Consider the following 144,179-nt stretch of genomic DNA (forward strand, 5'->3'; position numbering starts at 1 on the left):
GCATTCTACTGCCTCTACAAAAACTACACATCCATTCCTGAACTACTCACACCAGTCAAGGGATTGTGATGCTCAGAAGGTGTATCAATTGCTTTTCTCATTGCTGGGACAAAATACCCAACCAGTCACAAATTAGGGAAGGAAAGAGCTTAGTTCATACACTTCTAGAGGGCAGACTTCCATTACGTCAGGGAAAGCCTGGCAGGAGCAGGAGTCCACTGTCATATCAGCAGGGAGGAAGTAAAGAGAGAACAAGTAGAGCCAACACCTCAAGGCCCACCCCCAGTGACGCACTTCCTCCAACAAGGTTCCACCTCCTACAGGATCTATAATCACCCCAAACAGCTGGGGACCAAGTGTTCAAACACAGTCTATAGAGGACATTTTACATTCAAACCACCACATATGGCCAGAATGAGGCCACCAAGATTTCTAAAAACATGGTGCAAGGACCAGAATGCTGTAAAAATGAGAATTGCTATATGCTGGTTCAGGAAAAGTAAGAGATGCCTGCCATGGGAACAGTGGGCAGGTCCATTGGATGCTGGAACATGATCCAAAACAGGGTCCCTAGGTCAAAGTTTAGAAGGGGCATTGAGAATTTTAAAGAAAAAAAAGAAATCACTTTTCTATGTTTTCCAGACTTGGAAGCAAAGGAATAAGCTAAACAATCACCCTCTGCAACATGTGTTCACTCCAGCCTCTGCTTTCCCACCACTGGTCATCTGTTACAGAGTCAGATTTAAGTCAAGCTGGGTATACTTACTCTCAGCCAAATGGACATCACTTCATCTGGAATTCACAAGTAGAAATGATCCATACACTCACAAAATGGACTATTAAAGTCTGTGGGTCCTTTGTATCTTCTCCTCTGTAGTATCTTTCCAACATATTCCTGGGATTCAGCTTTTTTTTTGCCACCATGCTTTGCCATCAATTGTGGTTTGCATTATATATTCCAGTGCATTGGAAAGAGTGTGCTGATACTTATTCACATTAGGAATCATGCACAACCTGTTATTTAATGGGCTTCTAGTGAGCTTTCACACTGGTTTACACAGGAAAATGTTGTCTTAACTTTTGTTTGTGTAACAATACACTTTTATAAATCATAAAAGCTAAGTAAAACAGCTGGAAAGATTTTCTCTTAATAAATCTAGAGCCACTGAGTTCCCATGGTACAGCTCCTTTCTGGCAGCAAAAGTGATTTTCCTCCCTTTATTTCATGGTGTAGTAGCAAAAACAACATGTTTCTTGAATTAGTTGACTTGTAATACTGAGTCCAGAACATGTGGTCTTCCTCTGGTTTGTGGAAACTATGGCTTGAGGCCCTGGGCAACATGAACTCAGAGGCCCAGAGAGAGGACAGAAGGGCAAGTAGTGAGGGATTGCACTCAGAAGAAGCTAAAGGAGAAGCAACAAGGGAAATTCAGGATTTGAAGTTCCATGACGTAAAAGAGGGGCCATATCTGTTCTAGACCTCCTCAGAAAACCTAGGCTAAGGGAAAGAAGATGCTAGAAGATGTTTCGGCTCACTAGATTGTCCAGAAGGAAGCTGGATGGCCTTAGTTGAAGATGTTAGAAGGTATTAGGGATTCCTCGGCCATGGCTATGTTCAAGAGGAATCTGGGGTCAGTGACCCTGAAACGGTCCTGTTACTAGCATGCACCTACTGTGCAAAGCTAAGCCTTCATCTGTGTGTGGGACTCCATCCTGCTAAAGAAAGTTGACCAGCCAATCAACTTCAGCAGCTGCTTCTCTGCCAGCTCCCCATCATGATTTACTTTTTCCCCCTCTTTAAAAACATGACTAGACAAAACCCCTCCTGATCTTCACATCTTCTTCACTTATCTGCCCAGTCCCTTATACTTTCAACCACACTTTTTAAAATATTTTTTGTTCATTTATTTATTTATTTATTTATTTGAGAGTGACACACACACGCGCACACACAGACACAGAGAGAGAGGCAGATAGAGAGTCAGAGAGAGAATGGGCATGCCAGGGCTTCCAGCCACTGCAAATGAACTACAGAAGAGTGAGCCCCCTTGTGTATCAGGCTAACGTGGGTCCTGGGGAATGGAACCTCAAACCGGGGTCGTCAGCCTTCACGGGCAAGCTCTTAACCGCTAAGCCATCTCTCCAGCCCTCAACCACATTATTTAATGAGCCATCTAGAAATAGCTTCTATTACATCACCTTGAATGTTTTCTACCTAGTCTGTGTTCATATGATTCCTCTTATTTTGACCTTGCCAAGGTCATCCATGACATTCATTTCAGAAAATCCATGAGATATAAGACAGTCCTCAAGTCGGATGACCTTCTTCCATTTAGTGACTGGAATCATTCATGATGTCATAACTTCTGTGACTGTGACCCTGGCATTTTTACCATCCCCTGGCTATCCCCTCTCAGAATAATTGGTCACCTCTTCCTCTTCTAACGCTTGCAGCAGCAGTGTTAAAATGAATCTGAAATTTTTGTTGTTGTTGTTTTTTGAGGTAGGGTCTCATTTTGGACCAGGCTGACCTGGAGTTAACTATGTAGTCTCAGGGTGACCTTGAACTCACAGCAATCCTCCTACCTCTGCCTCCCGAGTTTTGGGGTTAAAGGCATGTGACACCACACCCGGCGAATGTGAATTTTTAAACTTTTTAAAATTTATTTGCAAGCAGAGAGAGGGAGAGAGTGAATGGGCATGCCAGGACCTCTAGCCATTGCAAACAAACTCCAGATGTATGTAGCACTTTGTGCATGTGGCTTTACATGGGTACTGGGGAACTGAACCCGCCTCTTTAGACTTTGCAGGCAAGCCCCTGAATCACTGAGCCGTCTCTCCAGCCCCAGATCTGAATTTTAACAAGAACTCCTCAGGTCTTGATATCAGAGGTTCATGAGTGGACCTAGAGAATGCTCCACACTTGGCCATCTCCTCGGCTTCCTTGCTGGCTCACTCCTCCCTCCAACCTTCCTTCTGGTTTCAGTTCCCAAAGAAGGCAAGGACACTCCAGGACTCCTGAGCTATAAACCTCGCTGTTTCCTGACATCTCCAGATCTCCGATAGATATGCTGTTTCTTTCTCTCCCACCTTCCTCTGTCTTCTAGATTCTCTCTGCCAGGCCAGTTTGTAGGACACAGGGCAGGACTGAGCATGGTTAAAGGGTCCTCATGGGAGAGAAGCAGATAGTGACCAGCAGAGGGCGCAGTGGCGCTAGCATTACCCATAGAATCTCAGCCTAGATCAAGTTTCAGAGACTTTTCAAGGGTAGAACAGAGAAACAATCACATTTATGTCATTGACTGATCTGGCTGTGGCAAATTCATTTCTGTCTTGTATCCCCAGAAACCCTGGATGTGCACAGCCCTCCCAGGGTTCCTAAAGCCCTGAGTTGCAACTGTTTGAATTGCTCCTACTAACGGTCTCTAGAGAAACAGGTAACTAAAAATCACATCTAAATAGTTAAGCTTCGGCTCCAGGATTCAAAAGAAAGCATTGAAAGACCTTGTTAGGTATAACTTTTATTCCTCCATCCATCATTCTAGGTTTCTCTGTCACTTTATCCCTATCAGGATCCCTTTGAACCTCAAAAAGGGTCATTAACAATTGGAAAGGCCTTGGAAGTAAATCTGACGCACAGATACCTGGAGTCGTATGACATTTTCTTGGCTGGGAACCTTCATGTTCCCATCGGAAGGACAGCCAGCGCCCAACCTGTGCACCTGCCTTACAGAACACTTATGCGGAGCCCTGCGTGGGAGCTGCCAGGCAGGCCAGACTGCAGGAGTGGTCTCCAGAGCTTCCTGTTCTAGAAGCCAAGAGCCCCGGCTGCTGCACACTCACACGGAGGACGGAAGGTGCCGCAGGCATGTTGCCTAGGCTTCCATGTGATATTGAAGCTTTGCTCCTGGGAGTGATTAAATATTTGTAAAGATGCAGGACACCCCTAGACCCATGTACTCCAACTTTAGGTCCTTGTTTAAGTTATCAAAGAATTGAAAATGTGAACTCGGAGAAGGTTAAATTATGAATTATGAGATTTGATTTAGGGAGAGTTAGGAATTAAACCCTGGAAAAGTTGAGGAATAAATAGGAAGCTGATACCAGAGCTGCAGCGTGTAGCCATCTTGGATGAGATTGGATCAGATGCAGGTTCTGGTTTTGCCAGAGCAGGCAAGGTGGCAATCCATGTTTCTGTGGGCCAGTCCCTAACTAACTTTCTACCAGAAAAAAATAATGCTACCTTGCTCTTAATCTGTATCACATGTCCAAGAGAAATCTGTTGCTCTCTGGTCAGCTTCCCAGAGAAAAACCATCAATCATCATTGAAATGGATATGGGAAATGCTTTCAGACCCTGCTTTTAAAGCAGACTGAGTACTGTCTGGCTGAATTGCCTGGTGGTCTGGATGGGCCCAAGTGCATCTGAGTGGCTTGAGAAAAGGCTCCACCTCCAACCTCAGCCTTGGTTCTTCATCTAGAAGATGAGCGTTTACTGGGGTTCACTGATCATTCCTAAACCCCTGCACCTACAGGGCTTACTCTGAACATACCTAAATCTGGGTCTAAACGGACCTCTCTGAAGTTCTGGTTACAAATTCTGTTTCCAGTTTCATAATTCCCTGCAAACAAGCACTGAAGGAGGGTAGAGTAAGTCCTCAAATAGCCAGCCACAGTACCCCCCAACACCAAGAGCTGTGCTCTGGGGTATGCTGGAAGGAAGAATCTTGAGATGATAGGAGGGATCCCATCTTTAGGCATTTCTCTACCTCTTGACTATTCTCATCAATTGGTAATAAACTGAGGCTAGAGACCTGGTATTCTGACGTGCTACTTTGAGGCTGAATGATCTTCCAATCTCTCGGTAGTCAACTTTATGAACCAAGTTGTTCCAGGCTTGTGAAAGGGACGTAATACTTTGGACTACAAAAGGTGAGTGGCCAGGGGATTTATTTCCCTCGTGTGATTCAGAAGACACTCACACCCTCCTTATGGAAACAAAGCCTGTGGCATTAGCTACATATCCAGTCATAGGAAGGATGAGTTTACACTGAGCTCTAGCGTCCTAAGCAGGAGACTTGTTCTCCATGTATTTGATCATTCCTTGGAAGCAGTTTGTTCCTGTGTCCTCTGCTCCTCCCAAAGTCTAGTAAAGCCATAGTTCATTGCACAAAAGTTCTGGGTGTTTGGATGCTGATCAAAGATCCCTGCCATATTTTATAACTAAATTTACTAAAATGAGGCCTGGACTTTTGTAGCCACAAGAATATTTCCGACTTCCTAAGTCTTGAATCAAAACAGTCCATGTGGCCACCAGGCCATGGGCACTCAGAATGCTGGATATCCATATCCTGGTAGCCTGCCAAGCCACAGGAAAGAAGACCTTTTATATATTTCATTTCCAAGTCAATGGAGACCAATACTCCCACAAAATATAATAAAAATGAATTACTAAAAAAAATTAAGAAGTATACAAAAACAAACCCAGAGTTTTTTAAAATTAGATTTAAAAGGCATAAAATCATGCTTTACAGAATATAATCAAAATAAGCATAGCATAGAAAAACTATTAGAAATGCACAAATACTTGATTAAAAAGTAGCATTTTTGCTATTTTGCAGTCTTAACTGAATGGAGAACTTTGAATGCAATAGGGCCCACCCACAAGCATGCTCTAAAAGCATGCTGTGGACATCACAACTCAGTGTCCCTAAGGGAGTGTTGAGTGTTTGTATAGGTGTGCGTCAATATACATGCATGTGAGAGTGTGTGTTGATGCATGTGCTGTAATGTGAGTGTGTGCCTGCATACAGGAATATGTGTATATTCAGGCATGAGAGTGTGAACGTGTGTGAGTGTGCAAGGGTGTGAGTGTTCAGGAATATGAAGCTGAGGAGGGACACATCAGTCTGGTGTTGCCTCTGCACTGTGTTCCAGTGCAATGGTTCCTGCAAAGGCCTCTTTCTACACATTTATTTTTTATATGCATATGTGTTTTTCAAGTGTGGCAGACCAAAGGCCTCTTGTTTCTCTATCACAGAGTAGCTGAGAGCCCCAGTCTCCCTCCCCTCCTCATGGCAGCCCCTGAATACTTTCAGAAAGCTCTCAGCTGAGTAGTTTGAATGCCCGAAGGAAAGTATGGAAAGGGAGTCTGCCTGCCTGAGACCCAATTCTCTACTATTTCTGCCATCTTTGTCGATGTCAAGAACTGGAGTCCAAATGAGCAATAGCTAGGGACAAAAGAGCTGTTGCTATTGGGTGGAGGGGCTTCATTCTGAAAGAGGGCAAAGAAGCTTCACTCTAGACTTGTTTGAGGGCAGTGGACTGGGCTTCTCAAGAGCTATAGTGACCTCATTCTGGCTTATAGCCTGGCCACTCCCTGGGCAAATAAATACCAAGAACTTCAAGTGTTTGATGATGAAAGGAAGTGGGAATGCAGGAAGGAAGGAGAGCTAGGAAAACTGGAACTTCCCTGGGCTTTGATATCTCTCTTTGCTGGTCATATTGAGGGATAGACATCTACTTGGGAGGTGGCCTGGTCACCCCAGCATATAAGAATAAGAGGAATTTGGTATTCTCCAGAATATCCAGTTTGACTACTTTAAAATGCCAAAAATAGGCCACCTTAAATATCTTTTAGTAATAGTAGCCTTTTAAAAGACATATTTTTAGGGCTAGAGGGATGGCTTAGTGGTTAAGGCATCTGCCTGCAAAGCCACAGGACCCATGTTCAATTTCCCAGGACCCACGTTAGCCAGATGCACAAGGAGGCACATGCATCTGGAGTTTGTTTGCAGTGGCCAGAGGCCCTGGTGCACCCATTCTCTCTCTCTCTCTCCCTCTTTCTCTCTCAAATAAATAAATAAATAAAGTAAAATATTTAAAGGAAATATTTATTTATTTATTTATTTATTTGAGAGAGAAAGAGGCAGACACACACACACACACACACACACACAGAGAGAGAGAGAGAGAGAGAGAGAGAGAGAGAGAGAGAGAGAGAGGAAAAATGGGCACACCAGGATCTCCAGCCACTGCAAATGAACTCCAGACAATGTGCCACCTTGTGCATCTGGCTTTACATGGATACTGGGCAACAAAACCTAGATCTTTTGGCTTTGCAGGCAAGTGCCTTAACCATTAAGCTATCACTCCATCCCAGATTATTTGACCCATTTTGTGGAAGCTCTCCTATTTCCCAGGGCAAAAACAAATAATATTATCAAAGTTTTGTTAGAGAGTATTATACCTAGGTTTGGAATCATTGAGACTATAGATTCAGACAATAGATTCACTTTACCACTCGCATTATTAAGAAGAACATGTGAAATCTGTGAATCAAATGGGAATATCACATCTCATTACATGTCCTTTCATCTGGAAAGGTTGAACAGTTGAAGTAGACTCTCAAAACCCATATAACCAAATGAATTTTAGAAACTAAGCTGCCCTGTCAAAATTGCCTCCCTTTAGTTTTTTTGTTTGTTTGTTTGTTTGTTTGTTTGTTTGTTTTTTAAGGATTAGAACCACTTCTTGGTGGAACATTGGTCTCTTCACATATGAAGTGTTAGATGGTCTGCCCTTCTTAGTCCCACTCTTGATATGCCAATCATTGAGACTGTTGCAGTCTGGTTCGCATTGCTGATAGAAATCACCCAACCAAGAGTAGCTTCTGGGAAAAAGAGGTTTATTTTGGCTTACAGGCTCGAGGGGAAGCTTCACAATGGCAGGGGAAAACGATGGCATGAGCAGAGGGTGGACATCACCCCCTGGCCAACATAAGATGGACCACAGCAACAGGAGGGTGTGCCAAACACTGGCATGGGGAAACTGGCTATAAAGCCCATAAGCCCGCCCCCAACAATACACTCCCTCCAGGAGGCATTAATTCCCAAATCTCCATCAGCTGGGAACCTAGCATTCAGAACACCTAAGTTTATGGGGGACACCTGAATCAAACCACCACAGAGACCAAAGACCATTTTCTCAGGAATTATATACTTGGGTTTTTCTTCTAATTTACTGTCCCTCAGGAAAAAGACTCTTCTAATCCAGACCACAACCCTTGAATTCCTTGCCCACTCCACCAGCTTGAAGATCGCATGCTGATCAAATCCTAGAAAAAAGATAAACTTGAACCTACCTGGAAAGGCCCCTTCCTAGTCCTTCTGACCACCAAGACTGCAGTCAGAACAACAAAACAAGGTTGGACTCTTCATACCCAAGTAAAAAAGGTCTCCCCACCAGACTCAGAAAGAAAATGGGTAGCAAACCCAAGTATCATTTGAGAAAATTTTGAAAATAAAAAAGAAGAAATTCTTACCTTTAACATAACACAGGCCACAGATAACAACCAGTTGGATATATTCCTTATATTCTTTCATGTGTGTGTTTTATGCCAAAATACATGACCACAGAATTTGCATAACATCTTAAGCATTACTCACTGACCTTGATACCATGGTTGCTGGTGCATTTCACATCTATATATCTGCCTCTCTGGTTCCTAAAGCAGGGCCATGAGAGGAATTGGGATTTGAATTGGGCTGTAGGGTAGTAGAGGACATTTAACAAGGAAACCAGACATAGATGACATTCTAAAATACAGTTTCTATTGTACAAGACTTTATCAGGATATTTTGAATTTCTAATTCATGAAATATATAAGGTATGAAAAAAACAGCCTGACATGGCCACACATGTCTAAGCCTAGTTTCAAGGGGGAATGAAGACAGGAGGGTTGCTGGAGCCAGGTGGTCAGCCATCATAACCTAAACACAGTGAGTTCTGGTTGCAGTGAGAGATGGTTCAGAAAAACGAAGTGGAAAAGTAATAGAGAATACTTGAAGTCCTCCTCTGGGTTCTTCACACATGCACATGGAGTATGCACATCTATGCACACACACACACACACACATACACACACACCACATACTATGTGCACACAAACACGCAAAGAAATGTTTAGCTACATCATGGTCTGGATGATTTTTGCCTGTATTTCCTACTGGGATCAGAATGCTATGATCTCTGCAGTATGTGAGGGAGGAAGTGTAGCTCTCTTCTTTTCACTGGGCCCTTTTCCTAGAGCTGTTGAAATAGTGATTTCTGGTCATCTTGTGCTTCTACCCAACGTCAGCACAATTCCTGCTATAAAATCCTCTAGATGCCAGCTTAGCTGGTGACAGCACTTGCTGCTCAAGCATGAAGGGCTAGCATGGACTTCATTGGATCCCTGGCACAGCCCAGCAGCTGGGCAGGACTATGCATGTTTGAAGAGCAACCATGTGGTGAGCAGAGACAGGAGAATCACCGGGTCAGCCAGTCTCACCAAAATGGGCAGCTCTGGGTTCAGTGAGAGACTCTGTTTTGAGAAAACACAGGAAGAATGAAATATGGGAACACCTGATGTCCTCCACACGTGTGCACACAGGATGCATGCATCTGCACACACACATTCAAATGCCACACACAACCACATACACACTACACATATGAATGCGCGCACACACACACACAATCGTGGCAGCTAGACATTATTTGATGCATCTTAAAAGTAGTACTTCTGTTCACCCTAATTAATAGTGACCATTTTACAAAATCTGGCAACTTATACTGGGCCTTGAAAAAATATTTTTATAGTTTAGGTTCATTTAGTCAAATACTTCTATTCTAAAAATAGCATTGCACTGATTTGGTCATTTCAATGGGAAAAAGTAAATAATAAGGAAAGAAGTCCAACTTAATGACTGGAAAATGAATAGATTGAGTGCATCTGGGGAAAATACTCCTTATCCAATAAAGCGGAAATTCCAAGCCATGTTAATATCTATAAGCGGTCCAGAGTTCAGAAGCAGAACCTCACCCTCTTTCAGATGCTCTTACATTTCCTGAAATAAAGCACAAAGGTGAAAGCTGTACAGAACATGAATGCACGTCTTCCTGAGGCCACCCTACTGTGACATCAGCACGCATGCCTGTTTTCCAAACTGCAGGGCCGTCACGCAGCCCGAGCTCCTGCTCTGTGCCCGCTGGAGCTGCTGCTGAATGCCAGCACTGTGACTGGCACTGAGCTCCAGGGGTAGCAGATGGCTCTCGGAGTCTAGCTTCCTTGAATGGTGTGGAAGGGAAGGCATGTGGACACCCTCTTAGATGGCCTTCTGTGTCCCTGCAGCCACAGCAATGCTGTTGGCATAGGTTCACAGCTGCCACTGCGCTGAGGTCATGCGGCCGCCCTAGGAGCCTACGTGCTGCCCTTAGGGTCCCATCCTCTAATCAGCCCAGGTGGAGTTAAAGGTCTGAACTACTGTGAAAGCAGTGCAGTTCGGAGCTATATATAGGGTCAGCAAGGCCTCTGTGGACACATGGAGACAGAGTAAACCCAGTTAAGATTCCGCCTAGGAGACCTGCCTCCTTCCCCTCCATGATGCACACATTTAAATTGTAGCATACCAGCTCTGCCCTGAGATCTGCAGGAAAAACACTACTCACAAGGGTGTAGTTAATATCGTATTATTTTGGATGATACATTGTTGAATTCTAAGGTATCAGATTGGTACTTTATTGTGGCTTGTTTCTGCTGAGAATTTCTGGATTTCAATCAGTTCAAAGGTGTGTATATTTGTCCGACAGAGAATGTTCACACCCTTCTCTTGCTTTTTATAATCCACTTAAGATGACTCAAGACTGGTCTCTGCTGTGTATCGATTCCTCCAAGAGTCAATTATCTTTCTTTGTCCCAAGTATACTGTGTAAGGTTGGAGGTGCCCTCTGCATTTGGCCCTTTATGTTTTGAGATACAGGTTCTTAAAGTCCTCTGGACACTGATATTTTGTTTCATCAGGAAAGCAACCTACTTAAACTCAAATACAAACTTCCATCTAGCCTTACAAATATGGCAGTCGATTCAGTTGCCGAAGCTCAAGCTTGGTAGGGTAGGTATGCACATGGAAAGCCTTTATGTATAGTATTTTCCTTATTTTTCTATTCTAAATATTTTTAATGCATCTTTTGATTTGTTCTGACACCTCATTTATTTAAAAGTATATTTATTTGACATGTTATTATATATGCTCCAATAAATATACAAAAGGAGAGACATATCCATACCCCATCGCTGGTATCAGTGTCTATCAACTTGGGACTGAGACTGTCTATCTGTATACATTCTACCAATGATTTTTAAGTAAATTCCAGTAACCAAACAAGTGCACCCAAGATGATTTCAGAATGAATCATTAGAAGAAAAAAATATTTTTATATCTCTCCCTCCTTAACCTTAACACTATGATCAGCAGGGATTCTGGAGCTTGTCTCACTCCTGCCTGGGGCCATGAGTAGCAGTGGAGGAGCAGGGTCCAGGCAGGCTTCTTCTCTCACCCCACATGGGTGCTGGGCTTCCAGCCTCACAGGACTAGTCTGGAGCTGACCTCATTCCCTCTGCGGGCAGTGAGCAGCACTGGGTAATCAGGGCCCAACCTCCGGTGCAACCACCAGTAGAGAACCCAAAGCTGATCTTACTCCAAAGCCCCAGCCAGGGCATGGAGTGCTTCTGTTTATTGCCCGGCACTTACAACCCCTCATTCCCTGGCCTGTCCTATATGCCTCTATCTGAGGAGGGTCTTCCTAGTGATCACACCCTGCAGCTTGGGCACTGAGTACACTAGGCTTCTCAGGCTGTAACCCAGACCCACCTGCAGGTGGTATGCACAATTAATGAGGCCATGACAAAATGTCTGAATGGAAGAGAGTCAACACAAAAAAACTTAAAAAGGAACTGAAAGGATAGCTGAATAAAATGGAAGAAAAACAACCAAAATAATGCAATAGATGGCTGGATGAAATAGAAGAGAATAAAAAACTCAACATACAGCTGAATGAAATGGATGAGAAATAAACTTAATGAGGACATGATTAAATGTAGGAATGAATTCCAAATGTCAATATAAAAGTTAAACTTAGACTTAAAAATGAAATTCAAAAAATAGATGGATATACTGAGGAAAAACATAATAGAAACAAAAACAAAGTATCTCATTTAAAAGGTGTCCAAGAAAGCCTCACCACCCCTAGAGACTGGTGTATTCCTGACCCCACAGGAAATACAGACAACCCTACTAAGAAGGGCCCTCAGAGGAATGGCTGAGGGTGAGGGAACCTAAGAGAATAGCTGGATAGGAATATAATGAATATGCAGTTTGTCCATAAAGTTCACAATTAATGAAAAAATGTATAAAATAATAAAATAAAACTTTGGTTCTGAGATCGGCAGGAGGTAGGGCCACTCCCTTTCCAAGCCCAGGATACCTGGACGTTCAGGTAAGATTTAGGCTTTGCCCATAACCCTGTGACCTTGGCCAGTTGCCTAGGAGATTCCTTAACCTTCAGCCCATCCCCCTGCAATCCTCTCCCTACCAGTATGTGGATCACCTGACTCTCTCCCTATGTGCTGGAATGAACGTCCCAGGCATCGGCCAGCAACCTTTGAACCCACCAATCCCCTTAGGACCCTCTTTCCACTCTCAACTGCTTATGAACTCACTTCCCTACTGAATAAACGGAACTACTCTCTGAAGTTGTCTCCTGGGTGTTCATCCCTTCGTGCTCATGGCTACTCAAGACCCTGCTCTCCACGGTTGCCTGGACACCTTTGGGGAACCATAGCCCTGAGGATCCAGGAACACACAATTTTCCACATATTGGGCCTTTTCAATTGAGTTGTTCTGCAAAATGTGGAAACAGAGGCAGAATCTCTCCTATTATTTTTTAACACCATCCAATTTTTTTATTTCACACTTGAAGTTGTGTTATTTGGAGCAGAGTATCTTTATAAAATAACTATATCATATACATAACTCTTCTGAACAGCGTATTTTGTTTGGAGTTTTTATTTTTATTTTTTATTTATTTTTTTGAGAGTGACAGACACAGAGAGAAAGACAGATAGAGGGAGAGAAAGAGAATGGGTGCGCCAGGGCTTCCAGCCTCTGCAAATGAACTCCAGACGCGTGCGCCCCCTTGTGCATCTGGCTAACGTGGGACCTGGGGAACCGAGCCTCAAACCGGGGTCCTTAGGCTTCACAGGCAAGCGCTTAACCACTAAGCCATCTCTCCAGCCCTTGTTTGGAGTTTTTAATCTTTGTCTTTAACATAACTATCAGTTTATATAGGAGAAAGTTTACCAAGTTATTAACTGCTTTTGATTTGTCTCACCTATTAAACATCCTTCTTTTTCTCTAGTCATCACACTCAGGTGTGTAAACAGAGACCTGATTGGTTCAGACTCAAGGGGCTGACCCAGGAGAAGCAAAGCTGAAAAAGAAGCAGGAAGTTCTTGCTTCATTGGAAGCCATCTTGTAGGGACAGGATCAAACACAAGTTTCAGTTTTGCCAAGATGGAAAGAATGGCATCTCCTTATTCCCTCTTTGGGCTTCTGTCCCTAAGTAACTACCTGAAAAAAGCTGACTTTCTCTTTTCTCCTTCAGTATGACACTGCCCTTCCTTAAAAACAATTTGTATTTTAAAAAAAATTTTATTTATTTGCAAGCAAAGAGAGACACACACATAGAGAGAGAGAGAATGGGCATGCCAGGGCTTCTAGACTCCAGATGCATGGACCACTTTGTGCATCTGGCTTTATGCAGGTATTGATGAATAAAATGTGGGTCATTAGGTCTTGAAGGCAAGCACCTTAACTGCTGAGCCATCTCTCCACCCCACAATTTGTATTTTATAAGGATCTGGGCCAACCACCCTAGTGAACCTAGTCACCTTAATTCACTGAGACCAAAAGTGTCTGAATTGGACTTCTGCAAGAGCTTGTCTGTTTCTGAGTCACCTTTAAAATTTTTGTTTGGTGTTTGTTTATGGAAACAGGGTCTCCTGTAGCACATGCTGGCCTTGGACTAACTATGGAAGATGAGGATGACCTTGAACTCTTAATCTTCCTGCCTCTCCCTCCTGATTGCTGAGATTATGGGTGTGTACCACATCTGCCCACCTACACAGTGCTGGGAATTGAACCCAGGACTTTGTATAAGCTAGGCAAGCACTCTATCAACTGAGCCATATCCTCAGCCCTCTGAGTTACCTTTTGTGTTAAGAAAACCTCTGGCTTGACAGGTCCCAGTTTTCTTGCCAACCCTGATCCCAATTTCTACCCTTCTGGAATGAACTTGAGTCATCCCACCCAGCCGCTGCTTTTCCAGGAGTCCAGCACTTGCCCTACAGAAGCAGCACATTTCTTCTCCAGGGGCCTGGTGGTCTTTGAGGCCTCCACATAAGTCTTTCCATCTGGGCCAGCTTTTTCCCATCACAAGGCTTTGACTAATTTTCCTAATCTGCCACAAAAAAAGTAGAATCCCCTAGAAATAACTTTTTTTTTTGGTGTGTATAGTATGTGTAGTGTTATTTATATGGTATATGCATGTATACATGTGCTAGAAAGAACAGGAGATGTTCCCTTTTATCCTTAATCTATTTATGTTTTCTTGCTTAAGACAGAGATGGGCTAACTCCACAATACATGACCCATATACCTCAACAAGGAGGGGCCAAGGGGAGGGGGTAGGTCACAGATGAGCCTAATAATAGTACCAAACTGGCTGTATTGGCTGAGTAAAAAACTAATAAAAAAATTAAAAAATATATTTTACTGATTGTAGTTTGTGGATGTTTTTCATATATATTCATTAGTTGTGATATTGATATTTACTTTTCTTTTTGATAAAGTCTTGTTTATTGTTAAAAAAAAAAAAAGACAGTGATGCTTTTCTGAACCTGAAGCAAATGTGATTCTCCAGTCTTCACTCTACACAGGCCTGAGGTGACAACCATGCATGGCCAAACCAGCTGTTTCTGTGAGTGCTGTGGATCAAACTCAGACAGTCCTAGGTCCTCTCAGGTCTCATGCGTGTATGAAAAGTGTTCTTACCCACTGAGCCATCTCTCTAGTCCAAGAAATAAGGTTTAAATTTAATACAGGAAACATCTAAATGAATTATAAGCTGAGTGTTTTAAAATATTTATTTATTTATTTATTTATTTATTTATTTATTTATTTATTTATGAATGAGACAGAGAGAAAGAGGCAGATAAAGAGAGACAGAATGGGCACACCAGGGCCTCCAGCCACTGCAAACAAACTCCAGACGCATGTTCCACCTTGTGTATCTGACTTATATGGGTGCTGGAGAATTGAACCTTGGTTCTCAGGCTTTGCAAACAAGCGCCTTAACTGTGTTAAGCCATCTTTCCAGGCCCTGACCATTTTAGATTTAAGATTCTGTGTTAACTCTACTGACAAAGTGAAAAATAAAATGGACTGTGAAGTTCACAGAAAAGATGGTAGCATTCATTTACCACTTCATTTCCAACAGTAGGGCATCATTTTTTTAAAACTGGTTATATGACTACCTAAAATATAACTTCATTTTTCATGTCTCCATTAGGAGTAATTATGGCTAGGTAAGGCCTATAGAGTTTTGGGCTTGTTCAATTTTGTTTGCATTTTCTACTACTTTTCTATGTATAGTTTCCACCCCTCTGTCAAGTGCCCTTTTCACATCATTTTCTGGTTTTCTTGATGCTTCTTGGAATTCATCCTGGCATTTCTTTATGTCTTCATTCTGCTTAGCCAGCTAGTTATTGCGGTCCTCATTTTTTTTCTCTCCTTCACATCATTTAACTGTCTTTGGACCCCTTCCAGGGTCCTATCTATCAGGTATAGTCTAGCCCTGACAGCATTCATACAATTATTGGTCCTTTGCTGCCTTTGTGCAAATTCTGCCATTTGCTTGGTCAGCGTTACATAGCTTATAACTTCATTTTGGGGCCCTGCTCCTAATGCCTCTTCTCTGTTTTTATTAGAGACATCCTCTGTAGGACTTGCATTTTATTTTTCATGTTACTCCTTGTTGCAGTCCGGTTCACATTGCTGGTAGAAATCACCCAACCAAGAGTAGCTTCTGGGAAAAAGAAGTTTATTTTGGCTTACAGGCTCGAGGGAAAGCTTCATGATGGCAGGGGAAAACGATGGCATGAGCAGAGGGTGGACATCACCCCCTGGCCAACATAAGATAGACCACAGCAACAGAAGGGTGTGCCAAACACTGGCAAGGGGAAACTGGCTATAAAGCCCATAAGCCCTCCCCCAACAATACACTCCTTCCAGGAGGCATTAATTCCCAAATCCCCATTAGCTGGGAACCTGGCATTCAGAACACCTAAGTTTATGGGGGACACCTGAATCAAACCACCACATTTCGCCCCTGGCCCCCATAAACTGATATCCATACATGATGTAAAATACAATGCATTCAGTCTGACTTTAAAAGTCCCCATAGGTTTTATCAATCCCAATGATGTTCATACATCCCCATAGTCCAAGATCTTTTAACTGAGCCATAATACCAAAAAATAACCTCAAAAAACCCGTAATGGCACAGAATAAATATTCACACTGCAAAAGATGACATTGGGCATAGCAAAGAAACATTCAGCCAATACAAGATTTAAAACAACCAGGGCAAACATCAAACTCTGTAGCTTCAAGACCAGCAACTCTAGCCAGTGACAAATCTTCAAGTCCGATAATTCTAACCAGCAACAAGTCTCTGGCATTCCAATTCCGCCCCTCCAGCTAGGCTACTCACAGTAACTGGGAAACTTCATTGGGGCCGGTAGCTCCTCGGCAGCCATCTCATGGTCCCGGCATCTCCACTGGGTCTCCACTGCAAGCCACGGTTCATCCTCATGGCCCCATGGGGTCTCTATGCAGGCAACCAGCAAACCTGCTTCACACTGCCCATGGCCATTTCCAAAACACAAGACCATGTTGCAAACTCAATGACCCTCTTTCGAGCATTTCTTATACTCCACGATACCAGGTAGGGTGCCAATTTGTTAATCCAGGGGGGAATAAAGCAGACTTTGAAGAACAGGACACTCCTTGAGCACTCAGGCCCCTTCAAAAGAGTTGACATTCTTTCCATTGCCCCAGCACAGGTCAGCTAGCCCAGTCTCAAAGGTTGTAATCTCTCAGTTGCAGCTGAACAGGCAACAGTTCACCCTAAGATTTTTCTTTCTGTGCCATATCCCTCTGCTCACACCAGTTCATTTCTATGCAAAGCAACCCTGCACAACTTCTCAGGACATGGGCATAAGAGCAAGCTTCTCACACAAACTGCTAGCCCAGTCCAAGCAAAGCTCTTTCTCACCCTTATAAGCCAAACCTCACAGTCCATAGTTCTTACTGCCTTCAGGTCTTTCAGCTCTGACCAAACTAGTCCATCAAGCTGTACTTACAGCACTGCAAAGCATCTCTTAGGCCAAGGTTTCAAATCCTCCCACATTCCTCCTGAAAATCAGCTCCAAAAGGCCGAAGCCACACAGTCAGGTGTCTAGCAGCAACCCCACTCCTCGGTACCACTTTACTGTTGCAGTCCGGTTCGCATTGCTGGTAGAAATCACCCAACCAAGAGCAGCTTCTGGGAAAAAGAGTTTTATTTTGGCTTACAGGCTCGAGGGGAAGCTCCACTATGGCATGGGAAAACGATGGCATGAGCAGAGGGTGGACATCACACCCTGTCCAACAGAAGGTGGACCACAGCAACAGGAGGGTGTGCCAAACACTGACATGGGGAAACTGGCTATAAAGCCCATAAGCCCGCCCCCAACAATACACTCTCTCCAGGAGGCATTAATTCCCAAATATCCATCAGCTGGGGAGCTAGGATTCACAACACCTAAGTTTATGGGGGACACCTGAATCAAACCACCACACTCCTTTTCCATTGTGGTCTGCCCATCACAGTGTATGATCCTTATTTAACTTAGGAGGAAGCTGTAGTCTACCCTTGAAGTGTGTCCAGTGGTTATTCCTTTTTATGTTTGCTTCCGCTATTTTTCTTTTTATTTATTTATTTTAAATTTTTATTAGCATTTTCCATGATTATAAAAAAATATCCCATGGAAATTCCCTCCCCCCCACTTTCCCCTTTGAAAGTCCATTCTCCATCATATTACCTCCCCATGTCAATCACTGTACTTACACATATACATTATCAACCTGTTGCTTCCACTATTTTTCTGGTTGCAATTGGGCCTGCCTGCTCAGAGGGAAGGAGCCCGTGAGGCTCTGATGGGGGCCCCAGGACCTGATGTAGAGACTTGCTCTGTGACTTGAGGTGTGGGAGTGCATGGTCAGGTGACCCGCAGTGGGCGGGGGAATGGCGGTTGTGGCCAGTGGGGTGGCCTTCAGGAGCCTGGAGCTGCGGTGGGGCTAATCTGGCTCTCCTGGGTTCACAGGGCGATGGGGGGGGCACTGGCAAGTGGGATGGCTTTCTGGGGAAGGAGTTCACGTGGGGCAGGGGAATGGGGCCACAGTCCGGGGGGCAGGCAGGAGTGAGACGGTGGTCAGGGAAGGGGGAGTGGGATGATGGCCATGGGGGGTGGCGGGAATGGGGCAGAAGTCACAGGGTGGGGGGTGGGGAGTGGAAAAGCAGTTGTGGGGGGGGAGTGGGACAGGGGGAGTGGGGTGTCAGTCCCGAGGGGGGGCAGGAGGAGTGAGGCGGGGGTCAAGGAGGGGGGCAGGGGAGCGGACAGCATTCTCAGGGTGGGGGCAGTGTGGCAGAGGTCACGTGGGGCGGGGGAGTGGGACAGCACCCTCTTGCTGCAGAGGAGCGACACTGGCCCCGGTCCCCTGGCCGCACTTAGTATAGGAGCCGACCGCTGGGACCCGGACTGGGACGGCTGCTTGAGGGGATGAGCACTGGTGGGCTGCCCGAGAGAGTGGGAATCAGCCGACTCCCTGTTTGCCCCTCTGTGCAGTCCTGCCGGAGGTCTATTCCAGACTACTCCCCCTAGAAGACCCAGTGAGCCCTCAATGTCTTGCTTTTCCCTCCCAGGGAGATGCAGCAGTTAGCCAGACACCATCTTGACAGGAAGTCTCTATTATTGACAATTTTTATCTTACTTAAACTTGTATTTTTTCCATTACTATTGACTGAAATACCCACCCCTCCAAGAGTTTATCTAGTGAAATATACATGGGAGGAAGATATAGGGGGATCACCATGAGTTCAAGTCCACCGAAGGACTGCATAGTGAGTTCTAGATTAGCCTGGGCTAGAGTGAGACCATACCTCGAAAAACAAATGCATATACATACATACACACACACACACACACACACACACACACACACACATATATACATACACACATATACATATATCTTTTTTTCAGTTACTCTGATTCCACAGCACTTAGTAAATGCTGGATGAGTGAAATAAATCACATAAAAGAACCTAACACATTCCGTCCTGAGCCTGACTTCATCTGAGGGCTGATGGCTAGCTGTTCAAGGCACTTTCCACTGTGCTTTTACATGTCAATAGCCAGTCAGAAACTTGAAAGCTAGGATAAAGGATTTCCAGAGCTTGGTTTGGATAAAAATCTCTGGAAACCAGAAAAATGGGGAAGTCACAGTCCAGGTTTAGCAGGCATGTAGAGCTGAACTAGAAATTCTGATGAGGGAAAATGTGATTGTGAGAGCATTGCTTTCTATCTGGCTGGCAGTTCTTATCATACAAAAAGTGTTTGTTGTACAATCTTGCTTTTTTCAAAGAAGAGAGATAACACCTAAGCTTTAACACCCACCCCCAAACAGGCTAGAGGGAACGAGCTCCCCAAGCAAGATGCTTGCTGCAGACCATCCCCATGGGGTAGTTTTTTTAAAAAAAAGTTGGGGGGCTGGAGAGATGGCTTAGCAGTTAAGCGCTTGCCTGTGAAGCCTAAGGACCCCGGTTCGAGGCTTGGTTCCCCAGGTCCCACATTAGCCAGATGCACAAGGGGGCGCATGCGTCTGGAGTTCGTTTGCAGAGGCTGGAAGCCCTGGCGCGCCCATTCTCTCTCTCCCTCTATCTGTCTTTCTCTCTGTGTCTGTCACTCTCAAATAAATTTTAAAAAAAAAACTTTTTTATTGACAACTTCTGTAATTATAGACAACAAACCATGATAATTCCATCCCCTCCCTAATTTTTCCCTTCACAAATTTACTCTCCATCATATTCCCTCCCTCTCTCAATTAGCCTCTCTTTTATTTTGATGTCATCCTCTTTTCTTCCTATTATTAGGGTCTTGTGCAGGTAATACCAGGCACTGCAAGGTCATGGGTAGCCAGACCAATTTGTGTCTGGAAGATTGCATTGTAAGCAGTTCTCCTACCCTTCCTTTGTCTCTTACAGTCTTTCTACCACCTCTATTATATGGGTATGAGCATTAAGAAGAGTGCTTACAGGGCAGTTTAGTGAGCATAATAGATGCATTTAGCCAGACAACAGCAAGTATTACACCCCTAGGGCTCATGACCACCCCACCATAGGCTTTTGACTAGGTTTTCAGTTCCAGGCATGTGCTCCCTCCCATGGAGTGGGCCTCTAGTCCAATTATAGAGCAGTTGGTTTCCCCTATCACAGACATGCCACAGTTGCACCCTTTGGGTCATTTGGCCTGGCTGGCCAAGGTTAAGGCTTGCAGTGTTCACTGTTGTTTATCACTGCTGATGACATGTCTTTCACACAGAGCTGAATGCAGCGTAGCATTTTTCCAGCTTTCTTGAGCTGGTCTACAGGGAGGAGACTTTCAATTCAGTTCTAGTAATATTTCTTAGTGACCTTACAGCTCAAGCATGTGGAGTCTTCAGCAATAGGGTTTTACCATCTATTCCTGGGGGAAAGCAAGAGCCTTAGCAATAGCCTATAAAGTTATGGGAGCATCAGGGACCTCACTGGCCAATAATTCACAGAAAGGTATCCCATCCCTGGCACTGAAATTTTTCTAGTAACAATCTATGGATTCTTGATGTGCCATTATCCAGGAAGGTAGATTTCCATATGGCTTATTCATAATATCTTAAATTTTGATTAGCCCTCCCCCACCCTTCCTTTACTCGGTCTCTTCCCCTGACCTCACTTAGACCTTCTATCCCCAGTAATCTGTTCACCCACTTATATATATACAATCTCCTTAAATTGTCCCCTCTCCTCCCTCCCTTATTACCCCTTTCTGGCTTGCTGGCCTTTGCTAACAATTTTTACTCCAACTCACATACAAGTTTAAACATTTGTAGCTAGGATCAAGATGCTTTTAAAAATTCCTTTTTACTTTTGTTTTTCGTGTGTGTGTGTGTGTGTGTGTGTGTGTGTGTGTTTGAGGCACAGTCCCACTCTAGCCCAGACTAACATGGAGCTCATTCTGTAGTCCATGCTGGCCTCAAACTCATGGTGATCCTTCTACCTCAGTCTTCCAGGTGCTAGGATTAGAGACGTGAGCCACATGCCTGGCTTTAACATTCTTTCACACCCAGTAGGATGCAGTGTTTGCTGTGATTTTTAAAGAAGAGAGGCTGACTATGTCAAAGGGACTTCATTGGAAACTATCACTTCAGTATGAGGACATTGTCACCTCAGCTGACAAGCATTTATCTGCCTCCTTGGTGACTGTACCCCCAATCCATGGATGGGTGTGGAAAGAGTGTGAAAGAAATTACGGTAGAAGGGGTGTGGGTGCAAAGCAGAGACAACTATTGTTTACTTAGAATTTTTCACAGGAGCAGACAATATAAAAATGTTCACTTAAAAGAACACTGCCTTAGACTCACTGCTCATCAATCAACCTAACAAGACCTACATTTGAACAGAATTTAACTGAATATGTTCCTCCCAAGTCAAAATGAGTTTCCCAGATTCTCTCACAGTCTGGCCCCAGAAAAGTGCTTTCTCAAGAACAAGGGCAGAAGTGATGTGCATCACATATGCCCTGACTCTTCCTATAGACCCATTCTGGAAGGAGAGGAACTGTTGTAATACTCCCGAAAAGCATGTTTAGGGGTACTACTAAGAATATAGAGATAGGAGATAACTGTTCCTAAGGCTGCAGCAGCATCTAAGATGCAGTGGAACTTTTGTGGAATATTTCAGAGATAGCACTGAGCAATGAAGGAGAAATATATTCAAGAAGGCCTCAGCTTCCAGCTTAAATCAATTGAGATACCAAATGATGGAGAGGTGAAGCATTCAGCAGGGAAAAGACTCAGATCATGGAAAGGCTGAGAATTCAGCAAGAAGATCTCCATGACCAAAGGAAGAGACAATTCAGTGATCTTCTCACACTTAGCTCCACCTGGACTTGGCATGCACCCCTCTCTCAGACCCTTGTTAGGGGTGGCGACCTGGATGCACTCCACCACAGAATGTTAGTGAAGAGGAGGCACGGGGGCAGACAGCCCAGAACAAAGGATCTACTCAGCTCTGGCTCACCTCTGTCTGAATTTGATCAGCCAGAAGTCATTGTCTTCCAACTTTCCTAACATGAATCTGTCAGCAGCTCTGTTCTTATTTTAAACCATATGATTCCAATACAAACAGACTTCAGGTTTTCTTCTACTTTTCCATTTAATTATAATTCTACTTTTATTCAAGTGAAATGTATTGGGTTTTAGAGTTTATCTGTTCCAAAGGCAGTTTATTGCCTGAATATTTCATGGTGTCTCCCCTTCACATGAAGTCTTTCTCACCTGTCATTGTGAGGGTGGGCTCCTACTCAGGGCCTCTGAACTTTCAGTGCTACTTTTTTTAAAATTGTTTTGTGTTGTTCATTTTTATTTATTTATTTGAGAGTGACAGAGACAGAAAGAGGCAGAGAGAGAAAGAGAGAGAGAGAGAGAGAGAAAATGGGCATTCCAGGGCCTCCAGCCACTGCAAACAAACTCCAGACACGTGCGCCCCCTTGTGCATCTGGCTAATGTGGGTCCTGGGGAATCGAGCCTCGAACCGGGATCCTTAGGCTTCACAGGCAAGCGCTTAACCACTAAGCCATCTCTCCAGCCCTCAGTGCTACTTTTGAGCATTATACATTAGGGGTTGTTTCTTTTCTAAATATTTTATTTATTTGCAATGAGGGGGAGAGAAAGAATGGGTGTGCCCGAGCCTCTTGCTACTGCAAGCAAATTCCAGGCATAGATGCCACATTGTACATCTGGCTTTATGTGGGTTCTAGGTAACAGAATCCAGGCCATCAGGCTTTGCAAGCAAGTGCATTGACCGGTGAGCAAACTTCCCAGCTCAGGAATTGTTTCTTTGAAACAAATGAAGAATGAAATGTTTTTGATAACCAGAACAAGATATTAGAACCATGAGTTTCATTGAACTGATGTCAACAATCTCTCTTTTTCTTGTTCAGCCCTGGGATTTACCTTTACCACATCACCAAAAAACTGTGCTAGCACTAATAAACACAGAGGTCTAAACTCCCCTTATGATTATACTGTCATATCTTCTTGGTCTTTTTGTTTGTTTGTTTGTTTGTTTGTTTTGTTTTTTTGAGATAGGGCTTCATTCTAGCCCAGGCTGACCTGGAATTCACTGTGGAGTCTTAGGGTGGCCTTGAACTCATGGCCATCCTCCTGCCTCTGCCTCCTGAGTGCTGGGATTAAAGGCGTGCGCCACCACACCCAGCTCTTCTTGGTATCTTTGATGTTCTTTTTGTTTTACTTTCTTGTAAGATGCAACTGTTATGCCCAGTTCTCGGCACCCCCAGTGACCCAAGGAGAACCACACACGTGTGCAAGGGCAAGGAGCTTTATTTCGGGCTTAAGCCCAGTCTCTTGACTTCACCAACTCAGTGGATCCATACAAGAGCCCCAAGTAATGGGAAGGTAGGGTTTTTAGAGGGATTTGAACATAGAAGAAGGAGATGGGTACATGATTGGTTGATTTAAACAGTGTACTCTTTTGGTTGGTTTAGGATTTTGGCGGGCAAAGTTGGCGGGCTGGGGCTAGGGGAATGGAACTTATCCATGACTACAGGAATGTATGGTATAATCAGTTTCCAGTAAGTGTTAAACCCACCCTTACCGGAAGATAAAAAAACAGATCTTGCCAAGAAACAGAAACTTAGGCCTACTGAGGACTCTGAAGCCTGTCATGGCGTCCATCTGGTTCCTGAGTCCTTCATAACCAATGGTTGGGCTGGAGAAATGGCTTAGTGGTTAAATGATTGCCTGTGAAGCCTAAGGACCCCGGTTCAAGGCTCGATTTCCTAGGACCCACATTAGCCAGATGCACAAGGGGGCACATGAGTCTGGAGTTTGGTTGCAGTGGCTGAGGGCCCTGGTGCGCCCATTCTCTCTCTATCTGCCTCTTTCCCTCTCTGCCTGTTGCTCTCAAATAAATAATTAAAAAATATATTTAAAAAAAGATATAACCAATGGTTATGTATCACTTACGCCTCACTTGTGTGTTTGCTGTGTATGATACCTCCTTGACTCGAGTCTCAAGGGATGGGCGGTGGGGAGGGATATTGGAAGCATACTGTGGATAGTGAAAATGAAGCTGAGGCAGTCAATCCCAAGGTGGTGATGATATGCAAAACAGCCAACCCCAAGGTGGTTATCAGCAGCATATTAGTCAATGAGGCCATGACCACATAGGAACCAAAAGTGCCAGATGCTAACGGCCAATCAACACAATAAGCACCTTGAGGTCGCCGTGCTGATCTCCACCATAGGAATCCTGAGCAGCCCAGGAGAAATGATCACCACTCATCATGGAAACTCTGCTAGCAGACCAAGTGTGGTGAGCTGCCTCAGGGTTAGGACAGGAATAGGGGAGAGTAGGTAAAGAATGATTGGTTATACAAATGTTAAGTGTCAAGAGTGTGAATGAATCATTTTAATATTATGAAGGACTAGCTCCTGATTGCTCATTACACCCAGTCATTTGGAGACGTGGGTGTATCTTTTTGGTCAGAAGATGTGAGTCTCCCATCGTAGGGAGATGTAGGGAGATGCTGTGAGGACCCTCGGGGGTCTACAGAGTTTAAGTAGTGAAACGAGGACCCCTGGGGTCTATGAAAGTGAAATAATGAAATGAGGGGTCTATGAAATGAATCAAAGTTCCAGCCATGCTCTAGGAAATAACTGATTGAATAATGCCTCATCTGAAACTGCTGGGGTGACAGTGGCCAGATTTGGGCCTTTATATTGGAGATTAAGAGGAAAGATGAAATTAGGGGAGAAGTGAGTTATGATGGAGTGAAGCGAGGTTTGTTTTTCCAGGCAGAGTATCTGCAAGAGAGCAAAACTGACACTGAAGAAGGAAATCAGAGGCAAGAGAATGACCGAGTATAGGACATTAGCTTTTCCAGTTTTGAAGTTATCAAAATCTTTTAAAATTTGGAATTAGAATGTGCCATTTTCAGACCAACAGGAATTATTGTCCAATTTATGTTGTGGCCAGACTATATTGCAATAAAAAATGAGGCATTTAGACTTTATGTCTCCTTTTGGACTGGGGATCTGGGGCAGATTTGGGGCAAGGACTTTCCCAGACCTCTGCCCAGTGGGGCGGGTATAAGGGGCATGTCTGGGGAGGAATGTGGTAGGCTCTAAGCTCTGGAAATAAATCAGGAAGAGAACAATGGGGTCCTAAACCCTGCTGGGAGTGATCTGGTCCCAGTCAACTGATTTATCAGAGTATGAAGCTGGCATTGCCTATAAGAAAAGCCCCAGCAAAGGGGTCACATGGTATCACCTCTATTAAACTCCACTAGTCTCGGTAGCCACAGGCACCTCAGACTAAAGGGGGCACTCCTTAGCTCTTTCCAAAGGGCACATAAGCCACATAGCCTAGTTGGCACTGAGGTCTCTGGAAAATTATCACATATCAGTAGCCTTACATAATATGATAAGATAAAGGAAACCAGAAATAGTAACTCATGATGGCCAATCCCATCTGAGGCTCAAGTACAATTTAAGGTAATAGTCAGCTATTTATTTCTCAGGAATGATCATTTGAGCAGAGATTTAGGCCAAACAATACAATTTAACACAATAAGACACAGGCAGGTCAATTTCAACAGGACACAAAGGAAGGATGAGGAGAAGTGTGAAGGGAAGACATGGCTCCTACAGCGAGGGCCGTGGTATACTCCAAAGGGAAGAAAATTTGGAAGTCATAATGACCTACCTCAGAATTGTACCTATCATTGACTGAAATAAATCAATATTTCTTTGTATTCTTGGACTAAAAATCTTTAAACATTTAGCAGCTAAAATTTCTTCTGTCTGCAAAATAAAATCATAAATCCTGTCCTATGGGTCAGTACTCCCACAGGAAATTTGGAAGTATGTTCTTTTGGCTGTCTCTTGCTCAGTGGAAAGTTCTGGAAAAATATTGCTTTTCAGGGTTGTTCTACTCCTTACCAACTTCTCAAGAAGATAAACAGTGACCAGAGCCTCTTGCTGTATTGCTCAAGCCAGAAAGAAGTAACTTGTTCAACGTGCCCAGGGGTGAGGGGCCCACCCAGCCCTAGCTTTCTACCCACACCCTGCCCTGTTATCTGTGTGGTTGGAAGGGAAGGAAAGAACTTTCTAGCCTCCCAGAATCCAGGAGGCTGCTGAGTGCAGCGACTGGAAGGCTGGTGTCCCAGTGGAGGCTATTAGGTGAACTGGCTGATTAGCAAGGCTGATTCACTAACACATGAGGTTTTAGGGCAAAGTAGAATTTTAAAGCTTTCCATGCCAGCAAACTTGATCTCTCCTGTCCTTGAGTACTTTCCTCCATTTGATTCATGTATCAATTACATGACCCTTAGGGTGGCTGATCTAAAACCCAAGGGAGAAGACCATGGGCGGGGCTGGTCCCACTACCAAAGAGCACCAGCAGAAGCTAAGTCAAGTCGGGTGCCATGTGGACTGTGAGGAATCATTTGGGAACACGTGGAAAGGTTGTATTTCTCCAGGGGTCACAGGTCAAGATAGGTCCAGCACAGAGCAGCACATTCCAGAAATATTCCTGGGTAGCAAGAAGGCTGTGAACACAGAGTAACGAGATGTTCTGAGTTCTGTGCTCTTTCTTGCCCTTTCGTCACATTAGCCTGGGACAATGGCACTGGTGTTATCGCCCAGCCCTGCAGACTTCTTCCTGCTGAAGGTTTCTGACGGCTTCAAGTGACCAAGGGTCTAGAGAACTGGAATTGGGACTGGTGTGTCTGCTGTTTTCACTGCAATATGGTGAAGCAAGTGTGGGCAAGAAAAACCCTGGGACAGACAGAGGACTGCAGAAACTCAATTATTCTCCTACCACCAAGACAGAAGCTCCCAGCCAGAAAAAAAAACGTCAAAGCTGCCTCAGATGTTCAAGTCACAACCACTGCCTGAGGAAAAGCATGGCTCAGTGCAGAACCTCTCTGCTCTAGACAAACAACTCAGGCTCAGCCTCAGCCTTGGTTTCCTTTAGCAGATGGAGCTGTGTTATGCAGACCCCTCCTTCGCATCCCACCCCCGCAAGCTACACCCAAGATGTGACAATGGAGATTGCAAGCAGCGGCCACCTTGGTGACTACCGATCATAGCTCTGAGATGTCTGCCTGGTGGATGTCAATTTCACGGTGACTGTTGCTTCCTGGCACTGGCCTGAGGTGCCACTTGCTGAGACAATCAAGGGCCTTTGCACCTGCCACACACACTGAGCCTGGGCTGAGTTCAGGATTAAAAGCAAATAGAAAAAAAAACTGGAAATTTTTTACAATGATCCTTCTGCTAGAGTGAATTTATGTGGGGCTTTGTTCCCTCAGCATCACTGCTGGCCGAGGAAAGAATGTCGGCCCCTTGAAATAACATTGTCCGAAAGTTTTCTTTCTTTACTGCTCCTGTGGCAATTGACAGGTGGACAACACATGTGGATGGGGTATGGTACGATACGATCTTTTTTTTGAGGCAAGCCCACCAGACCGGCCTTTTTGTTTATGCGAGAGAGAACTGGTGTGCCAGGCCTCTAGCCACTGTAATCTAACTGCAGAAGTGTGTGCCACCTTGTGTGCATTGTGGCCTTGCATGCGCTCATCACCTTGTGCGTCTAGCTTACATGGGACCTGGAGAGTCAAACATGGGTTCTCAGGCTTTACAGGCAAGTGCCTTAACCATTAAGCCATCCCTCCAGCCCTATGTGATCTTTTGATTTAAGTGTTCAGTGCAGAATGATTAAGTCAAGATAATCAGCATCTCTATCACCTTGGGGACTTGTCCTTTTTTCAGTGAGTACAATTGAAATTAAGACAACCACTCTCATAGATTTTAGAAGAGACATTTTTATTAATTCTTGTCTTGCTGTGTCATATGTCTCTAGGACATGTCCACCTGAAACCTCGCACCCTCTGACCACTGCCCCCACCAGCTTCCGCAAGCTCCGTTAAACATGCTGCTCTATGAAACAGACTTAGATTGCACAGGAGTAAGATCATGCCTGGCTTTCCGTGTCTGTCTTGTTGCACTCGGCATAAGCTCCTCTGGGTCCGTCCATGACAAATGACGGGCTTCTTACTTGGCAACACTGAGTAGTGTTCCAATGTGTGCGAACACCACTTTATTGATCTACTCTTCTGCCAAAAGACACTTAGACTTCACATCTTATTTATTGTGAGAAGTACTGCAGTGAACATGGTATACTGGGATCTCGGATAAGCTGACTTCAGTTTCTTTTGACGGATGCGCAGTAGCGGCCATTCCGGGTCACATGACACCCCTGTTCTTAGGTTGTGATTACTCTGTTTTCCATACTGGCTGAACTAACTTAACATTCTCACAACAATAAGGCTCCCTCTGCTCACATCTTTTCCAGCACTAACTTTTCATCCTCTTGCAAAACCATCCTAACAGAGGAGGTGGCTCCTTACTGCGCAGGGCAGTATGTGATGAACATGTGGGTCATTTGTATGCCTTCTTTTGACACATGTCTGACTCGGTCCTTTGCTTATTTCTAAAGCATGTTGCTTCCTTTATTTTCTTTTTAAAAATATTTTTATTTATTCATCTGCAACAAGGAAGGGGGAAAGCACATATGCATCAGGGCCTCTTGCCTGAATGCATGCACCACTTTGTAAATCTGACTTAATGTGGGTCCTGGGGTATTACACCAGCCAGCGTACTTTTCAAACAACTGTCTTTAGCCACTGAGTCATCTGTGTTCCTTGTATATTTTGGATATTAATCCTTTATCAAATTATGGTTTGCATTTTCTACTACTCACTCTGTGGTTAAAGATAAAATGATTTAGACTAAAATCTCTACAAATTTGTTTGCATCAGCAATAAGGATATTTTGTCTAAAATATTTGGGTCAGATTAGTTATGTTTTTCCTCAGTTTCTTAGTGGGCCCTGACCTGTAACCCCCACTTCCAGCTTGGGGCTACCATCCACAATGAGCTTTTGATCAGAGAAACCTACAAGGTTTCCCAAAACAATGACAGACTTCTGTCAGAGTGCTTGATGACCCACCAAAGGCCAGTGGTAAGACCCTATTGCTGAAGACTCCATACGCAGCTGACACGTAAAATGGAATGGCATGGCTGGAAGCCAGGAGAGAGTCAGTCCCCAGACAGTCAGCGTGTCTAGTGCCAGAAGGTACTACATGGGCGACTGGGGGAAATGACCAATATCTGTCCAAGCAACTCATTGTCTAACCTAATTAGCAACAAATAACCGGATGTGATGCCCACACAAGTGCAATAGTGGTACGCAGCCATGATGGGGAACCAACTGCTCTTGATTTGGCTAACTGATCCCCTCAGTGGTATGAGACCCATAACTGGAGCTGGGAAACAAGTCAGAACCATACCCAAACACAAGCCCACTCTCCAATATCAAGCTACCATCAATCATGGGGTACAAGAGGGTCTACACCTATCAAACTGTCTATCAAAAAAGTAAGTGTTATCTCAATTTTCCAGGTGCTAACCAACTCTCCATTGAAGAATCTGCTTCTCTTTTTCAGATAGATGCAGATCCTAAGGAGAGAGCTGCCCCAACATACCTCAAAAGGGGCCCAACTGAAACTAAGGACAATTGGCGAAACAAGCAAGGGTGATGTTTTCCTGTGAACCGGATACCAGCACAAAGGGGAAGGAGACCAACACAGAGAAAAATCAAATCCTACCAAATCAGAGAGCCAGAGCCTCAGAGGCCCCCAACACCTCAGCACTGAAGCAGACCAAAAATGAACCCAACATGGCTCAGGGAAATTCTGCGGAAGAGGGGGCAGAAAGAATGTCAGAGTCACATGTTGGGTCATGATTTGCAGAGACATTTATCATACCAATAACTGTAGGCTAACTCCACAATGCACGACCCATTTACATCAACAAGGAGGGCCCAATGGGAGGGGGTAGATCATAGATGAGCCTAAACAATGGTACCAAACTGCCTGTATTTGCTGAAAACAAAACTAATAAATTAAATTTAAAATAAAATAAAATGAAATATGTGGGTCATCATTTCAATTTCACATTAGTTTTAAACACTGATTTGTAACCAAGGAAAAGGAGGCATTTATTTTGACTTTCAAATAGGACTTGAACAATTCTGATGCTGTTAGTGGTATGCTGCAGCTCTGCGGATGACCATATCCCCAGTCATCCCTGAGCAGACCATCTCCCTCAAGTCACTGACTCCTGCACCTTGGTGGACACTTGCTGTCAGGAGCAGCAAATGACATAAGGGGCTGGATGAAAAGAGCGCCTTGGACAAAATCATTATAGGCATATTGGACATCATGGCTCTGAGGTTCCTCACAGGACCCATCAGCACACAGTTCCTGCTGTCTCTTCTGCAAGTTCCAGCTTAGAACTTTTCATTACCCACCAAGTCACCTAGCCACAGTGTGTTCATAGTCCTTGCCGTGTGAGGGAGACCCCACAAGCAGCATGACCTAATGACCTGAGGAAGGTACTGAAGAAAGGAAGGATTCGTGGCCTCACTTGTGATGGCTGAGCTATGTCATCTAAGCTGCCACTTGCTTTAAGTAGCATTGTGAATTGATTGATTCTTGGTTTTGTAGCATTTATTGTACCTTGAACAATGGTGTCTCTCTGAAGGACACCAGAAACCTGATCTTAGCCTGTCTACTGAGAACCCAAAATATATGGTGACCCTCTTCTTTCTTGTATCCTGAACTGGCAATTCAGCTCTGGCCTGAGCATGGTCTCAGATTCATCCAATACAGCTGTTCATCATTGCCACTCTTGACTTGCTGCAAAGCCAAGGTTATCAGAGGACTTGCACTGGAGGGACCAGACACACACTTTTCTGAGAGCAGAAGTCTGCCTCCCTTACCCTGGCTCCCTTTGGGCCCTTCAGCAAGTGCTCTGTCCAGGCCTGGAAGCATTGAGATGTTGAGTCGTACCCATGGGCTCCAAGCTCTATGGAAACTATGTTTATCTTGGGGGAATTTAAGAAGTTATTGGTAAACTTGGAACAAATGGCCACATTTTCAGATCAACCAGTCTTACCTAGCTCTGCAGCAACCAACCAGACTCAATGCCCTGGACAGGCCAACTAAATCATCTTTCTTTTCCCTGACTACATGTACATGAACAATGGCACAGAAAAACCAACAGGATTGAATTGTGGTAACTGATTTCATTTTGTAGCTTCTTTTTGTATTTTTCCCCCTTTATACCTCGTTGAAACACCTTTTATGAGCTGAAGTCAATTCCACTGCATGAAGAAAATTGCAGCAGGGTATGACTGTGTGGGGAGGGGGCAGGTCAAGCCAGCCAAGGACCCTCAATTACTGCAAAGAGGGATCCTCAGAAAAACACGTGAGTAGCCATTCGTTCTCCTCTGCAGTTACAGTGAGCCCAAGCTCAGTTGTTACATCCAGTCAAAAGGCATTTGTGTTGATGTGATATTATTTTACCACCTGTCCATCTAATTGTGTGTTGAGCTCATGAGTGCAAACCAAGAAGATATGAGTGCCCTTATGAGGCATATGTGGATGCTGGTCTCCTCAGCAGATGACACACTCCCTAGGGAACAACCTGAGGCTCTGGTTTTCACTGCAAAGCAAAGCATCTAACACATATGGTGCCAAACAAGCATGCTGTTGCTTGAGTAACCTATTGCGCATTCAGAATTTTGGGATGACCATCTGGGGAATAGGCCAGGGAGCACAGAGGATATTCTTAGTTAGTTCTCCAGCCAGTGAGTCCAGCTATCCTGAGGCACCACGGGGACAAGGAAATGCCACAGGCGTTCAGTGAGTTCACAACCTCCCAGAGACCTGCAGACCTGAAAAGATACTTGGACTTTGCAAAACGGCACATATCCAAGGGCAGACACATGAACAGTGCCATTCTAAGTTACAGTGTTTTCAAATGTAAAATACAGCTATGCGGCCAGGCGTGGCAGTGCATGCCTGTAACCCCAGTATTTGGGAGGTAAAAACAGGATGATCAGAAGTTCATGGTCAGCCTCTGCTACATAGTGAGTTTACGGCAGACCTGGGGTTTATAAGACCCTGTGTGCAGACAGACAGACAGACAGACTCGCACACACACACATACACACACACACACACACTCACTGAACTAACCGAGAATTTCTTTTAAAGGACAGCTGTATAGAAAGGAGAGTGTGAAATGGCTGGTAGATAAGATGAAGGAGCCCTTGAGCACTGGAGTGTTCTAGATTTTCACCTGGGGTGTGCCTTACCTGCTGTGCGCATTGGAAAAGTCCAGCCATTAAGAACTGTGCAATTTACTTTGCAGAACTTACACCTAAATTTCAAAATTTGAAGAGGAGAGCTATCCTTTTTAAGGTAGACAGACTGAATTGAAACTAAAATCTTACTTCGGGTACTGGAGCCTTTTGTGTATACAGGAGTTCGTGACCTGGGGCACAAACCTGCCACAGGAGGCAGCTATGAAGGGCGCTACAACAGCCTTTCAACGGAGACGCTCAAGACATCGTTCCTTCTCCATCTGTTTCAGAAAGGAAATTCCCACCTGACATATTTTCATTCACTCTTCACTGCCAAGATCCTTCAGAGATAAAGATGTGAATCACTTAAGGCGGTGACATCCAGCTCACTGTTCCAGAGTTCCTAAGCTGTGTTTGTTTTGTTTTTAAATTTTATCATGGATCCCTTTCAGTGTTTGTGGTTGTCAGTGAGCCTGACTTAGTTTCCCACTGCTGTGATTTGGGTGGCCTGTGACCAGACAACCAGCTAGGACAATGGATTAAGGCGGCGCCAGTCTTGCTTCTTGCACACCTGTTAGGTTCTGAATCTTCCATGCAGCAGCTTTCCTGGGACAGTCATCTTGGGGTAAAACAAGTATCACTGTGAGACCCCACCCTTTGGACAACGTGACCCTAGGGTATGGGTGAATCACACCTCACAACAAGGTGAGACAGCCACAACATTGGCTGCATTCACAGATTCCCACATTAAACACAGGCTTGGAGATTTGTCTTTTGCAGAATAAAATAAATTATAAGGGTTTACCAAGCTTTTGTTGTATGTTAGGTAAAGTTTCTTATATTTTAATTTTGATTTTTAAAGTCTCCAACATAATATAAAAATCTAATTTGAAAATAATATTTTAGCTTTCTTTGCATGGCATTAAAGGAAGTCAGAATTAGCCATCAGCCCATCATCTAGTTCAGTTCCCAAAGGAGCAGGTTCATGTCTTAGAGAAGATGAGGCCAAGGCCACGTGGCAAAAGCAACAAACGGACAGGTCGGTGAATTTCTGTGGCCACTTTCATTAAGCAATTATAAGATTAAAAGCAGAAAACTTGTTCATAATTGACACCTCTGAAGGGCGGGGCCACTTACCAGAGAGGGGCTGTACCTGTCAGCGCTGGGTTTGGTATCACGCTACTTAGGGACTGGCAGTGACACGCTGGAGACCATTTCTGCAACTTCTTATTCGTGATGCTGGCTGTACGCTCCGAGTCTGCCTCTACCCTTCCACCTCTAAAGTGGATTTGTAACTAGAAACAGGACCTGACGGAAAAGGTGAGAGGATCAGAAACAGATCAAAGGGCACAGAAAACAGACAATACTTTAAATACCAGGACAAAACCTCCTGGTGTTCCAGAGGTTTTAGTGAGATGTGCAAATTCACTCATCAGAGCAATTTGGGGACTGGAGAGATGTCTCAGTGATTAAAGGTGCCTACTTGCAAAGCCTTATGGCCAGGGTTCACTACTCCAGTACCCACACATAGCCAGTGTACAAAGTGGTGCGTGTGTCTGGAATTCTTGTGCAGTAGCAACAGGCCCTGGCATGTCCATTCTCCCCGTCTCTTTCTCCTTCCCTCCCTCTTTTTTTCTCTCTCTCATAAACAAATAAAATATCTATTATCTTCAAAAAATATTTTGTTTATTTATTTATTTGAGAGAGAAAAAGAGAGAGAGCGAGAGAGAGAGAATGGGCATGTCTGGGCCTCTAGTCACTGCAAACCAACTCCAGATGCATGAGCCACCCTGTGCATCTGGCTTACATGAGTACTAGGGAATCAAACCTGGGTCCTTAGGCTTCACAGGAAAGTGCCTTACCCACTAAGCCATCTTTCCAGCCCCATAAAATATATTTTAAGATAGCATACTTTGGCTGAGAAAACCCCCACATTAATTATATCAAGTAGACCCATCTGTAAAGACTACTTGGAAGTAGATATTTTCCTTTTTATCAAAAAATTTTCGGGCTGGAGAAATGGCTTAGTGGTTAAGCGCTTGCCTGTGAAGCCTAAGGATCCCGGTTTGAGGCTCGGTTCCCCAGAACCCACGTTAGCCAGATGCACAAGGGGGTGCACGTGTCTGGAGTTCGTTTGCAGTGGCTGGAGGCCCTGGAACGCCCATTCTCTCTCTTCTCTCCCTATCTACCTCTTTCTCTCTCTGTCACTATCAAATAAATAAAAATAAACAAAAAAATTAAAAAAAAAATTCTTTGCACATGTGTGTGCCAAGTGTGCTACAAATGAACACAAGTGTGCACCACTTTTTTTTTTGGTGGGGCTGTATTCAGCTGACCTTGGTGGCTTGGGAAATGAACCCTGGCAGGCAGGTTTTACAAGCAAGAGCCTTTTACTACTGAGCCATTACACCAGCCCTTACCCTTCCTTTTCATGGTGGAGCAAACTTTTAGTCTTAGTCCCATTTACCAAGATTCTCCTCAGTTAGAATGCTTGATATGCAGCTAGACCTCTCCCTCTCTCCCTCTCTCTCTCCCTCCCTCTCCCTCTCCCTTTCCCCCTCTCTATCTCCCTCTCTCTCCCCCCCTCTTCTCCCCCCTCTCTGAGATGTTTCCTTAAAGCAAGTCCATGCACCACTCTTTTTCCAAGATAGAGGCCACAATGAAGTGTGCTTACAGGTCACACACTCTGTTGAGAGCCCCACAAACTCATAATTTCCCCACAGTGCAAAAGGTGCCTAATACCAATGCTGAGCAGTTTGGATGCTTTGCAAATTAAAAGTGTGTTATTTTCTTCTTGTGCACAAGGCAGATGATACAAAACTCCAGTAGTTGTGATCCTGCCTCCTAATGTAGTCACACCTCTTTGATAACCAGCCCCTCCCCTACAGCAAATAGCTTGTTTATGTACTTCCCTGATATGTTCCCCTAAATACAGAGTGATGTTAGAAAAAAAAACAAAACATTACTATAAAAAAATCTCAACTTTAAAAAAAGCAAGACAAATAAAGTAGGACCAATCACATTCACGTTTTCTTCTGTGGATGATTTTATAATGAGCATAAAACATTCTCTGTAGATAAGAAAGGAGCAGTCTTTTCTGATAGTTAGTTGGTGTTACTGGTGCCGTCTGTCATTTCCTGAGAGTTTTGCCCTCTTTCCATATGTTCACATCAACTTCTAATATTTTTGTTAAGTTTCACTGAGCAGGGATTTTGGAACAGAAGTGGAATGCACTTGGGGATGCACTTGGAGAACGTGCTGGCTGTGCAGGAGGGCTTTGAGTTCTCAGCTTCTGCAATCACGGCTGAGATTAAACTTCAGTGGAAAAGAAAAGAACATATGTGACTACTTCCTGAGGGGACAGCAGGACTACGTGAGATAATGTATGGAAAATGCTTCTACAATTTCAGCCTTGTAAGACCCCACTGTAACTAACAAGGATGGGAAGTCCTCTGCTCAACCTGGAAGCCAGGGCAGACACAGGGGTAGAAGGTGCCAGGAAACCCACCTGCAGGGTGTGTCTGGGTGAAGAGGGCAGGGTAACCAGGCACAGGCAGGTGAAGGTTCCCACAGGTGTTCTCAGTGCTGGAGGACTGAGCTCAAGACTGGACCCAGATTCTGAACAGAAAAGCCTGGAGCTATGTGAGATTCCCATTCAAGACCCACACAAAGATCAGGAGAGTCCCCTCTGGCTCCCGAGGTTTCCCTGCAGCTGACCAGGTAGCTTGGAAGGAATAACAGTGAGACCCTGGCAGGCAGAATGACTCTCATTGGCAAATTCAGCCCCATTCTTCTAGACGAGGTAGGCCAAACCAGGATGGTCTCTGTGAGCGCTCTTTCTGAAGTGAGCCCCTTCTGGAGGTGCTAAGGGTCACCCCCTTGAGTCAAAGTCCCTGCTCTCAGCCTTCAGAACTGCCATGGCTGCAGTGTTCCTTAGGACATCTCTGCCAAGGTGCTGTCGGATAAATGCCCTTTCACCCACTCTTGGCCTCCACTGGTGGCCCTCTGAAGGGTCATCCGGAGATTTTCATTCCTCTAAGATCCACCCAGGAAGGACAAACCTCTCCTGTCTCCCCTTGTCAGGACAACATTCCCCCTGGCTGAGGATGAAGCCCTGTGGGGAAGAGCACCTCCATGTCAGCCATCTTTGGCCGGGACACCAGGGCAGTGATCTTAGACTGCAGGCCTCACAAGGATTCATTCACTTCAACCACCCTGACGCTCACAGTAACCCGCTGCAGGGAAAGGGCCGGAGCCATCACTGATGCTTACAAATGAGCAGGTAGCTCCCAGCTCACTGGCTGTCCTGGGTGGAACACTGGTGTGATCTGAAGGCACAGCCCAAGTTTCCAGATCCCAAAATGCAGACCCTGTTCTCCAATAGGGTTCCCGACTAAGTAGACACCGAGAGCTACAAAGATGGATGGTAACAACAGAGAGAGATTCATATCTGTGGGTATCTGGAGGATGGGGCACCAGAGCCGGCAAGATAACTCACTGATGTGAAAATTAGTAAGGATTCATACAAAGAGCGAGGGGTGTTGCTTTCTACCTATTCGGACTTTAGGTTTGAAATTGCATCTAAATGAAATAGATTTAAAATTTGTCTGCTTTACACTAAATATAGTTCCGTGTAACAATCAGCTCTTCCCGAGACCAGGTCCAGGGCCAAACCTCAGCCGCAAGTGGTACCTCGTTGCGCCAAAGGATCTGGGGAGACAGTGTTCCTGCCTCCTGCACAAACTGGTCTTGAGGCTGTGGGGTCGCCAGCAACTGGAACTTTCTTCCTACTTTCCTCTTACCCCCAAGCCCTAAAGCCCTAAAGCCCCCCCCCCCCGACATTCTGGTGCTTTCTAGTGCTTCTTTGTATATGGTGAGCAGAGTACCAGAGCCTGCGGCCTTAGTGGGTTCCCCAGCGCACCTGGAGCGGCACCCGGCGCCCAGGTTCCTTCACTGGGAGTTAGGTGGTGCCCTTCGCCCAATGGGCACCCCCTTACCTGCACCTCCGATCCGGTAAGGGCGCAGGCAGAGAGGCTGAGAGGTAGGTCAGGCTAAAGTTGGGGAGAGCAAGAGGAAAGGGAAAAGCAGGGCTGCGCAGGGACCAAGTGAACAGAGCCGGGAGAGGCGCTAAGGAGGAGGGGGCCCGGGCGAGACGCCCGCTGGGGAGCTGCGGGAGGAGCAGGGCGCCCCGAGCTGGGGCGCGGGCGCGGGGGGCTCGGCCGGAAGGAGAGGGGCAGGGCGGAGGCTGGAGGGGCGGCGCCCGGTCGAACCGCACCGCGGGTGGCGGGTGCGTCCTGCGCGCGCTGAGACGCGGCGCGGCGCCCCGAGTCCGTGCTGGGGCCCGTGTGGCCGCGGGCGCTCGGGAGCGAGGTGCCGCGCCGAGCCCGGGATGAGGGCGCCCGCGCTGCTGACCTGCTGCTGCTGGCTGCTGGTGCGGGTGAGTGCGCCCGCACGCCTTCCCTTTTCGGGCCAGGTCCCCTTCCTACTGCTCTCAGGTCCCTCCTTGGGTCCGGCAGGAATATCTCTCGGTCCCGGAGGGGAGCGGTCCACCGGAAGCCCCGGGCTCCCCCGTTGTAGCGTGGGATCTGGCCCCGCGGGACTTCGGGGCTTAAGCTGGGGGGGGGGGCCGCATTGACCCGTTTCCCCCTTTTGTCGCCTCTCCCGGTACGCTGGAGGCGCGACCCAGGTTGGGGAATTATCGGGGTCCTGGCTCCAGCTGTGCGCCCCGGGCTGAGGGGTCCTGAGAGCCCTGTGCGGAGAGGATTAGCTGCCACCTGCGCTGGCTTCGCTTCCCGGGAAAACTACAGTTGCTCTGTGGTTAAATATTTCTTTTCCAGCAATTGGTCCTAGTATTTGTTTTTTGTGCATGGCAAAGGGGATGTGGCGCGACTAAAAAGTTTCTTTTTGGAAACACTCAAAAAGAAAAGCTCCTTAGGAAAGGATAAGTTGAATTTTGCTGAACGTATGCATCATGGTTATTTAGTTCTCCCGAATTCTACCCTTTAGTTAAAGCCCTTTTTACAAAAGAAAAAAAAAAGTTTGAACCTTCCTTTTTGTTTTCCTTCCCTGCACTGAGAACTGCGTGCCTGGTTTATGTGTGAACATCTTCGCTTGGGTGCTGTCTGGTGGATCCCCTGGCTCCTAAGTGTGTGTGGCAAGAAGCGTGTAGGGAAAGCTGTCATTGTTGATATTTCAGTTCTGTCATAGCTGGGGGAAAGCTCTGTAAGGGTTGCTGTGAAATTTCCAGAATTATGGTCAGTGCCACTTTAACCTCCAAAGTGTCCCCAAATTTCTGATTGCTCTGCATACTCCAGAAAAGTCCGAGATTGTAGTGCTTTTAATTCCTTAATTTGTAATTCCATTAATTGTGAAATTTAGACCACTGAGTTGGTGCTTAAAATCAGGAATCTCCACATTTGGTGTCTGTGTAGCAGCGAACTGGTGAGGCTAACACACCTTGTGTCGTTTAGAATTTCAACAGCTTGTATGTGGCAGAAGAATGCAGCATTGAGTTTCTCCTTTTAACTCTGTTAGGAAATGTAATTTCTTTTGGAATGCTAGCTGACCTACATCTCAGTAGTAGAACAACTAAACACAGATAGCTGTACCATGTCTAAGAGCATCGTTCTCTTTCTCACGATTTCGTAAAAGTAAAATTTTTGTGAGAGAGGGAGAAATTGTGACAGAGTAAGAGAGAAGAAAGATTGAAATGAGAAAGAAGGAAGGGGGAGGCAGAGAAGGAGGAATGGAAGGCTGGAGACAGAGAAGGGGGGAGGGAGGACATGAAAACAGGAGAACCCTGACTGAGCACCAGGCCCATAAGCTCCGGGCCTGTGTAACAGAGGCTGAGAATGCTGTCTTCTGGGACTGAAGGCTCTCTGGTTCTGTGTTTACCCTTAGTTCCCGCTTTCAATATCTAGAGAACTGTGAGTGGAAACCCTCCCTCATCTCCCTGAAACCACAGGGAGATGAGGGAAGGGATATTTGCCACCTTCTTTTTCATCCCTCTCACCTTTTTGGAAAGCTGCTTCAAACCAAATTGTAAGAGTCAAAATGATGATTTTTATCTGTACTCATAGAGTTAAGTTTCGAATGTGTCCTAAAGCTTGTGAAAATAGAGCTATCTTATTTCAGCTCTTCAGTGAGCACAAAGAGGGTCCCCAGGTGAAGGGTTGCCCTTGCGGGTGGCACACGCTCACTAAGAGTTAACTTGCTTTACTTTAGTCAGTCTCGGGCTTGAAAATGGAAGCTCTTAAATGCTGAGAGATTATGGGTTCCAGCAGCCCTATTGCCCTTAAATTAGTACCTGAAACATAAGATGCAAGTTTGTTTTTCCTGCTCAGAAAAGTACTCTACTAGATTTGTCTTTGCTTTACAAAACTTACAAAGTAAAGTTCTTGTTGTTGTTTTTTTAACTAACCATGTCAGGAAAACGAAAGTGACTGCTTTTAAATGGATTATAGTTTGGGAGCAAATTGGAATTGTGAGATTTGGGGATCTTCTTGGAGACATTTGCTTGATTTTCCTTTCATGTATTTTTGTGGTGTGTATGTGGTGTGTATGGGGTGTGTGTGTGTGTGTGTGTGTGTGTGTGTTCTGCAGATGCACATGGGAGGAGAGGCCATAGTAGTGTCTTTTCTTCCATGTTGTTTCCTTGAGACAGAATCTCTCACGGAACCCCACGCTGTCCTTTTTGATTGGACTGGTTGACCAGCAAGTCCTAGCAATTGTCCCGCCTCCCCTCTCAAGATTGGGGTTACAGACATGTGTGACTATTCCTAGCTTTTTATATGAGTGCTAAATATTGAACTTAGGCCCTCATGCTTGCTTGGCAAGTGCTCTTCCCCACTGAATTATGTCTCCATACCCTTGTGTAACTTCTCGTTACTTTTATTTCTTCTAACTCTCAACAGGTGAACAGCATCCATCCAGAATGCCGATTTCATCTGGAAATACAGGAGGAAGAAACAAAATGTGCAGAGCTTCTAAGCACTCAAACAGAAAAGCAAAGAGGTAAGTTGTGTGTGCACCAAGTCTAGGTTCCAAGAAAAGAATCTGACAGACATCTCTAAGCTCCCTCCCTAACTGTGGGTTGGAGGTCACCTGTAAAGGCAAGTCCAATTTCCAGTGTTTTAGTGAATCAAGGGGAAAACTCAGGTAGTATTGTGTCAGGGCGGCTTCACTGAACCCTTTAAAAGAAAATTTTAATTATTAACACTAGCAGTTTCCATGGTCTAATAAAGCAGCAAGGCAGTGCAACTAACACGATGTTAGGGCTCTGTTATTCCAGTATTAGGGTCTGGAGACTCAGCCCTGCAAGGGAAACTCCAGTCTCCAGGAAATGAGTGCATATCAGATTCTTAAAATGACTGCCTGATGTCTGTCAACGGACCTTTGGTTTTAGGTTCCCTTCCGAACCTGCCCAACCGAGTAAAACTCAGTGTGAACTACATCACTAATGCAAATTTTGTAAAAGCTATGTTAAAATAAGTAAAAAGAAACATGAGTTTAATTTTAATAATGGGTTCTATATTTACTGGAATATATCCAATTCTTTATCATTTTGATTTATAATCAGCATGAAATTATTTTTATTATGCTTTCATACTAAATCTCAGAACCTAGAGTATGGTTTATAATCTTAACAGCACCTCAACTTTTGGGCCAAGTTTCCAGAGCCACAGGTGGCAAGAGAATCCCATGCTGGACTGAATAGCTAACTATTAAATCATTATTTTGTACTGTCTGCCCCCTTAGGCTTCTATTTCCTCTCTAAAAGCAGATCTAACTCTAGGTTTCCTTTTAAAACCTGTGATTTGGTGATGCACACAGTTCTGATGGTCACACCTTCTAAATGGCCTGGCAAATGTCTGTCCAGAGATATGAATACAATAACTCAGTTCACGTGGAGGGCCAGTACTAAAGAGCAATTGTCGGCCCAGCCAAGGACAGATCAGATACATGGGATGCTGAGGCCAGCTCTTCTCAGTGAAAATTCAGTTTGGGAAAGAATGTGAGAAGCCACATGTGGTTGTAGCCTCAGAAAGGGCAGCTCTCCCTGTTTCCAGCAGCCCACCCTGAGAAGGTGCAGGTTCCAGACTGCCCAGCTCCCTATTTTCAGAGGGTTTATTGGAGATCCAAACTTCAAGAAAAACATTTCAATTAAAAAAAGCTCCTTGGGAGTTGGGTGACCTCTGTGGCCAGCACTATTTGGAGCTGCCTGTATTGCATTATGGCATAACCTGTGACTAGAGACCCCTGATGGGTCCCAAAGATGTAACAGCACCCTAACACATGTCCATAGGCCCCTCTGTGAGGCGATCTGTGTGCACTTCTGCATCCCAGGTGGACTCTCGTGAACATTCCCAGCTTGCTGTGATGCTGGGGCAGAACTGTGGCTGGTTTGATCAAAAACACATCCCTCATTTGGCCTTCCTTGTTAAGAAACCTCACTGATCTTGAGATGGCAAGTGTTCTGTTTAGACGTTTTACATTGAGGATTATTTTCAGTATTAGCTTATATCAAAAATACGTGTTATCTAATTCATTCCACCTTTCCATCTTGCAAGAACTGCTTGGTCACTAGCCAGCTGTCCTCATGAGAGCAGAGCTGACTGTAGGCCCAGCCACCCTGCAGCTCTCTGCAGAGACTGCTTGTGTCCACAGTTTCCTTCTGCTCTCTGAAATATGCAAGGCTCTAATGCCAAGAATATAAATAGCGTGAGGTTACCAGGATGAAGATGAGGAGGGCAATGGGAACCAGAGCCAGCATGGAGCCAAAGTGAAGACTCCTGGGGGTATAAACCACAGGACATAGTCTCATGAAGTCAGAAATGACACTTCTGAGATCCGGGAATCTGTGAGAGCTACTTTCAGATTCTACAAGATTAAGGAATTACAGTGAGAGAGCATCAGAGAAGGGGAAAAAGTTTTAATTGTAGTGAGGTAACTTCCCTAGTTCTGATATGGAAATCTTCTTTACTATGTGATAACCAAAACAAAAGTCACAAATCCAGACAAAAAACAATGCTAATTCTAAGCTTTCCTAAGGACACAGGAAGCTGAAGAGGTGTTTGTATCTTTGTAACTTAATTTGATTCCTTGCCGAGACACACTTAATCTTGTCAATATATACACAAAGGGGCCCAGGGGCAAATGGCTGAGAGTGGAGGGGTGTTCCTGGGCAGAGAGTCAGGTTAGGATCCTTTTACCTCATGCCCACACTGGGGACACTCCAGGGTTAGGTGAGCAAAGGTTGTGCTTACTTGTCTGTGAAGCCCCCTCCCTGCTGTAGACAGATGAACCTGGTTGAAACAAGTATGATGGCTACAATCAGCTAAGACCCAGACCATGGAAGGTACTGAGCACCTTTGGTTTGTTTTAAACAGAGTATTGGACTCACTGTGAGGAAACTGTGAAGGATGTGAGATTGTTCCTGGCTGGCAAGCTGACAAAGCCACAGGTTCAAAGATAGGAGATGTAGGTCCAGAAGCAGACTTTCTAGCTCCTCACACTGCACACAGCACAAGCTACATGTCTCCAAGGGTCCCTGTGCCTCACAAGTCTCCAAGAGCCTGTCAGAACCAGGGCCCGATCTGTGAAGCACCTCTTTGTCACAGCCATACCTCTGCCAGGGACACCCCAGACTAGGAAACCCAAAGCATCTACAACAAGCTGCTGGAAACCTTCCAGCCATGGCTCCAGAGGGAGGTATAGTGCCTTAATAACAGGCAGCCCCAAGGGGAACAGCCTCTGCTTCCCAAGACTGCTTGCTGCCAACATCCTTGGAAGGGAACATAGTCCTCAGAAGATGCACACGGAGGGTCTCTGCAGCCTCGTCCGGAGGTCTCACAGTAGGCTGGGACATCTCTATTGTCCAGGCACGGGATGAAGTCACCAGTGGCATACTGATCATTAGTCCTTCCACCTGATTGTCTTTGAGGGAAAGAGGATGTTTTGTTTGCCTTGTGTCTCTCAAATATTATACCATACTTGGCCTTGAAAAAGGTATTTGAGAAGACTTTTGCTGAAAGAGGTAGTAGAAATTCTCATATTAGAAGTTAGGAGAACTATTTACACAGAATAATTCTATTCAAAACTGACACTTGTGTCCATGCTAAACCCTTCCTGCCCCATGAAACTGAACGGATCTGTACACAGTGACCTTGGTGTACACTCTGCTGAGCATGGTGGTCTATTTCTCTTCTTCTTTTATCAATACATTTGGGCACAGCTCATATACTCTCCTTCAAAGCTATGTAATATCCAGTACATTCCTTTGGTCTCTCCAGGGCTCCTCCACTTTTAGGCAACTAACAATATTTTACCACTACAAATGATGGCCTAGTGACCTTTTTATTTTGGGGAATAAAATATCTCACCAGCATTTTAGGGCTGACTTCAAGCCTCAGGAAATTGAATCAGCTTCTTACGACCCAATAACAGTGAGGCCTGGATGGAAAAGCTCTCCCTGGCCAGTGGGGATTGAACCAGGAGGAGAACCAAGATGCACAGGTCCTGCCCAGGTGCTGGGGTGTCAAGAAGGCTGTTCACGGCTCTGTCATGGTGATGATGCTAGGGAATAGGCAGTGCATGGTGACAGTCCATCTCTTCAGAACCAGAGGGGTGTGCGTGCCCCTGCAGTGCCTGAAACGTCTTCTGTTTGGTCATAGGGTTAATCAGGCTAATGCTGGCAGCCCTCCTCTCTCCTGATAAGGACATTGAGGCCAGATGAAAGGTATTTCCAGGTCCTAGACCCTTGTCATACGCTGCTTCTCCCACCACCCCCTGCTACAGATAGAGCGACATGTTCAGAAGAACATTGTCTTCCTCCTCAGTATCTGCCTCAAAGATAGGGGCACTATTTGAACACCCAAATCCACTCACTAGTTAGTTCTAAGTCCTGTTTGGTGTGTTCAGCGTGTTCAGCTGAGGCTGTCTCTTAATGAGGATCTCTGCCAGTTCTCCTGCCTAGTGAAGTCAGTGTTTTCATTTTTATGGACCTATGTTGGCTTTTGAAATTCCAGATGGTGCCATGCGTTCTTCATTCTGAGCTCCGGTGATCTGATCTGCTCTTCTACGTTACCTCCAGTATCACCCCCTGACAGATATCTCTCTATTTCCTCTTTTCTGAGTATGAGCTAAGTGTAAAGGTTTGTGGGAGCAATTCTAGACAAGTCTTGCTGAAAGGACATCATGTGTGGTGACCCAGCACATCTTCAGGGTCTGTGCTACGCATGTATGTAGTGGTGTGTTACCCGGTTCTTCAGAGATTGCTCAGAAATGTGAGTGTGGATCTGAGCGGCCAGCCGTGGTGAAGAGTAATGTCTCACGGGTGCCCTCCATGAGCTGAGTCTATGAAGCACACTGGGAACAAGGTGTTCACATGCGTTCTCTTTGCGCCAGAATGTTCTGAGAGTTACAAAGAGGAAAGAAGAAATTTCCACCTGGGTCTTGGGTATTGATTTGTTCTGTAGTGGCCTTTGGGGGAGCCAGGACCATGAAAGCCTGAGAAGCGTCTGTCAGGGTGATCTCTGCTGGAAAAGGAGGGGGATCCAGAGACAGCGGGCTGAGCACATAGGTGCAGACGAGGAAGGAGAGCAAATGGGTGTGCAGACCCTGAGGGCTGGGGACCACGGCAGACTTCGGAGAATGAGTCTGGGCATGAACTATGTTTCAAGAAGGCTCATAGCACAATCACCTCTGACAGGAATTAGAGAGCCACCGGAAATGAAGAAATTCAACAAGCAAGTAGCACTTTAGGGGAGAGATGAAGATGTTCCTTGTAGAAAATGGTGGGATAGAGATATTGCAGTACCGAGCACTCTGGTCACTTCTTTCCAGCACCATGATACCTTCTGAGTCGTCCCAAGCTCATTGCCATCTAAAAAAAGAAGATTCTCTACCAAAAGTGAGAGTAGCATTAATATAGTATATATATAATATAATTAAGTGAAGTACTTACTGGGCAGTTTGGTGAGCATAGTATATACATTTAGCCAGACAGCAGCAGACATTACACCCCGAGGTTTCATGACTAGCCCTGTTTTAGGTTTTCAGTATCAGGGATGTATTCTCTCCCATGGAACGGGCCTCCAGTCCAATTAGAGGTTGGTTTCCACCATGATAGATGTGCCACTATTGCACCCGTTGGCTTATTTGGCCTGGCTGGCCAAATCTAAGGCTTGCAGTGTCCACTGTTGAGTATCTTCACTGGTGATTTCTCTTTCTCCCATTGAAGTGCAGCTCAGGGTCTAATGCGGAAGAGGTGGTGAAAAGAATGTAAGAGCCAAAGGAAGGGTAGGACTACTTACAACGTGCTCCCTCCAGACACAAAATGGCCTGGATATCCATGACCTCACAGTGCCTGACACTACCTACACAAGACCATCATAAGAGGAGGAAAAGATCATGACATCAAAACAAAAGAGAGACGGATTGAGATGGGGAGGGAATATGATGGAGAATGGAGTTTCAAAGGAGAAAGTGGGGTGAGGGAGGGTATTACCATGGGATATTTTTTTATAATCATGGAAGTTGTTAATAAAAATTTGAAAAAAAAATGGTGGGAAAAAGCAACTCACAGAAGCTATTTCTACAGATCAGAGAACCAGAGGTCACCAAAGGGAGACAAGACCAGAGAAGGCCTGGGGGCTAGAGTGTGTGGGTCATTTTGCAGAAGTTCCACCAAGGAAGAAAGTTGGCCAAGAGCCCAGGGAAAATGCCTTTAGATGGGGCTGCCTAAACATGCTCCTCCTACTCAGGAGCACTGCTAAAAGGAAAGATGGAGGGACCCAGAAAGAACAACTCCTGGCAGGAGGAAAAAGGGGTGACCGGGGCTGGAGAGATGGCGTAGCAGTTAAGCGCTTGCCTGTGAAGCCCAAGGACCCTGGTTTGAGGCTCAGTTCCCCAGGTCCCACATTAGCCAGATGCACAAGGGGGCGCACGCGTCTGGAGTTTGTTTGCAGAGGCTGGAAGCCCTGGCGCGCCCATTCTCTCTCTCTCCCTCTATCTGTCTTTCTCTCTGTGTCTGTCGCTCTCAAAAAAATAAATTTGAAAAAAAAAAAAGGGGTGACCGGCAGAACTGAGGCATTGAACGGAAAAAGCCAAAAGAGGGCAAGGGTTAACTAAGAGAAACTAGAAAGGGGGTGTTCTAGCTGCGGGAACCTGGTAATCCGTGAGACAGGCTACTCCTCTACAGGGCCTGGGTAGAAGGGACTATCCCAGGCTCAGAACTGCTCCTGGGGTACTGCAGAAGAGGAGGTGAGGGGCATCTGCCCTCAGGCAGGTGTAAACATGGCACAATCACTGGAATGGCCCAGGGTACTGACTGCCAAATTCCCTGGGCCAGGGCACCACAGCCAACAGTCTTCTGGTCCCACAGACAGTGGCTCAGCTTTGTACTAACGATAGCTGAGTGGTGGCTCACAGTTTTCTCCTATGAGGGGCTGAACTCACACATACCAGGGGCAGACAGTGTCAGGGCTTCCTAGCCTGTGGGTTACTTTATGCCTAGACACAGGTCAGGCTCTTCGGGGCGAGTAAGTTATAATACTGCAGGTAGTTGTCTGGGTACGGTCCTGGAAACTCACCCAAGCACTGATCATAAATCTAAGGGAGATTATTCCAAATTCCACTGGCAGAATTTCCCATGCTCTGAACCCTGTCTAGACAGGGTCAGCTGCTCTACAAAACATCACACAGGTCTGTCCAGCTGTACTTTCTGTGGCACCAGCTAAACCCTGAGCCACAGCAAACCTTGGAGGGAAGCCTTTGGGGTATTTCATGCAGGAGGAAATGGTGCCATCTGTACAGACTTCGTGAACAACCCAGTATGTCAGAAGGTGGGAATTAACGACATTCAACAAATACAATACTTTGCCAAGCAGGTGCCAATGCAATGTCACCCCCATGCCTGTTGTCCACATGGCATTACATGAGGTCCCAGGACCCTGCAGGTTGGGATCAGGTTTCTGTCTTGATGACTGGGGTCAGTCCTGGCTCCTCAGTTAGTGACGGCTAGACAAGTCTCACTGCACTGAATAGTGACTCAGGCTAGAGCATATTGATGTTGGGGTTTTATTGGTTTCAGCTTACTTTTTTTTAAATTTAATTAATTAATTAATTTATTTGAGAGCGACAGACACAGAGAGAAAGACAGGTAGAGGGAGAGAGAGAGAATGGGCGCGCCAGGGCTTCCAGCCTCTGCAAACGAACTCCAGACGCGTGCGCCCCTTGTGCATCTGGCTAACGTGGGACCTGGGGAACCGAGCCTCGAACCCAGGTCCTTAGGCTTCACAGGCAAGCACTTAACCGCTACGCCATCTCTCCAGCCCTCAGCTTACTTTTTTAAATATGTGGGTTCTCTCCAAATCTCTGCAGGTCACTTTGAAATTTTATTTCGTTTATAATTTAGCAGCTCAGGTCATTTCTGGGTCGAGTCTCAGTGTAAATTTAGATCAGGTTCCAAAATGTGCCCCCAACCTACAGGATCCACCAGAACCCCAGAATAAAGCTGCTGTTTCTTGGATCCAGATCTTGATATGATCTGACTCCACAGTGCTGCCCCAAGGCAATGTCATAGAAATGTTCCTTAGATAGTAGGTAATCCCCTATGCTGGAGACTGATGGGGGAATTCTGGCCGCAGTCTCATGAGGATGTCGGTATTTGACCTATTTCCTGTGCATTACCCCATGACATTCACATTACACCCTGGCCCTGTAGGCCCTCAGTTCCCTTCTAGGACCTGCTTCTCCACTGTTTGCCACAGACCAGGTGCAGGCTCATTCACAAGCCAGGGTCTATGGATGAGCACAACAGGCTATGCTCAGCCACAACTCTTTGCAGCAAGTAGAGAGAGCTGTGTCAAGGAGCTCCTGGGAGGTGACATTACTCCATTCCCAGTGTGTCACCACATGAGGTAGATTCTCGTTGAACATTTGCGGAGGCCTGAATGCTCATTCCTATACCATAAGCAGTATTTGTGTGTCATCTAAAAACTGCTGAGTCAATAAAAGAGAGTGACTTCATAGCTAATTAGGTTATTGATGGAGCCTGAGCCTATTCCATTAATTATCTTTCCAGTCTCCTACCGCCTCCAGCATGTGGGCATCTCCATTCATGCTGACTGTCTCTGAGATCACTCTCTTTGGTTATGCCGTGCATTCCAGAGTATGTTTCATTGATTAGTTTTGATGGAGTATTGCTTTGGGTATTTCCCTCAAAGGGTTTGATTCCTCTGCTTCTGCCACTATCAGTTACTCTCATCATTCCTAATTGCTATTTCCCGAAAATGGCATTTGGCCCCATATCCAACTGGGCTAATGCATAGATACAGTTCCAATCTCACTGGCTATATTTTAAGAAAAAGTGATGCAAACATTCATTGTACAGCAAAGGAACGGAGAGAGCCTTTCACTTAGCAGAACTTCTATGATCATTCTCTATTCAAAATAACTGTGACTCAGTAGCAGTCAGTGTAGCATTGGGTGTTCCAGGTGGCCACTGGAGCATGCAGAATCCACAAGCATGTACACGGTAACATGAATCTGAGGGTGCCTGGTAGAGGAGACAGTGTTTTGATTCTCAGGTGCAGGTGAAATCTTCACTTACGTCATTACATTCACCTTCCTCTGGGCTGAGGAATCTGGGCCCTGGGGATCCATATCATGCTTCATTTGTGGTCCACTTGCGCTGGAGTCTTGGACACAGTGAGTACTAGGACAAGGCAATCTTGATTTCAGCTGCCAGAATGGGGTTCTGTCTGTATGTGTTCAGTGACTTCCTGGGACCACATAAACAAACATCTATTCACCCTGGATTAAGCATTGACAACAAACCAAAGAAATGGCTCCATCCAGTCTAGCTTGAAAAATCAATGCTTTTATCAGGGATACTTATAGGAGTATGCATGATCGGTTTATATAGGTGCATGGGTAGAGGGTTTCTTATGGGAGCATGGGTGACTCAGGCAGCTGCTTCATTAAAAAGTCCATCCCAGCATAGGTGAAGCTCCATCCACTGGATGTACAACTTGCAGGCAGTTCCAATGAAGAGTCTCCTCTACCCCAGCAGTTGGTTACTGCTTGAATCACCTCAGAGAAGGGCTTTGTAAGTCTTTTCGTCCTCATGAGCTTCTTGACTCTTGTGGTCTCCCGCCTCTTCCCAGGAAAAATGTTTCACTTGGGAATAGATAAGTACACAGCAGTATGGCAACTTTCTCATGGGATAACCACTCAGAGAACGTCTCCTTCTGTGTCTCTTAGCTCAGGAACAGGTGCACATCATCATCCTTACTCTGCATGATTAGCTCAGGGAGGGTCACTAACTGTCTAGGTGACATGAAGTTATGTTGGGGCATAAAGTCAAAGTAAGTTGGTGATGGAAACATGCTAAATTACTACCGGTCATACACCAGTTGCCCCTACAAGGGTCTAATAGACTGAACTTGGGTGAAGATGGAAATGTAGTAGAACTGCTGTTCTCTTGGCTGTTCAAGCAGTCTGAGATCTAGGTTACAGTAGCCAGCCTTGTGATTTCTTGGGTCTGCGTAGTATAATGTGAGGAAGGAGCATCGATCCCTGCATCACTCTTAGCAGGGTCCCTGCAGAGCACTGGGTTGTGAACATAGTGCAGAGGAGCCAGCATCGCTCTGTGAGTGAGATGATGCAGTGACTTTGTGAGGCCACCAAGTATAAGCCACTTGTCGGGACAATTCAGATTGGAACAGACAGTCATAGTTCAGAAGAGGACAAACCACTTATAAAAATGATTTTTTTTCCCAATTCAATTTCCAGTTCCATTAAGCTCCGAGTCCTTTAAGTTGATGACAAGCATAGAGGATCAGTGGCTTTGATCAAAAAAATGAAGATTAGTTTTTCTAAAACTCTATTACTTTAGCATTGTAGGGTTCAGAGTAATCATAAAACCTTCCTCCTTTGTAGTCACCTTACTGGAGAAGAGACAGAATGCACAGATGTGTCTCAGACAAGTCAGCTCCAAGAAAGTATGTCCCAGGCAGATGAGCCCCAGCCAGATGTACTCCAGGCAGGTGTGCCCTCAAGCAGGTGCACCTGTGCAGGTGAACCCTGAGCAGATGATCTCTGAACAGGTAAGCCTTAGGTAGGTGAGCTTTTCATAGGTCACTCCACCCAGACGAACAAACCCCAGGTTTCATGGCGTTTTTGGCATAATTAATCTTCTGCATCTTTCAATGGATTCCTGGGTTTTCATTTTAATGACAGGGACTTAGAAATAGTCAGTATGATCCATGTTTTAGTATCTGTTGATGGTTTGTACCAGAAACCGTTATGTCCAAAGGTGAAAACATTAATTCTCTCATGCTAACTATTTTCTACATTCAACTTGTGTTCTCAGAGTTTTTAACTTTACTTGGGAACTACATTTCCTTCCAAAAGGCAAATACAAGCATTTTAGTTCCTGTTCAGTACTTAGTAACTTTATTTCTTATAACAATTATTTCATAAACGATGATATTGAGGGTTTAAGAATGTGGAATTTAACTGTTATGGTCAGATTGTGAACTATCACGCTGCCACTGAGAATTTACACAAGAATAACTGAGGAGCTACATTGTTAGATGGGAAAGCAAGAAGAATATCGATAAGTCAAGCTACTTTGTGAAGTTAAGTCGCCGTCAACTCTTTCTGTTCATTTATACATGTTGAGTAGACCTGGTGATGCCCTGAGGGGAAGGAAAAGAGCAGGATTCAGAGACGGGGCTGAGAGTTACCTCCGCGTCCTCTTCTGCAGTTCATGACGGAGTGTCGGGGGGACACTGTGCCCATACTTACCAGCTCAATATAAGAACACAGGGAAGTGGCACTGGGAGAAAGAGAGCGATGTGGCAGCCAGTCTTTGGGTAAAGAGGTCCACCTGGGAGCCTCCTTAGTCTAGCCTAGCAGGATGGTGGGGAGGGCCATTGGAGCATTAAGTCCAAGGGAAGCACTGAGTCAGCTCCAGTGAGGAGAATGTCTAAACAGACCAGTAGCCTGGGCAAATAGCATTAGGCCTTAAGTCCAGAGCAACTTCCTACTTTTCTCAGTTCAGCCACTGCTCAGCTGAGCTCAGCACTGCTGTCCCCATGTAATACCTGAGATGTGGGTTCCCTCTGACTCTTTACTCCACAGGTATGAATCTGAATGACACCTAAGGTCCCATAGAGTGAGCTAGCCCCACGCCTGGATCTTCCTGCCTGAATCATGGCTCAGGGGAAGCCTGACACAGCTGTAGCAACTAAAAGGAGCTCTGACGTTTTGTCCGGCCAGATGGCTGTTCTGTTCTGGCCACCGTAACTTTTATACAAGGAATGGCCATGATACAAGAAATACTTTGTTTTTTTTCCCCTTGGTTAATAAAAAAAAACAATCTACCATGTATAATAAAAGAGCTTGGACTTGATCACGCATCTTTATCGATTGACAGTGGAGACCCTCACCAGTTTCCTTCATGCTTCTAAGTAATTGCCTTTCAGCTTTTCTCTTCCTTGTCTTTCCTGTCTTCTCACATCTCCTCGGTACTTTTGAACCCCTTGCACAGTAAATGGGTCCAAATCCCAGAAGGAAAAATAAGAGATGAAAGATGTAGGTGTTCCCTCTGCTATAATGGCATGTTTCTTAGCTTATGTTTAGAAGGCTTTTGGGCTTAAAATTGGCCTCTCAAAATAGGAAAGCAGGACTGGCGAGATGGCTTAGTGGTTAAAGTGCTTGCCTGTGAAGCCTAAGGACCCAGGTTCAATTCCCCAGTACCCACATAAGCCAGATGTATAAGATATTCATCTGGAGTTGGTTTGCTGTGGCTGAAGGCCCTGGCATGCCCATTCTCTTTCTCTATCTGCCTCTCCTTCCCTCAAATAAATAAGTATATGTTTTAAAAAATGAATAAAAGAGTACAGCATACCAAGTGAAATTTTCATTACAGCCAGATGTGGAGAGTTCTGTGGATCACATCTTAAGGGCTTCTGGAGGCTGGTGGGCAAGGCAGCTACCTGGGGAATGCATAGAACATCCCCTGCAGATACAAAGATGAGGACACAGAAGTAGGAGGTTGGTCAAAAGGTCTTTAACCACTGCCGGGTGGCTCATCACCCCTGAGCCCTTGTACTTACCGAAACGTCCAGGGTCTAACCAGATTGTGATGCCCTGAGCTCACTGTAAGCACTGCCTGTCCACCTACCCTGTTTTACACCTGCGAGCAGCTTTGCTGGTGACTTCAATGTCTTGAATGTGGGGTAGACCTGGTCCTCAGTGCAGCAATCTGATCTATGGCACTGCTCACATCGGCTAGGATCTTCCTCAGCTACCTGCGGCGGACGCCAGCTAAGGAGAGAAGGTTCAAAAAGACACTCTCAGGCACTTGGCTTAAACATGGCTCCCATGGGCTTCCTCACACTACGAAGGTGAATCTCTTCAGAATGATCTACTCCATAGAGACTAGTGCCTGCCAACACTGGGTCAGGCCCAGAACCCCACATGTGACCAAGTGAAATGCTGGCTACAGGTCACCAGACATCCAGCACTATATGGGTACTGGTCCCCAGGTTATAACAGCAGGCACCCACAAACGCCCTGCTGAGTTTATAGAACCTGATCCCTGAGTACACTGAGGAAGTGAAGCTGAACTTCTACCTCTAGAAAACTGATTACCATACTCCGGGACACTTTGGGAAGTCAGAAAGGGAGCTGTGAGAACAGCAGAAGGGTTGATGTCTTAATCACTCCTGGCTTTCAGGCTATAGTTCATCTCCTTCAAATATATGAACAGTGGACCTGCAGATGGACATCTGGAAAGACACACTCCTGATGGACCAAACCCAGTGGCCAGCTGGGGCCCAGAGGAAAGGTATCCCTCAATATGCTAAGTGAAGAAGCATACACCCCTTATGTCTAAAAACACTAAGTGTGTGTGATTTACGCCTCCTGCTTTTACCAGGCTCAGCTCTCTGACTCTCCCCACCAGACCTAAATCTCTACAAGACAATACCATGAGTAAACCAATTTACCATACCGAAATTTCACCTCAGCAAGAGCAGTGCAATGATTCTCTTAAATTTTTTTATTTAAAAATGTGGTATAATACTAAAATAAATGACATGCGGCATTAAAACTAGTTAATTTTATTAAAGTTAAAAGTAGTGCTTAAGATGTGGCAGAAACACAGTGAAATACTATTCAGAATTATAAAAGAGGAATCATCTGTTATTTGCCACAGCATTATGTATCTGAGGACTTGTGAAGTGTATCAAATAAGCCAGGCACAGAGAAGCAAGTGCCACAAAGCTGTTTGTGGAACCTCAAAGTCTATCCCGTAGTGCAGAGTGTAGAATGGGAGCTACCAGAGGAGGCTGGGCAGAGGGCGTGAAACTTTGGTTGCATGGGAGGATTGTGTACCATGATCACACCCAGAAGGGAGGCTGTAGTTAATGTATACTTTCTAGTACTGGACAAAAAGTATTTCAAATGTTCTCACCTCATAGAAATGGTATTGAGCTGATGAGTGTGCTAATTAAATGAACATGCAAGCTTCCTGTATTCTCAGCCATGGTCAAGCACCACACACACACACACACACACACACACACACACACACACACACACACATATACGGTCTCAGCAGGGTAGCCATTTAATAAGCTGTTTCCTTCTATAAAGCTGTCAAATGGATGCAATGTGCTTCCTGCCACCCTCCCAGGCAGATCATGCTCTTGGCCCATGGCTCCCACCTCACCTTCTGCCTCTCCTTCTAGCCTGCAGTGGTGTCTGGGACAACATCACATGCTGGCGCCCTGCTGACTTGGGGGAGACAGTCACCGTGCCCTGCCCAAAAGTGTTCAGCAACTTCTATAGCAAACCAGGTATGCTGTGTGTATTGATCCCTGGACTCTCGGATATTTACATCCAAGGGTCGATTTTTCCATTACAGCAACAAGAAGCTTGGCCTTGCTTTCTTTGGTAACTTCTAGATGCTTCCTGCTGCCAGCGGGAGCCAGGGAACAACTGGGCCTTATTAGCTGGGTGCTCTTTTAAGGAGCAAGAACACATCCACCACTCAAAATGCACATAGTCAAGCAGGGCATATATGGAGGGAGAGATTCGGTGAGAATTTGTCAGGAGTCAGAGCACCAGAACTGCATGACGGATAATGGAGATGAGAAGAAAGACAGTTTCACTGGTCTCTACCAAGGTGGGGTGCCAAAGAAACCCAAAAAACTGCAGAGTGTCCCCTGATATTGTGAGACAAGGTAGAGCAGTTGGGCCAATATGTTGACTATATTGTCATTGCATAAAGTTTGCAGAGACTTGAGAGCCATGCAGCCACTCTGTACCATGCTCACTGTGGTACAAAGTACAGTAGACAGCACTCCATACTTTAATTAATTAGTTAATTAATTTATTTGAGAGAGACAGAATATGGGTATGCCTAGGCATCTAGCCACTGTAAATGAACTCCAGATGCACGTGCCACCTTGTGCATCTGGCTTATATGGATCCTAGGGAATCAAACTTGGGTCCTTTGGCTTTGCAGACAAGTGTCTTGACTGCTTCGTCACTTCTCCAGCTCCACCGCACACTTTTTTAAAGTTTTAATGTTACTTTTAAATGACAAACAATAATCATGTTTATGGGGCTAAGGATCCAGGTTTTCATAGTCTGGAAAAGTAGAGAATAGATGACATGGATGGAACAAGGAAAATGCAGTACTTTGGAGATCTGGGCAGATGTTGAAGGGTTAAAACTTTGAGAAAAGAGAATATTAAACCTTCAAGCAGAGCGTTGGGCACAGACTGGACTGGAGAAAATGTAATGAGGTAAGAGACTTGGTCCCACCCAGGAAATCTGTGCTCCTCACTTGGCTGAAGTTGTAATTGCTCTGCCTCACTGATTGTCTGTGGTCACGTTAGAGGACCTCAGCCATTCTGGAGACTCTGAACTCCAGAAACTCCTATCCAGTCACCAACATTCCCAACTTGGAATAGGAGCTTGGACAGTGAGTGCTCTCTGGAGTTTGCAAACAAATTGGCATAGGGCCAGAAAGCAGCCTGCCTTGTGTGTACCTGGGTTGGGTGTGACCTGAGTTAGAGGCCCCACTAGGGGCATCTGCAAGCCCTCAGTGAAAGCAATACAGGACTGGGACCTAGGGTCTCCTTGAGATTATAGAAGTGGGTCTGAGTCTCAGCTGAGCCTGCTATACCAAGTCCACTGGCCTGGAAGGAACTACTAATGCATATTGCTTAGTAAGGGATGAGCTTTCGGTACCAGGGAGCAGGTACACAGTGTAGAAGAAATTACAAGACTTGTAAGTCAGGTTTCAAGTCAGGAAGTCTATCATCTCGTAACTACCCAGCCTACCGGACCTTATTGTCCCATCAATAGAATAGTAACAGCAATGCTTACCACATCTACCTCACAAAGCTATGCTGAAATTAAACATGTGATGTGAGGGAAGACACTTATTAAATCCACAGGTCTTGGGTCCTGTAGGTCCCACACTTGGTTTGGGGAGAAAATTAGAGTGGCTCCAGAGAGGAGCAGGAAGTGTGCTGTGCCCTCGGGGCCTGACCAGCTCTGGTCACTACTGCCCTTGTCTGTCGCTTCCCTCAAAGCTTGATTAAAGCTTCATCCTTCCTGCTTTGTGTGGTCACCTGCCACATTCTTTGTAAACAGGGAGTGATGTACTTCTGGGCTTTCCATAGATTTTAGGTTATTTAGGAGCAGACAGTTGTATTTTAAGATCACAACTGCTCTATTTCTTGCCCTTACTGGTGGTCAAGTGGAGCCTGCCCTGTACTGTGGCTTAGGCAGTGAAGAGTAAGGGAAAGGCCAGAATAGAGGGAAGCAAGGATCAAGATCTGGGACACAGCAGGCTTCAGAAAGTCAGAGGGACACAGCATCAGAATATACTAAGAATGTTCATTCTGCTCCAAAGTAACTGCACTTGCAATTACAGCAATTGCAAGTACAATGTCTGCTTTTATTGCTTTGCGACACATTTTGTTCACTGTGTCTCCAGGTCCTGCCAAGGAGACATCTGAATGGGTAGACCTAGAAGGGCTTCTGAGTGGCTCTGCTGTTATTGCTAATGGGGCCAATTTTGATAGAGCTGCAGATCAAACTTCTGAATTTCATTTTCCAGGAAATATAAGCAAAAATTGCACTAGTGACGGGTGGTCGGAGACATTTCCAGATTTCATAGATGCATGTGGCTACAATGACCTTGAGGATGAGAGTAAGGTAGGTGCCCAGCAACCACATGAGCTCCATTCCTTGACACTGCAATTGAACAGCAGACTGTGTGGCCCTCTAGGAGCCATGTGAGTCTCCTTCCTTCTTTAGCAGGTCAGCTTCTTGACCTATAATCTGCCTCAGGTCTGACCTGGTATTTCCTTATTCCCTATAGTTTTGAAAGCCCAGAGAAGCAGGCTTTCTTTACCTGGTCAGCAAGTCTGGATAGTAGAGACGTCTGTCTGGTTTCTACTTGCCTCACCCTAGCTCTTCTGATGCTTTCTGAGCATCCTTCCTGACATTTAGATTTCTTTGTCCCATTTATTTTTATGGAGAACTTTAACATATAAACATATATAAATTTAATCTTGTTCCTGTTCCATTATCCTCTTTTGTCCCTTCTCCCCAAAACACTGTCTGCTGAGGACTTTCCTCTTGCAAGGTGGTCTTTCTTTTGATTTGTTGTCTCGTTTCTTTTGTCTTCCTCTGTCCTTCATGTCCAAATGTTGATGGGCTCAGAACAGTGCTGGTTTTGTGGGGATATGGGTAGCCACCGAGGGGGGTCATGAATGCATCAGTCAGTTCAAGTCAGAAGAACAGTGGCCCAAAGAACACCTGCATTCCCTATGACTCTTACAGTCTTTCTGTTCCCGCTTATTCAGTGTTCTTTGAGCGATAGAGGGCATGATTAAACACTCCTCTACTGATAAGTTCTCAGCAACCTCTTATTTTCTGCTTTGATGAGTTTTGAGCCTTCTCAATTTCTACCCCCATTTTCCATAGAGAAGGTTCTTTGGCCAGCAGTGAGGATAGTGCTCATATTCATTCTGCCACTTCCTCTTCATTGTTTGCTGAGCCCCAGCAGATATGTTAAAAGTCTCTTCTAGGGCTGAGCTCTCAGCAGCATATGATTTTCTGCTTGGATGAGTTTTGAGTCTCTTCAGTGTCTGCTGCCATCTCCCTGGAGAAGGATCTCTGGCTAGCACTAAGAGCAATACTCATGTTTAATCCTCCACTTCCTGAGTGATGTTTTCCCAGCTCTGGTGAGTGTGGTAGAGATGACTCATCCAGAGCTAGACACTCAGCTGCTCTTCTAATCATTGTGATGGGTCTTGGGACTCCCTGGTATTCACCACCATCTGTAAAAGGCAGGTTCTATAATCAAGAGTGAGAGCAAAATTGACCAAAACAGATAAACATACACATTCAGAAGACCTTTTGATGGTTATAACCTCTCCATTTAACCAACGACTTACTTTTAACCAAAACTCTTATGGTCTGTGACTTTCTAAGACATAGGCTTCTGATCTGGTTCTCAGTACCAGGCATGAATTTACTCCATTGAGCAGCCGTCATATCTCATAAGAGAGTAATTGATTACCCCCATAACTTATGTGCTACTAGTGCACCTATGGGTACATCTTGACTAGCTAATTGATTTTATAATTTGTGGGACCCATTGCTTGTTCACACAGTTGGTGACTCTTATCCCACAGCAGTTCTTATAGTGCCTCCTAACACAATTACAGCTAAAGAGCAGAGCTTCCAACTCCATTCTAGCTTGATTTCTCAAGGCTCTGTGACCACAGCCTATGATGTCTTTAGCAATAGGGTCTTATCATCTCATTCTAATGGATAACCAAGTGCTTTGGCAGTGGTCTGCATTGTTTCCTAGGCCTTACTGACAAACAGCTCACTGTGGGGTGGGAGACATGCCCTATCTTTGGCACTGAGATTCACCTGAGAAAATTTGTTTTCAGGCTAAAGGTTTCTTTACCCAGCAGGGTTCTTCTGCCTAAATTATCTTCTCTCCCTGTTTTTTGTTTGTTTGTTTGTTTGTTTTTGTTTTGTTTGCAAACTAAGGTCTCACTGTAGCCCAGACTGACCTGGAACTCACTCCATAATCCCAGGCTGGCCTTGAACTCTCAGTGATCCTCCTACCTCCTAGGATTAAAGGTGTATACCACCATTCCTGGCATCTTTTTCTCTCTTTTCAAGAGAGTGAGTATCTTTCAATTAGCTAATGAAGACATAGGTATCTATAGAACTGATCCATGCCACCTCTAGTTTTGTGTCCCCCCTTTCTTACCCTGTTCCCCCAGACCCTTCTACCACCTATATTCTGTCCCTCCACTTGTCTGTCTACTATATTCTTCTGTCGTTGCTCTCACTTCTCCTTTCTCCAAACCTCGTTCTAGATTCCTGACCAGTGCTACTCACGCTTGCTACGACTTATAAACAGACTGAATTGTTCCATGTTAGGGTCTACATATGGCAGATAATGTGTTGTTTGTCTTTATGAACCTGGGCTACCTCGGTATGCTTTTTTCCAGATCCATTCATTTTCACATGAATTTTATGATTTCATTTTCCTTGCCATGGAATGGAACTCCAGTGTGTAAATGTACCACATCTTTATTATCCATTTATCAGTTGATAGGCATCTAGGCTGATTCGTGTTGAGCAAGTATCTCCATAGTAAAGTATAGATTCTTTAAGCAATATGCCCAGGAGTCATATGGCTGGGCCAAATGGTCCATCTATTTTTAAATTTTTGTGACTCTTTCATACTGATTTCCATAGCGACTGTACAAATTTACAGTCCTGCTAACAGTGAATGAGAGTTCCTCTTCCCTCACACCCTGTCCAACATTGGTCTTCACTTGACTTTTGGATGCTAGCTATTCTAATGAGTGAGATGGAATCTCAGAGTATAGTTTTGATTTACATTTCCCTGATGGCTAAACATGAACTTCTTTTAAAAATATTTTTTTAAATGAGAATGAGAATTGGCATGCCAGGACCTCTAGCCACGGCAAAAGAACTCCAAATGCATGCACCACTTTGTGCATCTGGCTTTACATGGGTACTAGGGAATCAAACCCAGGTCCTTAGGCTTTGCAGGCAAGCACCTTAACCAGTGAGCCATCTCTTCAGCCCTGAACTTTATTGTAGATGTTCATTGGTCATTTGTATTTCTTCCTTTGAGAACTCTTTGTTCAGTTCCTTACCCCTCCCCCTTTTTTGTTTTGTTTTATTTTTCAAGGTAGGGTCTCACTCTAGCTCAGGCTGACGTGGAATTCACTATGTAGTCTCACAGTGGACTTGAACTCATGACAATCCTCCTACCTCTGTCTCACTAGTGCTGGGATTAAAGGAATGTGCCACCACACCTGGCCCCTACCCCATTTTTAAACTGGGTTGATTGAGTTTTTTTAGTTATTTTTTGAATTCTTTGTATATTCTAGATATTGAACCTCTGTTGGATGTTTAGCTGGTAAAGATTTCCTTCCATTCCGTAGGTTGTCTATGGACTCTTTTGGTGGTTTGCTTAGATGTTCAGTAGCTTTTTAGTTTGAAGCATTACTAGTCTTATTACTTAGGCTACTTGAGGCTTATTCAGAAAGTCTTTCCCTATACCTTGTTCTTCCTAATATTTTCTCTAATGGTTATACTGTTTCAGGTCTTATATTGAGGTTTTTGATCCATTTGGAGTTGATTTTTGTGCAAGGTAAGAGAGAAGGGTGTATATTCTTCTAATGTAGTTTTCCACTTTTCCCATGTTGAAAATGTTGTCTTTTCTCCCATGTGTGTTTTTAGCCTCTTTTTCAAAAATCAGATGGCTATAATTATTTTAACTTATTCCTAGATCTTCTATTTTATTCCACTGATATATGAGTTTAATTTTGTGCCGGTACCATACTGTTTTATTATTATGGCATTGGAGATCACCTTGAAATCATGTGCCAACAAAAAATATTCCATCAGCTGAGGATATTTTTGGCTATCTGAAGCCTTTTGTGTTTCTGTATGAATTTGAAGATAATTTTTTCTATTTATGTGAAGAATGGTGCTAGATTTTTGATTGGAACTGCATTGAATCTATATTTTTCTTTTGGAATATTTTATTTTAACTATTTGAGAGTGAGAAAGAGGCAAGGGGTGCGGGGGGAGAATTAATAGGCACGCCAGGGCCTCCAGCTTCTGCAAATTACCTCCAGGTGCATATACCACCTTGTGCATCTGGCTTACGTGGGCCCTGAGGAATCAAACCTGTGTCCTTCAGCTTAGCAGGCAAGTGCCTTAATGACTAAGGCATCTCACAACCCTGTATTTTCTTTTAGTAGGTTAACCATTTTCATAATATTAATTCATCTAACCCATGAGTATAGGGGGTGTTTCTCTTCTGGCATCAATTTCTTTTCAGTGTTTTAATGTTTTCATTGCTGAGGTCTTTTATTTCCTTGGTTTCACTGCCTTGTCCTCAGGCTGTTTCAAGATACTTGATTTTTTGTGTGTGTGTGTGTGTGGCTGTTGTAAATGGGACTTTTTTTTTTAAATTTCTTTGTCAGTATGTTTGCTATTGGTATATAAGAAGGCTATTGATTTTTGTGTGTTAATTTAGTATCCTGTCACTTTGCTGAAAGAAACTCTAGGAGTTTTTGGGTGGGACAAATTGGCATTGAAGTCACCCATTATTATTGTGTTGGGCTTTATATCTGATTTAATTTCTAGTAGATTTTTGCTTTATAAAATTTGTTGCACCATATCCTCCTGATAAATTTCTCCTTTGCTCATTATTGAGTGGATTTCTGTATCTTTTCTGATTATTTTTGGTTTAAAGTCCATTTGGTAAGATATTAGTATATCCTTAGCTGCTTGTAATATCTTATCTGCTTGGAATAACTTTTTCTATCTTTTCACCCTAAGATGGTATCTGTCTTTGATAGGAAAGTAGGTTTTTGAAGGTAACAAAAGAATGGATGCTGTCTTTTGATCCAGCCTGTTAATATGTGTTTTTTTATTAGAGAATTGAGTCCATTGATATTCAGAGTTATTACTGAAAGATGTGTATGGTGGTTTGATTCAGGTGTCCTCATAAACTTAGGTGTTCTGAATGTTAGGCCCCCAGCTGGTGGCAATTTGGTAATTAAAGCCTCCTGGAGGCAATGTATTTTGGGGGGCAGGCTTCTGGGTGTTATAGCCAGCTTCCTCTTGCCAGTATTGGCACAATCTCCTGTTGTCCATTTAATACTGAAGTAGGGTCTCACTCTAGCCCAGGCTGATCTGGAATTCACTATGTAGTCTCAGGCTGGCCTTGAACTCACAGTGATCCTCTTACATCTGCCTTCCAAGTGCTGAAATTAAAGGTGTGAACCACCATGCCAGGCTTTGTAACACTTTCTCTGTATTTTGTGTTTAGTGTCAACTATATTATAGCATAGTTAACTATAATGTGACTTGGGGAATTTCTTTCCTGACCCTGTCTATTTGGTGTTTTCTATGCCTTTTGTACTTGGGTAGGCCTTTTGTCCATAGGGTTTGGTAAATTTTTTTCTATAATATTATTGAAGACATTTTATATGCCCCAGACCTGAACTTCTCCTTGTATGTCCATGATTTGAACATTGGGTCTTTTAAAGTGCTCCACATATCTCTCAAGTTCTACTATACCTTTTTTTAATTTGTCACTGATTTTGTCCTCTTGATCTATTTCCTCTGCCTTGTCCTCACTCAGGTCCTGATATCCTGTCTTCCGCATGCATGAACTATTCTATTGGAATGGCTATCCTGGCATCTTTCAAAAACATTTTATTATTACTAATTAACTAATTCATTTTTATTTTTTTATGAGAGTGAGAGCGAGAGAGACAGAGGGAGAGAGAATTGGCATACCAGGGCTTTAGCCACTGCAATCGAACTCCAGACACATGCACTACCTATGTGCATGTGTGGCCTGGTGCACATGCATCATCTTGTGTGTCTGGCTTAAATAGGTTCTGGGGAGTGGAATCTGAGTCCTTAGGCTTTTCAGGCAAGGGCCTTAATAACTAAGCTATCTCTCTAGCTTTCCTGGCATTTTTTAAATTTTTATTTAACTTTTATTTCCATTATGTTTTTCTTCAGTATCTCTACCCCCCTTTTTTTTGTTTTTTGTTTTTTTTGTTGTTTTTTTGAGGTAGGGTCTCACTCTGGTCCAGGCTGACCTGGAATTAACTTTGTCATCTCAGGGTGGCCTTGAACTCATGGCAATCCTACTACCTCTGCCTCCCAAGTGCTGGGATTAAAGATGTGTGCCACCACACCCGGCTTCTACCCCTTTTTAAAAATATAGTTTTTATTTATTTTTGAGAGAGAGACAATGGGCACACCAGAACCTTCAGCCACTGCAAAGGAACTGTAGATGCATGCACTCCCATGTGCATCTGGCTTACATAGGTTTGGGGGAGTCAATCCTGGGTCCTTAGGCTTCATAGGCAAGCACCTTAACTGCTAAGCCATTTCTCCAGTCCCAGCACCTCTATCTCTTTATTGAGTTCTAGTTTTTTTCTTGGTTTGACTTTCTTATTGCATTTAGTAGATTATCTCTATTCCCTTGGAATTCATTCAGTCATTTTTTCATGTCCTTTTTGAATTCATTCATGTCCCTTATTGAGTTCTTTTAGTTGATTTCCTTCCACTTTATTTAGACATTTATTTATGTCCTCTTTAAGTTGGTTGTCTATGTTTATCATGATCATTTTTGTCTGGAGTTTCCTTTAAGTAGCTCCCTGTGAAAGCTTCATTTATGGGATTAAACATACTTGGTGAGGATATCTTGCCTTGGTTTATTTTGTTACTTGTTTTGCCCATCTGGAGATAATTTCTTTGTCTTTTTCTATTTTTCAATTATTTATTTATTTATTTATGAGAGAGAAATAGAGTTGGTGCATCAGGACCTTCAGCCACTGCAAATGAACCCCAGACACATGCGCCACCTTGTACATCTGGCTTATGTGGGTCCTGGGGAATCAAACCTGGATCCTTTGGCTTTGCAGGCAAGCACCTTAACTGCTAAGCCACCTCTCCAGCCCTCCTTTGTCTTTTTGAGGATATAGCAAAAGTGGCTCCATGGGAGGACCCAGGGTAGGCTGGGATTGAGGCTGGGGCTGGGGCTGCTCCGATAACAGACATGTGTAAGCCAGGTCCTCTTAGCTCCCAGGTGCCAGTGTCTCTGGGTTGGAAGGAAGGTGGGCATGGATTGCAAGCATGGTCTCTAAAGTGTTGGTAATTGGTGGAACTTGGGTGACACCAGAGCAAACAGTGTGGGGAGGTGCCTGTACCATACTGCCTAGTTCTGCTTGCTCCCTGAAGACCTACCTACCTTGAACTGGGTAAGGAGAAGTGAGGCAGGGACCCCAAGCTCACCTGGGGCTGGGGCCTAAGCTGAATTGTCTGGTGCTGCTGGCTCCCTGGAGACCTATCCACAGCCTCCTTGTCCCATTGATGACTTCACCACGATCTGGGTTCCTAGGAAGCTGGTACAATAGTTCTTAGCCTAATCCCACAGCAGATGTGGCCCAAACCAAGCATCCTTGCAAGCTCAGAGGCTGGCTCTGTCTATGGCTGGTAGAGGTTTATCTCAGGCAATGGGGGACCCTTCAAGTTGGGACTGCAGCATTCACCAGCATATTCCTGTGGGAAATGGTTGCTAGTATTTAGGAGATTCACAGTATGAAGTGCAGCCACCCTCAGCCCTGAGTGCTGTCCCGCTGAGCTTTGTCACCAGGGGGATTATTGTGCCCTCCTCAGCGTTGCTTCACCTTTTCACTTTGCAAGGAAGATGTGTGAGCACCTTACAAGCTCACAGTAAGGCGTGTGCGTACGTGCTGCCAAGCCAGTGAAGGGCTGAGTAAGGGTGACACCAGAGAATCGGGAAATAGCCGTTGTGCACTTATTCCTGCACACACCCACAGAACATGGCCACCGGGTGCCGGTCACCTCTTGCCTGTTGCAAGTGTCCTCCCCATTAATGTTGACATTGCTGCTCCTGTGGATTTACTCCAAGTTAGCTGTGGAGAGGGGTAAACCTTTCCCCTTCCTGAGCTCTGTCTTACGCGTAGCTGGTTCTGTTGTGTGACATTGCTCAGTGATAATATCTGTGTAGGAAAGAGTTTCTTTTCTGACCTGTTGACGTTGTGGTACAATCTGCCTGTTCTGTCGCATGTAATCACTGCCTTTAGATCCTCTGTGGCAAGGTTATCCCATGGTCTCTAAGGTTTTGCTAAGTGGTGGAGCTGTGGGTGACATCAGAGCAAACAGGGCTGTTACGTGATCAGGACTTGGTGGTTAGAGTGTGCTGGAATCATTGTCTCGGAACTCTACCTCGGGAAGAGACCCACCAGCCTCAGCCAGGCTTGTGAGCACAGTCAACATGAACAGATGAGAGCTGCCTTAAATGCACTGAAACTCAAGGTACTGAGAGTCTAACACAGTAGAAATGTCCTCGCTTGAATTACCTACATCCTGTAGGGTATGACTGAAAGCCCTACTTCCCATTGGCCTACTGTCCACACCCTGTTCACCAAATCCCTAAAAAGGCTATTTTTGGCATCTTGTTGTTCACATAGCCATATCCAGGGCCACCCTGGTGCAAGAATGCTGCTTATTCGCTGGTATGCTTAGTGTTTGAGCCTTTTGTATTTATTGGAACCTACAAATATAACCCAGAAATTCCCATTCAGGCAGGCCAGGCAGGAGCCTTTATAAGAATCTCTTTGGCAGGAACACAGAAGGCAGAGACCACGGCCTAGCCTGTGCCTCGCAGGGCTGCAGCCTTGGTTGCTTTTTGGCTCACAACTTCAGTCATCCCGTCAGGATGTAGAGATGAGAAAGAACCCAGCTCACAGCCCAGCCCGCGCTGCAGTACGAACTCACAGGAATGGGGAATGTAGTCAGGTTCCAGGACTAGCTCCAAGCTGCCGTCCTGCAACTTGAGGTGTTCTCTCCCCGAGGCTTTCTCAAAGTAGGCTTCCACTCAGCTCAAACACTGTTTCTGCAGACTTGGCTTCTTCTCCTTTAAGGACCCTGAGTTCTTTTCCAGAGCAGGTACAGCGGCCATGGAGTGGGGACTTCAGTTACAACCCTCTGAGGCTACCCTACTGAGATGTCGTCTACTACTTTACCTAGAATAGGCCCAGTAGCCAGGAGTCTTGGGGCTTCTAGGAGAAAGTGGGACATGGGGGAATTCTCATATCCAGCTGGGATAAATCACCATTTGAGGCCTTTTTCTGGGCTTTATTTCATACAGGGACAAAACAGGATGCATGCACGTGCCAAGCAGTGTCTTGAGACTATACCAAACCTGTATTACCAGCCCCACGTGCTTGTTGTTAGCAGGGCGTGGGCCAGATACTCATGTAGATCTGCATTGTGTTGTGCATTCACTCACACATGTGTAATGATCATCTTTCCCCAGTTATAAACATCAGCTCACTGCAGACAGAATATGGCCCCTCGATTTCCCCTCAGTCACATCTTGAAGGCATTTTCAGGAACATTGTCTGGAAGAGTCCTCCAGGCCATTTGGTACTCTTGAGGGTCCTATAATTAAATCTTGACTGTGTCAGGTAGTGTCTAAGCTCCTCTTGCTTTTCCGTCTAGTTTGAAAACTATTTTTGTTCTTAATTAAGCATTTAATATATTCTGCAAATAGCATAGATGTGTACTCCTTCATGATGGATTAGAAGTCAAAATAGGGTTGGGAAGATTATTCAGTGGTTAAAGGTGCTTGCTTGCAAAGCATGATGGCCCAGGTTCAATTTCCCAGCACCCATGTAAAGCCAAGTGCACAAAGTGGCATGTGTATCTGGAGTTCATTGGCAGTGCCAGGAGGCCCTGACATGTCTATTCCCTTCCTCTTTTTTCCTTCCTTCCTTCCTTCCTTCCTTCCTTCCTTCCTTCCTTCCTTCCTTCCTTCCTTCCTTCCTTCCTTCCTTCTCTTTCTTTCCCCCCTCTTTCTATCTCTCTCCCCCCCACCCCCTGTTGAATATAAATAAGATTTTTAAGTAAAAATATTTTAAGTGAAAAGGCAATAGGATTGATGGCCCAAAGCCAAAATGAATAATTCTTCTGAATTAGCTCCCATACTTTGAGCGCTTTGGATACTGAGTTGCCTTGTGAAGCCAGACACAGTTATCAGCCATGCATATGCCTGCTGTAACTGAAGTTTCACACGTGGACCTTGATGCTGTTGAATCCCTCCAAGACTAAGGGAGAACCAGGATGGGAGGAAAATGATAGAAACCATGCAGACCCCTGGTGCCCAGTAACAGTGACGGGTCTCCAGGTTTTTAAAGGAAGCTTTTTCTCTTCTTCTTTTTTTTTTTTTTTTTTTTTTTTTTTTTTTGGTTTTTCGAGGTAGGGTCTCGCTCTAGCCCAGGCTGACCTGGAATTCACTACGGAGTCTCAGGGTGGCCTTGAACTCACAGCAGTCCTCCTATCTTTGCCTCCCAAATGCTGGGATTAAAGGCATGTACCACCACACCCGGCCTAAAGGAAGCTTTTTCTAATAGAAGAAGAGTGGAGGCCCTGAACTTGGAAGTCAGTGTAAGGTAGAAAATAAAAGGACAGAGAGGCAGCCCAGGAATATGGACACCCAGTGAGAGCACAGGCTGAATGGCCACAGCCCAAAGAGGCCAAGACCCTGGTCATTTCTCAGTGCCAGGACACCAACCATCAAAGCCAGGGTGGGGATCCCATGGATTTGTACCAGGCTCTTTGTTGGCTGGCGTGGCCCAAGATGGAGCTCTTGGTGTGGACATTCTCCTTGTAGCTGCGCTCAGCTATCTGTCCCCAAGGCCCTCTTCAGAGGTCCACGTGCGCAGCCAGGCATGTGGCTCCGGGGTCAGCAGTGTGACTCTGGGGACAGTGTGCTCAACAGTAAGCATATGTTGCCCTTATGTTTAATCAAAATCAAATTTTAGGTCCTTGAAATATTTACATTTATACCATTTGTTGAGATATACCAATTCTGTCTCCCCATTATAGGTTCTGTTTGTTTTGGGGGTCAGGCCTCACTCTGTAACCTTGAGTGCCTTAAACTCACAGTCCTGTCTCAGCCTCCAGAGTGCTGGGGTGACTGGCATGAGCTGCCGCCAAGCCCTGCCTCTACTGCCCTTTTCAAAGTCTGTCTTGACATTGTTAGTCATCAGAATAGGGCAGGGCCCCCACAGAGTAGACCTAGTCTGCCAGCTGTCAGCATTTACGGCTTTCTCGTCCTCTTTCCTCCCTGCATCACCGCTCTGCTAGGTGCTGCTCTCCCACAGGACAGACCTGAGCCCTCCTGGAACTTGTACTGACCGCAAGGCTGTCCTGGCTAGGGCGTGGCCAGCGGCTAGCAAGTCCAGCACTTCTGCAGAGCTAAGATCTCAGTTCAGCTTTGTACAGCTCGCCCATCCCCTAGAACTGTAAAGCCATCTGCCCAGGGCAAGACCTTGCATTATGCTGGGCCTGGTGGTCCTTGAGTTCCTCAGCCTAGATAGCATCCATCTTCCTGCCATGACTTGATATCTGGGAGTTGTCAGCGCCCGCCGCACAGGGTGACTTGTGCTGGGCTTGCTGGAGTCTTCTCATGACAACCTGAGTGGCCTGTCAGGTATATAAGTTTTAAAACAGAACATCTGGCAAGGCGCAGACTGCCCATTCTCTTTGTTTAGAAATTATAAACTGCACAAGAAAGCTCAGTGGAATAACATCCTAAAAAATGTCAATAGCTGATTCTTTATCTCAGAAATGTCTGTTAGGGATTTAAAATAAAGTTCCCTTACCCTACCACCAGAAAGGAACACTCAATGCAGCTACTGAACATAAGGTGCACAAGGAATATTGTCACCCTGTCTGTGGGCTGTTCAGGAGCCCCCACCCCAGCATGCTGGTGTTGTCTCCAAAGGCCCACAGGCTGAAGTGTGTGCTGTGATCGTCCCACGTCCTGGGCTCGTAATCCCAGTTGTGAACAGCACAGACCTCCCCACTGAGAGTCAGCTCTGCCCACAGCAGGATGCACGGCTCTTTCCCTTCCCAAGGTGTCTCTGTCATCGTCAAGAGAAGCTTAGTCCTCAAGAGGGGCAACATCCCCAGGAGAGGCTGGGTGGCTGACGTGGCTGAGCTGGGACTTGCTCTGTTGTCTTCCATTAGTAGCCATCGACATCCACATGGCACTGACCTGCGTTTGCTGAATGCCCCATGGAGCTCATGCCCAACTGGGTACAACTGCCCTAATACCCCACATGGAGAGGTAAAAGATCAGAGAATGAGCACCTTATATTCGTTCATGGGCTAAAGCTGAAGAAATGGCCTCTGCTTGTCTGAGAACAGGAGAGAACACCACCCTACTCTACAGACCTGGCCCAGAGAAGAGACACCTCTGTGAGGAAAAGAGAAGAGATGTGAGACTTTTTCTCCTTGCCTTCTCCTCTCATGGTCTCTTGGAGAACCAAAAAAAAAAAAAAAAAAAACTCTTTTCTCATGATCTTAATATCATCCTGCTCGGGGTTCCCCTCTCCAACCTTGGGATACACAACCAGATTTACCAGCACCCTTAAAAAGGGTACACGAGAGAGCAGGATTCCATCATAGGAAGTAAATGACATACAGAAGTGGCTCTCCATCTTCCCAAGCCAGGCTGATCAGGATCTGGTTTTCCCGATCACCCTCTCCTATTTCCTGTAGGCTTCAGAAAAGAGTGATTCTTCATTTCAGACTTGGGGTTCTGTGCCTGGGGCTTCTGGGTACTGGGAGAACTTCTGAATGAGCCTTCAACTGAGAGAAGTGGTTATTTTGTTAAAAATAAAATAGTTCTATTAAGAGGTTCTAATTTTGGCAAGACCTCTTCAGTGTGGGATACATTCCACCTTCATATCTGTCTGTTCCTTATCTTTGAGTTCAACCAGCTTTAGATGGAAAGCAGTGTCCAGTGGTTGTATCATTATTCCTTAACACTATTACATGGTATCTTTTCATTATATTTGATGTTGTAATCATCTGAAATTATTTAAAGCACATGGAATAATATGCCCGGATCATTTGAAAATACTGCAGTGTTTTACATAAGGGACTTGAGTGTCTGAGCATTTGGGTGTCAGGGTCGTGAAAGAAATACTGTGTTTATGGGGGACAGAAGAGATAAGGAACATTGATGCCTGGGACCCATCCAGGAAGGATGGCTTCATGGGTGGAGGACAGACAGGTATACCTGATGGAGCTTGCGCTCCAAAGGGTAGGGCATGAGGAAGAGGACTGTGTGGAGATGGTGAGGGATGTGGGTGAGACCGAGTCAGAGAAGAGCAGAAATGGTGTCCTTGGTACAGATTCCTGGGTCTGAGTGTATCTTGGGAAAAGGTAGTCCTGGGGTGAATAGCAGTGATATGCCAGAGTATGGAAGGCCATAAACCAGCAGACATGAGGTGAGGCAAGGAGTAGGATTTTCTGAAAGTGGGACAGGAAAGAGGCATTTCCTATGTGGTGCCTGATATCTTAGGAGGAAAAGAGACTCTTTGCTTGGAGAGAGAAGCAGGGGCCTAGAAAGCAGAGGAGTGGTTTTTAACACTGTGAGCAAATAGCAGAATCCATCCAGGATAGGTAATGAACTAGTATCTGGTGATCAGGGACAAGCAAGACGAGCAGGCAGGTGAAGGGCAGGTCCTCCAGGGAGATCTTGGGGTATGACCATCAGGATCGAGTTTTGCAACATTGATTCCCTGCCGCTGTGCTACACTAAAGCCTCTTGAAACAAATGGCAAAGCTCACAGTGTGTCATTACATCGAAGCTCTAAGGGCTGACCATCAATCTCAGCTTCACCTGGTTAAGAGGACTTAGTTATTTCTCATCTCAGATTCCATAAGCCATGAAATTCCACCAGGCATGGTCTGGCTGCACACTCACTGCATCCATAGCAGCTTTAACTCAAGACTAAGATGCCATGACCAGGAGGACAGAATTAAGTATCATGAGGGTCTTCATACCATGCAGGGAATATCCACAGAGCTGCTTCTCATTGTGTAGTGTGGATAATCATATAGCTATTGATAACTAGCCATGGCATGCAGAATCAAAAAAACTAGGACTTGATGCATGAGCTGAATGGGAGCTTAAAAAAAAAAATAGCCTCTGTGTACTTCATTGCACTGATGCAGCAGCTCAGAGGAGGCATCTGTCCCGGCCTCCATGTTCATTTAATGATCATCTCCTTCCTTTCAGCCATTCTCTCGGTTAACCGATAATGCTTCCAGCTGTGGTCACAATATGTTCTTTCCCATGGACACAACCAGAGAGTTGCAATCAGAATCCCAATAGGTTCTTAAGTTGATCTTTTTCATGTAGTTTTGACTGCCTGGTCCATGTGGACATGAGCAGGCACTTGAGTAGATCCAACAAAAAAGAAAAAAAAAAGGATTAAGAAAACGTCATCAGGAGTCAGGAGGACTGCAGCTCAGGTCTGGCTGCTCGCAGCCTAAACTTAATAGAAAGACAAATGGGTTATAATTAGCCTTTATGTTTGCTTTTCCAAGCCAATCTACATTTTCCTGGATAAGGTATAATCGGGTTTCCATTTTTTCTGAGAGAGTGGAAGTTCAGTATGGTGGATCATCCACTTCCTGTCAGCCAGTAAGCAGCTATGGTCTGTGGCTTTGTAATCGCCTCATATAAACCTGGCTAAAAGCGGAAAGATGCTGTCATTGTAAAGACTGAATTGAGGCCTCTTCCAGTCTTATGTTGGTATCTTCTCCAACAAACTAAGTCTTCAAGTTCTAATGTTTGGGGCACATTAGTTTCTCCTATGAACTTTTGAGATGTGGTGAAAATGGCCTTTGGACATTGCCATAGCTCCATACTTGCTTAGGACAGGAGAAATTTGGGTGCAACTTCAGGATGGCGTTGTACACGTTTCTACTCAAGTTAGACCTCTGCATGATGCAAACAATCAAAGATTTAACAGTGGCATTTCCATAGGAAAAAAAGTGGGGTGGGGGGTCAGTAGTTGGGACAGACGAGAGGCTGGTGTTGAGACTAGGCAGCAGCACTGAGCAGGCTGCTGGCTGTGAGTTCATGGGTGCTCCCCAGACCTCCTACTTGGCCACACAGCATAGAGTGAGAGTCGTCAACACTTACAGAAATGGTGGTTTCTCTGAAGTTTGTACAAACAAAAGTTACAGCTTCAACTTGCGTGGTTTGAGGTTTAAAGTCAGAAAGGTGGAGTAAAATTGGAAATGTCAGTTTAGAAGGTCTTGGCCAGATATTGAAGTAAAACAATTTAGAGGTGCCATGAAACTTGAAGACATTGGGCAGGCATAGAATCACTGTCATGGGCATTGGGGTGTTCCACTAAAACTCACCTTTTCTCTCTGAAGTCATCTGCCAAAGACCATCACAGAAGATTAGGGTGTTTGCACAGTAAGTTATAACTGGGGTTCTGGCCCATTCCCATGGGGCCTCCACTCAGCATTGACAATACCCTGATTCTGCTCACTAGCTGTGGAAGGTGATGAAGGAATCTCAGGTTAGACTTTTAAAAGCTTCTCTGGGCCGAGGACCCTCCCAAGTTTTTCTGTTACAGGAGACCAGAGTCTTTGCGAACACGCACAAATTCCAGCAGTTCTTAAAAATTAGAATGTGCAGTAATAGCTTCTGATTCAGTGGGGGCTGGATAGGAATAAAAGAATAACTGCTTTATTTTTTTAAATTTTTTTGTTTATTTTTATTTATTTATTTGAGAGTGACAGACAGAGAGAGAGGCAGGGAGACAGAAAGAGAGAGATGGGCGCACCAGGGCCTCCAGCCAGTGTAAACAAACTCCAGACACATGCACCCCCTTGTGCATCTGGCTAACATGAGTCCTGGGGAATGGAGCCTCGAACCGGGGTCCTTAGGCTTCACAGGCAGGCACTTAACCACTAAGCCATCTCTCCAGCCCCAATAACTGCTTTATTTTTGTTTAGAAAAGTATACTTTGCCAAATGACTGCAAGTTATAGAAAGCTCAAGAGAGAAAAGAACATGAGTTGTGTAAATCTGGAAAACAGAACATAAAAGACCCAGCAGAGTTTCAAACAAAAAGTACTGAAAGTTAGAGCAGTCTTCTGTTTACTCGGTGCCGTGCAGCGAATTCATGTGCGATTTGGACAGTTTCATCTAAGTCTAAAATCTCTCACTCATTCCAAGGTCATGACCTTGGAACTGTCAGGAAGCTGCATGTGTCAAGTGGTCTTTTTGCATTTTGTCCTAGATCCTTGCAGAACCTTTCAGAAAAGCCCCAGATTAAGACAACAGCTGTGAATGAGTAGACTTGAGGTTGTTGGGTGGCTGAGGTAAACATGTGAGAGAACGATGTGTAGCTAGCGCCGTGGCTGACAGAACATGCTGGGCTTTGACCAGTTGCCTACACTTTGGCAGGCTTCGCTAGGGTAATGGCATCTATGCAAATGTAAGGTAGCCAAGTTAATCTTTTGCATTTGACAGTGCTTCCTGAGCAATAGGTATAACTAGCTTATCCTCGGTGTTTGAAGGAGAACAAATTCTTTGGAGTTTGCTAGGGGCCTTTTTGGAAAACTCATGTTAGTTTGAGATCAAAAGACTTCATTTAGAATTCAGTTTGTAGAAGTTTGTCAAAAATGTCTAGAGATTTTAAACGCTTGATGAATGAGATTAAAGGGCAGTATCCACTCAAAACTGACAGATTGCACAGGCAAACAGAAAGTTCCATAGCAACCAGCTAATATAAGCCAAGACCTGACGCAACAGGAAGCTTAGGACATTATTTGAAAGAAGTAGAGTCTCTATTTATTAATCAGATTACCCAAAAGAAAAGAAAAACTCCCTCAGAATCTCTTCTCAAAGGCTGATCAAGTCCCTTGGGGATGTCCCTCACTGTAGCACACTGCCCATATACCCAAGACCCCGGGTCCTGTTCCCAGCACTGCACCCAGAAAGAGGTAAGAGCCGTACGTGGTGAAGCTGACCTGTACTGCCAGCACTTGAGAGGCAAGAGGATCATGAAGTTAGGGCCAGCCTGGGCTATGTGCGGAGTAACTGACTCAAAAAAAAAAAACAAGAGAAAGACAGGACAACAGGAAACAAGGAAAGGCAGTATAATCTGTAATCTACTTTATAACAAAATAAATTCTGGTTTTACATTATTGTATTTTTAAAATTAATACTCACTTTAAAAACAGTAACAATGTAGTGTTAGCTTGACCACAGAGTATTTTCTCTCCTGCTCCTCTTTCTCTCTCGCTCTTTAGTCCTGCTGGTACGTCTGTCTGTCTGCCTCTGTTGCCCTGTCTGACTCTCTCTGTTCTCCCCACAGCTGTCCATATGTATTGATTAACTTTCATGACAACATTCTGTGAAATGACCAGTTTATGAAGACAGTTTTTCAGTGAGACATAGGATGTGCTTTCTAGTACTTTGTCCAAAAGTAGATAAACTTATGTTTACCAACTACTGCATCAGTATTATGTCTTATTTGGAGGTACTTTTATTTAATCCATTTGTTTTTCACTTTAGTGGTGAGAAATTATATAATATAATTTGACTAATAAAAAAGCTACAAGTCTGCATCTATTAGTCTGAAGTTATATTTTTGTACTAAAAACAATATTCTTATTTAGCAAAGATTACCTAAACTTGGGAAATCAAAAACCACCTGGGCTAATTGCTATTTTTCTGAGAGTTTTAGGAGTACTTAACTCACATAAGTACTTAGTTTCCTTTGAGCTAATAAAGAAGAGCTCTTTTGCCAAGTGTGGTGGTGCACACCTTCAATCCCCGCACTCAGGAGGCAGAGGTAGGAGGATCGCCATGAGTTTGAGGCCACTATGAGACTACATAGTGAATTCCAGGTCAGCCTGGGCTAGAGTGAGACCCTATCTTGAAAAAAAAAAAAAAAGAAGAAGAAGAAGAGCTCTTTTGCAAGTTAATTTTGATAGTATCATCCAGAGGTAAGAAATAAAACTACATATTACATAATTTCACAGACAGATGGAAAAAGATTTTGTAACTTTGCTTTTGAATTGTCAACCATATGTCAGTGCAGCAATCCAGAATTCAATAATTTATCCAGAGTAGCTTGTCTAGCTGTGCTTCTGCTGTGGAAATCAGCTAAAGCGATGGCTCAAGTAGTTGGCCTCTCCTCACTATGTGTCACAGAGACCCCTTCAGAGTGGCTTTGTCTTTAGAAACTCTGTCTCCATTGTCCCCAAAGATTGGAGCCCTCTTTCAAGCCTCCCAGGCTTCGTTAAAAAGCTAATGCTTCTGGCTGAAAAGGTGGCTTAGTGGTTAAGCACTTGCCTGTGAAGCGTAAGGACCCTGGTTCAAGGCTCAATTCCCCAGGACCGAACGTAAGCCAGATGCACAAGGGTGCATACGTTTCTGGAGTTCGTTTGCAGTGGCTGGAAGCCCTGGCGCACCCACTCTTTCTCTCTCTCTGCCTCTTTCTCTCTCTGTTGCTCTCAAATAAATAAAAATAAAATTTTTTTGAAAAAGCTAATGCTTCCCTAGTGCCAAGGCAGGTCCAAGTTGTTTTTTCAGAGGTTACCTGTTTTTCCAAACAAGGCCAAAGATCATTGTGCATTGTGGACTGGGATCCAGGAGGGGCCCGTCTTTATCTTAAACTCCTTATGATGTCTTAGACAACAAAACACAGGGAATCATACTTTTCCATTTCTTGATAGTCAGGGAAACCTACCAGGGGACTGCAACAAGTCAGAGGAGTAGAGAGAGTGCTCCACTCAGGTTTATTGGCAAATGGGCCCCTGTGAGGTTTGCTGAGCTGCATAGGGCTCAGAGGCTAAAGTCAGCCCTGGCTCCAGTGTCATTGTTATTTAACACAAGTGACAGAGGATGGTTAAACTTTCCGTTAGGCCCCACAAAGGCCACATGTAGAAATCAGGCTAACATGGAGTAAGTGGCTTATTGATGTGGCCTTTGTCTCATCTTGCTTCAAAAGCTAAGCTACTAGAAATTGTCTGAATGGCGCATCCATTGTTGGCTTACAAAGCCACAGAAGAGCTCCTGCCATCCCCACCTTCTCCTTCAGGCCCAGGGGAGTAGCGCATGCACTACCGAAATGGACACACGGTGGAAGCCACAGTTCTTCCTACGTGTCTTTTGATCTTTTTCTCGGCTTAAGGAAAACAAGTTCCTTAGGATTTTAGTCATAATGAGTTAAGAGAATATTATTTTGGTCTAGGCTGGTATAACAAAATACAGCAAACCTGAGTGGCTCATGAACAAGAAAGAGAATCATTCCTCATCATTCTGGAGGCTGAAGTCCAAAGTCAAGACGTTGGAAGATGATGGGTCTGGTGAGACTTCTCCTGGAAGACAGCTGCATTCTCACTGTGTCCCTCATGGTGAGAGAGCAGGACATCTCTCAGGTTGCTCCTTTGGAGGGGGCCAGCCTATCATGAGCTCCTCACTTAGGGCCTAGTCACTGTCAAAGCCCCGCACCCTTTGGGAGGACACAAACACTCAGATCACCGCGCCCACCAACACAAAGTTTCATTCACTTTCAAGCAGCACCAATTTATACAAACAGAAATAGATATCTTAGTGTTTCATTACATTTTGCGGATCACTAATGAGGCTAAAAAGGCTTTCCTTGTTCATTGTTAATTTGCTTTTTGTTTGGTTTCAGCTTATTTCTTTTGCCAGTTTTCCGTGGGAATGTTTTCCATCCCTACTCACTGAGAGCTTCATCCACTACAAACCTTGCCTTCTTCTCCTGAGTCTTCCCCACAGTTGCAGTCAGCTTCATGTTGCTGGAAGAAAGCACCCAATCATAAGAAGTTTACAGGAAGAAAGGGTTTATTTTGGCTTACAGACTCCATGATGGCAGGGGAAAATGTGGCATGAGCAGAGGCTAGACATCACCTCCTGGCCAACATCAGGTTGACAATATCAGCAGGAAAGTGTGCCAAATACTGGCAAGGGGAAGCTGGCTGTACCACCCGTAAGCCTTCCCCCATCACACTCCCTCCAAGAGGGTCCAGTTTCCAAATTGCCACCAACTGGGGACCAAACATTCAGAACATATACGTTTATGGGGGACACCTGAATTAAACCACCACACCTACACTATGTTCCAAAGTGGATTCAAAATATGTTTGTAGTATAAGCAAAAATCTACTCCCCTTTCACTGTATGACCCCCTCCTTTCTCTTATTCTTTGGCCTTCCACACTCCACAAGCAGATGCTCAGCCTCTTCTGTCGCCACTTAGGAATTTTCACACAGGCTGTCTAATATACTTGGAATATAGTTGCAGAAACTCTAGCTGAGCAAATCTAATTTTCCACCAGAAACTGACCGTCTTCTATAATCCCATGTACTCCCCTGCCCTTCTTATGCCATAGAAGTCCACTCAGAGTCTGCAAGGCTCATTCCCACTCCAAACCATCACCGTCAAGTCACATCCTTAGCTGTACTTCATGCTATTTTAGTGTCTATTCCCCTGAGAAGCCTTTGGAATTTCTACCAGCTAAAGCAACCCAGAACCCCATGACTTACTGGAATCAGTACGATTTTTTACCTGGGACATAGGAAGAGTAGCATTCTCGTCCCACGGCTCTGCTCTCACACAGTGTGACTTCTCGAGACTTTCGTGGCTTTCACACTTGGAGACATTCAAAAATTTTATTTGTAGACTTTGTGCCATTTGTCCAGCTGGTGGTTTTAGTATTTATGCTGCCGCTTCCTGGCTCTGTGTGTGTGCACTTTCCTGTCACAAGCAGCAGTTTGTTTCTTCCTTCCCAATGTGGAAAGACCTTGTATTTTGTTTTGTTTTGTTTTGTTTTGACCTTGTATTCTGTATGTCCTATTTTATACATTAGAAATTGAAAAACCGGGCTGGAGAGATGGCTTAGCGGTTAAGCACTTGCCTGTGAAGCCTAAAGACCCCGGATCGAGGCTCGATTCCCCAGGTCCCACGTTATCCAGGTGCACAAGGGGGCGCACGCGTCTGGAGTTCGTTTGCAGAGCCTGGAAGCCCTGGCGCGCCCATTCTCTCTCTCTCCCTCTATCTGTCTTTCTCTGTGTCTGTCGCTCTCAAATAAATAAATAAATAAATAAATTTCAAAAAAAAAAAAGAAATTGAAAAACCTTTGCTTATCAGTAGCATCCATGTCCCTGTCTCTGAAGAGGAATTCCCAGAGGAGGCACCAGTCCAGCATGGACCAACTGTTCACAGGGGCCCATGGCCTTTTTTTCCTGAAGAAAATTCTGTGGCTTTCCTTTGAGGACTAAACAGTTTCATGACTCAAGAGCTGTTCTGATCCTCCGTTCAGTGATATTACCTGTTCTGGGATTCGTGTCCTGGCGAGAGAGTCCTAGGGACTCACAGCTGCATCCAGATAGAGAGAAGCAAGGGCAGCAGAATGTCTGTGAGGAAGGTGTTCCCTCGTCATGGGTGTAACATTTTATTATGCGTCATAATCCTGTCATGCTAGGAAAATCTACTTAGCTGAGCTGAGTATGTCTGCAATTTTATTCTTATAAATATCTTTGTTTTTATTGCATCCTGGATATTTTGAGACTTTTGTTCTTCTGTACTTATAAATGAACTTAGCCTTAGTTTTTTTGTGTGTGTTTTTGTTAGTTTCAGTATATTAACATCAGATGTAGCTAGTTTCATAAATTAAAATGTCATGTGCTTGCTTTACTGGTTGTATTCAAAATCAACTTTTACATCCTAGGAATTACATGCTCCTTAGGAGAGTAAAGAACGCCCCCCCCCCATGAAAATGGCCAAGTGATCATCAACTTTCAGAAATGTCATCTAGTTTGTTGGTATTTGGGGGCCTTCTTTAAGCCTGTCATAGTGGTGTTTGTAGCCCAGGTTATTACCTGTTTTTTTGAAGTGTAGATTTTTGTTAGTTTAAGGCTGTGTATCATACTTTCTTAATTAAAATGTGTGAATATAAACAAGCCACATCAGGTATTTATTTATCATTATTTTCCTTGTCTTGCAGTTTCTTAAACACATCAGCTATGTCACCTATACCAAAGCCTCTCCCTTGTAGACTATTCATCAGCCTCACTAGGTTCCAGGCTTTTTTTTCTTTTTGCCTTGGGAACATCTGATGAGCATCACTTTGCAGGAGTCCTATTGCCAATGACATTTCTAACAATAAGCGGAAACACAGCCTGTGTCTTCCAGAACTTTGCTTCCAGGAAGGATCTGGCGTCTTAGGCCTCCCATTGCTATTCTTTTATTATTACTGTTCCCTTCTTCTGGCTTTATCTTGTTTATTTTATTGTTTTTCTAGCTCTTTGTTATAATGCTTTACTCTCTTATTTACTTATAGACACATTCAAGTCTAACTTCACTATTGGTTCCAGTCCTGACAGTGTGGAAATGTTACTGTTTTCTATTTTTCAAATAAAGTTCCTGGATTTAGGTCTAGTTATCTATGCTCTTATGGGGCTCTCTTACTACCTGTTGATTTTCTGCTTGGATGATCTATCTATTGATGATAGTGGAGTATTGAAGTCCCCAACTATAATGGTGTTGGTGTTTATTTCTGTGTTGTTGTCAAGTAGTTTTTGTTTTATGAATTGTGTTTGGTGCATATAGATTGATTATTGTGATATCCTCTGGTTGGATCATTCCCTTGATGAGTAAGAAGCGGCCTTCTTTGCCTTTTTTGATTACTTTTGGTATGAAGTCTATTTTTTAAATTTATTTTTATTTATTTATATTAGAGACAGAGAGAGAGAGAATGGGTGTACCAGGGCCTCTAGCCACTGCAAACGAACTCCAGACACATGTGCCCCCAAGTGGAACCTGGAAAATTGAACCTGGGTCTTTAGGCTTCACAGGCAAGCACCTTAACTGCTAAGCCATCTCACCAGCCCTTGAAGTCTATTTTATCCAATATTAGTAGTATAGCAATGCCTGCTTGTTTCTTATTTCTGTGCTCTTGGAATATCATTTTCCACCCTTTTATCCTGAGGAGGTGTCTGTCTTTAGTGGTGAGGTGAGTTTCTTGGAAACAGCAGATTGAGTGGTCCATTTTTCTGAATCTACCCTGTTAATTGTGTCTCTTGATGGGTGGATTAAGGCCATTAGTGTTTAGGGTGATAACTGTGAGGTTTGATTTAATTCCTGCCATATTATGGTACTTTATGAGGTTTGTTATCTTCTTGGACTTTGTAGGGTTTTTTGTTTGTTTTTATTTATTTATTTGAGAATGACAGATAGAGAGAGAGAATGAATGGACATGCCTGGGCTTCCAGCCACTGCAAATGAACTCCAGATGCATGCACCCCCTTGTGCATCTGGCTAACATGGGTCCTGGGGGATCGAGCCTCGAACTGGTGTCCTTAGGCTTCACAGGCAAGCGCTTAACTGCTAAGCCATCTCTCCAGCCCGACTCTGTAGTTTTTTAAGCCCTCTCTAGGTTTGGTTATTGTGGTCTGATTCTTGTAGGCTCATGAGATTGGTTGTTGGACTCTTCTGTGTGGAGAATTCCCTGATGTATTTTCTGTAGGTTTGGCTTTGTGTTCATAAAGTCATAGAGCTGACTTTTATCATGGAAAGTTTTTCTTTCACCATTGATTATGAGGGATACTTTTGCTGGGTACAGTAGTTTGGGTTGGAAGCCATAGGTTCTTAGACTTTGCAGTGTTCTATTCCAGGCCATTCTGGCTTTCAGGGTTTCCATTGAGAATCGGAGGTAATTCTGATAGGGTTGCCTTTATATGTAATGTGCTGTTTCTCTCTTGCTGCTTTTAGGACTTTCTCTTTGTTTTCATTGTTTAGAGTCTTAATGACATTATGTCTTGGAGACTTTCTCCTTTGGTCCAGTCTGTTTGGAGTTCTGTTAGCTTCTTGTATCTTGATCAGACTCTCTGTTGAAAGAAAGGATGGGAAAGTTTTCTTTGATAATTTTGTTGAATAAGTTTTCCATGCCTTTGGTATGAATTTCTTCCCCTTCTGGTATTTCCATGATCCGAATGTTGGGACATTTAAGGGTATCCCACAGTTCCTTCATGTTCTGTTCACAAAGAATTTTTAACTTATTCAAAGCTTTGGACTCACGAACTGTTTCTTCTGTCTTGCCTTCCAGTTCTGAGGTTCCGTCCTCCACATGACTGACGCTGTTCTTGAGGGCTTCTAGAGAGGTTTGGACTTGTTCAATTTGGTTTGTATTTTCTATTGCCTTTTTCTATATAGTATTTATCCCTCTGTTAAGTTCCCTTTCAGGTTATTTTTTGATTTTCTTAATGCATTTTGGAATTCATCCTTGGATTTTATTATGTCTCCATTGAGTTTAGCCAGCTTAATATTGAGGTCTTCTGGGTTTTTTTTTTTTTTTTTTTTTTTGGCTCTCCTTCAGATGACTTAAATCTCTTTTGAAGTCCCTCTGATTTTTTCTGTTAAACCTAGCCAGGACAACATTCACACAATTGTTGGCCTTTTATTGATTTTCTGCAAGTTCTGCCAATTGCTTCGTCAGAGTCATATACCTTGTGTCTCCATTTTGGGGTTCTGATCCTGTTGTCCCTTTTATGTTTGATTGGAGACTTCCATTGTGGCACTAAGCAACCTTGTTGGGTTTATTTCCATTTGATGTTTTGTGTAGTTCCTTTTGCACTGTGGTCTGCCCATCACAGTGTGGGAATCTTATTTAATTCAGGAGGAAGCTGTAATTTACCCTTGAAGTGTCCTCAGTGGTTGTTTACTTTTGCGTTTGACTAGATTGGGCTTTTGATGGTACAGGGGCCTGTCTACTCAGGTGGAAGGAGTCAGCGCAGCTGTGGTGGGGAACCAGAGACCTGATGGAAGGGAGAGGAGATGGGAGATGGTAAGGTCCAGATAGCAAGCGACGGGGCAGGGAAAGGAGATGGCACAGACCCAGAGGCGAGTGGTAGGATGGGAAGAGGGAACAGCACAGACCTGGTGGCAGGGCAGGGCAGGGACCCAGTGATGAGGAGAGGGAGGAGGAAGGGAGGAAAGGAGTAGGAGGGAGGACACCAGGTCTGCAGGAGGAAAGGTAAGAGGAGCTTGGACCTGATCTGCAGAGCACCCAGGTAGCACAGCAGAGAACCTGGTCTGCAGTGCGGCAGCTGGGACAGTTGCTTGAGGGGCCTGGGGGGGGACCAGTGAGCTACCCAGGAGCACAGAAATGAACAGATTCCCTACTGTGCCCCCCTGTGCCCTCCCACTGGGGGTCTGCTAGGACCTGCTGACCCTGGAACCCCACAGATCTTGGCTGGTATTACCCCAGTACCTGAAGTGTGGTTAGGTGGATGCCATCTTGACTGGAAACTGTTGAATATGTTTTATCCATTCTCATTTTTTCAGAACTTTTATCATGAAGGTGTGTTCAATTTTGTTAAATGTCTTTTTCCCATCTATTGAGATGACCATGTGATGTCTGTCCTTAAGACTCTTAATATGATGCATTACATTTATTGATTTGCATATGTGAACTAACCTTGCATCCCTGGGATGAAACCAACTTGATTTATGATGGATGATCTTCTAATCTTTAATTCAGTTTGCAAGTATTTTGTTGAGAATTTTTGTATCTATGTTCATCAGGGAAGTTGATCTGTAGCTTTCTTTTTTTGTGTGTCTTTATCCAGTTTTGGTATCAGAGCAATACTGACTTTGTAGACAGAGTTTAGTAATGTTCTTTTCTTTTCCGTTTTGCGGAACAGTTTGAGAAGTGTTGGCATTAGAGTTTTCTTAAAAGTTTGGTAAACTTTCAGCTGGCTGTTAGATCAGTTGGCAAAGTGCTTGCCTCACAAGCATGGGGACCTAAATTTCAGTGCCAGATGTGGTGGCACATGCCTATAATCCCAGCACTGGGAATTTAGACAGGAGATTCCATTTTAGTCTAATTGGTGAAGCCCAGGCCGATGACAGATCCTGTCTCAGAAAAGGGTAGACAGCATTCCAGAGGAATGACACCCAGGACTGCCCTCTGGCCTCCATATGCATCCACACATATACAAACCCTCTCTCTCTCTCTCTCTCTCTCTCTCACACACACACACACACACACACACACACACACACACACAGCTCGGTGGGATTCAGCAATGACTCAGTCTGGTCATGGGATTTTCTTTGTGAGGAGACTTTATATTACTGCTTCAATCTTACTGCTTGTTATGGGTCTGGTTGAGTTGTTTACATCTTCTGGCTTTAATTTTAGTAGATCATATCTATTTAGAAATTTATTCATTTCTTCTAGATTTTCTAACTTGTTGGAACATGAAGTATTTCCTAAAGATCTTCTAACTCTCACTGGAGTCTGTTGTAACATCTCTTCATCTCTAATTTGATTAATTTCAGTCTTCTTTTTCTTTTGGTTAGTTTGGCTAGGCATTTGTCAATCTTGTTAATTGGTTCAAAGAAATGTGTTCTTTTCTGTGTTTTTGTCATAAAATGTCTTTCTTCTCTGTGTATAGTACTTCTTTAAGGATTGTCTGCAGTGCTGGCTTAGTTATCGTTAATTGCCTTGTGTTTGTCTTGAAATTTTCCTATTGCCCCATCAATTTTAATAGACATCTTTGCTGAGGATAGCAATCTAGGCTGACAATTTTTTCCTTTCAGGCCTTGAAATATAATCACTACTTTTCTCACTTTTAGGGTTGCTGGCAACAAATTTTACATTTTTGCCTGTGTATGTGAGGTGGCACTTTTTCCTTACAGCTCTTAGTACTGTTTCTCTGCTTTGTATCTTTGATGTCTTGACTATGATATGTCATGGAAAAGTTCTTTTCTGGTCATACTTATTTTGGGTTCTGAATGCCAACATACCAGTTGGACACCTAAAGGACAAAAGTGAACACTGTAAAAAATTAATTTTTAAAGATTAAATATATATGTAAATATTAAATAAAATTAAAGTTTAAACTTTTAATTACAGATAAGCAATGAAAGGAAATGCATAGCTTTTTATTCTGAGCCTGTGATTCTTCCTGCTAGAGGAGAGCCCGCATCTTTACCATAGGGCTGTTTGTTGGACACAGCACCAAATTCCATTACAAACTTGCTGTGCTGTTACAGTGCCCCCAAAGTTCCTACTGTCGTAACTGCCACCATTCTTGCCTATACCTGATGACTTCATGGAGGTTAGAATTGAGCCATGAAGCCCACTAAATCATGAAGTGCTAGACAATAAAGATTCCAGAATGTGGCAGCTCAGCCACCAGCTCTGGTAATAAGAGCTCCTCTGAACAAGTTGTCATAAGCCTTTGACGCCATGTAGCTTTTCATGTACTCAGATGTGTATGTCTACCTGTTCTTACTGGGAAATGTTTTGTCAGAGGCTAGGCCAATTTCAACTCTATTCTAGGAACTCCTTCAGCTAAGCTTGGCCTGAATTTTCTTGACTCAGATGGTGGAAGATCCTTCTGGGATTGAGATGGAGTTATGGTTCAAGAGAATCCCTCTGAAGGGGGAATCTCAAAATGTCTTGTAGTCTCATGCGGGTTTCCAGAAGCTTAAAGATGTGTTTTTCTTTCTTTATAGATCACATTTTATATTCTGGTGAAGGCCATTTATACCCTGGGCTATAGCGTCTCTCTGATGTCTCTTACCACCGGGAGCATAATTCTCTGCCTCTTCAGGTAAGAAGCAGAAAAGAGAAACTGCACAGAATGTCAGACCAGCAAACATCCCCAGGTCTTTGGATACCTCAAAGCGCCAAGATCAGAGGCTCCCAGCCTAGAGCCTCCCATGTGTTAATCAATAAAATGTCCTTTGAGAACAATAGCATGGAATATAATGCTGACATTTATGTTTTTATCTAAACATTTCTCATTCATTATATATAGAGGTAATGCTGGCCTTGGGTAAGAATTCATTCAGCTCAGTTACCATTATTAAATCCTTGGATACTATGCAAAAGCATAGAAATAATAAGAAATGAGGACATCTTCCCTTACTCAGAAGCTTTTGGATACTCTGGAAAGAGATAGAATCTAAACGTCCAAAGACATGAGTCAGACTGAGTTCAGATTCTCTCAGCTTCTTTGTAGCTATGTAACCTTAGACAATCAATTCAACCCCTGTGCGCACCCACAAAAGGTGGATGCTCATGGAGCCACATCAGAGAATCATGAGGATCGATGACCACACATGCTTTGGTCAAGGACTCCACAAACCCGTCTGTTTTTTTCTATAGTCGTGAGGCCAGATGGTGCCCCATCACTTCCTAGATCCTGTGAAGGTCTCTTAGGTGACTAGTGATTACTCAGAGTGAAGTCTGAAGGCCTTAATCCCAAAGGGAACTTCTTCTATAGGAGAGGCTGACAAGCCTGTGGGGACGCAGTGTCTCGGCATCACTAGTATTCTGTGTGATGGGTGCTGGGCAGCCGTGTCTCCAGAGCTCTCTCACCTCCGTCCTGCTTGTCACTGCTAAGACAAGTTCACATGTTGGCCACTGTGTGAAATAAAATCGGTGGCAGCAAAGGGCACATCTTTTGACCTAAAAACAACTGTTGAGAATGAAACATGAAGGACTTAGGAGTCATGGAGCATACAGGACAGAAACATAGCAACTATAGCTGAGTTATGCATCTCATTTCTCTGGAGTCTATACCTGACAATTCCCAGAAAAATATGTAAGAACTTTCAGTTCAGAGCTATGCCATGAAAAGAGTAGAGAAGGCCCATTATATGCTGGTTCTTAAGAAAAGCTGGTGTCATTACCTTCTCTCTCTCTCTCTCTCTCTCTCTCCATATATATATATATATATATATATATATATATATATATATATATATATATATATATTGATAAAAAGAAAAAAGAACAAAATCATTCAGGGAAGTGAGCTGATGAAGAGTGATTAAGCTGGAAAAACATCTTATTTTCCCAAATTGCATAATCACATTCTCAAACCTCAGTCCCATCATGTTTTACCACACAGTCAGGCAAGCTGACAGCCTTTGAAACTTGGGGTGCATGGATACTCACACTGTCTTCTGGCTATGAACTCCATCAGTCCCCTGTCTGTGGGATTTGTCAGTCAAAAAGGACCATGATGCTCTGGCTGTCACTCTGCCTATGGCTGACTCTGCTGTACCAGGAATGGTGACAGCTCTGGCCTCTTCACCCTGGGCCTCAGTATCTCTAGTTGATGCCACCTCTGTTAGAAGTAGTACCCCAGGCTGCTTCCCTGGGAGGTGGGGTGGGGTTGATGCTAAAGTCCAAATGATAAAAATAGCATGTTCCATTGTCTCACTAATTTACCCCAAAAAGAATTATTTGCAGTTAGTTAGTAAACAGTAATTCTCCATGATTAGACCCTTCAGCTAAGAAAGCATCAGGTAACCAAGTTCTTAATTGGCATAGAGAGGTGGAACCACTTCTTGTCCTAGTTCAAGTCCACTGTAGACTCTCCTAACACCTATGAGACCTTGATCTGCATGGGAGCCACCACTGGGTGATAACTGTGGTCCAGGAACATGACAGCAGCAGTGACAGAAATCCTAACGTGTGCCACGCTAGCATTTCATAGGTCCTTCATTCAATCACACGCCACCATCTGGTAAGTCCTGTGAGTTTTAGTAGGTAGCGCAGAGGCCAAAGGTTGCCGGATAGTCTAGGGATGTGGAGTTGGCGAGGGTAGAGCCTGCACAAGCAGGTGCTAAGCATTACTGTCAGGTGCTGTGTTTCACAGAGTCCGTTTCCATCCAGCAGCAGCTCTGTTCATCTGGAAGCCAGACATTGGGCAGTCTCCACCACCCAGCAGCAGGACCACACTAGGAAGTGGCACTTACAGTGAGCAGCGACTGAGAACATAGCTAAGAAGCTGAGAACAGGGGACTAATTTGGGAGAGTCACTAGTAGGAACAAAGGGTGCCCTTCATCCCTACTCCGGAAAGTCAGAATGAAAGAGGGGGAAGGAGGGAGCAGAGAACATAGAAAGATAGGTGATCAGAGAAATGAGAAGCCCAGAGGTAGAGCTGCGTTCGTAGGAAGGAGAGGCAGCCACCACTCACACCTAGTCAGCCGGAGTTCTGTGCCGCAGAAGGGGTCCTTGAGGCCTCACACGGTACTAAGACACCACAAAAATTGGACTCAGGCTTCTGCTCTTCACCAACCAGACCCAGGGGTAGTGCTTCATACACCGAAGTAAGTGTTTCTTTCTTACATGCCTTGTTTTCTTCTAGAAACTTACTATTTTAACTTTGGGTGTTTATGTATTCTCTGTATGTGTTTGGTTTTATGCATGGTGTGAGGCAGGACCTGAACTTATTGGTGTCTTCAGTATGTGTGACCTCTGGCATAAAGTGAGTGACAGCTCCCCACGTGCCTTTGCCTGCCGTCAGTCTGTGTCTGTGGCTGTTATGAGACTGTGTTTCAAGGGTGAGTCCTTGTTTCATTAGGAACCCTCTGGGATTCCATTATAGCCTTGGGCTGCCCATCAGCCTGGACAGACGAGGGCTGTCTGTCACCTTGAACCAAAACGGTCATGGGAGGCCTCACACTTGCTTCAGTTTTCTTTAATTTCTTTTTTAAAAAAAATATTACTTATTTTCCCTTAAGCAGTGAGGACCTCTTTGGACCACCTTGAAGAACCAGAACTGAGATAATGACCAACTACACCTTGACCAAAACTGTGTCGCAATGCATGCCTCTCAACCATGGCTCTAATTCTTCCTCTATTTAAACTAAAGGTTCTGTTAGAACCCTGAAGACAGGGTGAGACGCTTACTTTTTACCTTCCCAAAACATTATTTTGTTTAAAATCCTTTCCTGCGTGTTCGCTATTTCTGATGGGCTGGAGCGACATGTCGCAATCCCTGGAGTTGGGCCTCTGGCTAAGACTCATTATCATATGAGCACAACCCAGGACATTTTTCCGAGTGTGATGGTGAGGTCTGTCATCCTAACATTGGGGAGGCTGAAGCAGAGGCTTGTAATATGCTACATAATATGAACCTGTCTTAAAACAAAATAAAACAACACAAAATAAAAAATTATATATACATGCATATGTATATATATACATATGGATGCATATATAATTACATATGTGTACATATATATATATATTTTGCAAGGAGAGAGAAAGGGAGGGAGGGAGGGAGAATATGGGCATGCCAGTACCTCCAGCTGCTGCAAACAAGCTCCAGATGCCTGCACCACTTTGTACATGTGGCTTTATGTAGGTACTAGGGAATTGAATCCGGGTCATTAGGCTCTGCTTGCAATCACCTTAACTGCTGAGCCATCTCTCCAGACCCAAAAGTTTATCTTTTTTGTTGTTGTTTCAAGACAGGGTCTCACACTAGCCCAGGCTGATCTGGAACTCACTATGTGTAGTCTCAGGCTGGCCTCGAACTTACAGCAATCTGCCTACCTCTGCCTCATGAGTGCTAGCATTAAAGGTGTGTGCCACCACACCCTGCGGTTTTCTTTAATTTCTCTCAATGTTTCATGACTTCCTTAGAAGCTACACACATATGTTGATAGTCCTTCTCAGTGTTTGCTCATGTTATTTTAAGGATTTCTTTTCAATTTTTAAAATATATTTTATTTATTTATCTGAGAGATAGAGAAAGGGAGAGAATGGGCGCGCCAGGACCTCCAGCCACTGCAAATGAACTCCAGATGCATGTGCCCCTTGTGCTTGTCCTGGAGAGTCAAACTGGGATCGTTTTGCTTTGCAGGCAATTGCCTTAACTGCTAAGCCACCTCTCCAGCCCTATTTTAAGGATTTTATTAAGTTCTATTTCTAAGTATTTATTTTAAAAAGCAGTTCACATAAGTATATTACTCTAGCTTCAGCAAAATTACCAAACAAACTCCTTAACTATTCTATAAATTCATTTGATTTCTTCAGTGCACAGTTGTTTGTATGGTACAATATGGAATAGAAGTATTGTTGGCAGAGAGCCTTTTCTCACTGCTGAACTCAGCACTAATACTTTTAATAATCCACTATAAGCATGTTTTCTATGGATATTTTGAAGATACCATTTACCAGATGAAGAAAATACCTTCAAATCCTGGGTTTTCTGAGAATATTATTAGATGCCGAATGAATTTTACAATGATATGCATATGTTGAGAAGAATATGTTTTTATTATTCGTTCATTTACTATGAAAATTTTCTTGGGCAGATTTTCTAGTGTGAAATCTATGTTTTATTCCTAAATTAGACTTATTTATTTGGTTGTGATTATGGACTCTTTTCACATGCAGCTGGATTTGCTTTTCTGTTTTGTTGAGGATTTTCATGCGAGAAGGTTTCACTTGGAAGTTTAATTTCTTAAACAGATAGAACTACCCTGAGTCTTCCCTGTTAGCTGTTGAACTTTACAAGGTATCCAGCCTTTTCATCTCTTTTCAATATTCTGAAGGTTATTTTTTATTTTGCGTAAGAGTTATACTCACCTCTACTCTTTCATTCTTTCTATTTATTTATTTATTTATTTTGGTCTGTGTTCTCCTTTTTATCTTGCTCAGTCCTCTGAATGAAGTTGTATTCCTTTTATCAGTGTTTTCCTAGCACCTGTCAATGCCCTGTGAGTGAGCTGGTAATGGTGAAGTCTTCTGTTTGAAAACAGTGTGAATTTTGCAGTTATTGCTTTGTATGATTGCCATGTCATTTTTATCAAGTTGTCAGTCATATTATTTCAATATTCTACATATTTACTAGTTATTTAAACTGTCTAGTCTAAAAATCTCAAGAGGTATGTTAAATCTCCTGCTGTAATTGTAGACTTGTCTGTTCTATCTGGATTTCCTTACTATTTACTCTGTACTGTGAGGTTATAAACTAAGTGCCAGTTTAATCTGACAACTTTCAGTAATACTTCTTGCCTGGAAATGTGCTTTCTCTACCATTAAAATTGTTGTGCTTGCTCTCTTTTATTTTGTGTTTGCAAGGTTTATTGTATGAACTTTTATTTTCAACTTTCCTGTTTCAGACTTAATTTGAATATCACATCAGCTCCATTTAATTGGGATTTGCTCCATCTCTGGACTGACAATCATGAGTTTGAAATGTAGCATTTATTGAATTTTAAACTTTTTTATTAAGTAGAAAGTTTTATGGATACATCATATGTCAGTACCATCATTTCCCTCCTCCCTATCCTCATTCATTCATGTCTCTGCATATCCTGACCCAACATGTGGCTCTGACTTTCTTTCCGCCCCCTCTTCCACAAAATTTCCCTGAGCCATATTGGGTTCATTTTTGGTGTGCTTCAGTGATAAGGTGTTGGGGTCCTCTGAGGCTCTGGCTCTCTAATTTTGAAGGCATTGATTTTTCTCTGTGTTGGTCTCCTTCCTCCTTGCGCTGGTATCTGGTTCATCAGGAAAAGAGCACCGTTGCTTGTTTTGCTAATTTTCCTTAGTTTCAGCCAGGGCTCTTTTGAGGTATGGTGGGGTGGCTCTCTCCTTAGATTATTATCCTCTCTTGTCCCTACTTCTATTCCCACTGGTTCATGTCTTCCAGCAATCCCTGTCTATATTCCACACCTGAGTGAAAACATCTAATGTTTGTCTTTCTGAGTCTGTTTTATTTTGTTTAACATAATAGTGTTGAGTTCCTTCTATTTTCTTGAAAATGACTTGAGTTTATTCTTCATAGCTAAATAAAACTCCATTACATGTATGCCAGTAGCCTTACCCATTCATCTTTTGGTGGACACCTAGCTGATTCTATAACTTGGCTATTGTGAACAGTGCCATAGTAAACATGGAGGCAAAAATATCTGTGCTTTGCTGACTTACCAGTCCTCCAGGTATATACCCAGGAGTGATATAGCTGGATCATATCAGAGTTTCAATTTTAGTTTTTTAATTTGTTTTGGCTTCTATTTATGTGTTATTTTATCTTTTTATCTCAACTGTTCTTTGCTTTTGGGTTTGGTTTTGTTTTGTTTTGTTTTTTGAGGTAAGGTCTTACTCTAGCCCAGGCTGACCGGGAATTCACTATGTAGTCTCAGGGTGGCCTTGAACTAATGGGGATCTTCCTACCTCTGCCTCCTGAATGCTGGGATTAAAGACATGCACCACCACACCTGGCTTCAAATGTTCTTTGTTGATCACATGTTTTAATTATTCGAATTTTCCTTCTTTTATACTGTCATATGTTCTGTTTTTATTTCTCTAGTGGTCACCCCATGTATGCAGCACATCTTTTTTCATAGCAGTTAAAACTGCTTTTTACTACTTACTATTCAATTCAGAAGTAATTCATTTTAACTCCATGTACTTCTCACACTTTTTGTGCTTTGCGTGTTTTAAGTTCACATACATTTCACATGCCTCAGGTACTGTTGTTGTACACAGTGTGTGTTTTCTTAGCATTCCTATGTATTCCCTTTCAACCTTCCTTTGATCCCCTTACCTTCTAGGGGCATCTCCCTGCTCATGAACTTCTCTGTAGGCATAATGCTCCTGGCAGTCAATTCCCATGCTTTTTGCTTGCCTAATACCAGCTCATTTTGCCTTCCTTTTTGAGGATATTTCTAGGTACTAATCTCTTGACTGGCAGCGACTTTCTTCGGTCACCCTGAGGGTATATCTCTTGAGAAGTCCACCTGCGGGAACTTGCAGGTCCCACTTTGTACCTGGCAACTCTATCTTCTCCTCTTGGTGCTCTATGCACCTCTTCTTTTGTCACTAACTTTCCTCAGTTGTGCTCTTGTAGACTTAATGTCATTTCCTTTGTATCCTCTTTCTAGGGTTTGTTTAATTGAGGGTTTTAATACATGAATATATTATTGATCATAGTCCCCTCCTGTTGCTCTGTACTGAGCCCCCTCCTTGTCCCAAGTAGTTCAGCTGATTTTATGTCTCTTTATTTTGTCCTCTGTCCTCCATGCCAAACTTTTGATGGACTGAATAGCATACAAAGTCTTGTGAGCGTAATAGCCTCTTCTGTGGGATCATGAATGCACTGGTCAGTTCATGGCCTGAGAATAGTTTCCTAGGGCACCCTTTCCCACCCTCTGGAGCATACATTCTCTCTGTCTCTTCTTTCCCATTGTTCCTTGAGCCTTGGAGGATATGAAAAAGATGTCTCATTTAGTGCTTCACTCTCAACAGCCTCTTATTTTTAGCACTTTGATTCGTTTTTAGTCTCCTCAATATCTTCCACCAACTCCACACAGAAGCTTCTCTGGCTAACAGTGAGAGCAGGGCTAATTCTCTTTCTTATGTCTCCTCCACAGTGTTTCCTGAAATCAGGTGGGTGTAACAGGGACATTTTGTCCACCGCTAGCCAATGGGCTGTCTCTTCTTTTCACCTTGGTGAATCTTGGGTCTCACCCCCATCTGCAAAAAGAAGGTTCTCTAACCAAAAGTAGAACAGCCCTAGTCTATGGGTATAAATAGCCGTATAGAAGGCGTCAAGTACAAATAGGGAGCAGTTTGTTCCAGGGTTTTGAAGTGTGTGATCTGCTACTTCTTTGATCAGTTTTAGAAATTCTTGGCTAGCATCTCCTCAGACATTGCCTGTAAATCATTCTTCTCTCCTGAAACCCCATTTTCAGCTGTATTAAGTATTTTGAGCCGGGCGTGGTGGCGCACGCCTTTAATCCCAGCACTCGGGAGGCAGAGGTAGGAGGATCGCTGTGACTTCGAGGCCACCCTGAGACTCCATAGTGAATTCCAGGTCAGCCTGGGCTGGAGTAAGACCCTACCTTGAAAAACCAAAACAAAACAAAAAAAAAAAGTATTTTGACCTTTTCCCCATATGTTTTCTTTTTCTTGTCTTTTCCATGGTTTCATGTCTCTCTACTTTTATCTAGATATGTTCTACAAATCCTGTTTACACTGCTTCCATTGGCTGTGTCTGACCTATTGTCACTTTAATTCTTCACTCCAGGGATTTTCAAGTTTCAGTTTTTCCAATCAATTTCCTCAATCCAGCACATTCTCTAATGTGATTTGCCGTTTGAAGTGTTGGCACTTTATAGGCCATGTCTTAAAACACCAGACTCAGCATCTCTTTCTTCTCTATTTGTAGGAATTTTGTGAGGTAGGCACGTGCACACGTGTGTGTGTGTGTGTGTGTGTGTGTGTGTGTGTGTGTTCTCTTTCTTTAACCTGGCTTTAGTTTATTTAGTACTGTCCTAGCATACTTGGTGATTTCATTAAATTGTGGGTAAGGAAGTTGCCAGCCTCTGGGTGATTCCAACTGCAAATAGGTGGCAGATTGGTCTCAGCTAGTGCTGGATCCTCTTTCAACTAGTGTTTTAGGCTTTTGAGGGCTAGTGCAGAATGAGTCACAGCTAAGGTCTGAAAAAAAAGTTTAGGCTCCCAAGTTTACAGATCCTGAATTCCAATTTTTATCATCATGAAGTCATTAAAACTTCTTCTAGGCCAGGCGTGGTGGCACACACCTTTAAGCCCAGCACTCAGGAAACCGAGGTAGGAGGATCACTGTGAGTTCAAGGCCAACCTGAGACTACATAGTGAATTCCAGGTCAACCTGGGCTAGAGTGAAACCCTACCTTGGGAAAAAAAAAAAAACAAACTTCTGAGCATTTGCCTTCCTAATGTTGCTTCTCAGCTCTCACTTAACACATGAGCACTGTTGAATTTTTTTTTTTAATAGACAAGGGAGCTACATGCTCCCAGCCTCTAGGTTTCTGCCTTTCCTGCCCCTCGCCCCACGCTAAGACAAGGATGCAAATGAAGATGAATTTGTATTCCACACTTCTTCCTATGGCTGCTTTTACCACGTATACTGCCTCCCTGGAAAACTAGGTTAATCCTACAGTGAGGATCATTACATAAGGTGCTCCTTCACAGCCATAGTCACAGGTGGCAGTCCTCCAGTGTGTTTTTAATGCATTTCAAAAAAATATTCAATTTATATAAATTCAAAGAGCTGATGTTCAACAGTCTAGGACAAGCATTTCTGTAGGTCAGCTTGCTTTCCAGTAACCTCACGCGGTTCAAAGCTGCTGCTTCTGAGGAAAGCTGAACTTTGCACTTATCAGGTCAGTGCACACCATCAGAATAGTCATTGAATTTGTCATGTGTGGATACCAAGGTAAAGACATAGGACAACCCCAAACCATTTTTAATTTATGGAAAGAAAGATTTAGAAAACTTACAGTGAGTATAGGCTCTTTCAGGTCACTGGAATGAGCATATTGGTAGTAATCAATTGATGTGAGCCAGTGTTGGCCTGTTCCCTCAATTAAAGTATTTAATTGAGTCTTCTTCAGGGAACTTGGGCTATACAAGAGTTTTAAATTAAATTTTGGGAACATTCTTAAGGAAACAAGATATTACATAAGATGTGAATCACTTTACAGTTCAGTAACTTACTGCCTCTTCTAATTGACTCAGTATCACTAATGTCAAATCTGAAGAAGCAGTGTACACTCTAAGAACTTACCAAGGTAGATAATATTCTCCTTTAAACAATGAAGAAGATGTTCTGCTACGATTTCTAATTTTTAGACCATCAATTAGCCTGTATTTCCAAATTTGGAAGTCCTCTGAGATAAAATGCCTTTAAAATATTAATTATGTGGGACTAGAGAGATGGTTTAGTGGCTAAGGCACTTACCTGAGAAACCTAAGGACCTAGGACCCATGTAAGCCAGATACACAAGGTTGGCAAACATCTGGATTTCATTTGCTGTGGTTGGAGGCTCTGGCCTGCCCATTCTCTCTTTTTCTCTCTAAAATAAATAAAGTATTAACTGTGCTATTGGTTTATTAACTGTACAATTCATCTAAAACTGAAAAAGGTACTTATAATATTTCAAGTTTTAAATTAATTGGTATTCTGATAATGTGTAGAAGGCTTGTATTGTGTGGGAACTAGTTTGGCTTAATTGAAATTTTTTTGCTTTTTAAAAACCATCTTGGGCTAGAGAGATGACTCAGTGTTTAAGGTGCTTGCCTGCAAAGCTTAATGACCTGGGTTTGATTCCCCAGTACCCATATAAAGCCAAATGCACAAAGTGGCACATGCCACTGGAGTTTGTTTGCAGCAGCCATATTCTGTCTCTCTCTCTCTCTCTCTCTCTCTCTCCATGCAAATACATAAATTAAAATATTTTCAAACATCATCATCTTTGTCTATTCTTTGTATTTCTTTACCAAACTTTATAAAAATAAAATTTCTACCATCTCCCCAACAAAAACTTATTTTTCTTTCTTGTGCAAGAACTCAAACTGTTTTACAAATGGTCAAAATTATAGAAAGATTTTGTGTCATGTTTTTTAATTTGGATAACTTGGATAAAATTCATACAATAAAATGCACCATTTTAACCCTCATAATACATGACTCCGAAGTTAGGTGACGTTCCACATGTAAGCTAGCATCAATGTCTGGTCTCGGGACTTGTTCTGTACACATTAAGCAATCACTCTACTTTGCCTCTGGGCCCTGGAACCTTTCAACCTGCTTTCTGCTATATATCTTTAGCGATTCTGAATATGTCAGATTAGTGGGCCCTGTAATACGTGGCCTCTGACAGCTTCTCTCACTTAGCAGATGTTTTTAGGACCATCCATATTGTAGCAGTACTAGTTCCTGTTGCTGCTTTGTGGTTGTGTAACATTTATCATATGGATATGCCACATGTTGCTTGCCCTTCATCTGTGTGTAGAGATTTGTGTTATTTCCTCATTTTGCCTACTTTGGATAGAGTTTCTATGAACATTTGTGTACATGTTTCTCATCTGAATACCTCTTTCTGACTCTTCAGAGTGTACACTGTGGTGGTCCTCTGGGTCATTGTAATGGGTCTGGGTTCACTCAGAGATTCATCAGTCCAACACAAATATGATATTAATAAATAGAGGCATTTATTTCTGGCCAGGACTATACTTTGAGCCGTGAACTCAAGAGTTCAGCCCCAGTTATGTCTGGTCAGGGTTTATGAGGACAAATTGCTAAACAAGTCTATGTGACAATGTCATGAGCCTAGTTACAAAAGCAAAGAGAAAAAAAAAAATGGTTAGAGGTTATCTCATTCAAGCAGATGACCTGGTATTCTGCATCCCAAAGGTAACATTTGCAAGGTACTGCATCCTGCATACCAAGGGTGACATTTGCAAGGCACTATTTCCTGTATGCCAGTGGTGACATTTGCAACGCAGTACATCCTGTATGCCATTGGTAACAGTTCCCTATCCATCACGTTCCCCCCTTGAGATGGCACACCAAGTCAAACCTTTGACTCTCCCATGGAAACTGGCTGGTATTGGGGGATCTAATGAGCATTAGCTTTACTGAGGAAATTCTCTGTTGGATAAACTTGATTAGAGTGTTTAAAATGCAGAGACCTACAATCAATCCTAAAGGTAACAGAATTATGGGTCCAGAGATGGCAGTAATCAGAATGGTGAGCCAAGGTGACCAAGAAAACAACTTTGTATGCAAGCAAGGGGGAGCAGGACGTGACAGTTAGCTTGTGTGGTCTATGTGATTCAGAACAGTTTTTGATATGCTGAACTCCTCAAGCTTCTGCCATGGGTAGACTACTCAGCTTCTGGGGTGACTAGAGCAGGGCTGTGGCCTCCTGGTCACGGGCGGGTGTCCTTCAGACACTCTCTGGGTTCCTGGTAATCCATTAGCTGCAACGGTCAGCTGAGGACATTGTCCCCTTGACTCTTGTGTAATAAATCTATACCCCTTGGCTGATGGGCATGGGCCCAATTTCCTGAGGGTATGTGGGTCCCCTTGTGTTATAAATTTGAGGGAGCACCATCAATGGCAGGAGACTCTGGCTTACCTCTATAAATCTGAACAAAAAGGCATCTTCAAACAACCAGCACCCCTCATGTCAGCAAGTATAAACAGCCAGAACTCTAAATTGCTTTTCCATGTCAGGATGGGGGTCTGAGATCTGTCCTTACTGATATTCCTCCTTTAATAAGACATCTCAAAGACAGATCAGACTAATACAAATCAATAATTATCAGGTAAGCATAACCAGTGAGGACAATTTTTGAATTTTTTATCATTATTATTTAAAGGCAGCAGTGGCTGACTAATCAGGGACAGTCAGAGGCAGAAGGCATGAGTTAATGTTAGAGTTTAGTATTCTAAGCCAGCATCAGACAGGGGCGCCTATTAGTCTGAGTCTTTGTTTACATTGTAATATTTTGTAGTTGTATTTTTTGTCTGCCAGAATTAACTGTATATTTTGGAGGTCAATAATGGCGTTATAGGAGAGACTTTTGGGGACCTGTAAGGAGTTCTGTGACTATCAGCATTGTCATCTGTTAGGACAAGTCAAGGTTGAGCTGACCAAGTGGCCCTGCCTCTTTTGGGAAGCCTGGAGGACTGATTTTCCTCCGATGTGACTCTCCTGTTGCAGATACACTGACTTGGAAATCATCTCTGAGTCTCCATATCCTCCCTGATCAAGAAGACAGTAACTTACCAGAGAGTAGAAGTTAGCAAATGTCCCGTCATCTCCTGCAGCCTTTTGACCTGGGAGCGGGAACCAAATTATTTGTTATCCTCTTAACTCCAGTGTCTCCAGTTGATTTTGGCTTCTACATATGGTTATTAATCACTCAGAGAGACTGTGCATATCTGATTAGCAAAACAGATTCAGTTAAAATGTATAGAACATATCTGGTTAGCAAAGCAGATCTGGTCAGGGAATGACACAATAGTTTGAAGTAATTCTGATTAGTATTTAAGTTTAGTTGTTCAGGTGACAGGGTAAGCTATATCTGGAACATAGAGAACATACACATTTTGTCTTTTAAGTATCTGTCAATTGTAAGTACAGGCAGAACATTTTAGTAGCCCTGAAAACAGTATTTTATCAGTAACCTTAAACCAATTGATTTGATCTAGAAATTGTATGTCTGGAAAAGACAAGACAGTATAAAAACTTGGCATCTGTGTTTGAAAACAACTTTGGCTAGTCTGTATACCAATGCAGATACCAATTAGCCCCCAAACTGGAAGCAGAACAGCAGGTTAAGATTTTTTTTTAGGGAAGGAGACATATCTTAAGTATCAATATCTCTATAAGCAATGAACTTAAGATACCAGAAGTGAGATAGTTAATTCTGTAAAACCTTGACTGAGACAGATTACACATAGCTTAAGAATAAAATCAAACCTGGTCATTGTTGAGTTACGTGAGCCTGATTTTAACATGCATTAGAGACAGTAGGGTGACGGGCACAAAGTCATTTCTTAAATAAGTACCTATTACCATTGAAAAATTTTAGGGCTTAACTAAAGAAATACCTATGACTGTTATATAACTATATTAACATTGCTTGTATACCATAGGTTTCCCTAAGACATGGGGAGCTTCCTCAGTTTTCCTCAGAACAAAGTCACAATGGTCAAATTACCTTTATAAGACTTAGACTCTGTGATAACCACTCAACAAAACCAGCATGAACAAGATAGGCATCATTTTAAATTTTAAAATTATAGGGTGATGCATACTTTTTCAAAAATTATTTTACTTATTCATTTGATAGAGAAAGTGGGAGAGAGAGAGAATGGGCACACCAAGGCCTCTAGCCACTGCAAAAGAACTCTAGATACATGTGCCACCTTGTGCATCTGGCTAACGTAGGTTCTGGGGAATCGAACCTGGGTCCTTTCAATTCTGATTTTTTTTTTAATATTTTTTTAAATTTTTTTTTTGCTGTTATTTTATTTATTTGAGAGCGACAGACAGAGAGAAAGAGGCAGAGATAGAGAGAGAATGGGCGCGCCAGGGCCTTCAGCCACTGCAAACGAACTCCAGACACATGCGCCCCCTTGTGCATCTGGCTAACGTGGGTCCTGGGGAATCGAGCCTGGCACCGGGGTCCTTAGGCTTCACAGGCAAGTGCTTAACCGCTAAGCCATCTCTCCAGCCCTCAATTCTGATTTTTAATTTCCAATTTACCTAGAGTGGTCAGGGTGTCCAGATGGCCCAAGGACGAGCCCTGACATGATATGCACTTGGGAGGTCAGAAGTTCCCCCTGGCAGCATCCCCACCACAAAGGACAGGCAATCTAATTCACAGAACGTCCTCAAGGAGAAGGCATCAAATGTGGTGCCTAAGTCAGATGCCTGCTATTGGAAGAATGAAAAGTTAGTAAGTACACATTGCAATGGGTTAGATGTGCTCTGTCCCATGGTGGTGTTTTCAGATTCTGCAGCTGGTTTCCTAAAAGGATCCAAAAATTTTAAGCACAAAAAGACAAAACAAACACTAAACAGAAAGATAGATGTGTGGCCACACAGAACTGAAACAGACCAGGGGTTGGAGGGATGTCTCCTCATCTCCCGGGATTAGGGAAGCAGTGCTGCATCTAGCCTTCCACTGAATCCCCCTTCCGTCCAGAGGCTTTCCAGACCACATAACCCTCCACCATTATATTGATATCTCCTGACTCCCACTCTTTCCTTCCAGAGCCTGGAGAATGTCCCTAGGGCTGAGGAACGTCTCTCAGTGGCCACCCCCTGGGGTCTCCAACCGGCAGTCCGAGTAGAGTCCCAAGAAATTAAGACTCTATGATACCAGATTCGGTGAACAAAACTTACCCCCTGAGAGCCTCCCTGCCAATCTTCTAAAGAGGACGGAGGTTCTGAAGCCTCTTTGTCTTCTTTAGTCACAGAAGACATCTAATCATTAAGGTTCCAGAAACTTTGCCACGCCAGGCCTTACTGACATCCTACTTGGGCTAAAGTGAAAGTCACTTTGTCAGCAGCCCCGAGGGGCTTGGCCCCCAGTACTTCACTGGGTGTTTCCCAGGCCTTAAGGCCAGATGGGGAAAAAAAATGCAGGAGTGAATCGGGCTGAGTGCCCCTTTCAGGTCCCAGATGAGCCCCCAAATGTAATGGGTCTGGGGTCGTTCAGAGATTCACCAGACCAACACGAATATGACATTAATAAATAGAGGCATTTGTTTCTGGCCAAGACTACACTTTGAGCCAGGAACTCGAGAGTGCAGCCCCCAGTTACATCTGGTCAGGGTTTATAAGGACAAATTGCTAAACAAGTCTATGTTACAATGTCATGAGCCTAGTTACAAAAGCAAAGAGAAAAAGAAAAGCGGTGAGCAGTTATCTCATTCAAGCAGATGGCCTGGTGTTCTGTGTACCAAAGGTAACATTTGCAAGGTACTGCATCCTGTATGCCGTGGGTAGCATTTCTTTGTAACATTTCCTTATCCATCACATAACCTATTCCCTTATCCATCACAGTTATAAGGTAATACTTTGTTAACTCATTTAAGGCTACAAAACTGTTTGCAATAGCTGTAACATGTCACATCCCATCAGTATTGCATGAGGCTGCTAGTTTTCCCACATCCTCTCCAGCACTTCTGGTTTGGTTTTTCTGGGTTTTGTTGTTGTTGTTGTTGTTGTTGGTTTCATACTTTTGCCAACCTAGTGGGTAAGAAGTGGTGCCTCCTTGGTCACATGTGTTTTTTAATTATTTGTATGCCTTCTATAGTCTCATCCTTACCTAGTTTTTTTTTTCCTAATTGTGTTGTTCAGTTCCTTGTTGAGTCTCCAGAGTTCTTTATATATTCTAGAAAATAATGTTTGTCATATGCACAGTTTACAGGTGTTTTCTCCTATTCTTCTGGTTTTCTATAAGCTGTCGTGTATATGGTATATAAAAGTTCTAATATTGATAAAAATCTGCTTTATTTTTTGTTGCTGCTGCTTGTGCCTTTAGTGTCACATTTAAGAAATCTTTGCCAAATCCAGGATCATAAAAGTTTGCTTCTAGGTTTTTTTCCTAAGAGTTATAGTTCTAGCTCTTGTATTTTGGCCACAGATTCATTCTGAGTAACTTTTATATATGCTCTGAGATGGGATTCCAGCTTTAATCTCTCACATGTGCGTGTCGGGTTCAACACTAACAGTTGAAAAGACTACTCTTCCCTACTGAATATTCTTTTTTTTTTTTAACTTATTTATTTGAGAGCGACAGACAGAGAGAAAGACAGGTAGAGGGAGAGAGAGAGAATGGGCGCGCCAGGGCTTCCAGCCTCTGCAAACGAACTCCAGACGCGTGCGCCCCCTTGTGCATCTGGCTAACGTGGGACCTGGGGAACCGAGCCTCGAACCGGGGTCCTTAGGCTTCACAGGCAAGCGCTTAACTGCTAAGCCATCTCTTCAGCCCCGTACTGAATATTCTTAACAGAAATCAGTGGGCCAGAGATGATCCATTTCGAGACTCTTAGTCCGTCCCATAAATCCAAATGTAGAACCACACAGCTAGATCACCATAATCTGCAGTAAGTTTTGAGTTAAGAGGTTGAGTCCTTCCACGTTGTTCTTTCAAAGATTGATCTGGCCATCTGCAGCCCCTGGCAATTTCATATGATTTTTGGATGAGAGTCTAGAACTCCCACACAAGTGACAGATGCTGTTTCATGTCTCTGGAGCTCTCTTCTCCTTAATTTTTTTTCACTTCTATAACTGGATAACTTCTTTTGACATATCTTCAAATTCATTGATTCTTTTGCCTGCTCAGATCTGCTTCAGCCTCCTCTAGTAATTTTTCATGTCAGCTGTATATTTCAACTCCAGAATTTTGGGTTAGTTTCTGAAATTCCATCTCTTTATTGAAATTCTGTTTATTGAAGGATTATTCTGATTTCTCCCAGCTTTGAGCATATTCAAGACAGTTGATTTAGAACCTCTTCTTAGTAAGCTCATGTGACTCTTACAGGACAGTTTTTATTCCTTTCTTTTCTTTGTCCTAGTATAGAGCAGACTTTCTTGTTTCTTTTCATACTTCATAGTCCTGTCAAAATTGGGCATTTTAATATTATAAGACCACTTTGGAAACCAAGTGCTCTCCTCTCTAAGATTGGCTATTCTTCTCTATAGGTGGTAGTTGTGTTTTATTTTATTTTTATTTTTTTTTATTTTTTATTTTTTTTTTTTTTGGTTTTTTGAGGTAGGGTCTCACTCTGGTCCAGGCTGACCTGGAATTAACTCTGTAGTCTCAGGGTGGCCTTGAACTCACGGTGATCCTCCTACCTCTGCCTCCCGAGTGCTGGGATTAAAGGCGTGCGCCACCACGCCCGGCTTTATTTTATTTTTGTAGTGCCAGGAACTGAACCCAGGAGCTCACAAATGTTAGGCAATTAGTACTACCACTAAACGATAGCCTTTATGGGGTATGTGTGTCTACGTATGTGCATTCGTGTCCAGGTGGAGGTTGAGTGCATGTGCATGTGTGCCACGGTGTATGTGTGCAGTTCAGAGGACAAATTTGAGTCTTGGTCCTCACCTTCCACCTTTTGTGAGGGGTTCTCTCCTTGTCTCCTGCTTCATTGGTCCGGTTAGCTGGCCCACAAGCTTCCAGGAGTTTCTCTATCCCCCTCCCTCAGCACCACAAGCACTGCCACAGCACCTGGTCTGCGTGGGTTCTGGGGATCAAAACTCAGGTACTCACACTTTCTTGTAAGCACTTTATCCACTGCCCCATCTCCCCAGCCCTCCAGCCCTTTTTCAAACTTTTATTTTGAGGTGGGGTCTCCCTAACTTACTCAAGCTGACCTTGAACTCATTCTGTATGCCAGGCAGGCCTTGAACTTGCAATCCTCCTGTCTCAGCCTCCTAAAATAATTGAAATTTCAAGACTGTGCCACCAGGCCCAGCTTGTAGTTGTTTGCTTACTGACTTTTTATAACTATTTGGTAGAGATCATGGTGTCCTTGTTGATCTCTTAAGCCTATACATCTTTAGTTAGCAGTCACCTACTTGTTTGATAGAGATTTCCACAAATACCTAGAGCCAACGTATAAAAACAGGAAGAAAAGAAAAAAAAATACATACTCCATCCTTTACAGGTGGGCTGTATTGAGAACACTCCTCCAATGCTTGGCCAGGCAGTTCACAACTCTACCATAGCCTGTACTTCCTACTGTGTTGAGCTTAAAGATTGCCAAAGGTGACAGAACTTTTTGAGTATGCTTCCTGTCCTAACCATGCATGTAGGCTCCGGGGTTCCTCTGTATGTGTGGAAGCTTGACTGTGCCCTAGTTCCCCAAGGATCCTTACTCCTGAACCTTTCTTATCAGGCTCTAGATTTTATGTCATTTACTTCAACTATAAACACTGGTCTGAGGATGTAGCTTGGATCCTTTTGGTTTTCATTGTAGGTTCCGCTCAGGCTAAGTGAACTCTAAAAGACTTACCAGGTTTCCAAGAAGTCTAGAAGTCAAAACAAACACAAGTCCTTGGTTTTGTGTAAGTCTTCTGCGATCAGAGGATTCCGTTGCAGGCCAAGGGCTATGGTTTCTAGGATAGCACAGCGCTGGGCGTGGGCAGGGCCGCCACCAGCCTGACATGAAGTGTCCTCCTCTCACACTCCGGACTGTGTTCTAGAGCTCCAGCTGGATGCTTTTCCAGGTTTTCAGGGATTCTTGGGAGGGATGGCCCTAGGATCCTAACTCTACCATTATCACTTGGCTCTTTTGTTGGGATTTAAATTAGTTATTTTTTTTTGTTGCTGTGAACAAATACCTGGCCAGAAACCGCTTAAGCAAGAAAAGGATGTGTTGGCTTACAGTTCCAGGGGTATACAGTCTATCATGGAGAAGACTGGCAAGCCAACTCACTACATGTCACCCAGAAAGAAGCAGGAAGCCAATGGGTAACAGGAAGCTGGGCTATAAAACCTCAAGGTCCACCCAAAATGGCTCATTTCCTAAAGGCTCTACAAGAGTCCCCAGAAGCACCACTCGCTGGGTACCAGGTGCTCAAACCCGTGAGCCTGTGGAGGCCACTTCACGTTCCAGCCACAACAGGATTTTAGTTCTGGTTTCAGATGACTTCTAGAAACTTCTTATCAAATCCAATAGGGATGCTTGGGAAAGGGAGAAGGATGAGTGACAGTTACGTGCATAAAGAGACAGGGAGACAAGGGCAAGTCCTTGCCCAAGACAGCCTGGGACATGGGGCAAACCATCCTTGGACGTTGGCATGAGAGGCAAAAAGTCGACTTTACAGAAGGCAGCTTCCCATTTAATGAAGTTATACATCAATTAAGATCAGAGCTTCTGGGGGCTGGAGAGATGGCTTTATAGTTAGGGAACTTACCTGCAAAGCCTAATGGCCCAGGTTCGATTCCCCAGTACCCACTTAAAAAGCCAGCATGCCCATGCTTCTTCTTCACCACCCCTCTGCTTGCAAATAAATAAATAACTTTTAAAAAAACAGAGTCTTTGAGGCCAAGTGTATTTTAATCACCTGAGGAGCAGACGAGGTCTGCTGCCCTGTAGTAGCATCAGAACACGGAGGCTGAAGGTCACAGCAGGAAAGGGCAGAAGATGGGATGGTCTCACGTGGGTATGCTGGCGAGTACTGGAGCCAGATAGAAAATGCCAGAGGCAGAGACATCCCCATCTCCAGGCCCAAGGAGATTCTTATGTAGTTTTATACATTTATCCTAACGAAACATTTATAACATTTATACCTAACGAAATAGTCTCAGATATAAGGAGGCATTTATGTGGAAAAAATATTTACCATAATGCAAAACTAGAAGCAACCAAAATATGCAATGATAACAGTTAACTTCATAAAAGGAAACCCCTCAGATTAAGCCACATAGTGACTATTATGGCATCCAGAACGTCACCGTCTGACACTCTCCCTCTGCCCCTCCAGGAAGCTACACTGCACCAGGAACTACATCCACCTCAACCTCTTCCTCTCCTTCATGCTGAGAGCCATCTCAGTGCTGGTGAAAGACAGCGTGCTGTATTCCAGCTCGGGCACACTGCGCTGCCCTGACCAGGCAGCCTCCTGGGTAAGGCTGTCCCCAAGGAAAGACTCAGGGATGGGGTGTGGAACACCCACCAACTTCCTTCCTCTATAACAAAGGGGCAGTGCTTGCATGCAGTCCTGTTCAGGCCTGAGTAATGGACAGAGGCTGGGAGCAAGTCTGAGTCAGCAGCTGAGATGGGGGGGGTACAAGGAAGGGTGGGTGACGTCACGCCACTACCAGGCACTGAGAAGTTAAAGGTCTCTGAGCCCCAACCCTGGCAGACCCTCAGTGAGATGAAGGCAGCACGTAAGAAGTCTAGACATACATAAGCACATGTTACGTGTCCTGGTCACTCAGATGCTGAGTGTAATCCTCCTATGCACTTTGCTGAAGGAAATCAATGGACCCAGTGAATAAATGTCATGCAGTGCCCATGGAGAGTCCAGCAGGCACTCGCCGGACGGGGCAAACAGTCTCAGGGAATAGTTTCCGCAGAGCAGTGGAGCTGGCTGCCCTTGGCTCTGTTTGAAGGGTTAGTAGTGGTGATTCATTACCAACCTAACCAGCTGGATTGGACAGGTGTGTGTTTAGTGGTTCCTACATGTGCAGTTTTCTCTGCTTGTGCATAAAACTCATGTATGGAATCTAGTGCGTCTCTCTTGATCTGAGTGAGGTTCCAGCCTCAGGGTTGACAACGGTGGGGCCCAAGGAGCCAGGATGCACAGTAAGAAGCAAGATCCCTCACCTGGCAAATCTAGCCACGAGGCAAACATTGGAGTTCCTAGAGCTGCTGTTCTGAGACCAGGGTCTCCCCACATGCATGACAGCATGATACCAAGGGACAGTCGGAAGATCTCTTTGCAGTGGTCTCAGAAGTGCCTTACAAAGCTTTCTTTCCTTAGCTTTTAAGAAAGTGTCCCCCAGACCGCCATACCCAGCTCTATCTGGAACAACCAGTCCTCAGCTGTCTTACTGCTTAAGACCTGAACCCCTCACATGGAGGGACAGAGCAGGGGTAGCAGACACTCTAAAACAGCCTGGGGTAGAGCAGCGCCCCTCCGTAACCATCTCCCGTACCGGACATGTCCCTTGATGCATGCTGAGTTTCTTCTGTTACTGGGCTATTTCCCTGCCCTGTTAGTAAATGCTTTTTCACCTTTGAATCAGCAGTTATCATTCATCTCAAAGGAGGAGACTGGGCTGAGGAAATATTGCAGTTTTCCCAAGGCACGAGGATCCAGCCACAGGCCCACCCTCTTGCTCAGTCAGTCTCTAATCCACCCCGGCAAGCACCAGGGAGGTGAAAAGTGAGAAGAATGGTAGCCCTGAAGCTGCTCTCTGGCGAGCCGAGAGCCCAGCTGGGCCCCTGAAACACATGTACCTTTAATCCTGACCAAGAAGATGATAGAAAGGGGAAGTAAGAGCTAAGAGGGGAAAGGGCATGGCACAGCAGGGAGGTTAGAAGGGAGAGGAAAGAAGCGACTATCTGAAAAGGCTGAAGGCTGGGAAGAAAGCTCAGCCTTGCAAGCATGAGCTGGGTTCAATCCCAGAACCTACGTAAAGAGCCAGGCAGCCCATATCAGCAGATCAGTTCATTCTCACTAGAAGCCAGAGCAGATTCCTAGTCTGCTCTGCAGATTCCCAGAAGCCTCAGCCCAGACTTACTCAGCCTGGCTTCCTACCTGCCTAAGTGGGTACACCAAAGTCCTAAGCAAGTCCAGGCAGCCACTTGGCCAAATCCAAGCTTCTACCTGGCCACTGTTCGGTGACCAAGGGGCTGAGAAAAGATTGATGATCCAGGCGGGAAGCTGAGCCGGGGGCCCACAGGGACGGCCTCACAGTGGGTGTGTTGAAAACAGCCCACATCAGAGTGGAGTCAGAAGGAAAGAACTGAGCAAAGAGTAGTAAGGGACAGAGCCCACATGCATTTGCCAAAAACGCATGCATGCACACAAACGCACTTGCAGAACACGTGGGCAAACATACACGTGTGCAAAACTAACACACGTATACATATGTGGACATGTGCGCCAGACATAAAAGCACAGAGGCATCTGGGCTGTCAGGATCCTTGCCTGGCCTTGTCAAGTCTCCTCCCAGCTGTCCTCACACTGGCCACTCAAGGCAGCAACAAGTCCTAAGGGAACCCCATGTCATGTATTCTGAAGGCAACTGCTGGGGAAGATGAAGCCAGAACAGGCTCCCATGCTTCCTAGGCCTCTGTTTCAGGCTTCCTGTCTTGATAAAGAAATGTTTATCTCCAGTTTTGCTCATTTATGTCTTTAACTCACCTGGAATTTACTTATTTTGAATTTTAAGGAGGGGAGCCCTTACCAAAAACTGAAAGAAGAGCTAGAGTGATAACTTAGCAGTTAGGCGCTTGCCTGGAAAGCCTAAGGACTAAGTTCTATCCTCCAGTACCCACGTAAACCAGACGAACAGGTGGTGCGTGTGTCTGGAGTTTGTTTGCAGTGGCTGGAGGCCCTGGCATGCCTATTCTTTCTCTCACTATCTGCCTCTCTCTCACTCTCTCTTTCTTTCTTTCCTAAATAAATAAATAAATAACAATGTTTTTGAAAAAACTGAATGAAGCCAGGCATGGTGGTGCATGCCTTTAATCCCAGCACTCAGGAGACAGAGGTAGGATCACTGTGAGTTCCAGGCCCGCCTGAGACTGCATAGTGAATTCCAGGTCAGCCTGGGCTAGAGCAAGACCCTACCTCAAAAAACCTAATTAAAAAAAAATCAATAAAAATAAGATACAGTCCCAAAGATTTTACAACTTTATGTATTTCACACACTATTCCAACGCATGGTGAAAAATCACAGATTTGCAGACGTCACTTTCCTGTTCTCACGGTTGGGTTGCTGAGGTGCTTTCCGTCATGTTGTATTCCCAGGGCGTAGGCGAGAACTTTCTAGTGAGGGGCAGTGGCTAGTGTCGGGCTATTCCTAGAAACAGGTTTTTCTGCACCTTGCTCTACACTGGAGAAAAAGTAGGTAGAGCAATTTAAGGTCATAAGATGCTGGTGTGACCGGGACAAGTGCAGGACCACACAGGCGCTTTCAACTCCGTGTTCATGTCTGTAGCGGTACAGATGTATACATCCACACGTATAGAGCACGCGTTGGAATGCATGGAATGTGGAGATATTTGTATGTAGAGATAGGCCTTTGCGGGATGGCTCTACGTATGCACATGAGTGCCTATTCCTAAACGCACATGGGGGCACATTTTTGTATACTTATGGAAAACACAGTGACCCTTCCAGCTGCCAGGGCCGTGCGGAGCTTCACCCCAGTCAATTTTGTGAAATTAATTCAAGATGAAAAATGAGAACAGAAAGAGAAACTGAGCAAGTTGATTGTTCTTGCCAGGCATTTCGAAATGACGTATTAACTTACAAGGTTTTCAGAAATTAAAAGTAACTCTAGGAACCTAGCTTTGGCCTTTTTTTTTTTTTTTTTTTCTCTTCCCAAACTGCTTTTCACTCAAGTGCTGTTGAGGGACAATTGGCTGCAGTTTCTAAGTCCTTTTCCCATGCTTATCCATCCTTCAGATGTGGGGACTGAGGTGTGATAGGCAGAGTCTGCCTCCCCTCACCCCAGATCAGGTCACTGAAAGCTTCCAGGTGCCCTGGCCTGTCCTCATGCAGGTTCCTCTTGCACATATGATACACCATCTGACTTCTAGTCAGCAAGTGCCCTCTTCCTACCCTGTGTATTCTGGGGAGGGAGAGAGTCTGAGTGGACAGTGGGAGAAGGACATACAGAGGACATGTCAGAGATCCAAGGATGATGGGAGCAGGAAGGTATAATGAGCGCAAAGAGGTGTGTCATAGCTGGGTATCCAGGAAGACAGCCAGCAGTTATCTCAAGAGGGCATTTCTATTCCCCTTTCTGCCAGCATTTATCTCAAGGAGTCTCCGGCTGCCTGAAGATGGCCCCTGGCATTGTGTATACAAAGGGCTCCACCTCAACATAACACGTTCTTGGCCTCAGCCAGGCCAGTATATTAACAGCCCTCCAAGTTGGCACTGTGACCATACATTACTCCTTATCTAAACACAGAGCAGCTCTGCCTGCCATAACTATTCTTACAAGGGCCACGCTCTCTTGCTGTCTCTGGTTCCAGGTTGGCTGCAAGCTCAGTCTGGTATTTTTCCAGTACTGCATCATGGCGAACTTTTACTGGCTCTTGGTGGAGGGTATCTACTTGCACACCCTCCTGGTGGCCATCTTCCCCCCCAGCAGATGCTTCCTGGCCTACCTTCTCATCGGATGGGGTAAGAGCTCCCTCTCCACATCCTAACTCCCGTCCCTCCTGGATGGCAGTGTGCCGACGTTTTTGGAACACCGATGCTCCAGAAATACACCTCAGAATCGCCTTGGGTAGACTGGGTATTCCTATAGGCAACACCTGAATGTTTCTGGTAACCTCAGATCTAGTTTAAAATGCTGGAGACCCCATTCCTGGTCCCTCATTCCTAGTCCCTTTACCCCAAATCAAATTTAGCTGCTAACAAGTAGCAAAGTGGCTTATTCCTCTTCTTCCCAGCCAGCTCACACCAACAGAGGACAATCAGGAAGGAGAGGGCCAGAGGAGTGGGCTGATGGCATGCCCACCCGCTACTAGGAACCCATCTCTGCCCAGAGCAAGAAGGGCAGATGGGATTGAGCAATGACCCTGTGAACAAGAACAACAGGCAGCGGTTGGCTTTATGCCCCGTGTAGGAACTTGATTGTGCATAGCTCTCACCCGGCTTAGCGCTTCCACCTTCCTCTCGGTTGTCTCCCGTTTTGATGGTGTTTGAAGTATACATCTGCTAAGCTTCCTGAGCTGCTGTGAACCCCTTATCCACTCATACCCAAGCAAGATCTTATTTTCTCACCTTTCTTCCTCTAGCACTTCTCTTTCCAAGTGACAGATGGAACAGCTTTAACACAGATGCAGATAAACATCTGCTACCTTCAAAAGAAAGGGGGAAGGCATGGTAGCCATCTTGCCATTGGGAGGGGCATTACAGAGGTGATGACCGCAGACATTGCCTTCCTGTCTCGCGTAGACAGTCCTGGCCAGATTCGCAGCTTTCTAGTACACTTGTCGTTACTGCCTATGAAAGTATGTCAATGTGTTTGTATTTATGAAGGCGTTAAGCAAGTGCTTCCATGTGGTCCTTTGGCTGGGAACTTTTCTCCTGAGCCCAGAACTTGTTCGGGTGCTACTCATTATTGATGAACATGGGCTAATCTGATGAGTGTTTCTCCACAGGCATCCCCAGCATCTGCATAGGTGCGTGGACAGCAGCCCGCCTCTCTTTAGAGGATACGGGGTGAGTACCACGTGCACATCCTAGCCTGTGAAATAAGGTCTGAGTCTGCAAGTTGTGAAAATTAAGCTCTCGGCTACATGGTCCCACACTAGTGTCGAGTGACTGGGAGCTTATATTTGTTAGAGATAGCTGAGACACACTCAAACAGCATGTAACAACCAATGAGTGGAAGACCTAAGTAGTCCGAGGCTGGACACATTGGAGAATGTGGTATTTGGAGGAAGGTTCATGTGAGAGGTGGGAATCAAGCCAGGCCTGCAATTAGCTGATTGGGGCAAACCAGTCAGAGATGGGTTATATTTTACGTGGCTCCTCAGATTCCATTAAAAAAAAAAAGTGAAGCATGGTGCAAATATGTGGGCTGTAGTAAAGTATTTAGGTCAGGCTGTGTGGCCAGATGGGTGACCCCTGTGAGCAGCTCTTCTTTCTCGAGAACTTCAGCTGAGCAGCAGTGATACCACAAAGAACCAGACCCTAGCTCCAAATATATACTTGGGTATCTCCAGCCTGAATGTGCCTCATAAAAGATTCCCGCATATCACTTGTCCATTGCACAATGGACTGCTCCATGAATATATGGGCAAAAGTGATCCGTCTCTTTAGTTTGTGACTTTGCACACTCACAACTAGGGGAACTGCCCTGGCAGTTCCTCCTCAGCCGGGTATGTTGGCCCAGTCACTTTCAGGTCAGTAGAGCTAGCAGCTGAAGTGTGTCTGCTGAAAGGCTCCCCCTGTCACATGGGCTCTCAAGTGAATGAACAACAAATTTGAGCCCTCAGGCCAACCCAACACCCTACATCACGTTACCAAACCAGCTGGGTTCCAGGACCAGGGATGTGGTGTCTTCCCTGGCTGAGAGCATCCGGTGTGGGCTGTGGATAAAGGTAACATGGAAGCCATGCCCAAGCATACTCTTGCTGAAGACAGCCCTCCCGCTGGAAATCCAGAACTACCCCTAGAAGGTTCCACCTCAGTTGCTCCAAAGGCATTATTTACTGATTTATTTATAAGCAGAGAAAGACAAAGGGATAGAGACAGAGAGAAAGAGAATAGGTGTGCATGGCCTCTCGCCAATGAACTCCAGATGCACGCACCACTTTGTATATCTAGCTTTACATGGGTACTAAGGAATTGAACCCAGGTCATCAGGCTGTTCAAGCAAGCTCCTTAACTGCTGAGCCATCTTTCCAGCCCACCAAAGGCACTGTATTTTAATTTCTCATTTAAAATACAGACATAAAACATTAGGGAAAATGCTTCTTCAGAAGAAAAACATCCTTTCTCATGAGTCAAGCAGAGTAAGCATGCAAATCTCAAGTTAAAACCCTGGGTTCGGGGTTTTTAATTTGAGACTGGTCCTGGGGCTATGTTTGTTCCCACCTCCCCATTAGCAGACTCTCAACAGCTTTACTCTACATGCAGAGCCATGGAGTTGAGAGCAGGCTGAGCAAGCTGAGTCAGGCAGAGAGGGGCAATGTGAATCCAGTGTAGCAAGTAGGTTGGTTCTGCAAGCTCCGTGTGAGAGGTCAGCTCTCAGCTGAACAGTTCTGTACCTGGTTTGTGAGTGGAGTCAGTTGACCTGAGTTTCATCTCTCTGACAGGTGCTGGGACACAAACGACCACAGCGTCCCCTGGTGGGTCATTCGGATGCCCATCCTAGTTTCTATTGTAGTAAGTAGCTCCCTGTGAAGAAAGCCTACTCTGCTCTGCTGTTGCACAGTCACCAAGCATGGCCACCGTCTGTGAAGAGTATCTACTCTGCCCTGTCGTTACATAGCTACTAAGCATGGAAGCCCTTTGGCCTCTCTTCAGTAGGATCTATTGTTGCCTTCAAGGCAGATCCCAGGGATGGAGGGGGCCTAAAGGGTGGTCAGTGGGATTCTAGGACTAAAGGGTATGGCATTTGTCCATTTCACACTGCCATCTACTCTAGCCATCACAGCCTTGTGCAGTGATAGGCAATTCAGTGCTGTGGTGTGGCGGACAGACCCAGTGCTTGGTGTTGGTAGTGACTCCCCCCCCCCACAAACAGAGAAGAGGGAGATGAGCTCACAGATACCCCACAAGTCCACCCCTGCAGCAGATCAGGTTAGTCCTGTGTTGTCTCTGTGCAGATCAACTTTGTCCTCTTCGTGAGCATTATCAGGATATTACTGCAGAAGCTCACATCCCCAGATGTCGGTGGCAATGACCAGTCCCAGTACAAGTGAGTATCTGCTTGTCTAGGGTGGGCAATGAACACAGCCTGGTGCTGGAGAACAAAGACCAGAACTGCATAGGTGCAGAAGTTCCTCAAGGAATCCCAGTAGCCACAGGTTTGGCTGATGCTGATGTCCAGTTCCCATGAGCCTGAAACTCAGAGGGTCCAAACAAGCTGACCGAGTACAATAGGGTGCTACGTGGGTGCGTGGCCCTGCTCCAGTATCACGGCTGCCCTCTCACTTTGGCTACACATTGTTCTTCTTGTTAATCCTGTATTCCCCACCACACTCTGAAGCTGGGCCACACGCCATTGCTGGAACTTTGTGCCTAGCCCTGTCTTAATAACGACCCAACAAACTGGCCATGTGTCATATGTGCCAAGTGAGGGGCACAGGGTAGGAATCAGAAATGGTGATCCAGGGAATCCAAAAATCTACAAGGGTTTATAACCTTGTACCCATAATTCGCAAAAGAAGCATAAGTCGGGTGTAAAACACAGGCTTAGTATTGAGATGGTTGGTGCAGCTCAGGAGACTGGACTCAAACAGAGCTATGCCAACGAAAAACAGGCCACCACCTCACAGCCAGGTCGGAGCTACTGCCTGGCCTCCTGGCCTCCAAGAACCACAGGGTGTATATATGTATGTGCTAACCCAGCGGCCGCATCAAGCCAAAAGGGGCCTGAGCTGTGGCTGAGTCTTGTCTGGCAGAGAATAAAGTCATCATGCCCCGTTCTGACTACTCCCTGTAAAATAGAATTGGCATTTGCCCTTCACGTCTGAGGACCAATTGAGTTAGTACTTGAAAGGCATCCCGTGTCTGGTCTAGAAGAATCCTGAAAGGGATTGGTGGACATGTAAGTCTTACATGTATTTGTCATGCATAAAATTCAAAATGTTTCTGTGGCCCGCCGTGGAGAAGAGACCTGTCAGGCTGACGGTAACAAAGTGTGGGCTCCCCACATGCTGTCTAGCAGAAACTGCTGGCAGCTAGTGTCCCCTGCCTGCCCCCCTAGGAATCAGGGGGAAGTCATTCTTGGTCGCCTTTCAATTGAATTTGGATTTTCTGCAAATCTCGTTTAGTGTCCGTACTGCCTTTCTCCCTGGGTTCCTGGGGAGTGTTCATTAAGAAGGTCTTGAAATGGATGCTTTCGTTTTGGAAACAACATTGTGTGGGGTAATGGAGTCTGCTTTTCCAGGGTGGTGAGAAGGGCGGAGTGCTGTGCTTTGCCCGTGTCATGGCACAGGGCTAGAGCCTGTCTTGCCCATAGCTCTTCCCTAGGGACAGAGGGGTAGGCAGTGCTTACAGGAGGGCCTGGCAGGTTCTCCATGACCTCAGCTAAAGGCCCAGCGCCCAACAGCCTGGCAGTGTCCACCTGCCCCCAGGCAAGATGCTGAAGCTGAAGGATCTAGGCTCAGAGCATTGAGAGTGCACATTCACTGGGCATCAGAAGAGCAGCAGCCAGTGAAGGCCATTCCCATTGCAGAGAAGACCAGGCTTCCATGCATGTTTCCTGTGTATTGGAGGGGAAATCTTCCCCTTTGTGCACCTCACGGGACATGGTGTGCTGTGCGAAGCAACATGTTGGGGGAGACACATGGTGAGAACTTGTACCCCTTGCTGAGTGGGGACTTGAAGCCTCGAAAATGCATTAGTGAAGCTAGTGTTTTCCTAAGAGCTGGGCCGTGGAGAAAGGAGCAGGTAGGACACAAACCAGGAGGGATCCCTCCCCATTTGTGTCCCCAGTGATGGGGCTGTCCTAGGGCTGAGTGATGCTTACTCAGCAGCTAGCAGAATGCTCCCACGAGGTTGTCTGCTTTCCAGGTGGCCCCTCAGGTGACCTCTCACTCCTGCGTAGCTGGAGTTGTCTGGGGATGTTAAGCTAGACCCTGGTCCCAGAAGAGGGGCTGGTACTATAGGATGATGACTAAGGTTCATGGGCGTCGGTATCGCCCAGTGATTCCAGTGAGTGCCATTAGAGCCACAGACTGATGGCAGTGGTTCTCAAAGTGCGTTCCCAGACATCACACTGTGAACAAGATAGAAATTCAGATTCTCGGGTTGTAGCCCAGCTATTCTAGAATCTTCCTAGGACCTGGAATCAGCACTATCACAAGGCCTCCAGGTAATTCCAACTCGGTGTAAATGTAAGAAGCTTTGGCAAAAACGACTCAGGTGGAAGGTGAGAAGAGCTCAAGCAGAGGCAGGAAGAACGAGGATGGATGTGCTGTTTTCAGCAACTCTGCAACGAGCAGAAAACAGCTTTTTGATCCAGGAAGTTTCTTGCTGCGTGATAGATCCAAGGTTCATCAGGCAGTACATTCTCCAATTCTAAAGGATTCAGGGTACCTAGCTCACCAAAGGAGGCTCTGTGTTCTGATGGGGTCACCTTGTCCTACCTCTGCCCCAGTGCTGGGGATGGAACCCAGAGCCCTGCACATTGGAGGCCTGCTTTGCCACTGAGCCACAGCTGAGCCCCACCTTCCAATCTGACATCGGAGTGTTTCTGTTAGGGGCTGATATACCTACCTGTTCCAGCGGTGACAAACAACAGCAAGTCCCATGAAAGCCAGGAGTAGTTAGTGGAGCCCACAAGACACACTATAAGAGCTTTTTCCTCATGAGCAAAGTCACATGATCACATTTACAAAATGTGTACAGTGCAAAGGGGGGCTGCTGGGCCCGGGAAGAATAAATGCCTGTGTGTGTCCCACGCCCGTGACTTCCTCAGCCTCTGAAACCCCCAGTGGCTGCATGTGGGGGTACCACCCGTCATGTTCCTCTCCTTCTGCCAGGAGGCTTGCCAAATCCACGCTGCTGCTCATCCCACTGTTTGGCGTGCACTACATGGTGTTTGCTGCCTTCCCCATCGGCATCTCCTCCACGTACCAGATCCTCTTTGAGCTGTGTGTCGGCTCCTTTCAGGTAGGTGCGGGGCGCTGCGGCGCTTCGAGCGGTGAGCGGCTCTGACACGCTGTCTCCTTCCAGGGTCTGGTCGTGGCGGTGCTGTACTGCTTCCTGAACAGTGAGGTGAGCGCTTCGTGAACGGGAGCTCGGCAGATGTCAGGTCAGGGGCCCCCGCTGGGCTCAGTCTCAATGCCAGCTTCTACCTCAGAGGACCCCACACAAGCAAAGCCAAAGCTTCTTCCCCGGAACCCCCACCGTGGAGTGGCTTCTATTCTTCTAGACCTCCTCCTTTCACACAGTGTCCCCTTCATGTCCGTCTCTTAGTCCCCAACCCAAGGCTGTAAGTGCAGGGATCTAGATCCTTGGTAGGGCTGGGCCTCATCGGGAGATGCATAATTTTGTCCCAAAGTAAAGTGAGGGACCAGTTTTCCTTAAATGATATGACCTGTCTCTCCTGTGGCATTCAGTGCACGGATTCTGCCCACCCCCAGGTACTGCTGTCCTGTGCATCCTCTGCCCAGTAACCGGGCCCTCCAGCCAGTAAGGAAGGCTTTTGTAGGGCTGATCTCAATGTAACTTTCCAACACCTTCTTCAATCAGAATGCTCAGAGGGAAAAGAAGCTTGTGGCGCCAGGGTCTATACCTAGGGTGGGATGCAGCCCATGCCCGGTCCATCTTCCCTGCAGCCTTCCCCACAGTTCCGAGTCCTGATCCACAGCAGTGTAGCCTGTCCAGCTTCTAAGACTCACTCGGTGTTTTGTTCTTTGCCGTCCCCTCCCGGCATCCTCATGAGGGCAAAACTTCCTGCCTAGGAGGTAGTAGCAGAGGCGGGCCAAACACCAGTCCCGCAGCTGTGGTCAGATTCCTCCCGAAAATGCGCCAGCACTCACCGTACGGCAGCTAAACCCACAAACGCATTTCCGCAGAGGGTACATGAGTCCCCAGATAGCTGAATTGTCTCTGCTGAGTGCACGTGAGATCCTGTACTCCAAACTGACCATGCACTGATACCCTTCCCTCAGGTGCAGTGTGAGCTGAAAAGAAGGTGGCGAGGCCTGTGCTTGACCCAGCCTGGGAGCCGGGACTATCGGCTGCATAGCTGGTCCATGTCGCGGAATGGCTCAGAGAGCGCCCTGCAGATACACCGCGGCTCCCGAGCCCAGTCCTTCTTGCAAACAGAGACTTCCGTCATCTAGCTGTGTCCCTCATACAGAACAGACTGTGCTGCGGGGTTGGGCACATGGGTTTAGATTTGCTGGCTTCCTATTGCCCCAGTGTGGGGTTCCCTATTGGGTTAGCATTGGTCCTTACCCTGATTTCACAGTATGTAACTTGACTGAAATATTATTATCATTAGAATCCGGATTTAAAGACCATCTTCTGTAAAGTGTGAGTCAGCCATGTAGGTGAGTCCACTTTCAAAGAAATTAAGTCAGGAGGCCCCAAACATCAAAACCTAGTACTGTGACATAGCCTTCTCTGAAGAGTGGGACATGGTTTCTCATTTCCCTGTTGACCCTTCTTGAAGGGAACCAGGCCCCAAACTAGACTAGACATAACCACCCCGTGGAGCCCGACCCATGTCAGTAGCTCTGGCACAGCATACAGACAGACGGATCTAGGGTGTCGGAGAGACTAGAGCGTCTGTGACAGTCCTTCTTCATCCGTGGCACACAGCCGAGAGCTGCTGCCCTCCCGGGGGCTTTCCTGCTCCCTGTGGCCTGCCCTATGGCACTGTCTCCTTGAGCCTGGCCACTCCCTGGGCCATGACCAGAAACAATCCAGGGATGGTGTTCATAGTCCAGTGTCCCAGTAAAGAACTCAGTAACCTCTTGGGACAGTTGGGGACCATAGGAGGATACGCCCCGTGCTGACTTCCATGCTACCAGCCCTGGTGAATGGCCACATGGCCCTGGGATATCTTCTGGGAAATAGGAAGCCTGTTCTCTTTTTATTGACAATAATATCTTAAAGTTAATTGTTTAAATGAAAAATTATTTTGTCAAAATATAAAATGACATATAATTCTATCTAACACTTGTCAATAGCATCCTCATTTTTTATACTTTATATGCAGACATTGGCAGGCAGATCTGGGGGGAGAATCTCTGTCCATGGCCGCAGAAGCAGCTGAGGGAGTGGGAGGTGGGCACGGTCCCTGCAGAACCCAGAGTCCCTGAAGGCTGCTGCCCAGCCCAGTACAGGTCTGAAGCTGTTGGACCTGATATTAGAAGCATATTTTATATCACTTGTCCCCCTGTCCCCGCCCCAGAGTAAGGCTTGCAAAGTACTTTTCCTATGACTTGAGTGCTGTGTAGACCCTGGCCAGCATGAATGCCAATGATATTGACATCTGTGTTAGATCCAGAGGTTTCAGGACCAAGAGACAGCAAAGGTGAAGACTCTGTACCCAGGTCCCTGGAAATAAAAGCAGTGAATGTCTAGGGACAAGCTCAGACCTGCTGGCCAAACTTCCTTTTTGCAATCTCTGGCCATCTGAATTGCCTTGTAGGGAAGAACTACCTCTGTCCTTCTGTCCCTGCCATCTCTGGAGAAGCCCCCATTTGTCTGGAGTGGCAGTGGGTGGACTTCTCAGAGGACCAAGAAAACATCTAACCTGAGGTGACAAGGCCCAAGGGCAAGATAGTGGGTAATACAGTCAAAGCCAGACACGGCAGGCCTGTCCACAGTGACAGTGGGTCACAGCAAAAGAAAGGTGGGTACTGGAATCCTGATTCACCACTCTGTCAAGCGGTTTTGAGGAAACAAAGATTTTTTTTGTATCTGAAATTGTCTGTCAGTGATCATGTGTGAGCAGCATGAAATAGCCCTGCTTGGGTGTGGAGGACCTGTGGGCACAGGTAGCCATCGGTCTCCAGGCTGTCATTGGTCACAGGTGGGGCATCTAGGTTGCATGGGGATGCGGTTGTCTTGGTCCAGCGTATGCTAAAGCTGAACATAGTTAGGCCTGGTCTTCTTGGTAAGGGAGTCCCTTCTCACTAGTGGAACTGACCAGCAGCAGAGGTGTGGTTCCACATGGTCAGTATGACCTTACATGTTGTAAGTGTATAGAAATGGACAAACCACCACAGGCTGAGACTGAGCTGTGTATATACTACAATAAATCTGTGTTGATCTTACATGAGTGAGAGTGTGCTCAGAGAGATGCTGGAACCCTGGAACACAGCTGTGTGCTGTTACAGCCAGGAGAGAAGCACAGGCCTGTCCTGAACTGGGACAGACACCTCCCTCCAAACCATCGCTGATCCTTCCCTCACGCCCTCACACAAAAAGATGGGTCTGAGGTGGCAGAGGTATGAGCAGTAGCCCTGGAGACACCCCCAGCACATCGAACCATCCCTGCACAGCAGTCCTAACACTCCCTCAGCCCTGTCCTCTCAAACAGAGCAGTGCAGAGTGTGTGGGGAAGGGGGAACGCTGGCATAAGTCTGTGTGCTTGGAGAAGTGTGTGCAGGTGTGTGCATACTGTGTTCTTGTAAATGCCTATAGAACCTAGCCCTGCAACAGAACAGCCCAGAGCATCTGTGGGAGGAGGATGGCGCATGGTCACATGTATGTATGCTTGAAAATACATGCAGAAACACATGCCAATGTGTGCTTGGGGCTGTTCACATTGGTATGCCTGTGAATGCAACTCCATGTGCTGAAGTGTGTTTCTGTGCCTGTGCTTGTCTCTGTGTGCTGGTGTGCACTGACCTTTAGCACATACATGCAGCAGGCAGATTAAATGTTTCTATCCCACATGCATCACACAGCTGCTCGGAGGAACATCGTACTACTGAGCATCAAGCCCAACATCGAGGTGCTGATGAATTCCTAAGAACGCAGCAGACAGGAAGAGAGGAGAGGGCTCTGCAGAGCCCTCCCACATAGCAGCTCCCCTGTCTCCCTGGAGGTGCTTGGGTGTCCAAGGCAGGATAACTGTGCAGATGGATCAAGGGGAGTTAGCCTTGCTGAGGCAACTGGGACGCTCTTTGTGGAAGCCCCTCTTTCATCCGTGCAAATTTATTTCTCGCCGAAAGCAGCAACTTTTAATCAGCTTTTCAGCTCATAGAATTTTTGCGTGAGAGTTCTAAAACTTGAATTGGAGGGCTGGGAAGATAGCTCAGCAGTTAAAGGCACGTGCTTGCAAAGCGTGCGGGCTTAGGTTCACTTCCCAAGCAGCCCGCATAAGTCAGATGCAAGAAACTGGGGAAAGTATCTGGCATTTGTTTCAGAACTAAGAGGCCCTGGCAGTCATATACATATACACATATGCAAATAAATGAAACTTCTTTACAAATTTGAAATGCACTGACCTCCTCCAAAAACTGCAGTGGTAGCTGTTGTGATCTGTGGATACTGGTCCCAGGACTTTTCTGTCACGTAGACTTTGTTTACATGTGGAAATTAGGTCACGTCTCACAGAGATTCGCAACCAGCTTTTTCCAGTCAAACCACTACAGAAGTCTTTCCTGTCTGAACACACAGAACCACGCTTTCTATCGTCTTTTGTAGGACAAGGTCCTGCTAGCCTGGGAATCTCCATTCCCCTGCTTCAGCCTCCGAAGTGTCTGGAATCACCAGTGCACCCCTCACGGAAATGTCTGTACACCAAAGGAGAGGCACTGCTTAACATCTGAATCAATTCGCTGTGAAATGCTTGCTTCACCTGTATTGTTTACCCAGGTATCCGGGTATTCTGCTGTGGGCGAAAGGTGAGATGGAGCACCCTTAGCTCTGGGCAGGTCATCTGAGCATAGCAACAGGCCACTCTGCTTTCACCTTGAGAGACACGGAACAGTCGGTAGACTCGGCCCCACTGGTACTTTCATTTCTTCCTTGAGATGTCCAGCAAGGGGCCCCTGCGGTGTGCTTGTCTCTAATTGTGAGCACCAGTGAACGTCTTGTTTTTACAGAAAGTTGTTCTCCAATTCCAGTTTAAAGCAGAGGCTTAGTCTGACCCACTAACAAACTGGATGAGCAGCTGGCCTCCTGCTGCTAGACCACATATCCCACTGGCCATCTACAAATCAACTCTTTTATTCTTGGTAAATAGGGACAAAGATAGAAAGGAGGCTCAGCAGAGGCCGTGGTTCATCACACTGTCATCATCACTGTCCAGCAGGTACCTTGGAGCATGCTGTGTGGGGACGTGGACCTCACAAAGAATTTGGGGCATCTTTTATACAGAAAACTGTTTTTGTACATGGAAAGAAAAGGGATGTACCCTTCCTTTATATTCTCTGAAGGATTAATACGGCGAGTAGAAGGATTAACAAGGAGAATAGATCAGGTGGCCACGTCAGTGGGTGGTCTCCAGGCTCATGAGGACACTGGCCCACCCCCACACCCAGCGCTGTTCTGGGGCCTTTTCAAACACTGCTTCCATTGAAAACACCTGAAATTGAAGATGTCCAGGTGAAGTCTAGTTACAAATCATAAACAAGGAGGACCACTCTTTCTGAGAAATCAGTTTTCATGTCCTCACATGTGAAGTGTTTAATGTGAAACTCTATAAAACACAGAAATTCAATGCTCCTTCAAAATACTAGCCATTGTGATTCAGATGATGCAGTTATGAGTCTACAGTATGTAAACATTGTGATTACCATGTTATAAAACAAACCATCTTCATCTTTTCAGATTTAAATGCATAGTACAATAAAGTTAGTACTTGATATATGCTGGATTTTATGTAGCAAGGAGTAGGTCTTGCTCTGGATTCCATTCCAGTGCAGTGACTTATGAGTTTTCTCACCTCTGCAGGGACTGGAGGAGAGTCTAGGTCCAGCACCTGTCCATCGAAAACCATGACTATCTGGACTTAGACACCTGACCCCTGGCGGGGCCTGTTCACCCGGAGGCCCCAGTTAAAGCTCCGCACCTCCAGTCTCCACGCCTTGCATCTTCCTCTTCCCTCCAATCACAGCTCTGCCTTGTCAGAGAGACAAGCTGTGAGGGAGGATTCAAAGAGAAGAGAGGCAAGAGAGGAGGGTAGAGCGTGGGGCAACGAGTCAAGGGGTAGAAAAGATGCCCTTGGTGATGCAGGGGAAGCCGGTCTTCAAAACCTCAAACTGGGTCTATGTTATATAGTAAATACCAGGAAAGGAACCTGGAGCTGGAGAAAGTTTAAGGGGCAAGTGTGTCAGTGAAAATGACCATGAAGGTTAACGGTCATTACCAGACCAAGATCAGGAACATAAAAGCAGAACAGAGGATAGAGGCAGTCAGGAAATTAAGGGCCCAGAGACAAAACAGACAACAGAGCAGGGAAAACATGATCCCGGAGAGCAAACAGACCCTTCTGATCCTAAAACCAGCCCTGGCTGCTGGGCCATGGGGTTTGTGTGTGAAACACGCGGTGGTCTTGTCCAGGCTCAGCAAGGGCCCCTGTGGCTGGCAACCACTCCGGGGCAGAGTGACCGCAGCCGGATATGAGTAGCCAGGTTTCCCAGAGGCCACAGTGGAGCAGGGGTGTGTCCACAGGGCTATCACTGTCCAGTCAGGGTCAGACCAGGTAACTGGAGCCACTGCAGACCATTAGGGACAACAAAGAGACCAGCGTCCAGTGGGCCATATCATGCCCCAGTGACAAATTCCCTCGCCTCCAACATAGGGTCTCATTCTGGCGACAGCTGCATAGAACAGAGCGAGACCTTTACTCATAGCTCCTGTGAGTGTGCGCAACAGCCATAGAAGTGAGTCAAGGATAACTGTTGTACCCAAAACCGAACAAAGCAAAAGGAAAATAACTGTGCGTTCCTAACAAGGGAAAATCAACACTACATGCCCTGATTGCCTGTAAAAATGCCACCCATGCAGTGGCATCACGAGTGAGGTTTGAGTTGTACATAACATGATGAAAAAATAGCAGTTTTATTAATCATAGTATTATCATAATTCAATGAAATATTCATTGTATCATGTAGCATGTTATTTTCTAAGTTTACTCACTCTATAAATTTTAAGGTGTGCATTACACTTAATCCAGTAATGTTATAACAGAAAATTTCCCTAATTTAGTGCTGGAGAGGTGGCTTAGTGGTTAAGCGCTAACCTGTGAAGTCTAAGGACCCAGGTTTGAGGTTCGACTCCCCAGGACCCACGTTAGCCAGATGCACAAGGGGGTACACGCATCTGGAGTTCGTTTGCAGTGGCTGGAAGCCCTGGCGTGCCCATTCTCTCTCTCTCTCTCTCTCTATCTGCCTCTTTCTCTCTCCGTATGTCACTCTCAAATAAATAAAAATAACAAAAAATTTTTTTTAATTTCCCTAATTTAGTATTCAGTTAATTACAGTGATTTATATGTGAGTATAGTCATTGTGGTAATACTTATTAAGGATTTATAAACAATCTAATGTTCAATAATGAAGAATAAATAAGTTATCATTTAGGATGTAGAATAAAGAATTTGGCATTGAAGGGCACTTGGAGAAGAAGGTGACTTCAAAGAATGTGTCCTACGGGCTGCCTCTGATACCACACACTCTGCCTCAACAGTACGCATGGCCGAGCCCTCACAGACGAGGTCAGAACCATGGGAAGAGCCATCCGTACCTAGAAACACCAGCTCACTGCTCTGTGTCATTGGAGAGTATCAGCATGGAAAACACTTGCTCAGCCTGCAGTGTGAGCTCTCCACCACTGTGCATTCCTCACAGTAATTAACTCTGCCAAGCCAGCCATGAATAATGCAGCACAAATTATATGATTCAGTTACCTACCAAGGATATTAAGTAATGCAAAGTAGGGCAATCGCTTTTGACCAGATGAACTAGGGAAGGGGGATTGCAATCTCAGCCCCAGTGATCAGCACCACTGACTCCAGTGTGGCATTTCTTTTGAATAGGGTACCTTCCAGGCACCCCTTTCTGGGCTGTACATTTTTCTCTTTCACAGAGATGAGGACCAAGTCATCAGGAAAACATAATCCCATGGGTACATGAACAGAGCCTCAACATACAGGAAGAAAATCTGACAAATAAAAGGAACAGACCAGTCCACCCTCAGAGCTGGAGTCTGTGACATCAGTGGATAGAGCAAGTTGACGTAGACCCCGAAGTCAGTGAACACAGCTCTGGAAGAGCAACATTAACCACAATGGTAATGTTCATGAAACAGCCAGCAAAATGGACCACATGCTAGACCACATGCTAGTCTTCAAGATCAATGTCAAAGGAATAAAGACACACAGTGTAGGTTCTCTGATGATAAGGAATTAAACTAGAAATAACAAAAAGGCATCTAAAAGGCAAATATTAAAAACTAACCAGTGCATGTCCAAACAGATCAAAGGAAAAATCATAAGAAAAATTTCAAAGCAGCTTTAAATATTAATGAAAAATACCTGCATCCAATGCCCAGCACAAATAATCAGGGCATGTACTGTATAGGCAGTACACCTATAATCCAACACTCACGAGGCAGGAGGATCAGAAGTTCAAAACTCATCCTTGATGCTGCATAGTGCATGCAAGGCCAGCTAGGACACATGAGACCCTATCTCAAAAATAAAAAAATAAAAAATAAAGAAAAAAGGAAGCAGAAAAAATATACAATGCAAGGTGGGTGTGGCACATGCCTTTAGTCCCAGCACTTGGCAAACAGAGAGGAGAATTACCATAAATTTGAGGCCACCCTGAAACCACATAGTGAATTCCAGGTCAGTCTGGGCTAGAGTGAGACCCTACCTCAAAAATCCAAACAAGTGCTAGAGAGATGGCTTAGCAAGTAAGACTTGTCAGCAAAGCCAAAGGACCTAGGTTCCGTTCTCCAGTACCCACATAAAGCCAGATGCATGAGGTGGCGCATGTGTCTGCAGTTTGTTTGAAGTGGCATGCCCATTCTCTCTCTCTCCACATATATATAAAATCTGCTTCTCTCAAACTCTCTCAAATAAATATTAAAAAATTTAAAAAAATACAAAGATGCACCAAACTATGTAAATTAGGAACATTTATAACTTAAAATAGGGATATTAAAAATTTTTAAATATAGATATTAGATAAAACTGTAAAAAAACAGTGATATAAGCTTCCACATAGAATAAAAGTTTCTACTTAAAGTAAAAACGGATGTAAAGTGGGGCTGGAGAGGAGACACAGCAGTTAAAGGCGCTTGCTTACACAGCCTGCTGGTCAGGTTGAATCTCCCAGCACCTACATAAAACCAGATACACAAAGTGGTACGTGCATCTGGAGTTCATTCACAGTAGCAAGAAGCCCTGGTTCACCCATTCCCTCTTTCATTCTCTACCCCCCTCTCCTTTCTACTTGCAAAATAAATAAATAAAAATGTATTTTAAAAAACTTTTAAAGGGCACATATTTCAAAAGGCTGGGAAGAGGATGTGAGGGACTAAGCCTCAGAATGAACACTTACTGGGGTAGATTTTGGTCAGTAAAGGAGTTTTGTGAGTTTTTATGATAAAATATAGTGCATATTGGTTAAATAAATTAGCAGTTAAATTGTATAAAAATTCTTTGTCCCTATAAGATGTACCTCATACCACATACCATGTTATAACATGCCATGCACAGACATTATACAGCATTCCACACCCAATGATACACTACACAGACCACACACATTCAAAGCCAACCATGCACTCCGCACACACAGCGTATGTCTCACAGACAGCTAGGGACCTCCTAGGTCATCCTGTTCTGCTATTTTTCTCAGCAGAAATTCTCCACCATTGGTTCTGATTAGTTTCCATCTTATTTGACATTCCAGCCTTTTATATTTCATGGCTGATCCAAAGAACCGTGCTTTTTAAGCTTCAGCTCCCTGTGGGTAAGGGCTGTTCACCAAAGGCCACTGTGCCTTAAATCTCCTAGCAGAGTCAAGTGAGAGTTTGAAGAGGTCAAACAGGAGTCCAGACTTATTTTGTCAGCCAGCCAACCCAGATGGGACATAAATGAGTGTGAGGTCAGCACTGCTGAGAAGAATGGACTTTCTATTACAACAAACAACAAAGTTAGCTTCAGGCCACCTCTCACACTTGGTTCTCAGAAGGTGACCAGACCAAAGAGACTGCCTGCCATGGAGGACTATTCCTCTGCTGACTGGAGATCTGACTTTGTCTTTAACTTTTTAAATTAATTTTTTGCAGTGCTGAAGATGCTAGGCAAACACTTTGTCACTGAACCATAGCTCCAGCCCTCTGACTTTATCATGTTAGGATCCCATAAAGCACATTTGTGGCAAAGACCTAGTTGCTGGTTTATTTGAAGTTAATATGAGGAAATCTATGAACAAAAAGGTCCAGACAGCCTGAGGATTAGAAAAACAAAATCTAAGAAGCTAGTGTTGGCCAGGTTCTGAGCTTCCCACCATCACCACCCTGCCCTGCCTATGTCTTAATCAATTATCTGTTACTTTTTTAAATATATATTTTATTTATTTGACAGAAAGAGGGAGACAGAGAGAGAGAGGGAGAGAGAATGGGTGCGCCAGGGCCTCCAGCCACTGCAAACAAACTCCAGACGTGTGCACCCCCTTGTGCATCTGGCTAACATGGGACCTGAGGAATCGAACCTGAGTCCTTTGGCTTTACAGGCAAATGCCTTAACTGCTAAGCCATCCCTACAGCCCAATTATCTGTTACTTTTAAAGAACACCACAGTCTGGGTAAGTCAGAAGGAAATGAAGTTCCTCTGGCTCATGGCTCTGGAGGCTGGACATCCAAACACGGCACAGGCACCATTTGACTGTGCTCCTAAGAGCCTTACAAAGTAGTATCATGCGGCGCAGAGTATCCTACACCAAAACAGAACAAGCTCACCATCTCAAGCCCCGCTTGCTCTTCTCACAAAGCCAGCGATGCTGTCCTAGGCCACTCTCGTGATGTCATCTAACTCATCCATCTCTCAAAGACCTCACCTCCAAATGCCATCAGCACAACTTGGGTGGCTGAGTTTTTAGTAAATGAGCTTTGGGGAACCATTAAAACTATAGTGCCAAGGAAGCACCAGGGTTTATCTGACCCAGGAAGGTGTCTGGAGAGGTGGCCTGCTAGTGAACACCCCAACCTAGTGGCTCGACTAAGCCCATTATGGACACCACAGTATGATGTAGGGATGCCCACTGAAGGGAACAGGTCAAGCCCGGTCACCTCACCACTCATGTGGCCATCACAACCACATGACTTTTGAAGCCTAAAGCTACCCTCTGCCCCTTCACTCAACCCCAGGTGATCTGGTGCCAGCTCATAGAAATTACGGTGACTCAGGATGTCTGCAGCATTAGTGCAGGCCTATAAGGTTTCCCTAAACGGGGGTGTTTCTTAGGCACAAAAGAACATAAAGGAATTTCCTGCTTTATTCCTTTTTCTTTATCCATTCTGATAACTGCCCTGGGTTGTTTACACTGCAAGTTCCTCTTGTTGGGCTGCTCCTTCTGTGTCCCCCAAAGACTCCTCATGAAAAAAAAAGCCTATCTTTATATGTCATTCCCTCAGGATTGTTCCAGAAAGGTATTCATTCTACCTTCTCCTTCAGAGACCAAGACACCTATCCAGTAGGCAGCTATGCCCTCAAGGTCTCCAGAGTCTAGAAAAAGTGCCAGAGGACATAGACTCAATAGCTGGTAGAAAATACAGCTAGGCAGTGGGTTAGGCTTCTCTACAGACCTTAGGGAAGAGTCTCTCCCAGAGAGACAAGTTACAAAAGAATAAAGAAAAAAAGAGAAGGAACGAAGGGAAAGAGCAAGAGAGTGAGGGAGAGAAGCAGAGAAAGAAAGGAAAGAGGGAGGGAGAGAAGGAAAGAAAGAAAGAAAAGAGAAGAAAGGAAGGATTGGAAGGAAGGAAGGGCCAGCCCAGTGTGGTGGTACATGCCTTTAATCCTAGCACTCAGGAAGCAGAAGGAGGAGCATTACTGTGAAGTTGAGGTCAGCCTGTGACTACAGAGTGAGATCCAGGAGGAGAGTAAAGAGGGAAAAGTCCACCGTCATTTAAAGCAAGTCGGCTGGTCATGCAGCTGACTCACAGAACAAGTGTGCCTGTTGGCAAGCTGCCACAGTGTGAGTTCTGTAAGAGCCAAAATCGTGGCTATCCTGGTTTTATGAGTGGCTGGCACACAGTAAACGCTACACTGGTATTTGTCCAACTATTTATTATGTTAAGATTGGAAGCACAGAGGGAAACAGAAATATTTGAATGTCTGAGTGAAAAAAAAATAGTGGCTTGTTTTGAAAGAAAGTGTTAGGTGCAGAAGGGGCAACCTTCCTAAGGTACCAGCTCTGCCAAGGCTCAGCCCAGCAGCCCTCGCCTACACACTGGTACGAGCTCGGGAAGAGGCCCTCTTTGCTTCTAGTGAGACGTTGCGCAGGCTGTCTTCCCGAAGGTCAAAGGCAAAGATGCTTTCCACAGCACTGAGGAGTGTGAGACCACCAGGAATGCCCTGTGTACTCTGCCCCAGAAAGGAATCCATGTGTAGAACCCAGAAAACATGTCTAGAGGAGACCATGTGTTGCTCAGAAGCCCTCCCAAACCTCTCTCCAGAGAGCCCTCACCCTCAACAGACTAAAGGACAATTTCACCCTGGAGAAACAATGAATTTATTGAGCTTCTTTACAGATCATGACTGAAGGATTATTTGTGGGAGTGTTAAGACCCAAAGCAGTTGTAGCATTAAAAATTCTAGTCCCCCATGAATGACTACCTGCCCATAGCTGCAAAAGTGGAGCACCCCATCCCTTGAGTTTCCATCTCCCCATGAGACCACAAGACTTTGTGCATCATTTCATAGCTTGCACAGGTGCCCCTGAGACCCAAGGTGAGGGGTCTGATGATCTTCCTCACCACCTTCTTCTATGAGGCCCACAGGCCTGCTTGTGATAAAGATGGCAGTAGTTGTTTTTTCTCCAAGGACAGTGCCACACATGGATTCCCTGAACCTATCCACAGGACTGAAGGAGCCCCTACCTTGTAGTGTCTGGACAAATGGGAAGCAGGAGACACCTAGTGTGACTTTTACCTCTAGCCTTACAGACATAGGACCTGGCAACACATAGTTCTGCCATGGCTGCCAGTCCCTGGTGCTCTCAGCTGACTCATTCACAGCCCAGTGAGAGGTGTATGGCTGTTGGAAGGAAGGCAGCAGGAGACACAATCAGCAGGGCAACAGGAGGGCAGGAAAGACTCTCAGACTACTGTAGCACCAGCCGCAGGACCAGCTACTGGGTTCAAACTCACCACTTATGATGAGCATGACTATTGCTCTCTAAACAGAATTTCTGTGTGTGTGTAGTATGTGTGGTATGCTGTATATACGCATGGTATGTGTGTATGTATGTATGATGTATGCACATGTTTGTGCAAACAGAAGCCAGAAGAGAAAATTGGGTGTCCTTCCTCTATTGCTCAGCAGTGTGTTTCCTTGACATGTGTCTCACTGACCCCAGAGCTTGCTGTTTTCATTAGCTCCAGTGATTCTCTGGTCTCTGCTCCCATGGGACTGGAGTCAGAGATGTGCATGATCATGTCCAACTGCTGACATGGGTACTGTGGAATCTAACTCAGGTGGTCCGAATCCTCATGCTTGCAGCAAGTGCTCTTACCCACCAAGCCATCTCCCCAGTGCCTTTAAGTGGAATTTTAATAAATATTTCAAGGGACTAGTAGGGAACACTGTTGGGTTAACTCTAGTTGGGTTTTCATTTTTAAACCTTAGGCTCATAGCCTAAGAACAATTTACCAACTTACTTTGATATACCCATAAAGATATCACCAGTGGAAATAGCTGGAAACCCATATCCCAGAATGAAAAGAAGCTTAGTATCTGTCTCTGTTAAGGATAAGTCCTCGAGCCCATTACTCAACTCTTACTTCACCAAGGAGGACATCAAGACACAGTATTTCCAACTACCACAGGGCTCAGATGCCACACACCAGCCACACCAGAGGCTCACCAGCCTGTTCAGTGCCTATCTCCAACACAGACCACCGAAGAGGGCATCATATATCACTATGAGTACATTCTCTGAGAACTATACAAAGGCCAAATTTAAAAGGGGTTAACTAACCCTATTGCTCAGGCAACACAACTTGGCCAAAGCCTGTCTTCTCATCTTAGGGAATACTAGCTCTAGAAAAACGTAGCTTTTACTCTCAAATATAACTTGAATTTTTTCCTGGAGTTTTGTGGTGGTGGTTTTTGTATTAGCATGTCATATTTTGAGGATTGTAAATTGCTTCTGATCATCCTGAAACTATTCATAAAATGAGGGACTTGGCCTACATTAACAGCTGGTCAATCATTCAACACAGATGAATCCATAAAGTGAACACCAGAAGCCTGCCTCATAAGAAATTCAGCCCTTCCCTACTGCTGCCTCCTCTGGGTCTACACAGGGATGATTGTGATGCATTCCTCCCACAAAGCAGGTGAAAAAATGCATACCTGTAGAATATCTCCAGAGTGGCCAGGTCAGAGGAGGCAATGCTTAAGGTCAGACAAGCTTTCCCTGAAAATTCTAAGCCTATGTGGAGATATGTGCAGGCAACCCCTTTGCTCAGCAAAAAGGTGAAGCTGTTCTAACATTGAAATAATGTTTACTCTGTGCCAGACTCTTCATTTGGGTCTCCCATGTTTGTATCTGTCACAATGGAAAGCAGAGTACAGCTAGAAAAGCCAAAGGTGAAGACAAAACACAAAGGTATCCACCAAACCTAGTAACTGTGACAGTGACAAATCTCACCTTCCACACTGATGGAACCCCTCATATTATTCAGGTCACAGACAGAGGCCACAATCTTTGCCAGAGGCAGCCCTGCTTGGTAATCATGACTGACCACTGCCAAAGTGACCATCCACTGTGATGTTTCTGCATCAAGTTTAGCAGTGGCTCCCTGAGAGACACATAGGAACATGTGTGCATCCAGAAGCTTACTGCAAGCATTAGTGATACAAGGACTTTGTGATACACAACATTCAAATGATAAATCCTCAGTACCCTTAGTTGTAAGTGCCCAGGGATAAGTGATTCTCAAATCCTTGTTGACTTTTGACAGGCTCCATTATTTGCCATATTTTGTAGTTAAAACTAAATAAGCATGGTTCTGACATGCAAAGGTTCTGGGGCCTTCTTCTATACTGTGTCAGGCAAGCTTGGGAACATAGACCGTAAGTGCCACACTCCCAGCACATTAATCTGCAATAACTCAAACTTATTCCCACATTCTCATCACAGTTTCAACAAGAACGACTGATCAAGACACTAGTCAGTTGGTTGAGTCAATCCACAGACTGACGTTACCTAGACAAAAGCCCAGCACTCCAATCTTTCTGGCACAGCCAAACTTCGTCTTAGGTTATCTCTTTGATGTAAACTTTCAGGACCATCACCAGTCTCCTAAGTCACGAGGGCGTGCTGTGCATAACAGTCGTCACCACTGCGTTACACAGGCCGCCTTGTTGAAGGAGTATGGACATAGAATCAAACCTAGGGAAAGAGAGAGAGACAGAGAGAGAAAGTGGGTGCACCAGGACCTCCAGCGGCTGCAAACAAATTCCAGACTCAAGTGCTACCTTATGCATCTGGCTTGTGTAAGTCCCGAAGAGTCAAACCTGGGTCCTTTGGCTTGGCAGGCAAATACTTTAACCACTAAGCCATCTCTCCAGCCCCCCGCCCAAAGTCTTACAAGTAAGGGAAAGATTGTTATGGCCACAGAGCATAATAATTAGCCCAACAGAAGAAAATAACACGTAAAAAATTACATGACATTGATAATTATGATCACATAACACAGTACATTAAATCACAGTTGGTTGAAAGAAATTAGGGACTTTATATCTCTATGTCTTTGAAATATAAGAGGGGCTCATTGAAGACCAAAAATGAGGCTTTGTATGTACACCTAGGTTAATATATTTCCTTCTTTTAAGAACTAATCAGCAGAGAGAGAGACACTCTTACAAATGGAAATTTCCAGTTAATGTCAGAAAACTCTGATTGTAGGTTAATAGGGTAATCTGAACTTTCTAATCAAATCCTATAGATTCCTAATATGACTCAGGAAAGCCCATAACCAAAGTTTTCAGTTCAGTTTTTATCCAGGGAGTACAGACAGGGTTAGGATCATTTTCTCTCTAAGCTTTATCCCCAACGTGGCCATAACAATCTTTTCCTTTGACAAAAGATTTTTCCTTCCTGGTAATTACTACATGAGACACTAGAGAGTGTGATAAATGAGGGGGTGCTTATGTTTCTTGTAGAGAAGCAAAAGTTGAGAAAGATTGATTGGAGCAGAGAGTTGAAAAAAGATTCTTAAGAATTCATTCTTAGCTTGGACACACTCAATTTTTTTTTAAATTAACTTACTCTTTTATGATAATTTTCTTAAATTTTGATAGTTTCCAAAGCTCTTATTAATGTTCTAGATATTAGTAATTTTATCATTCCTATTCCTATCTTACCTCCACATATTGCATTTCATTCTCTGACCGCTCATGGCAGCAAGAGACACACAGGAGCAGTCAGGTGGGAAGAATAAGTGCTAGCATTCTATAGTGTAGGGCGAGCAACAGTCAGAAACATTTAGATGTATGATTCAAAGTGGCGACTGGGGAAGATGCTAAATGTCTCCAACACAGAGAAATGACAGATGATAAAATGATAGGTGACAGAATACCCATTACCCTAATTTGGTCATTACATGTTGTACACATATATTGAATAATACTGTGCCCCATAAATACAAACGATTGGTTTGTGTTAATTAAAATATTTAAATTTACCTTTAAATCCTCCCTACCACTCATCAATCAAAATGGCAAACTATACTTGTGAGGCCAACTCCAAAAGCTCCTGAGAGCCAATGGCCATTCCCAGGCCCACCCACCCCACTGCCTCTGTGTATGACACTGAGTGCTGTGCACCCCACTGACAACTTCTGTGCGGGTGGGTCAGGCTCAGTCCCACTATGGCCTTTGAGTCTCCTAGGCTGGCCATGGCTCCTCTGCTCATAGGTTCTGATAGCTCTGCATGATCTGGCTGGTGTTTACAGAAATGCAAAGCCAGAGGGCTTATAAAGTTAAAGAGGAGGCTTAGTTTGTGCTGTGTGGAGCCCTAGATCATAGGATAATTTGCAAATATTTAGGAGAAAAATGTAAACTCTCAAGAGTTTTCCTCCACTAAGATTCCCACCAAGAACACGAAGCGGTGACCTCTAACACAGCACAGGAGCATTCTCTGCTGAGAACAGCAGACTCAGAGCGGAGTGCTGCCCACGACTTGGATGTCCTGGCCTTCAGAGCGTAGAGCTGAGACTGCTGCTTTGTGACCACAGCTCTGCCGTCCACTGAGGTCAGAGCTTGGTTACCAGCACAAGAGCTTGGACCCAATGCCCTCCTGGCAGGCCACAGGGATCCCACTACCACTTTTTTTTGGACAAGCCTGAACAAGACCTCAGTTCTATTGACGCATATTCAGAGGCTTTCACTGAGTCTGGCAGAGTGAACAAACAAGGGCAGTCCAGACCATGTAGTTATACGGTTGTTGTTGGCTGTGTCCGAGGCAATCTGATGTCCCCACACAGACTGAATACTCCTTGGGGACAGGTAACATTCACTCCACTGTGAATATCATCCATAATCTCAGCATTTCATACATAGAGGCATTCACTAATACCAGTATAGGAGCCACATCAATGGAGGACCATTTACATGCCAGGAAAGGCACTAACACACTCTGACAGCCTAAGTGATACCAAGAAGCCAAGACTCAGGGATATTAGGGAACTTGCTCACCACCACTTAGTCTATAACTGGCAGTCTGGGACTTGAATCCAGGCAGACTGACCACAGAGACAGTTCTACTGCCTATGACTTCATGACTATAAATGAGCTTAGAGAAGAGTGAGGATACTCCAGACTGGTGCCTATGGGCTACAGTTTAGCTTCACTGAGACTCAGCTCTGGGGTTGTATAACTCTTCAAGGTTAGAAACTGATTCTGCTCTAAGTTCAAATTCTTCATCTCCCCTCAAGCTGATCTGGATGCTCCTGAAGGGCCCAACTTGATGCCCACAAGCTGCAGGAGACCTGGCCATCTCTGGAGAGGACAAGCTGGCACATCTTCTCACCATGGATGGTGCAGTTTTTTACTTCTCAACGTGATGTTCCTAGACTCTTAGAGAGCAGCTGCAAAGCATCATAGATGTTGACTGGAGCCTGCACTGTGGACCACGAACTTACCTAGGATGAGAAAGCTTGGGAGGGACCTAGAGAGATGGCTTAACAGTTAAGTTACTTGCCTGTGAAGCCTAAGGACCAGATTTGATTCTCCAGGTCCCATGTAAGCCAGATGCACAAAGTGGAGTATGCATCTGAAGTTCATTCGCGGTAGCTAGAGGTTCCTGGTGTGCCCATTCCCTCCCCCTCTCTCTTTCTCCCTTTCTCTCTCTCTCTGCCTCAAATAAAAATAAAGAAATTTTAAAAGCTTGGGAGGGATGGTAATAGTAAAGCCATAAAGATCAGTTCAAAAGACATTGTTCATATTGTAAAGAGCTGTCATGAACGCAAAATGTATACCTGATTAAAATGCCTGGAAGTGGGAAGGGTCACGCCCAGGAAAGACTCAACCCGTGTGACGCAGTCCATGAACACAGGCCCTCATCAAATCAACAACAGCCCTCAAATGCCACTTGCATGGTCATTGTCCTTCCAGAATTCAGACACCCTGTGGAGCCTTTTCCTCTGCTCCCAGGAGGGCTCGGGGCCTTGATTTTCCTGTGCTGTTCACTGTGCCATCACCCCATCTTTGTCCAGGGCTATGCTAGGTAATGTTATTCCCAGAACTCAATGGCTCTCTTTTCTTGATTTATTGCCATTCTTTCTTCAGGTGCCGATTACACAGAGCCCCACATGGTCAGAAGTCGGCGTGGTGAGGATAGCTCCCAGGAAGCAACAGTTGTACCCAACTCCTCTCCATTTTGGCAGCTCTCGTTCCAGAATCAGGGCCAAGCATTTTTGAGTCCCCCAACCCACTGCAAATTAGGAGGGGCTAAGCCCTAGAAACAGTAGAAAATGCCCCCCTCTCCACTTCCCCCACATAAAGTGTGCCTTCCCAAGCCCCACCAATGGCCCAGTGTGAACCACAAGGTGCTGGTAGCTCCTCAAACCATCCTTTCCTAATGTTCTAACCCAGCCTGTGGAGTGGAACTGAAGCAGTTTAGGGTGACTGGGCCCCAAAAATAAAAGGGAAAAAAAGGCAGGAATGTCCTTGAAATCTCCACTTTGCTAGAGATCAGAAAAGAATCGAGCCTCTCCTTATCTCTTGCCAAAAGGAGTTATCTAGATCTATTTTTTCATAAATAACCTGAGTCTTTCTGTGGGAAGGAATTTCCTTTTCCTAGAATTAAGGTTTAAACCTGATCCTGGCATTGTGGTTGGTTAAATTCAGCCCCAAAACTTGGCACCAACCATGGCTGGTTCCTGAATCCAGACCAATCAGTGTTCTCTCTCTCTCTCTCTCTCTCTCATAACTCATCTGAGCATGGAAGTAAAGCCCACTAGAATAGATGCTTACAGGGTGGGCAAGGTCTCTTTTTGGATATTCATCTTTCGTGATGCCTGAACCTCCAGATCCCAGTCTAGTAAGCCTTCTTCCTGTCCCAGCCCAGCCTAGCTAAACTGCAGGGAGAGAACTCTTATTTTTGATGCAGGTTCAAGAAGGGTCCCCAAATTTATGAATCCCAAGTGTTAGGTCCTGTCCTATCTTTAATAAGGAATAAAGACAAGCTTGGACTGGAGAGATGGCTTAGTGGTTAAGTGCTTGCCTGTGAAGCCTAAGGACCCCGGTTCAAGGCTTGATTCCCCAGGATCCACATTAGCCAGATGCACAAGGGGGCGCACACGTCTGGAGTTCGTTTGCAGTGGCTGGAAGCCCTGGTGCACCCATTCTCTCTCTCTCTCTCTCTCTCTCTCTCTCTCTCTGTTGCTCTCAAATAAATAAATAAATAATGAAAAAAAGAATAAATATAAGCTCAAGAAGGATAAGTTATGCTGTGCATGGTGGTGTACACCTTTAATCTCAGCACTCAGGAGGCAGAGGTAGAAGGATCACTGTGAGTTCAAGGCCACCCTGAGACTACAGAGCGAATTTCAGGTTAGCCTGAAAGAGTGAGACCCTATCTTGAAAAAAAAACAACAAAAAAGGCAGTATAAATTATGAATTATTAAGTTTATTTAGGGAGACATCACAAATTATGGGATTTATTTAACGGGGTGGAATCTAGGAAGGAAAACTCAAGCAGAGTCATAAACATATGGGATGTAAGAAACATGCTGTCATGTGGAAACGCTGCATAGATTATAATGTTCATTTAAGAGAAATTGAGGTTTGGGGGGAAGAATTGGAGTAGGTCCACAAGCATATAGAAGGGAGTTAAACTGAGACTTTCAAGGAAATACTGAGGTAGAGCCATGAGCACATGGAAGACAGAACTTAGGTATACATGTAGGAAGACTCAGAAGGAACACACATAGCATCTGACACATGCTTTCCTGTGTAGAGAAGTTAAGAAGGCAAATGGTTAGTTTCAAGAAAAATAAGAGGGAAAATATCCAAGCAGAGACCAAGAAATCTAGAGGCAAAATGAGTAATGAACAAAGTTATACTCATGGTACCCTGAGCTTAAAGAAATCACACAGCAGCAGACCTAAAGCTAGTGAAAGCACCCCCATGGTGGCCTGGGGTATAAGGGAAGCACACATGTGATAGATTAGGAGACAAGAGGAAAATTATGCATGTAATCAAAATGAGGTTACCCCAAACTATAAAGCAGAAGCAGAGGCAAGTAAATTAGTTCTTCCAGACCAAGAAACAGTTTTATTCTCTCCTCCACACCCAGCCAGGCTGGGTGAGGGGGAAGCTAGGCTCACATGTGTCCCTGTGGTCCAGCAAAGAGAGGCGGGCAGAGCTGAACAGAGCCCGAGAACCAGAGCAGAGCTGAATGCAGTGGGGCAGAGCCAGTGACAGGAAAAAGCAGCCTTTACAGGCGGGGGGCACCCGCGTAGCTTGTAGATTTGGAGGGTGGACCTCAGGGACAGCCCACCTGGGCAACACACGAGACTGTGTGCAGCAAGGGGTGCTGTAGATTAGGCTCTATCAGGTATGAGTTCCATTTCTGCCAAGAGTTCCATTCTTGTGCCAGGGAGAGGTGGCATGTGGGGTGGCATCCCTTGGTTCTCTATGGGCCTCAATTTCTAACTAAAACTAGCTTTCTCCTATTCACCTTCATTATCTGACCTCTTAGCTTTTTTTTTAATATGAAGATGAAAGTCTTACATCCTGTTATTCCACTTCTCCATGGGTGTATGGGGGTGTGTGTGTGTGATTCTTTCTCATATGGGCCTTTGCCCCCTCCCTCCTTCCACATGGCAGGAGCTATTCTTCCTTCTCTTTCCTTCTCTTAGTCTAATAAAGTCTCTCTACACCGTACCCTGTGGTCTGTGGATTTTAATTCTTTAGATTTATAAGAACAGAATCCAGGTGTTGTAAGACGAATTTCCTCCACGTTGAAAGGTGTAAACAACTATTGCTGGCTTTATCAAAAGCAGCTGGGTCAACTCACAAGCGATGTTGTGAGGAGACTCAACAGACCTCCCACCTGACATCTAGGCGCCCCCTGAACAGGCTGTATACAATAATGCACAGGAGCTCATGACCTGGGGGCGGGGGGGGGGGAAGAGTACACAGGGAGAAAAAGGTCCAGGAACAATGAGCTCCAACGAGCTTCACTGATGAGGTGTCTCTGGAGTGTCCATGCTCTGTGAGTAAGCCTTCACCCCGAGGCTGAAGGAGGAGCAACTGTGGGGGTCATCCTGGTATACTGAGCCCCACTGTGGTTTTGGGGTTTCATGCTCTGTAAATAAGCCCTCACCCCCAGACTGAGGAAGGAGCATCTGCAGGGAATCCCAATAAAGTGAGCCCCATTGAAGTATTGTTTTGGGGAAGGGAAGCATGGCCTGCCACCTACAGGACACAAGATAGTTCGTGTGCCTGGCAGAGACAACGGTAGTTGAGGACAGGCTGAGAAGGAATTAATCAGGTAGCTTTATATTCGGTTAGGAGAGGGTCCAAAGATAGAACCAAAACTATGTCACGCTTTCTACCTGCTTGGGCAGAACCGGAGTTCAGCATCTGATCCAGCCTATGCAGTCAGCTCGCGCACACCTACACTCAGGTGTGCTGATCACTTCCTGAGCCTCCTGAGACCAGACCAATCAGTTCTCCCTTAGACACACCTGAGACTACAGGTTAAACCCCACCACAATGATTATAAATAGATGCTTAGCAGGTTAGCATGACCTCTTTTTGGATGTTCATCTTGCCTGAACCTCCAGGTCCCTGCTCTGATAAGCATCCATCATCCCAGACCCATTGGGCTCTCTAACCCTCCTGCCTCCCACATGGCAGGAGATGTCTACACTGTTTTCTCTTAATCTAATAAAGTGTAAGTCTTACCCTTCGGTCTATGAATTTTAATTTCTTAACTTCATAAGTCAAGGATCTGGGATACCCCAAATTTATGGGTGAGTTGCCATATATTGGTGTATTGGCAAGAACTCTAGCACTCCCATTACAGGCTGCTTGCTATTGCTCCCCAGCAGCCAGAGAGGATGAGAGGTACCAACTCTAACTCTCATCACCTTTCAGACAGAAATGGGAAGGAGCCATAACAACAGTGAGTAACTCAGCAAAAGTAATTTTCTCCTAATCTCACTTCCTGCCCAGTAGCTACCCATTGTGGGGTCCCTGATGGTTGAAGACCAGAACAAAAAGCCTCAGACCTGTTAGCCTGGGGACATGTTGCTCTGGCTTCAGAAGCCCATAGCAGTAGGTCCCTAGCTCAAAGGGTCCGGAGCTATGAGCACCAGGGTCTACCAGTCTAGCCTTTAGGTCTTAGACATTCAAACAGCTTAAACCACCAACAATGGAGTTTCTTCCTTGCCTACCCATTATTCCTATCCGAGTAAGGGGCTGGAAAGATGGCTTAGAGGTTTAGGCACTTGCCTGCAAAGCCTAAAAGTCTGGGTTCGATTCCCCTATCCAAGTAGGACAAAAGGAACCCATGGCTGATTGGTAAAATTGTCTAAGGAGGTCCAGTTAGAAATCCTAAGAAATTCTTAATGATCTCTTGCAGCTCTCGTTAACTCATAAGCTCATCCCATGAAGAGCCTGGGCAACATGCGCTTTTGGGTGGGGAGAGGGGCAGAGGCCTATTTGTCCTCCTGCCCCCCCCCATCCTACAGGGTAGTGAAAACGAAGAGTAAGGGTTGTGGGGACTAGCTGAGCTCCTCTGGGAAAATGAAGTTTGTATGGTATATGAGATCAATTTCTGATGGGGATAGAATGGGCATTTTCATGACAGACAGAGTTAAAGAAAGAAAAAGAGACAGATGTAGGCAGATGACTTGGCCAGACACAGTGTCCAGCCTTTCCTGTCTTCAACAACTACCTGACTCTACAGCTGTATGAGTCCTCACCAAGTCCTCCTCAGATTCGTCACCCACAGAAACAAAGGTGACCTACGACGTAGTGACAGACGAACAGCTGTTCCCCATAGCTCGAATTGTACCCACGTGGCCCTGGGACCCTAGTGCGCAGAACACCTAAGTTTATGGGGGACACCTGAGTCAAACCACCACACCATCTCTCCAGCCCCCTTTCCTTCTCTTAACCATCATGTTTAATATCTTTGTTAAAATATATTTTTAAAAAACCCAAACTCTGCTTTATGCTAGCTCAGCCTATGATTGACCTCTGCACCAAAGTCAAGGATCCAGTACTTCCTGAACTGAGATCCCTTAAAGATAAGGGATCTCCTCGGGCTGCTGCAGGTGGCAGCATGGAGCTGCTTCACCGTGCCTGTCACCCCTGACAAGGTGAGAGGAAACACAGTTCATGGGTGTTCTGTCTTTTGAGCCCCAAGGTGTGCAGTGGCTCCTGATGACAGGACAGGACATGATCTCAGGAGACTGCTCTGCTGCTCTTGGCTTAAGAAGACTATTGAATAATGGAACCCCAACTCTCAGGACCTTATAAGTTTCACTCAGGTAAAGTCAAATCATTCTATCATACAATAGAAACAAATCTCAAAATGAGCTATAATAAAACAGTTATTCAATTTCTTCAGAAAAAGTATATGCTTAAAGATCAAGCACATGCATCAGAAAAAAAGATGCCCTTAGATTTCTTAACAATGACTATGTATATACATTCCTCAAATAATATAATGTACAAAAAAAAACTTTAAAGATTAAGCAGAGCTTAAATTTTTATTTTTTGGTTTTTCTAGGTAGGTTCTCACTCTGACTCAGGCTGACCTGGAATTCACTATGTAGTCTCAGGGTTGCCTTGAACTCACAGCTATCCTCCAACCTCTGCTTCCCAAGTGCTGGGATTAAAGGCATGTGCCACCATGGCTGGCCTTAAATTTTAAGTAGTTTTAAATTAAGTAAAATATATATGCACTAATTTATTTTTCTTTAAAGAAGTTTCTCCTGTAAATTAAATTGTAAAGTACTTTTACAAGTTACCCTTTTTTCCTTTGTGAATTTGTGTGTGTGTGTGTGTGTTTTGTGCATGTCTGTGTGGATTGTGTGGTGAATGTACCTGTATGTGCCCCTGGGGTGCTTGCTGCACCTGGTGTCCAGAGAAGAGCATCAGGTGTTCCTTTCCATCACTCTTCTGACTGGTCTCAGCTGGATGGGAGTTTCTTACTGATCTAAAAGCTTGCTGTGTTTTCATGAGCTTCCCTGTTGGACTGGAGTTACAGACATGTGTAGCCCTGTTGTTTATGTGGGTCCTGGGAGTCACACTTGAGTGGTCTCTCAGGCTTCCTCAGGACCTCATGCTTACATAGGAAGTGCTCGTAACTGCTGAGCCATCTCCCCAGCCCACGGTTTGACTGCACCTGAGATTTCAGCCACCACTCCCTTCTGCCCCCACCTGCATGTGGTCTGGAGGAGAGTGGGTGCTGGAATCTATAGAAAGTGAAAGGTTGATTGAGAAGAGCTTTTATGAGTTGTCATTCTGGTGTCACTGTAACTGGAGTTTTTAGGGTATAATCCTGAGCTCCAGCAGTCACAAAAAGCTAGTCTCGGCCACTCATCCTGATACACCAATTAAATAGACAAGCAATTGAAAAAGCAAAGTAAGGAGACTTATTCAATAGTGCCACATTGGAAAGAGGAACAAATAAAAGAGTTCAAAGACCCCAAATATGTCTTGAGTAACTGAAATGAGGCTTAGATTTCTTCTTAAAATTTTTATTTATTTACTTATTTGCAAGGATAGAGAGAATAAGAATGGATGCACCAGGGTTGGTCCACTGCAAAAAAACTCCAGACACATGTGCCACTTAGTACATCTGGCTTTATGAGGGCACTGGGGAATCAAACCCAGGCCTTCAGACTTTGCAAGCAAGTGCCTTTAATGGCTGAGCCATCTCTCCAGCCTGAGGCTTAGATTTAAATAGAAGAAAATTAAGCAATCCTGGTGAAGATGTGGCATGCCCATCATTGTCTTAGCTCCAGTCCTCAAAGTGTGTCTGATAAGTTCATTGCTGTCATCAACTGAGGGGACCTTTGTTCCAGGGTGAAACTGTACTGTCATGGATAATTGGGCCTCGTTTGGAGATATATGATGTCTCCTGTGAGAGTTTGTTCTTTCTGGAATTCAAGATGACTCAAGAAGAAAGGTTAAAGACAGTGATTTATCTCTGTGCTTTTTTGTCAGATGAAAGGAGACAGACTTAAAATGAAGACAGAGAAGTCAGACTTTTTATTCTTGTTTCTAGTTATCTACTGTGTCCAAATGAGGACTCAATGCATTTCAGAAAATGCAGCTTCTAAGTGTCTGTTTCATCGCCATGATCTTGATCTGGACTCTCCTGTTTCTCTTGTCCTTGTGATCTCCATAAAAAGAATCCAAATGAGGCAGAGCATCATGTACAACACAGGTAGAGTTTATTCCAGAGTAAAATGGAGCACCCTCAGAAGGTGTGAGAGAGGACAACGACCAAAGGGATTGTGATGGTTATTCTTCATTGCCAAGTTGACTAGACTTAAAAATCACCCTGGAGGGCTAGAGGGATGGCTTAGTAGTTAAGGCACTTGCCAGCTAAGCCATAGGACCTCAGTTCGATTCTCCAGGACCCACGTAAGCCAGATGCACAAGGTGGCACATGTGTCTGGAGTTCATTTGCAGTGGCTGGAGGCCCTGGCACACCCACTCTCTCTCTCCAATCTCTCTCTATCAATTAATTAAAAAATAAAATATTTTTAAAAATCACCCTGGAAACATATCTATGGGTTTGTCTACCAGGGTGTTTTCAGAAAGGTTTAACTGAAAAGGGAAAGCCTACCATAAATGTGAGCAGTGCCGTCCCAGAACTCTGGGGTCCTAGACTGAATAAAAAGGAGTGAACTGAGCGCTAGCTCTTCTCTCTCTCTCTCTGTTTTGTGACTGGATACAATGTGACCAACTGCCTAATACTCCCGCCACGCCCTCCCTGTCGTGATGGGTTGTATCCCCTCAAATTGTACACCCAAATAAACCCTCCTTTAAGTTGTTTCTTGTCAAATATTTGATTACAGCAACAAGAATAGAAACCAAAACCAAAAACATTGTGCCAATTTACATTTTAGTTGGCTTTCTGTTATTTCTAAAGTTTCTAGAAAAAATAGCTTTATCTGAGAGGTTCTGTCTTATCCAGGAGGTTAACAGGTTTATTTGGATTGACTATTACAGGAGGAAGCAATGAAATGTCTTTGTTCTTTATCAGAAATTGTATAAGGTTTAGGAGCCAGATTTAGATAGCTATCTATTTAAAAATTAATTTTTTCAAGGGGTGCTATCGTTCTAGCTCAGAGTGAAGTGGAATTTACTATGGGGGTCTCAGGGTGGCCTCATGGTAAGCTTCCTAGCTCTGAGTTTCCAGTGTTTGTATGAAAGGAAAGGGAAACCAAGCCTGACTCTATTTTTTTAAATTTAAAATATATTGTGTTTTATATTGTATTGTGTGTGTGTGTGTGTGTGTGTGTGTGTGTGTGTGTGTGTGTGAAGGAGGTACACACATGCCATGGCATGTATGTGGAGGTCAGAGGACAACTTTTGGGTGTTAATTTTCTCCTTCCACTGTGATTGAGGCAGGGTCTCTGGTTCACTGCTGTGTTTGCCATGTCAACTGGCCAGTGAGCTTCCAGTTATCCTATCTACTCCTTCATCTTGCCCTGTGAACACTGGGATTACAGATGTGTGTGACAGACATCAGTCTTATACATGGGAGCTGGGAATCTGAGCTCCATTACTGTTACTTGCATGGCAATTGCTTTATCCAGTAAGCTATCTCCCCAGCCAGAACAGTTACTTATTTAATGACTTGCTGAGCCTTTCAGGATGTCACGTCTTCTAGAACTAGAGCTGTGATTCACGTCTCATTTGTTTAGCCAGTAATTAGTGTCCTACAGTTCTAATCTTTGGCTTTATATGCTATTTTTTATGAGGGAAGGGTCCAGTCCTAATATTTTCTAATTCTTACCTACCTGTTGCATCTGTTACCTGTTGTAGCCAGCTCCACATTGCTGGGATGAACATCCAAACCATGCACAGTTTAGAGGAGGAACAGATTTATTTCAGGCTTACATATTCAGAGGAAGTTCCATAGTGGAAGAAAGAAGTTGGTCACCTTTCATAGATCCTAGCAGAGGTATGCAATCAAACAGCCGGCATCACAAGCAAGCTAGCACTAACCTACAGCATCAAGACACCAAGCTCACAATTCTCTGCATATCTTAGCCTGGAATTCAAATCCACCTCCAATGACATGCCCTCCCCCTGTAGCAAGAATCTGCCTGCCAAGGGCAGAAGGTGCAAACTCAATTTGAATAACACCACAGTCTATGGGAGGGAAAACACAGTCAAACTACCACATTATCTAACACTGGGTTGGGACTTTTTGTTATGTAGCTGCTTTTGAGTCACCATTCTCCTGTAACACCAATAAACTATTTGGTTTACCAAGCTGGACTTGGATGTAATTCTTCCTTTGCACTGTCTATATCCTATCTGGATGGAATAGACTTTTTTAAAAACCCCTCTGCAGGAAAAATCATGCAACAGATCAATTTTAGAAGACCACTGCCCACCTGAAAGAGTGGTAAGAAGGACAGTGAGGAGCCTGGTTGACTGGGTAGGGCTGCTCTTTTCTGGTGATTCCGTCTCCTGGGTTGATGTGCAGGTGTGACCCATGCACTCCACTGGGCCCTCCTCCCAGGCCCCTGAGAATGTCACACACTAGATGCTGATGCTGACACATTTGACTAGTTGCTGGGGAAACAGAGTTATGAGGTGAGCAGAGACTACTTTGTACATTTGTGTTGAAAAGCTAAAGTGACTTTCTAGAAAGAAATGAACCCAGGGCTGGAGAGATGGCTTAGTGGTTAAAGCATTATGCCTGTGAAGCCTAAGGACCCAGATTTGATTCTATAGGTCCCATGTAAGCCAGGTGTACATGGAGGCACGTGTGTATGGAATTTGTTTGCAGTGGCTGGAGGCCCTGGCATACCCATTTTCACTCTATCTCTCTGTCTCAAATAAATAAATAAAATAGATAAATAAAATGTTTAAGAAATGAACCCACAGACCCATAGGTCTTGTCTCAGGACCAGGTCCGGCTGGGAACAGCATGGTAACAACAGTCAAAGCTGATGGAGATTTGGGAATTAACCCTTCCTGGAGGGAGTGTATTGTTGAGGGTGGGCTTATGGGTGTTACAGCCAGTTTCCCCATACCAGTGTTTGGCACACCCTCCCATTCCTATTGTCCACCTTATGTGGGCCAGGGGGTGATGTCCACCCTCTGCTCATGCCATCATTTTCCCTGCCATTGTGGAGCTTCCCCTTGAGCCTGTAAGCCAAAATAGACCTCTTTTTTCCCACAAGCTGCTCTTGGTTTGGGATTTCTACCCATATTGTGAACCTGACTGCAACAGTAAAGTGGTACCAGGAGTGGGGTTGCTGATAAACACCTGACTGTATAGCTTTTGCCTTTTGGAGCTGATTTTCAAGAGGAATGTGGAAGGATTTGAAGTCTTGGCCTAAGAGATGCCTTGCAGTGCTATATGTACAGCTTGATGGACTATTCTAGTCAGAGTTGAAAGACCTGAATGCAGTAAGAACTATGGACTGTGAGGTTTGGCTTATGAGGGTTAGAAAGAGCTTTGCTTGGACTGGGCTAGCAGTTTGTGTGAGAAGCTTGCTGTTATGCCCGTGTCCTGAGAAGCTGTACAAGGTTGCTTTGCATAGAAATGAACTGGTATGAGCAGAGGGATATGGCAGAGAAAAAAAAATGAAATTTTAGGGTGAACTGCTGCCCATTCAGCTGCAATTGAGAGATAACAACCTTTGAGATTGGGCCTTAGTGCTCAAGGCGTGTCCTATTCTTCAAAGTCTGATTTATTG

At 44.7% G+C, this 144,179-nt stretch overlaps 1 protein-coding gene across 1 annotated transcript; it reads left to right on the forward strand.

Annotated features, from left to right (window-relative positions):
* Positions 1 to 37,881: 37,881 nt before the first annotated feature.
* On the forward strand, positions 37,882 to 117,557 carry Vipr2 (vasoactive intestinal peptide receptor 2). Its single transcript, XM_004672028.3, has 13 exons — positions 37,882 to 37,973; positions 40,450 to 40,549; positions 54,301 to 54,408; positions 56,688 to 56,785; positions 84,080 to 84,177; positions 104,166 to 104,307; positions 108,401 to 108,551; positions 109,538 to 109,598; positions 111,200 to 111,269; positions 111,713 to 111,804; positions 114,596 to 114,725; positions 114,789 to 114,830; positions 115,730 to 117,557. The coding sequence occupies exons 1-13, from the start codon at positions 37,926 to 37,928 to the stop codon at positions 115,901 to 115,903; spliced, it is 1,314 nt and encodes a 437-aa protein (XP_004672085.1). The 5' UTR covers positions 37,882 to 37,925; the 3' UTR covers positions 115,904 to 117,557.
* The last annotated feature ends 26,622 nt before the right edge of the window (positions 117,558 to 144,179 follow it).

This window comes from Jaculus jaculus, chromosome 10 (genome assembly GCF_020740685.1).
Source record: "Jaculus jaculus isolate mJacJac1 chromosome 10, mJacJac1.mat.Y.cur, whole genome shotgun sequence".
NCBI classification, from domain to species: Eukaryota; Metazoa; Chordata; class Mammalia; order Rodentia; family Dipodidae; genus Jaculus; species Jaculus jaculus.

Excerpts from the sequence above, each read along its gene's own strand:
- Vipr2 (XM_004672028.3), top strand. The coding sequence starts at position 37,926 with ATGAGGGCGCCCGCGCTGCTGACCTGCTGCTGCTGGCTGCTGGTGCGG. Across the intron at positions 37,974-40,449 it reads GCTGCTGGCTGCTGGTGCGG|GTGAACAGCATCCATCCAGA; the intron begins GTGAGTGCGCCC and ends AACTCTCAACAG. Across the intron at positions 56,786-84,079 it reads ACCTTGAGGATGAGAGTAAG|ATCACATTTTATATTCTGGT; the intron begins GTAGGTGCCCAG and ends CTTTCTTTATAG.